We start from the raw sequence: 131437 nt of genomic DNA, 5'->3' as shown, positions 1-131437 counted from the left end.
TTTTGCTCCACTAAGGAGCCAACTCTTGGCAAAGGCTCAAGCAGATGAAGCTAAACACTTCAGTAAAGCACCAAATGGAGAGTCATGGCCCACTGTTTCCCTCATTCTCCAGCAGTATGGGGGCTGGAGTTTCCCGATTCCCTTAGACAGCTTCCCTTTCCTTCAGCTGACCTGCTGCTTGTTCACCTAGAAAGAGGAAGGAGGAAGGTGATGTTCTTATTGATCAGCAGCAGCTCCGGGAGGCTCCCATCCTCACGGGTACATACAGTGGCTGCCTGGAGGAATGCAATGGTTATGTCCGGGCTCCTAACTACAAAGAAAGCCCATGAACATCTCTTGTAAAAATAGCTTCCTTCAAAGTCAAAGGCAGAAAGCACAGAACACATTGGGCACAGCATCCTGCCACTACCCTCACTCCTTCAGATAACTTCTGGAGATGAAAAGATGCAAAGACAAATCAAGTAAAAGCCAGAACTGCATTTTCTCCCTACCACTGCTTTCCTGATCTGCCAAGGCTTGGAAGCTCTCTCGACCTAATGGAAAATAAGTGTGTGTTTTTAGTATAAGGACATGCTGCATTTGGCAATGCCATCCCCTGGACTGTTCCTTGAATCCTGCTGTGCATCAGCTGGCAAGTAAACAGCAAAGATCAGTTCACCCTGTACAGTGGCTGGATTAATGTGCTTCCTAAAGAGAGCAGTGAGAATGTGAATCTCTGGTGGTCAGAGAAAGCATTCCTGCCCAAAATGGACCCAAACGACTCTTCTGACCCAAGCTAGTAGGGGCAGAGGGTATTTCATTCACCTTGAGGATGTGGTCACCACAGCAGACACCGAGATACCTGCAAACCACAGTGACACAGCAAGTGACTCCAGCAACTGCAAGAACAATCTGTGGCCACAGTCCAGAAGGATGGAGCAGCCACAGGGAATAATAATCTTCAGATGCACCAGCCAGTCCTCTCACTCTGGCTCCCTCCCCACCTTGCCACAACCTCCAAAAATAGCTGCAGATTGTGCAGAAAGGATGTGGACAAGGAGATGCTGTTCCTGGAACTCTGAATTTCTACTTGAGTTGTCCTTGAGCCTTCCCTAAAACAACAGGCTTACACCAACCATTTATTCAATGAGTGCAGCATACTCCAGCCGGTTGGCTGCTAGAGCTAGGAGTAGACACATTTGCTGCTGCAGCAGTCTATTTTCCCACCAGTGAGCATCTATACCTCTTGCTTGGCACTGATGGAACAGCACATCGTGGATAAGAGAGAGAAGTTTGCAATATCCCAACCATCAGATGCTGGCAGGTGAAGCACTGCAGGATTCTGTTGTGTTACATTGCTCGCAAGAGCAGACATGGGATCCTTCAACTAAATGGCCAAGATATTTGCCAAGGCTTTACATGCTAGGCTGGGCAAGGACAGAGAGATAAAAGTGAAACCACTCCCACCTTTTCCTTTTGAAAAAATTATGATAAGTAATGTAATTCTCATGTCTTGGGGAAAAACATCTTTCTGAATCAAATTGGAAGGCTGCTTTCTTCCAGGACGATGCTTTTTCTTCTTCCTTCCCTTAACATGGCTCTAAACTCCCCCTAAAACAACAGTGGGAATGCAGCTAGGTTCAAGAGATGCCAAGTCTTACATCACCTCTGCTGTCCTCCAGCTCCTTACTGGGTTATCTATTGTCAGGCAGGAATTTATTGAAGGTGACATTGCTTACAAAGTGATCAAAATCAGCTTCAGTGAAGTGTCCTTCCAAGATATAAAGAGATGGATAAAACTCAATCATTAATAACCTCAGTCTGTGGAATTGGTTATCTCTTTTTGACAGAGGAAATAGGATTAAAAGAGTTCAATCTGCAAACTCTATCCGAGAAGAAATATGACAGACCTTCAGAGACACACCCAATCAACTTTCTTCTCTACCTTCTCAATAGAAACATTAAAACAAACCCTTAGATTTATTTTGCCGAGCACCTGTCACTAACCAGAAGAAGAAAAAGCAATACTCCCATCAACTCATATATACAGGGATGGTTATGTGGGAATCCTGTCCCAAGCACAAAGGTTTGTGGGTTTGAAAGCCTGTGTACTGGAATCAGCTGGAGCCTCAAGCCTGGGAAAGGTGAGTATTTACCAGTTTACTCTCATCTGCCCCCACTGTCACAACTCAGATGCAGTCCAGTACAGGCACCATGAGTACAATGCATTGCCAGCTGTAGGCTTTCAGGCCTCTGCTTGTTTGCTGGCCATGCAGACTTTGCAACCCAAGCCATAGACTGGTTTGGGTTGGAAAGGACTTTAAGACCAGCCAGTTCCAACCTCCCTGCCATGGGCAGGAACATCTCTTACTTGACCACACCACTCAAGGTTCTGTCCAACCTGGCCTTGGACCTTGGGAATATCCAAGTGAAAACAGACCCAAAATAACAGGCAAATTCCCACATTCCTTCGATACCAGATGGCACAAGTGGATGCGTCCATGGAAACCCAGGTGGATTCAGCATACTTTCAAGCTGCTTGGCACTGAAGTAGACCACCACACTGTTTCTTTATCCAAGGTCCTTTTGACCCACACCTTGACAGCAGTATTACTCTGCCTGTCCCCACTTCATGGAAAGGGAGCCATCAAGCCCAGCTTTTCAGGCACCAAGGAGCTGGGCTGAGGCATTGCTGCCACTAGACTTTTCCACCCTCGTGGGCATACCAGTTTGTCTGGTTTCACCATCACGGGCATATAGAGTACCTACAACACACCAGCTTTGCTTACTGCATTGCCAAATGCTCCTTTCCTCAGTAGCACAGGGAATAAATGCAATTCTATCACCCTTGTGATTTCTGACCACCCTGGAGCATCCCAATGTGCTTTCAGTTAATCCCCAGTGTTGCCAGTGTCTCTCCATCTTTTCTACATCTTTTGAATACATGTTTTGAAAACCTCCATCTCTTTCACTCCACTCCCCCAAACCCCATCCACACAGACATGTTGGGAACACATTGCTCCCCAAGGCTTCAGCTAAATCTTTCCTTTGTACATGTTGTGGTTAACAACTGTCCACTGTACCCCATCAGCCACACGATACAACCTCTGTCAGCAAACAGTGGATGCTGCATCCACATAAAGGTATTTCATAATGCTGCTATTTCCATAATAACTTCCTAAGTTTTACATCAACATATTTCTCCAAATCATTAGAGTAGGGGAATTAAATCTTCCACTAAACATCAGCAAACGGTGCTAACAACAAGTCTTCTAAGTAGCACATCCCATAAAGCTCATAAAATGGAAATCAATTACTTTCATTCCCCTCCCCCAGCTGCTGAAAGGGTTTATTACACAGCTGTGACAAAGCAAATAGATGACCAAATTCAGAAATACACTGAAGTTAAGACTCATGTGGACATATTCCTGCAGTTGCAATACAAAAACGGGTCTTCAAGAATCTTGTTTAATAGCAACATTGCTGAAGCTAAGATGGTCTAAAGATATGAGGTACAATAACTCCTATGGAGAAGCAGTAACTTTTAATGGACCAGCTGATGTAGCTGAAACACGCCTTCAGGCACATTGACCTGAAGAAGGGCTTCCATGCTTGAAAACTTGTGTGTTTTATCCCATTACATCCACCATCCTAATATAAAGATATTGCAGCTTTCTGCATTTCTTATCTGTTTGATGTTCATTGGCAACTAGTAAGCACATTATATTTTTCAGCCACATACATACTTTTTCCTATTGGGAATAAAAGTCCAGAAAACAAGAGGCTAAAATCCTGCACTACTGAACATTCTGCCACTTAACCTTAGTGTCACTAGCGGTGCCTGTATCAATAACTTGCAAAAATAACTTTTAATCCAGTAAGTTACCTAGAAAGGCCAGGTAATGGAGGTGGTGGTTATGTATTATTGGCCTAAAGGTCAATTTTGGCAAGGTTTCCCATCCATAAACCACAATGCCACTTATTACCACCACACTAAAGTGACTGCTAAATTTGGAGAGCATGCACCTCACCTCTGTCTGTCAGTGCTTCCATGGGGCAAGTGCTCAGCATCTTCTGGGTCTGACTTGATCCTCCAAAACAGGGAGACAACCACATCCAAAGGGTCAGTCCCTCAAAAGCTAAGCAGCCATGTGCCAACAAATGAAGTCTTCTGTTCAGAAGCAACAGGAAAATGATGTAATAGGACCAAAATACAAGCTTGCACTTTAACACAACCTGCTGTTTAACATTTTAGCTGCTCATACTCCGCTTCAGACTCAAGGTTCTCCTTCTAGCAGCATTTACTGTGCTGCTGGGAAGCTGCCCAGAGCCCATGCCAGCTGATCTGTTCTGGAAGGAGCTTAAACCACCCTGTAAATCACTGCTGACAGGAATGCAAGCTTCTGAGCTATTATTGACAGTATTGCCTGCTGCAGTGTTAGCCATGGGCCACACAGTATTTGTCAGAGTACATGGCACCTGAGGAGTTGAGAGTATCTTGGATGTGCACAAATTTAGCTCTGCTGAATATACTGCTTTGGCATAACATGCCACAGTTTTCTATGCAGGGCAGGGTGTGCATAGTTCACATTAGCCTGGGCCAGAAGGAGTTTATTTCATAGCAGAGAGACGGTGAAGAACTGTCTTTTCTTAGAGACCTTACCATGCTCACTGTATAACAGAAGAGCTGTCAAATGAGTCTACCAGGGCCAAGATTTAAGCCAAAGGAAGAAGTCATCAAGGCTAATTTAAGGACAGCAGGAAGGATTAAAATCAAAACGCCAGTGCCAGGAGGTGCCAAGAGCCTGAACCAGCAACCACTGCTGGGGAGGAGAGGAATAGCTCTATGTATATAACACAAGGCAGATTTGCATCCCACCACAGTCACACAACAAAAGGTGTATTTTCAAAACATGTTCACCGATGACCTTTCAAATGCCCATTTAGGGATTACAATTCTAGGCTCCACATCTAACATGGGGCAGAGTACAGCATCTCCATTTTGCACTAGGGCTCTTAAGTTGGCAGGTAGGACTGTAAGCACACTTTTTCATGCTTACATAGGTCGCCTGGATAACGTAGTCCAAAAGAAAGACAATGTTAACTGCCAGAAGGTTTTGCTCTTGAATCTACTCCCAACCAATTCTTGCTCCCCTTTATGTATATAGCAAGACATTTTCTTTCCCCTCCATTGCACAAGATAGTCATTATAGCTGCAATTACAGCACCAGCACTAAGAACTCAACAGGCTCATAGAAGGTAGTGTCCTTTCAGTCCAAATCATGCTTTCTCCAGGTCAGCACAGGAACGCAGCTATAGTCCCACTGTTTGCCTTTAATTGTGAACATAGGACTTCAGTCTCCAGTGCGCAGTTGTCAGCCCTGCACCATCCCTTACCCCTGCCTTCATTTAATGGTGCTTAAAAATGCATGCTTAAAAAGCAAAGTTGAACGTCTAAGTGCAAAGGAAAGCCTCTTCATTAGCACTCAAATAAAAGGCAGTGGGGGAATGAAGGAAAAACATAAAGTGATTTAACATTTTCAAGTGCTTTTCCTGGACCTTTCCCCCACCTCCTTTTTAATGGATCTACCAAGATGACAGCCCCTTTGGGCCCATTGGACTGAAGAGCTCTGTGTGTAAAGCACTACATTGGGACTGCCAGTTCATTTCACCCTGATGGCGCTGATTTATGCCAGTGCCTGGACAAGGATTAAGCCCTCTAAATTCTAACAGCCCCTTGTTCCTTTAACAGTCCGATTTCAAGCAGGAACCCTTCTTGGACCCTGGATGTCTCTATGGTAACACAACAAGATCGTTTTGTTCTAGCTCACAGCGTTCTGTGCATATTGAAAAGCACAGTGAAGATATTTTGAAGTGGAGAGTCCAGATCAGCCAATTCTGACGCCTTGCAAGAAAAATGATTATGCAAATTCAACTCCTAAAGGTGAAAGGCAATGAATGCTTTCAGCAACAATACAGTTACAGTGTGAGAAATGAGAGCAGGGTCTCAGCAAGGTGCTCACTCAGCAGTACAAACCCCCACTACACCAGTTGCCTTACTTTTTGCTTATCTTAGCAAAACGAGGACAGAAATGGTCACACCAACAAAAGCATTCCTTGGTTTTGTAGCTGCTGCTGCAGCACAGCCAAGGCTAAGCATAACCATTGCATGCACAAGTCAAGTCTCAAGGAATCATAACAGGGTCCCTCTCACATTAGTAGAGAACACAGATGCAGCAAGTACAAGCCCAAGTTCAGGACTTGACTAGCAGAGGAAGTAATTTAAGTGTCTGCTTGCCCCCAGCCTTAGGGAAACGGCATCTCACATGCAGGGGCTTTTTCAGCCTGGAGAAGAGAAGGCTCCAGGGAGACTTTATAACTGTATTCTAATACCTAAAGGGGGCTTGAAGAAATGTGGAGAGGGACTTTTTACAGGGCATCTAGTGACAGGACAAGGGGAAATGGCTTTAAACAGAGGGAAGATTTAGATTAGATGGTAGGAAAATGTTCTTTATTATGAGGGTGCTGAGGTGCTGGCACAGGGTGCCCAGAGAAGTTGTGACTGCCCCATCCCTAGCAGTGTTCAAGACCAGGTTGGACAGGGCTTGGAGCAACCTGCTCTAGTGGAAGGTGTCCTGCCTGTGGCAGGGGGTTGGAACAGGACGAGTTTAAGGTCTCTTCCAACCCAAACCATTCTGTGATTCTGTGACATATTCCCCTAGTGCCATCTGACTTGTGGTTGGCAGCACTCTGTGGCATCTCTCACTTGCTAGTTTCTCCAGAAAATATCACAACAGGAGCTTGGTCTCATGGAGTACTGCAAGTTGGAAGGGCAGGAGAACGTCTCATGCCAGAGGGAACAAAGCTGAGCCCAAGGAAGTTATTACCTCTTCTGGCCACTGTCTCAGCTTTTCATTGTTATCACTCATCTACTGAGTGCCACTGTTGCACTACATGTTGTCTATAATAAATTCTTATTATAGACAATGTGGAAACAGACTTTATATGCAAACCCAAAAATTTACTGTTAGTGTAACTGAAACCTTAAGAATTCAAAGTAATATTATTTGCCTAAACCATTAGAAGAAAGATTAAAGACAGACTATTATCTGGAAAAAGCCTGAGTAATAATACAGTTGAGATTGTTTTCTGTGCTTCCTGGCAATCATCCCATCTTCCTCTCTGCAGGGAAGAACACAGTATTGATGTATTCTCCCTCCTCCATCTAAGGTACATATGGAGCTAGGTTTATACATTTTTCTAGCAAGATCTTGCATCTGCCTCCTTCTGCCTTGTTTTGAAAGTCCACACCACATCCAGATTTACTACATATGGTGAACTTCTAAATATATTTGATTTTGTTCTTTTTAATCTTTAATACTGGTTTTGCCCAGCTGACACATCCACTTTTGTGTATTTGATCACTGGTGAAGTGTTCCTAAAGCTGGGCTTTGCACTGGTATCCTGCACCTCTACTCACCACCCTATGCCTGTTCTCTGCACTGCATCCTCTGCCTCCTCTTTCAAAGCCTCTTATCACAGCATGCCTGCATTTCTCCATACCATTATCAGAATGAGCAGGGAACGTGTGTGACCTCCACTGAGGCTGCCCATTTGAAAACACAAGGCTCCCAAAAACATAAGGTAGTAGCAGTTGGGTGTTGGTCAGCCAGAGAGAGCATGTTCTGCTAAGGGAACACACATAGTTCTTCAGTGGAGAAGTAGAGAATTAGGCTTTAAAAACAGTTGGAGTTTTTAGTTTGGTAGCACAAACTCAATTCAATTTAGCTAAATTAGGCCCTTCATAATAAATTCACTTTTTTCTTCATTTACATGTTCTTCAAAGGCATGTGCTGGACCAACCTATGGGGGGCTTCATTACCAGTAGGTCTCTTGAGTGCAACGGGTACATGAATATGAAATAAATCTGAGAAGGCCTAGTTACCACCCCCACTGTTATTCACTCCGTCTAGACACAGCTAAAACTGATCACAAACCAGATCCAAGTTTTTCAACTGGATTTTTACCAGAAGCGTTTTTCTTCACATTGCATCTTTTTGTTAAGATATTTCAGGTTGAGCTTCTAAAATACTGAAAAGTTTTGAAAGGTTTTTTTTTTTCCTCCTTAAAGCTTTGTATTCAAAGAGTTGCCTATGAGGCAACTAAGTTGGGGAAAAAAAAAAGTAATTTGAAAGAATTCTTATTTCAAAAAAATGAGCAAATTAAACCATTTCAGCAGGATCAGCATTCAATTCAGACCAGGTTACACAGGGCTTTGACCAGTCAGCTCCTCAAAGCCTCCAGGGACACAAACTCAACTCCTCTAAGCTCTCTATTCCAGTGATTAATTATCCTGAGCAAAAAAGTCCTGCCTCCATCTTCTTGATGACTTCCACATATGCATTGGAAGGCAGGTGTTTGCTCCCCTGACCCTGCTCTTCTCCTAAAGATTCACAGGATGGTTTGGGTTGGAAAGGATAAGATCATCCAGTTCCAACCCTCTGCCACAGGCACGGATGACTTACACCAGACCATGTCACTCAAGGCTCTGTCCAACCTGGCCTTGAACACTGACAGGGATGGAACATTCACCACTTCTTTGGGTAATCTGTTCCAGTGCCTCACCACCCTCACAGTAAAGAACTTCTGCCTTATATCTAACATGAACTTCCCCTGTTTCAGTTTGAACCCATCACCCCTTGCCCCATCATTACAGTCCCTGACGAAAAGTCTATGTCCAGCATCCTTGTAGGCCCCCTTCAGATACTGAAGCCCAGCTTCCTCAGCTTATCCTTGTTTTCACATGCAGTAGTGAATCAAAGCCCCTAAATTACTGCAACAGAACTTGATTTCAGTCCAATGTAACCAGCAGAGAATGACGCCAGGCTCATACGGGTAACAGGGCATGCTAACCAACTCAAGCTTCCTCAGAGTGGTATCTGCACTAACATAGTTCAGCAATTTAAAATGTATGCAGGACAGGAAATAGATGCCCAAGTGACTTCCCTGGACATACCACTGTTTGATAGATGATGCATTTAGGACCGGGTTTACACCTGCGAGTAAGGTTACATTTGGATGGACTTCTGATCCTAACCCAGTGTCTCAGGGCAGCTTTTCTTGACTTTATCCTCTCCCACCCATTCAACCCCCAGTTTAACATGGCACAGATTTCTGTTCTGAGTATAGAAATATCAGCTCCAGTTACCAGGGATACTAGGTTCTATAATGGTTTCCAGGAGGTGTCATCTCCAAGGATTAATCCTTCTCCTACAGGGGAACAAAGCAGACGGTTTTCTCTAGGAAAGCAAAGGCAACTATAAACTAGGTTTTTCAGAAGCATCTCAAAATGGCTCTTCATGTTATGAAGAGCAAGAGTGCAGTCCCCATCTTACCTGTACCAGAAGGAGCCCAGAGCCATAGAGCAGACCCTGACCCTCCTCAAACACCATTCCTCCTTAGCCTCATTACTCATGTTACTAGTAAGAAAAACCAGAGGGCTGTGGAACATTACATTCATGGTGTTGGACTGAAAATTTAAAGCCTTCCCCACTGGATTAAGTAAATGCAGAGAGTAATATGCTATCAAGGGCCAGAATATGCCTTGGCCTGAAGCCCAATAAATGAATCCTTAAGGAGCTGGCAACTCACTTCCATACAAATATAGCTCTCTCCTCATTACCGATCCAGCCTGAAATACTGGGGAAGGCTACAGGAAAACAGACGCCTGGAAGAGATGCCGAGTTATATCCCTGCATACTGATTTATGCAGTGATACTTCCTAAATCCTTAACAAGTGGAGCACAAGCTGTGCCATCAACAGTAGCCCCAAGGTGTGACATGGAGGTGGACAGCAGTGTCCTACACAGCCTTGCAAGTCCTACAGGTAGAGGTGCAACAGCAAGTTCTTCAGTACAGCAAGAGCAACATGAGGTTTTGACTGACATTCACTTGCAAGCATTTGGCAGGAGTCCTTCATAGCAGTGTAGCAGTTCAGTTAAAGCCTGCTTGATATTGAGAGATGGGCCCATAGCAAGGGCAGCCAATGCCCTTACAGGAACCATGAGCTCCAGCCTAGCTTGCTTTCCTCATCTCTTGGCCATGCCTATAATAAGGCATAGGGACCTGTTCTTGGCACAGACCTCTTCTTTTACAGGGAAATTCCCCTTCTTTTCCATAGTCCTGTGTTAGCTTCAGCCCACCAGAAAGCAGGATACCACACATCGCTCACAATCAAAGCTTCAGCCTCTTGTGACACTGGCACCCAAAACCTACTTCATCTACAACATCACCAGACATCCACCTTTGCAATGCCTCCTCTGCCCCCTTAAATTGCCTTCCTCAGCTTCTATCTCCTTGGAGTCAAAGTTCGCCTCCATGAGGGAACGGCTGCAAAGACAGAAACTGGGACATTTATGGAAATAGGAATTCACTGAGCATAAAAGTCTAATATTAGCGAGCAGCATTGCCACCCAAAACGATCTCAACATTTCTCAGGTATGTGCTCTCCCTCTCTCACATTTAATCCTGTTTGAACAGCACCAAGCACACTACAACTGACATTCAGGTATGGTATTCCCAGACTCTGGAGCTGTAGAAATAAAGAATGCGATATGCCTAATTGGAGGTGTGATCCAGGCTATAAATTATACAGTCCTGTCAAAACTGAATTAATCATGTGCCTTCCACCAGCTCAGCTGTACTCTACCCATTAATCCATCTTCCCCGAGATGGATTCTAGTGTTACAAATAACTCATCAGTTTCAAAGGCATTTCTCCCCAAACTATCCCCACTCAGGACAGACAAGATTCAGGTTCAGCCTTGGGCGATGATGCTTTTCTAGGCATAAAACCCCTGTACAACAAAAACCCTCTCATCTTTAATGCCTCATGGTCCCGAAAGGATAGAAATAGGAGCTTCATGCTATTAGGGAAGGGCAGTTCCCAGCTGCACAAAGGGGACACACATCCTGAAAAGACTTGATATTTTAATGCTATGACTTTGTGTGCACAGAAATGCATTTGAGTCATTTTTAAATGGTTGCACAGCTAATTCCCTTTGAGTTCTGCACAGCTGGATTCATTGAAATGGAAGCAACTTTGATCACAGTAGTAGCATTGTTGTAGCTGTGAAGGCTTTAGGCTGAAGCTGAGACAAAGGTTATAAGGAAAGAAATTAGGTTTTATTTGACCAGCTAAAGATGGAAAAAAAAAAAAACAAACCCAGACAATCTTTTAGGCATGCAAAGATTTCAGGATTAAAAAGTAAATTTCTGGGTCTGAACACTAGGAAACTAAGGAGCAGAGAATCGTTCTTCAGCTCACTAAATAATTCCAGTGGCTCTTCCACAATGGACCAAAAAGTTATCATCAGGGCTCTTTCAGGATAAGCCACATAAACAATCTGTGCTTCAAGACATGAGGAACAATTCCATCCCTAACTCACTCCAAAGTAGCTTATCTGGCATAACGCTTGCTCCCATCCACACATCACACCACAGCAAAGACTTTCTTCCTCCAGCTGACTCTTTGATCACTCTTAGCTAAGAGGGAAAATAGGGAAAACCTTTGCTGTTGGTGCTTCATTTGATTGGGGAATTTTATGGTTTTGCTTTCTAGCTGCTTACAAAAGAAAAACTAAATGAAATCCAACAAGTGATGACATGAAAGGAAGTATTATGTACTGAAGAAGGTCAAAAAGAAGCTCAAGTACCACATTACAGATTCAGCTGGGAGCAAGCCAGGATTGCCAGCCCTAACATCTACAGCAACAGGAAAGCACCCAATATACATAATTCAATACTGCTCCAAAGAAGGAGAAGCTCAGCATCCCCTACCCCTTCACAAGAAGCAAAAGGGGGTGGTTTGGGGGGTTAGCAATGGCAGGAAGAACAATATTTCTTACAGAAATAGTACACCTTTAGGAGGAGAAGGCAAGAGGAGTTAACTTGGGAAGCTCATGTATTAAGTGTACCTACAGGCAGCCTGAGCCAAAACTTCCGCCTCTTCCAAATGTAAGATATTAGCAGTCCCTGCTAACTTTGCATCTCTTGGGTTCTACAGCCCTCTTAAACCACAAAGATGGAAAGAAAAACTCATTCCAGAATGCCTTTGAGCTGAGTTGAACTCTAAGATGCCCACTGGAGACAGGCAGAGCTAACAACAAAAAGTCACCTCTCTCAGTGCCCTAAACACCACAAAACATGCTGGGGAAAGCCCCAAGTCAGAGCTTGGGGCTTTGCCAAGTTCTGCCCCAAGTCAGAGCTCAGGTCTACACAGGCTGGTTCACATTGTTTACCATCAAATGCCAAATAGGGACAGTGAAATAAGGCAGAGCAGAGTCCACATCCAGAAGAAGGTACTTACCTACCCTTTCCAGAAGCAGATAGCAAAGCAAAGCTTTCCTGGGATAAAACACTACCAAATGCCCACCCTAACCCAAAGCTAAGCCTTTATAGTTTACTGCTATCTAAGCAGACCCAATGCCACATGAGGATGACCCAACCGAGCTTCACAGCTGGCCCTGTTTATGTACTAATGACCACCAGCAAGACTGCAAAGGGAGGTTTTTGAGGCCCTGTTGCTTGCCCCAATGAACAGCATTTCCTCATTTAGCTTTCACAAGTTTCCTAGCAACATCCTTGCATGCACTTTAACACATATATTAGATCTTGCACTGGTACCTGCAGAACAGTCAGAGATGAAAAACTTTGCTTTCATGTTGATTCTGAGGGGAAATCAATTTGCTTCAAGAAACAAATCCCTTCAAGGCAGCAAAGGCTACCAACATGCTCGTGACACCCTCGTGAAACCATGGAGTTCTTAGGGAAGGGAGAACCCACCGCATCTGATTTCATTATCAGCATTTTTCATGTAAAAAGGCAGTGGGCTATCCTCTCCCTGCAGCTCTCAAAGGTGGCAAATATCAATACACAGGATGATGCTCTGAATAACACATAAAGGAATTGGAGTAGACGGACAGTCAGGCACTGGACAACGGGTCAAAAAGAGCAGTAACTCACTGCTACACAACCCGTGTCAAACCCTCCATGTGTCTAATACCTACCTCTTTGGGCAGCTGGATGCTACCCTTAGTTCTCACTGCCCACGACAGTGGCTTTCTTGCCCGAACTGGCTAGTGGATGGGTTCACCTTCCCTAGCGCCATCTCAGTGATGAGACCTAGGTTCAGACTTCGCTCTTCATGCACCAACAGTGTCTGCACACCAGGAATATGAGGATTCTCCAAGTGCCCAGAGCAAAATCTCAGTAATTAGCAGGAATGAGAAACTCCTCTTTGTTAAATCCCACTTGCAGTAGTGATACAAAACACCCCTGCCTGGGGCTGGGCAGACATCATGCCAAGTTCCTCATGCTGTCAGTGTATACCAGCACCTCCCAGGAGCAGCACATCAGCACATTTACCTACCACATTTGCTGTGTGAATGACAAAGAGCCACATAACTAGCTTGGACTGAAATCACCTGGGGGCTTCTAGCCAAACATGGAGCATTTGGGACACCCCTCAAGGTGATCAAGGCAATCTTGAAGCTTTGGAGGTCACTACTCACATTCCTCCTCACCCTGTGCTCCAATGTCCCTTCTCTGTAGGAGTAACTTGAACAGCAGCTTTCCGCTTGCCTGGAAAGTGATTCGGAGCGTGCTTTGAAGCCCAAGTGTACCCCGCATCTTATCCTGCTGAAGCTTCGTGCAGTAGACATGTATGGTGCAAGAAAACTGCCTAGAGCTGCTTTAGGGAGAGTGCTTTGCTTCTGAGGCAAAGACAGCCTTGCCTTGCCTAGTGCCTATAAAGAAGGTTCTGAGAAACATCCTGATTTGCTGCTGCCTTTCCAAAGGGGTTTCCAGCCCTGGGAAAAGCTAATGCTGGTGTGCAGGGCTCCTTCAGACTTGGGGGAAGCTGGTGCCACACAGGGCAGTGGCCAGTGGCAGGGAACTAGAGCAAAACTACCGCATCTCTGATTAATGCTCTCAGGCTGCCTGTTGACTAAAGCGCAAGAGGATTGGTAATGCCTAAGCTTATCATCATCATGCTTTGAGAAAATCCCTCTCCAAGAAACAGTGTAAATAAGTAACGTTTTACAAGTTAGTGGATTCTCCTAATTGAGTAACCCTCGTAAATTAATAATATTGAAGGAAATGTGCAAAGACTCCACTGACTTTCTGGATGATGTCTAACAAGGTCCAGATTTACTGAAGTGCCCAGAGGAGCTGGTCCCCAACCCTTATCGTAATTTGTTGAGACACTAATGATACCTAACTTCTAGTGGTTTTATCAAGAGTGGGAGTATAAGGACAGGGGAACCAACACCAGGTCTTCCCTCCCGACGTAGCCAGGTGCTAGTCCTTCCATTCCTACTACCCTGCAGTGCCACAGTGAAGGATGTGGGGCTCTTTCCTTCCTTTGAGGAGGTCCAGCTAAAGACCATCATTGCAGCACCCTTCAGAGCCAATGTGGAAAGTCCAAGGGGTATCACTGCCTGAGGGCTTCACATCTCACAGAGGCCACATCTTCTCACTCTGAGCAAACACGTTTAACAGTTTAGCCCCAGTAGGCGAAACATGAAAACCTGCTTGGTTTCTATTTGCCATTTCTGTTGCTGTTCTTTCTCTTCACCTTCCCATTCCAGCCATTAACATCTTGGTCTCCCTGAGGAGAAGCTGTGGTTGGGTGAATAATGCAGAGTGAATATACTTTTTTCTCACTTTGAATGTTGTCTTTCTTCGTTCATGGACACTGACAGCAGCTTCTGCTACTGCAATTCACTGTTGGAATCTGTTAGGCCATCCACACCATATTTACTTTGACTTTAATGGCTGTGAATATTCACGTGCCTTCAGTCATGTTGCTCCGAGCTTGCCCACCCATAAAATTGTGTTGGTGTTGCATGCATTTAGCTGAAGCCCCCCCGCCTTCACTCACACTCTATAGGATTGGAAACAGCTTATGATGATCCAAGTTAAGTCAGTAAGGAAATTATGAATTAAAAAGCAGATGTAAGCCACTTTTATACTGACATGAGAGAGCTCAGAGGGGAGATTGCACTGCTTTGACTAACTCAGGGCAAGGCTGGGAGTGAGAAAGGCCTCAGGTGATGGAGAGGAGCCTTCTCCCAGGTTCATCTATGCCAGTGGAAGAGCAGATGTACCTCAGCCTGCTCTCACTGTCCCTGAGAGGATGGAGAACATACACAGCATTGCTGGGAGAGCATCACCCCATGAACAAAACCTATTTGGATGCCAATGAAGCCCATACCACGTGTGGCAGTGGTCTGTTGTGCCCAACCCAACAGCAGTGAAGGGAAGGAGGAGGGCTTCCATTAGGTGCAGCGCCCAGATCTTGAGCCCAGTAGGCTAGATCAAGGGGTGCAAAGTATTGGACAATGACCCCACTGCCTGCTTCACCTAAGCCAAATCATCGTGCCAGGATGGCTACTACTGTGATCAACCAGGCAGAAGACCTGTAGGACACGGACTTGCAGACATGCAGGTCACAAGAACAGGAATACTTCTAACAGTCCACTAATGTCAGCCCCAAAGCAGGCAATCTTGCTGACATGGCTGAGAAGCCCTGAGTGCTGAGTGCTGAGCTCCCAGGATTTCTGCATCTCATCTGCTCTATGGAAAATACAAGATGAAGCCCAGTTGGAGAGCACCAAGGAGCTCCATGTGCACTTGTGTTAAAATGCCTTAAACTGGCAGCTTTGGTCTAGTGCAGCCCCTTTCTAAGGCACAGGCAGTTTGGGGCTGTAAAATACACCTGATTTGTGCAATAAGACAGCAAAGCAGCCACGCTGTGTGGCAGCCCTGGTAGGTGCATCTAGGCAGAGCAGCAGAAGGCAGCCCTAACTCTGGCAGTGGCCTGATATATATAGATAGACACAGGCACCCACTTCACGCAGCATGATCAGCTCCACACAAGCACACGTACACACCTTCACACAGGACCAGGTCTTGTACAGCACAACATAGCACCTCCCTCTGCCTTGACCACAACAGAGGGAGGATAAGTGATGCTGTGGTCTTTTGAGGAACATGGAGAGGGGTGCGAATGAAGGACACAATGCACACAACCATGGGTCTGCTCTCACAGGGGTGAACTGAGATTTGCACCTCTGTTGAGATGGGCCTTTGTCCCATGTGGAGTAGAATGGCCATCACAAAACCACCCTCCTTCCTCCTCCTCTCCATGATCCTCTCTGAATCCCTGGTCTCTTCTCTGCTTCTTAGTGCATCACAGCTCATGGTCTGCTCCCTTAAGGAGTCCCAGAGAAGCACTCCTGCACTGAACCCAGTGCAGGCATCAGGAGCAAGATCCCCAATGCCTGCAACAGGATGTGCCATCTATGAATTCAAAGCAGGATAATTACATTTCTTTTGCACTACTAGAAGCCAAACTTACTTCTTGAGCTTCTCAAGCCAGAGATACCATCCCATGGCAAGGTCTTGTTCTTAATATTTAAATGTAAGTAACATCCCTTTGGCAAGTAAGTGCCTGCCTGCGGTAGAACAAAGACCCCTTTTCTGCCAATGCATCAAGAAGAAGCAATATTTTACTTGCTTGCATCCCCAAGAGAACACAAAATACATTCCTGAACTTTGGGCGATATTTAAGTGTCAAAGTCAGTTCTCTCTAAGTGCAATTCTATTCCAGGCTTGTGGCATCTGCAGACTTACAAGCTAGATGTCCCACAGGAGAGCACAGAGGAGGAGATGCTCATATAGGGGGAAATACGTATTTGCAATGCATCCACATTGTGCAGCTGCACTGTGTATTATTACACTAGCTTCTCATTTTATTAAATCAGATCACTGCAGAGATGAAAGAGCTCAGATGCAGTGGTCTAATGGAACATCGAAATATGAAGGTCGTTTGCTTTAAGAAAGAAAAGCATGAAAGCTGCTGATAAATCCCCCAAAATTGATTGGTACGAAATCACTCAAGTCAATAGATATAAAGGTGAAGGAAGTGGTGAGAAACAGCAGCTGAAGGTGCTTGGAGATACAATAAAAGAAGATAAAGAAGAAATGCTCAGCAGTACTTTCCTTGTCCCCAAGGAGCTCAACTAAGCCCCAGAGCTCCTCACAGCCTTCTGCTTCAGGGAACAGGGACCAAGCTAAATCCCAGGGCTGTCCTAGCTGTCATGAAAGCCCAGCCATGCCGGTTGCTGCTGGCTAGATCTCCTGCTGGGCTTGTTTGAGGAATGGTTCCTCACTATCCGTGAGGACAAGCGTGGGTGACACAGGTCAGCGTCTGCTGCTCGCAGGCATCCAGTCCCCACCGCCCCTTATGGGAAAGCACATCAAGGTTCCCCAGGAAAGTGAGGCATGGCACAGCCCTGGCTCCCCAGGTTTCCATGCTACCAGCTGGTCTAATTTCTCTTGACATTTCTTCTGTAACAGCAACTGCAATGTGTCAGGATTAATTAAGCCAAACAGTGGGCAAGTCTCAAAGGAGAACACACATCTGCTGTGATCTGCCCCCACCTAAAAGCCAAGGAGCCTTCCCTGGCATGGGAGGGGGGAAGAAAAGGGAGAAGGAAGCAGGAATGGTGAGGTATCTTCCAGCAGAGGAAGCACACTGAGCAGCCTTGATCTGGCAGGGTTCAGATGAACCCCATTATGGCTACGGGACTCCAGACCCAGAGAAGTGCCTTGTTTCTTCTTATTTAGCCCTTCAAACAGGCTCCAGTAGTTCTTGCAAGGGTGCATGAGAGGTGTAGCAGGAAATTAAGGTCATTTCTCCCCAAATCTGAACATGGGACAGGAGTTTGTTGGAAGATTCCCACTGAGAGGATCAGAGATCGATGTGTGTCTGTGCTCTGGAGACAGGGCTGACTCTCCATGTGCAGCCCAAACAGTGGCCTAGTGCTAAGAAGCACAGCTATGCTTCCCAGTGTCAGGTTTGGAAGGGAAGTGGATCCTCAAGACTAACAACCAACACAGCCAGTGATGACAACACTGTTAAGTGCATACAAGCTGCTTTTCATGAAGTCAGTTCTCACTTCCTGGCCGTGAGCAGGAGAAGGATTTGCACAGGAGCACATGCAGCAATAAAGGATGCTCATACTTCTTGGTAGCTGCAATAGCCAAGTGGTTTCCAGCCATTTCCCTGTGCCCCCTGTCCCCACTGGAAAATAAGGTGTGGATCAGCCCCTGAGCTTAGGAGGTCTCAGTGGCACTCAGTTTGGTCATTAAGACCAGAAGATGACCATTGGAAATGCCTGGGATGTCCTCGCTTCCCCTTCTTGATGGTCGTCCCAATGCCAGCCCTGCTGCCAAACTTCTCATCCTTCCAGCAGTCAGATGAGGAGCTGTGGGTAGTCTCTGTGCTTCCAGTTCAGCATTAATTCACACACACTGAAGCCTGCTACTCTCAACAAGGCAGGAGGTGGCTCAGTAATAAGAGAAATTCCCACAATTGCCATAATGTTTCAAGGCAGAAAAGGTATATTTGAGTAATAAAAAGAAGCTGTCATGGAAACTGATGCTACTTGTAAAACAGACATGTCATAACATCCTGTACAGACATAATTACCTAAATACTAGTGTTGGTTGATGATCAAAAACCCTGATCCGTGAATCAGACTTCTGCTTGACTCACTCTGCGTGATGCCATTGTATGTCAGTATCTGGATAACCACGGAAATGCTAGGCTGAATGTCTTCTAATTTTAGCAAAGATCTATGTTTGTCCAAAAGACTTCACCAACAGTGTATTTATTATTGTGCTCTCAAAATCAATTCTCTCGTCAGAGATTTCAGAGAGAGATCGCTGCATAACCAAGGAGGCCAATGGCAGACAGGCCCACAAAGAATTCACTGCAAATCCTGTAACTTATCAGTCAGAACTGTTCATTAATAACTGCTGAGAAAAGCTACTGGATGAAAAACAGGGCTGAGACACAACTCATGTACAAGAAAAAGAGCCTTGCATAAGCACTGAGTGATTGAGCCCACTTCATGAGCTAGTGATACTAGAACAGCAATCTCTAAGCAGTGTAGTACAGATGTTACAATAGAGGGTGTTAAAAGGTTCAACCTTATTTGTCATACTCTGCATTCCTCAAGTGCTAACACAAAAGTCTCAGATGAGATACTCAGACATAGTTCTGCTCCCTTTCTATCAAAACAAGTGTAGCTATTTGGCAGAAGGTGCATCAATCAAGCCAGGCTGGGTATAGAAGAGGGTGGAGAGTGCTTACAGGTCTGTGTTCTTTCCTATACATGACGTTGAGAACACCCAGAGCTATGGATTCTCTCCCTGGCACAGTCATGATGTATATTGGTCTATGTATTATGCATATATAGATATTATAATGGTGTATACAACCAGTTCCAGTAAATCTCTAGTGCTCAGACGTCTTTAGATATACCTAGATCACAAAATACAAGCCTGCCTCCAACTCCAAGTCCTTCCTTGCCCCACCACTGATGAAGAGCTCCATCTCTGTCAGGGTCCATAATGAAGAGGCACTATGTCTCCAGAGACGTGGCACACAATTCTCAAGGTCACCATATGTCCTTAGGCATACTTCATCTGCATCCACACCCCACAGCTTATTGCACTTTAAGCCTGTCTACATGGTAAGTGGTTTTCTAATACCAGTCATAATTTTGCACCCAGTTGGCATGTGGAAGGCTATATTAAGCCCAGACGATTAATGCTGTCTTTGCTGAGAAGCAAGAAAATAGTCTCTGTGCTATTATACTCTGTCAGCTTTCCCAAACACTCCAGGCAACTAATTCTGAGGACTTTTTGACTGAATTGACATAAAATGCATCCTTCCCCTCTTGTTGCTTTTTAAATGCTTTAGGTTATTTTTACACTGCAGTCTCAGAGGTCGTTGGCAAGAGCATGTTCTGCCTCCCACCAGGCACTTGAGGAAATTTATGAAGACAGTCAGGTCCCATTTGTTCTGGTCATACTCGGTGGGTTTATATGGCAGCATAACATGAATAAGCACCAAATTGTCATCAGAAGCCCCCTGGGTCTGTCCATGTTTTGGAACAGATACTGTGGTTACTGCTTTCAACAGATACAGGAAGAAAACGTGGTCATTGGTAGCTGTGAAATTGGAGAGAGGCCACCTGGAAAGAATGAGGAAAGCTCTAGGAAAATCCATCAGAGCAAACCCAGGAGAAGAGGTCATTTCTAACAAGATAGGCACGGTAGGTGAAAGTTTTGAGACAAATACATAGTTATATTTTCTTGACTTCTGTGACTGAATGTTTTGCTAACACACCCTTCAGAAGACATTCCAGCTCCGGACTCAGTTTCCAGCTACTTTCTACATCCTCGTGCCATGAAATGAAGCAGAAGGACTGGTTTTAACTGCTAAGCTGATATTCCTAGGGGAATCAGAGATTATGCTTTGGTAACCACTTTTTTTCTGGAGCTTGCTATTGTTATTGCTGTCAAGGTGCACACCAAGGGGAGGTTTGCAGCTTAGGACACTCACAGTTTACAGGCAGTGCAAGATGCAGCATCTGGACTGCAGGTACCTACACGTGAATTAAGGGCCAAACATCCGCTTACAGTCAACAAAAATAGGAGTCAGTGCAGGCTGCAGAACTTGCAGAACCACCCAGTTATATCCTTCAGCAAGAGCAGCACAACTCTCCAGACTGCACTGCCTGCATCAACTGGATCTCTGCTGTCTGCAGCGTCATAGCTTTCCACACACACACATTTAAGCAATATAGTCGAAGCTAAATCCTGCTGTCAGTATGAAGTTTTGGAAACTCACTCACTGCCAGAGGCCAAGGTGAAGCACATTTCAGGCACTGCATGTCCAGTTGGCTTTGCCTTACCATTGTGTCCTGTTTGTCTTGCAGGTTGCTGTGTCTAACTTCAGGTATCTACCTTCAAGCATGAATTGCGAACGCTGGGGGCCCTGATATCAAATACAAATCTTTTGCATGCTCAGGTTGTTTTATAACATCATAATCAGTGAGACTTTAATTTCTCTGACTCATGTCATCCAGGTAATGGGGCTTCAGCAGTTCTGAACAAAAATCAGTCTGAGGACAATCAATCAGACCATTGATTTGTGTGCACAGAATGAGATGTTGCTCAACTGCAACATTTTGACATTCACCAAACAGTAGATACGGTGATATGGAACTGCAGACTGGATGTTTAACCTCCCCACTGTAGATAAATTGTCTCAGCAACATTTCTCCTGTCCCCAGAGTAGTCATCTCTTAGCCAGTAAGTACTTTCTGTATGGATGCTGTACTCTGCAGGCTGTCTTCCCATGAGCTTTCTGAATAGGCAGTTCTGGTGGTGCAAGCTCCTCACTCGGAACAGAGAGGGTGTTGATGAAAGCTGCTTTCAAGCCAGCTCAATCCCTCCTGGATCAAGTGATGTTTGGGAGACAGAAGACCTTCTGTTGCACAGTCAGAAGGAAGCTATTTGTTTCACTGTGGTTTACAATGTCAGCAGTCATGTGCAGAACACATCGACAAACAGGCCTGTACCACTGCAGTTGTTCATCACCATTTCAGCAGGAACACTAGGATATGAGTTAGTTCCTTGGGCCTGACAGTCAAAAAGGACAATGAAGAGGGTGTTTAAATCTCTTATCTCTGCATCTGCTCCTAAGATTTATGTCTTATGGAGAGAGCTAGCAGTATAATTTCTACAGCATCCAAGTGGCTAAATTTTCCAGTCCTGGACAATGTCATTTTCGATAAGGCTAGGATGCCTATGCAGAAACCCAGATAAGAGCAGTACAGATACTATTCCCTCGTTATCCAAGATGCCCTAGCATTGGAAGTAATCTTGTACTCAGGCTTTCTCATTCTGAATTGGCAAAGAAGCCTGGAGCCCCTTCCTCCACTCCCATTGGATTGCAGAGCCACCTTCTCAGCTCCAGAGTTTACTGGTGGAAGGTTCTGGAGTGTCGGGTGTTTTCTATTTGAAGACTATTTATTGCCTTTACCATTCCCATAAATAACACAAGAGAAACTTCAATATGATAGATTGCATCTTTTTTTGTTTAGTTATTTCAATCAGATCACCCCCAGTTTCATGATTTATACAAATGCAGAGTAGACATTTGCCTCGTAAGGCAGACGAACATTATGGAGACCTTCTCTTGCATATTGTTGGAAAGCTGAGAGGTAGTCTATTACAAAATCAATACCAAGGCTTCGACAAAGAGAGAGTAAATAACCTGTCCTCCATCCTGGCTAGACAGGACAATATAATGACAAGGTGGATAATGACAATGAAACACAAAGCTCTGTTTGTGGGGTGCAGAGACTCTACCACTCAGATGCTTTGTGAACATCTGGAAGAAAGAACACTGGTTAAACTGCTCCTGCCTTTTGGAGGGGATTGATAAGGATAACTTCTCAAAGTCTCTTAAGGCCTACAGTTCACTAAAATATACAGGATCGAGTCAGGATCAAAGCTCCACAAGCAAGCATCGGTAAGCCAGGCTAGACAGGATTGTAGATGTATTAGTATGAGACCCATGGCCTGTGCTGCACTCACTTCTGCATTCCAAAACATCTGCTGGAGACAGCAGGAGTTCAGATGAGCAGAAAGCAGGACTGGTCCTTGATATTCAAACAGATGCTCCTAGGATTTGGCCTGAAAAAGGCTCTCTGCCTCATGCAAAGACACAGCAAACCCCTTTACTTGAGCTACTTGATGCAAGACATGTCTGCTCATTGGCACTGGAGCTGCTAAATTAAGTGCGTTACTTTCTATAAATCCTTCCTGTTGTCAGTGGGTTGCCTCTTACTTATAACCATTGTCCCTTTTGTTGCTACCAAGGAAAGAAACATAGCAAAGAGCTTTTGTTTAATGAGCCATCACATTTAAACATCATTTGTCTCAGTTGTTTTCCTTTTCTCATCTACCTTTGCTCATTAAACTCCACCCTGCTTGGCTTTTAACAGCATAATCATGGGGAGCAATAGAATCACGAGATTCCTTGTACCAGCGTGGTGCTGCCACCCCCGCTGCTTTCCCCCTAGCCACCAGCTCTGATGGGTCTGTGCTTGCCTAGCATTAAAGCCAGGGTAGCAGCAGCTTCAGAGCCAGCTTACTCCAAAGGCTGAACAGCTGGAACTGTGCTTCTCCATATGGAGCAGGGTTTCGGATGGATTTTCTTGGTGCTGCCTGTGACGTTCACCTTGTCCTTCTGCACGTCTGTCGCAGCCAGTTGCCAGTCCTTCGCCTCCACAGAGCATGTGGGGCAAAGGAAAGAGCCATCAGTCTGTTCTGTACAGATGGCACATCAGCTGTAGCAACACTCAAGGGGACAGGGGACAAAACCAGAAGTGATGAAGAGGAGCTGGGGTTTGTGCCGCTCCGCATAAGGGTTCTCCTGTGCTTCCTTCCTTGGCCAGGAGCTGCAGCAGCCCTAAGCACGGCAACTGGAGCAAGCAGCAGCCTCACTAACAGGGCAAAGCTTTGGGATAAGGGAGCTGCTCACTCCAGTCACTCTAAGGCTGCATATCCTAGCCAGAGAGGGCAAAGGCAGATGTGATCCCCACAGTTCTCATCTTCATGTCCATGCCTGAATCAGGCAAAGAGCTACCCTTGCATCTCTGAACCTCTTGCTGAGTCAGTTTGGGGGAGGAAGGGTACACCCATTGACTCTTACCATGGCTTATGTTTAGCATGAAGAACTATCAATCAGGTTAGATATAAGAAAGAACTTTACTGTGAGGGTGGTGAGACACTGGCACAGGCTGCGCAAAGAGGTGATAAATGCTCCATCCCTGACAGTGTTCAAAGCCAGGTGACATGGTCTAATGTGAGGTGTCCCTGCCCATGGCAGGGGGCTGAAACTGGAAGATCGTAAGGTCCTTTCCAATCAAAGAACACATATGATGAGTCTAGCCTAAAGTTCTCAGCAGCTGGGTAAGTTCAGTGGGAGATAGCATCTGTAGAGCTGTCACTCTTCTGTTTTGTGAGCAAACAGCTGAGTCTGGAATAGCCATGAGTGTGCCAGTGACCCTACAGTGCCAACGAGGGCCATGTTAGCTCTGTTAGAAAGGTAGGTCATCAAAGGAAGTGGCCATGTCCTCCCATCTGCCACCAACATTATCTAGCTCTGTATGTTTCTCACCTATACAAGTCAGATTGAGGGTTCTGTGTGGGATCTCATCAGAGAATAAACCAAAGACCTTAACTTCAATAAAACAGGGAAGTCTGTCCATGAGGAAGACATTTCTGAGAGCATACCATAGCCTCAAATCCCTGCAGAGATGGTCAAATTTGAAGCTTCTTCCCAGACCACTGGGAGTACCCATCAGACACCATGATGTCCCAGCAGTGGGGAGGTAAGCATCAACCTCAAATAAAGTCCATCTGCCATTTCTCCAGTCATGCAACCTTCCTGTGAGCCAAAGGTGAACATCCACATCTCCAAGGCTTAAGCCACTGAGCTCAACATTTTCCACAGTGCAACCCTCCTCCAGTCTTAGAGAGGCACAGAAGAATTACAGTACTCCTGATCTTCACCTCTCCTTTTTCCATCTATCCAGGTTGGAAAACACTATTCCAGCCTTAGATTCTGTGTACCTTTCCTTCACAGGGAAAAATGGCATTTTCATAGCATCATGTCTGACACTGGCACAGCAGAGCTGATTCTCTTTTATGAAGGGCTTGATGCAGAGCCAGGGAAATCTCTCTTGCTTCTCTTTGATTCTTGTTGCACAGATCCAACTTATTCTTTTAAAGCTACACTCTATTCAGCAATATCTTCTAGATTTTGTCAGTGTGGGGCAATTTTACCAGTGTAAACAAGGTTATGAGACTGAAAACTAAGTAGTTTTATTGGTGAAGAGATGGGTGGAAATTCCTTTCCCCCTTTGTTTTAGTGATGTTTTGGAAGAGGCTTAAATTAAACCAAAAAGTCATTTATTCTAAAAGAATGCCTGCAGGGAACATAAACCAATAGCGCCTTAATTATGCTTGTATGCTCATTTTGATTGCTTTAATGTTTCTAATTACAGTGGTAACACTTCTTCTGTTTGACAAGCTGGGAAGACAATTTGGCTCAACCAAGGAAGCTGAAGCATGGGTTCTGGGAGATGTACGTCACCTTCCAAACGGGCTTGCTCCTGCCAGCTTGGAAAGAGGATGCTCTCACTGGCGTTGTGTTGTTTCAGCTTGTGCTTCCTTTGGGGCACTGATGGAGTAGTGTTTCCAATGGCAGCGCAGTGGCAATGAAAATTACGCTATTGCTGCTTTTGGCAAGAAAACTTTGTGGGCATATGCAGAATCAGAGAAAACAAAGTTGAAAGAAACTGCAAAGAATGATCTCTGGAGAAGACAGAGTCATTTCAGTGTGTTTATCTAAACTTTTCTATAGGCAGAAGGCCCCAAGCCATTTATTCTTGTGCTTTATTGCTATACCATTACTAAAGGCTTCTTAATGTCTGACCAGATCTTCCTTCTGTTTAAGCCAATTACAGATTGTCCTATTTCCCAGGAGACACAGAACTGATTCTTACTTGAAAGCATGTTAAGGCCAATACAAATTTAACAGTGAACACTGCACTGTGAGTTATCCAAAGACTGATACTTATGTACTTCTGGATGGAGGCCACAGACTGGACAATTTTTAAGGGGTCTCCATAGACAGTATCAAGAGCTAAAAAACTTCACTCTGGAAAATGTTAATCCGATTTCCATAGATGGCAGAGAAGGGTGGGAGCATTTTCCTAATGCCTGCAAAGATGTTTCTTTTATATCCAGAAGAATATTAGCTCAGGTCCCTTAATAACTTAGTCAGAGCTACAATTGAATTGGTAAGCAATGATGATATTTATAACTTTGTCAATTTAATTGTAAATAGCTGACTCCATTTAAATGCTAGAAAGCTTTGAGTTCCATGCTGCCTAGATTCCTCTAGAGATATCCTGAGTAGCAGAATGACCTCTGTGGTGTCCTTTTCCAGAACACCCTATGAAATGATACCTCCTGTCTTCAAGGCAAAAGTCAGTGGGAAGAGGTTATGCCCAAAGCTAACAGCACACCAAACTAAAATCCATTCCTAATTCAAGAGCTGGGCCAGTGCTAACAAACTAGAGTGTACTACTGCATGCCATTCATGGTGAAGCAGAAGAGATCTTACAGACATTGACCCATTTCCAACCTCTAAAAACCCAGCATCCTCCAGCTGACAATCCTATTTCTCCCTCTATGCCACAGACACTTCTCCTGTGTATTGAAATTTGTGCATTTAGTATGTCCTCTCACACATTGCTCTCCATTACCCTAATTCTACAGTGAGAATATAGTGTAGAATTGTTCACACCTTTCAGACCATGTATTTGGTGAAAAGGAGAATATATCTGTACTTCCCCCCTATGTTCCCCTAATCTCCACCACTTCATGAGAACCAGCTTGAACCAGAGCTGTCATCTTCATGTTTTAAAATACCTCAGTGGATTGTCTTCCAGGAATCAGATGTGGGAAGTGTTTCTAGTCTCTCAGCTCCAAGATAGCAGTGCCCAAGATTTAGGCACATTGTTATGGCTGGACGAGGGTTCTGTCACTGTGCTATTCACTGCTGAGCTGAGACAGCCCATCTAAAAGAGCAACAAGGGCAAAGGAAGGGAAAAAACACAAAAGACAACAGAGTAAGGCTTTGGCTAAGTATACCACTCTCTTTGTAATCAGTTCAACCCCGTTTTTAGTCTTAGATTCAGACCCTGTATGTGCTCAGGTCCAAACACAGAAACCTCTTCATTTCCTTTTGAAAACACTGAACCCATGTCTTTAAAGGTCAGTGCTCCCTCTTTCTGGTTGATTCTCTAATGCCTTCTTTGACCATATCCCAAGAAACTCGCCAGTGTCCACCCTGCCCCCTTCCATCCACCATCCACCCCTTCCTATCCACTGACTCCCTGGGTTCCAAAGAAAGCACATCAGGTCTGATTTCTGTAGGCACCAGACTACTCCTAGCTCCACAGAGAACAGCAGTTATTCAGAGTGAGCAGGAGCATGCACTTGTCCAAAGCCCTGCAGGTTAGGATATTCATGAAAGTTAAGGTAAATTAACCAAAGATGTGAAATGAATGCACATGAATTAAAGCAGATTAAGTCCTGCATGGATATTCAGAGATAAAGTGACCTTGCTTTGCTATTGGTGAATTGTCACCATAGTGAACTGAGGCCATTTTCCTTCTGTATCAGAGGACCCAAACAGTGGTTTAATGCACTTCGACTTCTGCATATTAACTCACACCTTGCACTAACTTGTCTTAACTCTGCATGTAAACAAGACCTCAGAGGACTGGGGTTATTTTTTCCTCTCTCACGTGACAGTTTACTTTATCACAAAGTGAATAGGGCTGGAGAACACCATTTGCAGTGAATTTTCCCTCTGTTGTGCCTGTAGTGACCTCTTTGTTGTGAATTGCTGCAGGACTTCTCCCTCTGCCTCAGCTTGCCTGATTTTTTCCTCTTTGAAACACCTACATTGAAACAGCTTATAATTAGTAAAGCACCATCCCTCTCCCAGGCAGGGAACTGCTGGCCTAGTCTACAGGTGGGGTATGGAGGTGAGTCAGGGAGATTAACTGCTAGGCTCTGGGTCACACAAGATATCTGCAGCTGAGCATAGCAACTGCCTAAACCCAGGCCTCTTTTGCTCCCCTGGAAACATCTTTTCTCCTTCCCTCAGTGGATTTTTCCCCATTAGAAATAGTCAATGAGCTTCTTTGAACCTCAGGATCATGCCAGTTTTGTGGGAAAGAAAAGAGAGAAAAATCACTGCCATCTGCATGCCTCCCATGCAGGGACAAACCTTTCCCTCTCCCTCTTTTCCTCCACACACCCTCCCCTTTTTTACTTAAGAGCAGTAGGAGACCTTCACATTAAGACACCGAACCCATCACAGTTGGAACAGACAAAGCCAGAGTGAGGAGGGAGGTGATGGAGGCTGAGACAATGTATTTTTAGTCATTTCAATGAATTATGGAGACGTGAAGTTGATAATTTATTGAAGAAGGGAAACGGGGGACTCTATGTAAATGTTTTCAGATGAATAATTAATGTGCCTCTCTAGCATCAGGGGGTCTTTAATTAAAGCCTCTGTTAAACAAGGCAAGGCAGACGGGCCCAGCTCCTTCCAGCAGCTAATTGCACCTTTCCCATGTGCAGCTACGATTCCAAGATGAAGCATCATTTACATCAATAAAGAAGGACAGATCCTACCTAGGGTGAGCGGCAGGAGGCTGCGGAGACCAGCCCTGTGACCCTAGGGCCGAGGTGGTTTGCATCACAGTTTAAATCAGCTTAGCATACAGGCCAAACAGGGGGTGGTAGGGGAGTGAGGACAGAGGGGGCACTTTGGCCACAAGGCTTTGAGGAATGCAGAGAGCTCTCACAACCACCTGTGGATTACAGCCTCTTCAAGGGGACCTACTGATAGGGTTATCCAGGGTCTTGCTGTCACTGTGTGATACATTTGCCTTCCAAAAGCCTGCCCTGTACCATGCCTTCCTCTCCATCTCATGGCAAAAGATGGATTCGCAGCAGAAAGGAGCACAGCAACGTGTCCTTATCCTCAGCATCCTCCACAGGCACCACTCCCTCAGGTGAACATCATGCCTGCAGTCTTCCTTCCTTCAGGGATCTCACAGCTGATGGGGAGAGGACTGGATGAAGTCTCGCTGTGGACTCAGAACAGAGCTTCCCCTCCCTCCCATGCCATGTGATGGTGAGAGCAAACTGAAGCCTTTTTCCTCACAAGGACTGGGCCTCCTAGGAGGTCTACGATTATTTCCCAAGGGAATATATAAAACCATAATAGTTTCAGGAATTAGAATGGGACAATCAAGGAATTACAGAAGCTGCCCGAGTTAATGCCACAGAGGAGCATCAAGTATAATCCCAAATTTGGCTTATTTAAACTCCCAGAGAACATCAATTCAGTTTCCAAACAGAGGACTATGTCTTGTTTTTTTGGAGAGTGCTGTCTAAATTAGATACAGATTAATTAGTTTTGACACCTTGGCAAAGAAGCAGTATCTCACATTTCCATTCACCATCAGTAATATTTGTGATAACATTATAAAGTGAGGGCACAAGAATGGGACAGCTGACAGTTTATTTTTAATAGAAAAGGTTAAATCTAAAGTGGGCTAAACAGGTTCCCAAAGCAAATCTGTCCAAGCACAGAAGCTAATAACATGTTTCTCTTCTGCCTTGTCAAAGATATGGCTGAAGGAGACCTCAAGGAGTTACCTAGTCCATGCCAGGCATCTGTGAAAGGGGTTTGCTTAACCTTCTACAGGTATCTCCCCACTTTCTGAAGCCATACCTGAAGCACTCCCTTTTGTCACTGAGCACAAAGACAACCTGGAAAGCATTCCCTCAAGAAAGATCGCCCTGATTTCTGCAAGGACCTTGGCTCTCAGGAAAGCAGTGAATCCTTAGGATTGTGAGCACGTGTTTTCTGTTTGCCCACACCGAACAGGTCTGACGTGCTCCTGCGAGCTCAGTGAAGGTTTACTGCTGTGTTCTGTGGAAACGAGCACTGCCAGAAGGTCTTAGAGGATGCACTGGGAGCCCATGCGAGCACCTACGAGGTTCTGCTGCTCTCTGCTGGGAGATGCGGGCAGAGCCCTGGCAAGAGGCCATACCAGGGGGAAAGCTGGGTCTGGCTTGGTCTGTGCACGCCAACACTCAGAGCAGCCTGTACAAAAGAAGACACCTGAATGCAGTCTCCTCCTATCTATCACTGTCAGAAGTGGGCCCCCATCAACGGCTGCTGGTGTGGGAGCAGTCTGGGTGTAAGCCAGCAGCGCTGGCCACCTCTCTTCCCCTCTCATGCAGCACTCTACCTCGTGCAGGAGCTGGCTTCCTCACATTGCTCTGATGCACTGACATCTGCTCTCCTCCCAGTCTGTAATGTAGTTCACATTCTCAAGAACAGGGGGCAGAGAAGCCACCCCACCATACAGGTAAGGAACCAACACGCAGGGCAACCACACCACCCCTTCCAGAGTCATAGGCTGGCACATGAATGAGGCAAGATGTTTCAGCCTCTCCCTCACACCCTGTCTTTCTGGTCATTGCTCTGTGCCACAAAGCTGCTCTTTGCTCACTGAACCTCAGGAAGGCTTCAACTACATCTGCAAACTGTGCAAGACCACAGGTTCGAGGTTCTTGGAGCCACAGCATGCAGGGAACGATGTGGCCATGGATCTGTCCTCATGGCTCTCATAGCAGGTGAGCTACCTGCTCACCAGTCTGCTCCAGCAACCTCAGTCTGGGAGAAAACTCAAACCCTGGCAACAGCTCCAGCTCAAAGGACGGGGACCGATTCTCCTGGTGCTGGCAAAGGCCCTCTGCTCCTTTAAGCAATGATGTTTAACTTTCCAATGTGTTTCATCTCATGCATCCCATTAGGATTTTCAAGTACCAGATGAGGTGACAGGAGTTTAAGATTTGGCTATTTTATATATATATATATATATATTTACAGTTCAATAAGATGAGAAGAAATATTCAAAGCGAACAGACTGCAGGAAGTGATTTGTTCCAACTCTTCATTGCAGACCTGCAAGAAACCAATCAAAGAGGCTCAGGAGTGGTTTGAGTGTAATTTATTAACCCAAAAGGGACCGCATTGTTAACCAGTATTATTTATAGTGAACAGCTCAACCATCTCTACTGAACAACTGCGTGATACTGCAGGAACAAATGCGATGAGTTACTACACAGATAGGACATAACCAGCAGCAGATCTTTGTTACAGCTGTTAGAAAAAGTGTCCCCAGGAGACAGACACTGAATCTCTAATGGCTATCTTATTTCTCTGACAATTTATGTAAGTTTTAACTTAACAGCACGAATGATAGCCACAGTTACACAGTGACTCCCAATAAAGGAGCGTATTGCTGATCTGCAGCTGGTGTTTTCTTATTTATTTCAAAGTCCTTAAGTTCCAGACTTAGCATATGGTGCCATATAAATAATGATATAATAATACGGTTTTGCTTTCCATGTGCCTGGCTACAAAAAAAAAAGCCATGTGATTTATGTTACATGAGCATTGTATTTAAGGCACTATTTTCCTCCGAATTTTTAATGCATTTAAAATGCATCTTCTGCTTTTTGTAATCTGTTCTTTTGAAAGAATAAACAGAGCAGTGATGTTTATTTAATGGAGTCATTCATCTTACTTTCTTGTACAAAATCCTAGCTTTCCAGCCCCAGCAGCCAGAATCCTGCAGTAGGCAATGGGGTTGGAAATGGAGAGATCTGCTGTTTACCAATGAGGCACAGATGAAAGGAAGACACAGGGCTCAAGATTTACCCACAGCAGGACACTATTTGAAGCCAGCAGGCAGCTGAGAACTGCTTAGTCCCATCCAATAAAGGATAGAGAGGAGAAACCCATGGGAGAAGTTCTACAGGGAATCATGCTGTGGAGAAAACATCACCGGGATGGTTCAGCACACTCAACTGAAAGCAAATGCCTACTTCAGTTAAAACTCACTGTAGTTACTGGAGCAAACATCTGCCCCTTGAAGTATAACAGGGATGTAATAGTTTACAGCTTGCCTTTCAGAAATACCTAGGAATTTCCCTGGAATAGAGAAGGGAACGTCTCCTAACTCACACCTCAACTGTTTCTGGACACTGCTGTCTTAGTTTCCAGACTGTCTGGCAGAAAGAACTCATCAAGCAAAAACTTCTTCACAGTTACAAAGATTGCAAATGTGAGTTTAAACGTGCACAGGTCACTGCCGAACAGAGTATTTCTAAGGGCTGTACAAGACAAATCAGTGAAAATTTTGCCTGCAGACTTAAGCCTGCTCCATTGGTCCACAGCTCCTAGAAGAAATATGTCAGGGTCCACAAACCAAAGACTCACAGTCCCAAACACCATGGAGTATACTAGAGATCGAGGAAGTTGGATCCTGAAATTTTCCCACTAATCCACCCAACTAACTGCCTGACACCCTTCAAGGATGCTACAGATTTCACCAAGCATCTTTCAAGCCCAAGATCAAGGCCTGGCTGGACAGAGCCTTGGGTGGCATGGTTTAGTAAAGGTGTCCCTGCCCATGGCAGGGTGGTTGGAACTAGATTTCCAACCCTAACTATTCTGTGATTCTATGATTCTATCCACGTGAACACACGCCAAATAAAACTCAAAACAACCTACATTAAAAAAGCCAGCAGTGCCATGGTGCCCAAAACCACTGCAGTGACATGGGAAAGTGGGAAAGGCAAGATGAGCTCAGAGTAGTTGAGTAATAACCTGGCACCCCATGAGTGCAAACAGCAGTGCTTCAGTGCAAGATGATCTGAGTGGTCAGCCTGGCTGAGGATGCAGGCAACACTGTCATGAACCTACTATTGGAGCAGTGGGGAAGCTGTTTCTCTTAAAAGGTAAACAGCATAACCTGAAAACACACACACAGACTGAGCTGCTCTGAATGGAAATGACATCTGTTAGTTTAGCACAGAGTTTGAAGTCCTGTATCTCCCTCCCTCTCACCCTCCATGGCAATTTCAGCCACTCATGTTTCAATCCCAGGTCTTGTCACACAAGAAGCATGAACCAGAGTATTTCAGAAGCTAGTTATTGTGGAAATCCAGCACAGCCTTTATCCTTATTCCTTTCATCTCCTTTGGGGGAAACTGGAGACCTGTTTATTTGCTTTTTCTGACGAAGCTCATCACGCAGCACACCAACTGTCAAGATCTGTGGAGAAGTGAGGACAGAAGAAAGTGCTTCTCACATGGACATGTATGTAAATATTTCTCCCAGCACTCTGCCACCCTACCTCTTGCTTCTCTGCTTCTCTTTAAAAGCTAATAGACATGTCCTTTTCCACCTCAACAGACACATACAGCTTGTCTCTGCTCTTCCCTTCCAAGCTGAGAAAGTTGGGGCTGTTCAGCCTAGAGAAGAGAAACTGCATGGAGACCTCAGAGCAGCTTCCAGTGTCTGAAGGGGCTTACAAGGATGCTGGAGAGGGACTCTTTGTCAGGGACAAGGGGTGATGGGTTCAAACTGAAACAGGGGAAGTTCAGGTTAAAGAAGTTCTTTACTGTGAGGGTGGTGAGGAACTGGCACAGGGTGCCCAGCAAAGCTGTGGCTGCCCCATCCCTGGCACTGTTCAAGGCCAGGTTGCATGGGGCTTGGAGCAACCTGATCTAGTGTGAGGCATCCCTGCCATGGCAGGGGGCTGGAACTGGATGAGCTTTAAGGTCCCTTCCAACCCAAACCAGCCTGTGATTTATGATTCTAAGTCTCCTCACTACTATAGAATTACTAACAGGTCCAACAGGAGCAAAATGCTCCCCTGCATTCTTCATAGAGCGTGGTAAGGCCAAAAGGACCCTGGAACTCACAGTGAAGTGACTCAACTCCCTGCAGAACCAAAAGCCCGTGCAGGCTGAGCTATGAGCGACCCTCCGCCATGGGAGCTCTCACTTCCATCAGCCCTAGGCAGCCAGAGGGCCCCGAAGAGGTTTTGCTGACTGCTGACACGCACCAGGAGACCTATTTAACTGCTGCCGGAAGGGGGATAACACAGGCGGAGGCCAGTACCGAGGCCAGGATCAAGACCGAGGCCAGTACCAAGACCAAAACAGGACAAGGAACAAGACGGGACCGGGGCCAGGAACAAGAACAAGAACAAGACCAGTACCAAGACCCAAACAGGACCGGGACCGGGACCCCGCACCACCCCGACCCCAGTTCCGCCCTCACCCATGATGGCCGCGCTGCCCACGTGACCCCGGCAGCACCCTCCTGACGAAGGCAAAGGCCGGCGGTTTCCCTGGCAACCGCTGCGGCGTCTTCCGCCTTCTCCGCCGCCTACGGCGAGCGACGAGCGGCACAAGAGGCCGGCGCCGGCGGCAGGTGAAGCGCAACCCTGCCCCGCCGCGGAGAGCCCGGGGCTGGGGAGGGCGGGCGGAGGTGGCTCCGGGCACTGGGACCTCTTCCCCAGGCAGAACACCCCCCTTCCCAGTAACGGGGTAGGGTGCGGGGCTTGCGGGCTCCCCCCTGCACCCTGCTTCAGGTGATGCGGCTGCAACCGGGAACCCCAACACCAGCGAGTGGGTGATGTGGCTTCTGCCTCCTCTGCCCAAGGGAGGGTGCAATATACACACGGTGTGTCCCTAGGACAACAGGTAACAGCCTCAAGCGGCACCAGGGGACGTTTAGATGGAGATGAGGAACAATTCCTTCCCCAAAGGGTGCTCAGGCATTGGAACAGGCTGCCCAGGGCAGTGGTGAAGTGACCACCCTTGGAAGTGTTCACACACCGTGTAGACAAGGCCCTCAGTGACATGGGTTAGTGGTGGCCTTGGCAGTGCTGGGGAGCGGTTGGACTGGATGGTCTTAAAGGTCTTTTCCAGCCTGGTTGATTCTGTGATTCGAAGTAAAGCAGTCAGCAAGTGAGGATCAGGCACTTGTACACCCACTGCGTAGCTCAGACCATGTCTGAAAGCTTGGGCTTCAATGAGCTTAAATGGAGCTCCTGCGCTCATGGGCAGAGGGTAGACAGAAATTAAAGCCTATTAATGCTTACTCTAAGGGGGGCTGCAACAGAAGGGTGCAGTAATGGGATGTATCTGGCCTGTGGGGCTACACGTTTAAAACACTTTTTGTTCTTTACCTGCTAAATACTTTAGCAAGATCATGCCGAGTCTGAAATGGAGGAATCTAACACACCACCAGCTGCTGGAACATCTAAGGACTGGGCACCTGGAGCTGAATCCCCACCTTCACTACCTGGTTCTCAGGACCGGTCACCTGGCACTGATTTTCCCACATCCTCTATGTGTGAAACATCAGACCAGCCAAAAGTGTACGAAGACCCCTTTGAAGTCTCTGCTAAGTACATGGAGAAACACAAAATCCTGAAGATATTTCAGGTGAAATTTCCCTTTCCCTTCTCCTCTTTCCAGAGGCTGGCTTGAGAAGTTTGGCCTAATGTTAGCTTGGACTAAATTATCCCTTACCTGGATCCCTCCTTGTCCTGTGCTTTCTTGCATGTAAACTTAAGAAATACAGTAGAAAAAGGACTCCTGGCCATCTCTGGGGACTGAAAGAGATGCTATTGTTGAAGCAGAAAGTGCACACCACATCTGCCCAAGGATCAATTCTTCTTTCCTTCTGTCTGTCTCAGGAGATCACAGAAAAACTGGTGTACGAGAAGCCCGATGACCCCTTGCAGTTCATGTTGGTTCAGGTATGGTGCCTTGCTGAGGCTTGGTGGGGACTGTCTTGTTAGGGCCACAGCAGAAAGGCACATGGTCAACCCATGACTATTTGTCTCACTCCATGTCTGCCCTGTCTGGGAGGGAGAGAAGCACAGGGCAGGAGCAGAGTGCTCAGCGTGCAAGGGACCACAGGTGCTCTAAAAGGAGGCAGAGGAGAGGTATAGGAGGGTGGGTGTGTGGAAGAGTCTGGATGATTGCTACCTGAGACGTGAAGGAAGCTTAGGGACAGAGATAGGGTCCCTCTGTGTCCCTGGTGACCCTTTTTAATCTCCCTCCATCCCACGCTGGGATATATCATGCATCCCTGTTTAGGAGATCTGTCTGCTGTTCCTGCAATATTAAATTAAAGCACAGGAAATTCCATCACTGGAGTGAGGCAGTAGTCTGGGAGTTAGTTAGAATTGTGGGGAGCTTCATGGGGAAAGGAGGAGGTTAGAGGAAAGGGAGCAGAGAAAGAGTCTTCTCCTTCACTGCCCTCTAGTCAGTCAGGGGGATCACCAGCTTTGTGATTTGCTGCTGGGGTTCATGCTGTACTGAATGCAGAACCTGCAGGGGAATGACAAGGTCAGTTCTGGGCACCAGTGGTAAGGAAATAGGCTCCCAAATGACCCTTTTCCTTTTGCTCAGGTGCAGTCTATGATAAATGCCAGGGAGGCAGGCACATCAGAGGGAATGTTGGAGGAGGACGAAGATGAGACGTTTCTGGAAGAGGTCCTGTGAATCTTTTGGCTGCTACTAACCTTGCTATTATGGTATTGCACAGGGCCTTCATATCACCTTGCTCCTATAATCATTGCCAGTAACTTGAAACAGGTCTGCTTGTGTCTCTGACTCCTGATTTTTCTGTTCTGCATGATTGTTTAAATCCTGAAACCAAGTATTAGTTTGGATGCACAAACTCAAATCCTACAGTGTGCACGGGCCTGCATGCACATATTGCACATCTCAAAGAGGCAGGTCTGCTGAACTCCTATGCAGTCTCTGCATACAAATACATAAATTCCACATTTGGGTCACACCCAGACTTTGCTCTTCCATGCAGAGAAACCTCACAGCACAGACAATGGAAGGACAAAAGCCAGTAGAAATAAAAAGCAGCCCTGGATGACCCACAGTCCTCTCCTTTTTCATGCTGCATTGCTGGCTTACTGTCTGCAGCTATGCAACAGCGCAAGTGCCCATCTAATACTTTGGGAGGCTGGGTCTGTGGCTTTCTCACTGCACCCAAAATTCCTCTGATGCAAGAAGCTGTCTGTCTGCTTCTTCCACACACTGGGCACAGCTGCCTTACCCTTAACCATCCCTGCTGGGTTCCAAAGCTCTGCTTTTTGTGGTTAGCCTGCTTGTATCATTACAAGTACAGTGTCTATTTTGATGGCCAGAACAGTAAAGCAACAGTTGCCTGCACCCTCTGTGGCTTCAGAAGACATTACTGCTCAGGAATGTGGGAGGTGAATAAAACTAAACAAACCAAAACCAAGTGCTGGCAGCCCAGAGAATTCAGAGTCAAGGTACACTTTGCAAACATGTCAGTTGAACGGCTTTGGAGTCTCAAAACAGAGTCTACATTTTCATACTCCCCAAGTGTCTGTTTCTACCCTGTAAAGAAACTCTGTCTTTCTTGTCTCTTGCCTGAAGATTATTGAAAATGTGCACCAGAGCATACTGTTATTTTGGCTTCAGTTAATGTGTATGTGCAGTAGATGCCAGGGAGTCTTTTGTCACTACAGACTTTTCTCTTTTTTAGGCAAGTGCTCTAATTTCATGACGGATGGTAGTGTATTCCCAAATGACTGTCTCTATGGCTATGAAGAGAGCACCATAGAAACTTATCTCCCATCTATCTATTTTCAGCTAAAAGCCTGATGATTAGGTTGTGTGATACTCCACAGCAGAACTTAGGCCCAAAAAGTCTGGGAAAAACAGAGGCAAGGATTTGGCATACAAATTCTGTGTCTGAGAAGAGTTGCCTTTCAGTCTAAGGTTCTCAAACAGGATAAGTTAACTCATGTGTTTCCAGGTTAGAGGCAGGTAAGCACCCCTGTCACTCACAGGGCAAGAAGGTTTTCAAGGTTATTGTGAGTCTAAAGATTCAATTAAGATCTTCATGGGTTTTATAAGAGGTTTGATGGAGACTTAGGCATGTGGAGCAGTGAGATGCTTTTGAAAGCCCTACCTCAGCAACTGGAAGAATTGGACACTGAATGAAACAGAGAGACTGGTTGTTTTTCAATCTAATATATTTTTGGAATTTATAGGCTGCCATGTGCATACATGCACAGTGAATGTAAGGGAAGTGCTATTTCAGGCCTGTAAACCAGGAAATGCATGGAAGATGAAGATAGTGGCTGAAGACTACTCATCCGTATGGTCACTTGTCAGCACGTTGTCCCAAGAGATGGAGAAGTTGGCATGTCTCGAATTTTGTGGAGGAACAGGATTAGGGTGCTTTGGGGTACAGGCTTAGCTGTGAATTTCCTGTTTCTATCATTTGTGTACTGTATTTTATGTATTATATGTACTGAGAACTGTTGTTCTCTTTTACTTATGAAAACCTGTTGACTTGTAATATATTCTGGGACTATAGGTGTATGCCTTCAACATCCTGTCAGCATTAAGGGAGTTATGCAAGGAAAGATCCTTAATTTCTCTGTCAGATAAGTTGAAGTGAGCTGGAAAGCAGTCTTCTTTTGCAAGAGAAGCCCTACCCAGTGCTCCTCAGCAATCTCAGGACCAAAATCTTCCTTTGGTGGGCTGACCACCTTATCTCACACTGACACTGACCACCTTATCTCACACTTATCTCACACTTCTTGCTGAGTGGTAGCAAGAAGTCCTCCCAGTGCATGTAAGAGAGAGCAACTGCCTTCTCTGTTTCTCAGGCCTCTAAGATGATTTGTTTGTATTTTGAAGTGCCTTTTTTTTTCCAAGGAAAAAAGTCCAGGACCTCAATTTTACGACAAATAAAAAGCATCCTGCAGAAGGTGTGCAGATTATTGTGTTTAAGTCAGTGCCACAGAGCTGTCCTTGTTGATTTGCTTCAGTTTTGCTGAATTATAGAATCATAGCACCTTAGAATCATAGAATCAACTCAGTTGGAAAAGACTGTGAAGACCATCAAGTCCAACTGTTACCCCAGGACTGCCAAGATCACCACTAACCCATGTCACTGAGGGCCTCTCTAGAAAAATTCTTCTGCACATTAAGGCACTAATGCACCACACTGTTGGTGTGCTTTTCCGTGGTGAAGAAAAGGAGAAAGATTAGATTTTAAATGGAGACATTTATTGTAGTCTGAATTTCAAAGTGACAGTGCCTTTTCCATAATTTCTTTCCCAAACCACTGGATCCGTGTTTCTTCTTCATAAGTGGACATTTATCAAGACGACATTAAACTGTCATTAAATTTCTTGCCTTGGGTGCTCCAAAGGAATTAACAGTTCATTGTGTGTAACTGAAACTATTCCATATAAGTCCTTACAGCACACTAGTCACAGTATATTTGAATGCCCTCCAGTAGTGTGCTAAGCAACGTGACTAACATCTGTTGTTTGTTCTTTCTCCTCTCCACCAGGGAGATGCCCGTGCACTGAAGTACATTCTTTCTAAAAGGCTGGTTTGGGTTTCTTACCCACACCTGTGTATTGCTGCGTGCTTCTAATGGACAGGAGTAGGTCATGGAGTGGGAGGTGGGGAGGTTGGAGGTAGTTAGTAATTCCCAAGGATGTTTCCTCTGTCGTTTAAGCTAGGCACTGAGAAAGTGGAGTATTTTCACAGGCAAGATTATTTTGTTGATCCATGGACTGTCACAGAAGTGTGACATCCAGTTCAGCTGCCAAAGAGCATGGTGTTATGGTGCACACACCCTTTGTGTTGTACTCACCCAGAAGCAGGGTGCAGAAGGGCCAACCAGAATGAAAGTGTAGTCACCATGCCTTGGATCAAAACATCCATTTCTTTTTCTGCCATCTCTGTATGGAGCTTAAAATGTCTCAGATGCCCTGAGCATGCTTAAGTTGCCTGTGTACTGCTGCTAACCAGTGAAAAACAAAATGATGTTGTAACTCTGATTAAAGATCCTTTGAAAAGTTCACACAGCCCCTGCTCTGCTTCTTAGTTAGGTGGAGGGCACAAGCAAGATAGCTCTTCAATGGCCAGCTACTTACAGCATGAGACATTTCATTGTGACTCAATGGGTATGAATCATTGCTAAATAACACCAACTTGAAGTTAGTTTAATGCCATTGATTTCAAAGTTTCACAAGCCTGTGAAACTCAAAGTAGGCAGCAGCAACTATTCAGGGCTTCTGCGTCTGAAATGGAAGAAATTAACCACTGTTTTGTAAAGCCTGACAAAGAGCTTAGCTCAAGAAGGAGCTCAAGCTGACGACTAGAGAATGTGGGAGTTCTTAGAAAGGGAATACTTCAGAGCAGATTGGTCAAACCCCATCTGCATGCCTTCAGTTGTATTCAAGGAAAAGCTTCTCTTGACCATTCTTTGAGCCAGTTGAAACACAGAAGAAAAAGAAGAAACATTCCCTTAAGGTCAGGCATCAGTACCCATGGCTGCATTTCTGTTTTGCGACTGCCTTCAGGGAAAACATTGATGTAGCAGCATCAAAAAGGCCATGCCTCAACATAAACAAATGAAAGGGGGAACTTTGGGTTGCTGAGGTGACATGGGTTGAATGAACAGTCACTTGCCGTCTTCTCCTAGGGAAAGGTAGTGGGCTGGAATGTCACTGCAGAGCAGCTGAAGTTAGGCAAAGCAATCCCTACACATACTATACACATAATATACACATAATTCAAGACTGGGAATTGACTGCAGACACCACAGTAGTTGGTCTGTATTAGAAAGAGCTGGTGTGAACGATTGGAGTGGGTCTTCCTTTCTCCCTTAAGACTTTAATCTCAATTCCCCATGCAACTCCTCTCCCAGGTGGGAAGAGCTCACCCTTTGTCACAGCCCTTGCTGCCTTCAGGCACTAGGAAGGTTGTCTCCATGTTGTATTCATTCAGGAGTCTGGGGTAAACTTTTTATCTTCCAGTGTAGAGAAGAGGAAAAACTTCCTAAACTGCAGTGACAAAATACCAAAGAAGAAACACACTATGAGATGGGGTCACTTGGTTTTTGTGTTGTTATATAATTTGAGACCAAAATGAACCTTTTGTTCATTGTCACTTATTAAAGTGGCAAGAGATGGAGGAACATGAGGCTACGTAGAGCCAGACTTGTGGAGGTGCACAGCTATCTAGCACAGTTCACAAGTGAAAAGGTAGGTGTTGTAGCTGAGGGAGTGCAGCACCCAGTTTATACTGTCCATAAAGCTTCACTGTAAACTTACAAGCTCTTAAGGCAAATATCTTATTTGGAATCATGCTTAAAATGTCTTCCTACAAACTAGGAGGCAGGATCCATATTAGGTTTAGGGAGTCTGTAAGAACAAGAGGTCACCTCTGACCTTCCTCCTTCCCAACTTTCAGCTTGTCTTCTAGTATAAAACAGGAAACAAAAGTGAACGAAGACGTGGAACAGCACAATTGTTTGTTACTGGGAAAAAGGCATACCATACCAGCCCTTGAAGGAAACCACTTCCCACCTTGAGTCGCTTCTGGTGTTGGACATGAGTAGACATCAGGGAGAAGGCTATATTAAATGCAGGCAAGTGGTCAGAGAGCCAACAACAGCGTCTCCAAGTTGCACAAACACCAAGAACACCACAGGAGTCCCTTTGAAGAGCAGAGCGATGCCTGCTCTATCCCACTCTTGTTTAAGCATCCCCTTGGATCTGGCATAATATCCTGCCTCTTTTCAAGGAGATGCAGGGAAGGGCAGTGTGCTGGATCCCCACAGTACTGAAACCAAGTACTGCCCATTGGAAAACCCAGCTTTTGGTCCTGTTGTTTGAATCTATGGTAACATAACAGAGCTATCTTGAGAGACTCCTTGACCATGGTATGATGCCATGATGCTGATATGTGTTTGACGTGGCAGATAGGAGTGTATATGGGAGAAGCTCACCTGCTGTTGGGAGCAACAGCTCCCTACTTTTTGCCCTATTAGAAGTCTAAATGTTTTCAAATGAAGAGCAAAGCTCTTCATGAAAAGTAAGAGCTGAGCAGGCTCCAGCACAGCTATATGAAGAATTATTTTTCTAAGGCACCTTTCATAGGTGTCTTAGCAGTTGTTCATAAGCTTTCCTGTCTTTTCAGAACTCGTGTTGAAAAACTACGCTGGAGCAGTAGGTTAAAAAGCATCTTGAAGAAAAAGGATGAAACTTTATCTTTCCCATGTGTGCCCATGAGAGGGCAGCACAGACCGGCTGAGCTTCCGCTAAAGGCTAGTAAGAGGCAGGTAGGCTAACTCTAAAGAGTGTACGTCCAGCCACGGAGTAGAGGAGAAAAGGTCCATGCAAAAGGGCTGGATGGCCCAAAGCACCGCTCCATCCATCACGCACCTGAAACCAAAACCCAGTTACGGATGGGTACAAGTCTGAGTGGGTCAAACCCCAGGTACATGACAGGGTCCGAGTCTCAGAGGCTTCTCAGGAAAGTTTCCAGGTCCTTACTGAAACCTTAGAAGAGTGTTTGAGAGGAAGAGCATTGGACAGTGCCTACAGTTCTATCAAATCAATGAGTCATGTGTGTGAGACATCAACCACACCCTTGCCAAAGCACAGGCTGTCACCCCACGGGTACTATAAACTCGGCCAGGGCACACATGCTATTTATTTCCATCCCAGTGCCCCTAAACATTGCACCAGCCAACACCCCTTTGCTATTCCCCTTTCCTCTGGCTGCTGAGGTTCTTGCAATAAGGCTCTAGCTTGACTGTCCTCCCTCTTTCTCTTCGGTGCTCCAGCCCTGTGGCAAGATGGATGGTGGAGATAAATGAGACATGTGCTTGCAGCACTTGGCTTGCTGCATGTTGGAAAGTGGATAGTGACAAGCAAGCGTATGTAGATGGCAGTGCTCTGCTGCCAGCCTGCTACAGCCTCCCACACCAGAAGTAGCTAACGCAGAGGAGGGAAGCAGGATGGATTTGGGAGGGATGAGTTATCCCCAGATGCCTTTTAATAATGAGCTGGAACAATTAATATGAACAAATCTGTTTGCCCCCTTGCAAACAAAGTAGTAAAGGTGCCCAAACAAGACCTCTTCTTTCTACCATGTTGTGGCTTGTGACTGACACAAAGGATCTTGGAGGAAAGGGTTTTAACCATCAGCAAGAGCAATGCAGTCACTACGTCCAGACAGAACAGCTTGTTCCCAGTGTGTTAGATGAAGTTCAACTGAACCACCAGCACCAAAAGTCCATCACAGTGCCAAGGCCAGTCAGGAGACGGGACCACATCCTAATAAATATATTGACACTGACCTATGCAGTATTCCAGAGGCCAGAAAGCTCTCAACCATACAGAGACACTTTCTAAGCAGATCTTCTCTGGACATTGTCAGCTTTTTAAAGAAGCTATCTAAAACACAAGCAGAAAGTTTGTCTTCTCAAAAGTCTTATGTCCTGAATGTATTTTGTAAGATCTCAGGCAATGTGACATTCCCAGCCTTCTGTGAGCCTTCCATGTGGTCAGGCTCCCATTCAGAGTGTGCTGGCCTGCCCTCATCTCACAATGAGATTCAAGGGGAAGCCACGTCCCATTTACTGACCCTTTTTACGCCATCAAGGGTGTTGGCTGGGCAACGCCACTCTTGAAGGGCTTGGCTCCCCTCCCCTGCCTGGGGAATGTCCATGGTGGGAGGAGAGCCAGGGCAGGGTTTGACCTCCAGCACCCCCCAGGCACCTCTGTGCTTATCTTCTGGTCCCTGAACATACAAATATGTGACTTGTGGGCTGCTGAAAGGCCAAGGTGAGATCAGCTCAAGGATGCAGATCTTTTGGTCTAGGTCTTCCCTTGCAGAAGTTAGCCTCAGGCCTGTGAAGATGCTCTCCTATGAGTTTCCTTTGTAGCTAGCAAAGGAAAAGAAGCATCCTCAGGGTGAGATTTAGAGCCCAAATCTCTCTCACTGTGTACAAGAAGGCAGCCTGAGGGTCTTCTTTATTCAACAGCAGTAGCAGCCAGCAGAGGTTAACCTTTATGAACATCCACTGTTTCTCTAATCTTCTGGGTTGCGACCACTGAGAAAGGGAGCCACAGCAGTGGCCTGATTGTTAACAGTGGGGTACCGAGATTTCATTTCTTACTGCCTTTACCACATGTGCAGATTCCACTATGAGCAGTGGAATTTTCAGGGGGAAGCAGTTCCCTGCCTGAACCCAGTTCTTTACCAGACAGAGCAGCTTCCTCCAAGTTCTTCATCCTTGCTGCCTGTGAGGAGAAGAAACAGTCCCTTCTGAAGGGCTGAAAGTACAGATTTTCATGTAATCACATGATTCCAGTAGCTTGGGCTTTATGAAAACACCCAAAATTGCAAGTCTTAACAACACCAAAATACAGCCACGGTTATAAACTCATGAATAAATCCACCCTACAAAACGAGGATAAAAAAGGTGTATCCCTCTCCTTCCCCAAAAGATTAAGAAACCTCAATCTTTGAGAGAATCACAGAATCACAGAAAGTGAGCTTTATTGCACTCTTCTTAGGAATGGAGAGTGCAATGCCATGTTCAAGGGTGGATTATGCATTGCCAAATGCAAATCCCAGGATTACCAGCATCACAAAGGTGCCTGTATCTGAGTTTTCTGTACTGCTCTTCACCAAGGTACCTGAGGTTTTAGAAAGAAGTTACTTACTGCATTCCATGTTATACTAAATATATACATACAGGCCTGCTTTTTCAGGCTATATGTTTGCAGACCTAGCCCAGCGACCCTGTGGTTTATCCTAACCCACTATAATTAGCCCATGGTCGTTGCTAACGGTATGCCATTTGTCTCTCCACACTCAGCACTGTTTGGTAAACAATTTCAGGCACAGGGTTGCTCTCCCCTGATCTCCCTAGGTGGTGTTCACTTGTTTATCCTGCACACCCTGCAGTTACTCCTCTCTCTTGAGGCTGGGAGCTATAGAAGTGTCAAAGAAAGGGCAAAAATGCTGTAGGAAGGGGGAGGCAGCTGCAGCAAAAGCCAGGACGTGGCTCAGGAGACAGCAGGCAAGGCTGGCTTGAAGCCAGGCCAGCTGCAAACCCAAGGGACATCTGTCCCCCATGGCTCACATCCTCACCCCCCCCCCGTGTGGATGCACTGAGACGGGAGAGAAGGCGTTCATGAGGAATTCCCTTCTCCTCCACAGAGGAGCTGGCCCCCAGCCATGGCACATGGAGGGTCTGGGTGGCAGGCACGAGCCTGAGACCCAAATCTGGCCGAGGGAAGGAAGGTTGAACTGCGGAGGAGGAAGCAGCTGTTTGCAGCCCTCCTGAGAATGCGGGAGCAAAGCCGGGGGGCAGGCAGGAATTGGGGCTGGTCAGGGGGAGGTCACTGACTGTGGTGGCGAGGATGGGACTCTGCCATGAAAGGTGCCCTCATGGGCAGCGCCTGTGCAGCATACTGCAGCAGGGATGCTCAGATGCACTCCTGGCAGTGATGCTGTGCCTTGCTGCTGTACGCTGCCAGAACCATCATCCAAGAAGTCCTCTCGAACCAAACAATGTGCATCCAGCTGAACCTGTGCATGGGTCTTACATGAGCTTAGCCAACACTGCAGCCATACTGCTCGGATGTGGAATTTCCTAACTGTGAGATCTGATCTTCCCATGCAACATCGCAAATGCAGTTAGGAGACTCCTGTTCATGGATAGGAGTGGTTCCTTCGTGATGCTGGCATGAGGCAGTCACAGGAATGACACCTGGGACCCTGCTGCTTTGGCCATGACCTCCATTTCCTCCTTGTGTGCTTTGTCCCTCCCTAATTCCTCCCTCTCACATTCTTAAACCATTATTTCCATGCTATGAAGAAAAAAAATCAAACTATGTAGGAAGGGTATTCTTAGAGTAGGAGCAGGGCCAGCCCATTGGAATTGCCCACAGCATCTCATCAGCCCTTTTCAGCATCTTTATTCTCACTTTGGGCATCCTCCAGCATCCCCAACCTGCCAATTCTGAGAAAGCACAGCATACTTTGTGACAGGCATGTTCTCACATTGCCCTGTCATGCAGAGAGCACATTGCTATAGTCAAGTGATAGAGCTCCTGAGAAATCTCATTTTACATCCCCATCTGAAAATGGGCCAGGCTGTGGCCTCAGCATCTGACTGTTCCTCTAGCAAAACCCCAGATCGCAGCGCGTCTTCACTCCCAAGCCAGTACTTTGACTTTAACTCACATATAAACAGAGGTGCGTATGGGTCTATGTATGGATACATGTGAGGAAAGCACATACATTAATGGATTTGTATATGTGCATGTGTGTGTATGTACATATGGCTCTGTGAGGGGGAATGGGTGTGCACTTGTGAGTCTGTAACTTTTGGAATTGCAAGAGCTTGCACAAATGTATGGGTCTGGTTATGTAGAGGTGTTGGCACAGATCATCTGAAGTATGCCAGCGCAAGCACAGACCTAACAGGGGAGGCTAAAGCAGCCACAGGCACCTCACTGGAAGTACCCATGGTGGCACTTGGGCTTCCCACTGCATGGTTTGTCTCCCCACTGCATGCCCTTGTTCAGGTCTCTGATGCTCTGCTCTGCACATGTGTTCATGCAAGCTTGTAGTCTCAGCCACACCAGGGCTGCCAAAAGATGTGGTGGTGAATGCACTGAAATAGACTTCACATGTTGTAGGGAGCACAAACAATGGGCAAACAGGTCTGAGTTATTTACGTCCAGACAAATCTGCATCCTTACTCTTGAACACCCAAATGACAAGCTTATTGTCCCTGTCTACTGGATCAGGTTGGCTGCAATGGCTGTATCTTCTTTTGCATGTTGCCGTGATACCTCATGGAGCTGGAAATGTCAAAAGCCAGGCTGAAATCTCATAGGGATCTTACAGGAGAGCTGGATCTCTCTTCAGCTGTCTCCAAATACCGAGGAGATCCATGAAAAGTTCTCACTAATTTCCCACAAGATAGTCACAAGGATGGCTACCAAGGAGATATATAGATATTCTTCTGACGTTTGCTTTTGATTTATGAAGGGCTCTAAAAACATCACCCTTCCTAAGGCCATTATTCATTTGGCTGGTTTTTGCACCAGCAGATGAAGAACCCCAAGCACAACCACCTGCACTTCTGCCAGAGATGTGCTCACGGCTCCAGTAATGTGAATTATGGCTTTTGGCAGACCTGTAGAGGAGTCAGTGAGGGAGAAGAAGGTGAGAGACGTTCCTTTTCTGCTGTGTGCCTCAGCCTTAGCCCCTCTCAGTTCATTACAGGCCAATTAATACATGACATATATTAAATATGTCCATGCTTGACTTTGCTCTGTCTTAAGAAGCCTGAATGTGTTAAAAATCCCAAGGAAATGCAATAGTCTCCCCACTTTCCATGTTCTCCACAGTTGTCTTGCAGGGTAGCCAACGCCTACACTTGTGTTTCCAAAGAAAATCAAAAGCTAAATGAAATTAAAATGGATCCAACCCAAACCACTGGATTCTCCCCATGCAACATAATGAAATGAAAACGCTGGCATTATTTTACTCTTTCTTTTTTCCTAGTCAGCCCATTCTTCTTATACCCACATTCAAGCAGCACTCCAGCAACCCTAATACTTGCACTTAAGTCCTTCCAACTTGCCCATCCTCTTTAAAGTTCAAGTGTCTCCTACAGGTGAGTCACTCACCCACCCTTTGGAGAGTGTAATAATAGACATTTTTTGGAGCTCTGTGCTTTCAGCACAACAGCATTCCGATACGATCTAAGAATCACAGAGACACCCTCCGGTCCCAGAGGCACTGGCGAACAGGTTTGGCTAGAAAAAAATAGTTTTCCTCATGTGATGGGCACCCTACCAATCACAAAGCACTTTCCTCAAGCCATCCGGGCTCTTTAAAGCCCAGTGGAGGGGTGAGAAAAGGGGCTTTTTCAGCTCTGGATGTGGGTCGGGATTGCTGTTGGGAAGCATCACAAGAAGAGAGGGGTGAGTGCTTTGCTTTGGTCATCGTCTTCCTCTGTTAGGAGGAAAGGAGGCTTTTAGGTTTAATGTTTGGTATTTTAGCCCCTGGGCTGTGTTTAGTATGTGGGAGTCTGGTACCTGGCTAAGGTTAACTGCAGAAGATAATATTAAGTATTTCATCCTTCTTACCTCAGGCTTTGTCTTCTTTATGGCTCTTTTAATCTGTTTCATATTTTCTCTCCTGAAGACTGGGGAGAAGGGAATGGGAAAATTAAATGTGTTGCAAAGAGTGTAAAAAAAGCAGGGATTTTTGCAGGGAAAGATGATTCCTGTAATTCCCCCTCACTTGTGAAAATAGGAAAGGCAAAAAAAAACCCACTCAGCTTGTTTTGGCTGTGCTGATCTAATGAGGGAGAGAGGAAAAACCTACCTCCCAGCTCTATTTCCCAGGTAATTATGCTTGATGATGATTTACCAGCCACTCCACCATTCACACAGGCTTCATTTCACAGCAATCCCTCTCAAAAGGAAACTTAATTAGTTTCTGACCCCTGCTTGATGCCGAGCTTTGGTTTTGCTTTATTTTCCTCCCCTGGTAGCACAGAATAATTGGCTGGCTCTTCCTTTCCTGAGCGTGCTTGACTCCTAGTGCACAAGCCCTTCTCTGTCAGAGGTGGCTGCATTTTGATACACGTGGAGCAATGGGGGAAGTCCGGCAGGGCAGGAGGAATGTGTGGGGTTGTATGCTCTGGAGCTGTTTGCTTTCCAGTAAGTAAACAAGTGATGAATCGACACTTGTAGAGCGTTTGGCTTCTTACAGCAGTGTCCCAGCAGCTCGTCAATAACGTATTTAATTGCATCCTCTTTAAAACTGTGTAACTCTGAAGATGGCCCAGGCACTTGGACATTATCTTCTCTTTAAGCCCTTTAAGGGATATATTTTCTGCTAAAACGGTTGGGAGGAAAAAGGAAGGTTTATTATTGCTGTTTGGCCCCTCAGGGCATCAGAGTCTAGAGCAGGTCAGGTCTGTGTTTCATAGAGGCTTCCCGTGGCACTGGCATGGGCACTGATGCTGGCACAGCACCTTGGGCAGCAGTTCCACCCCACTGGCTTCCCTCCATCAGTGCCCCAGCCTCATCTTGCTCATGCCTGTAGAAACATGCTCTGCAGCTGAGCACAAGGGGCAGGAGGTGTGGGGCCCAGGTGGGTGCGGGATGAAGTTTCTGCCGTTGGATGGGTTTGTTTAGTTGCGCTCGGGTGGTGCGGAGCCCGTCAGCCAAGGTATGTGGAGCACATGAGTAATAAAACAAATGTGGCCCTTGTCTCTGCCTCCTTACACAAGGAGGTGAGTGCAACGCCCTGCACAGGGGCGCTGAAGCGAAGGGAAGCCCCTGTAAGTCCCTTTGATGTGCTGTGACCTCCATAAGCAGGGTGCAGAAGCAAATGATGCTCACAGGGTTGTTTTTGGACACTCCTTAGTCACAATGCTGGATACCACCATGAAAACTGGTACAAAACACAAGGTAATCAAAATGCAACCCACTTCTGCATGGGACAATGCCAAACCAGTTCTTACCCACTAAGGTTTTTTGGATGGAGATGGAGTAGGACTAAGCTAAGCAGGCAGCGTTCATCTCTAAGGCTATTGAAAACCTGTCCCACTCTGCAGAAAGAGTGTGGAAGCTTCAAAACATCAATAATCCCAATGTGTGTGAGGGTTGAACAACAGAGACTGAATCCTGCTTGAATCCAGGAACTGCTGTGTGTAGGGCTTCCTCTGAGAGCTTAACTAGGGCTGTCACCTAAAATACAAGGGCAGAAGCCAGTCTCTGCAGAAAGGAGAGTCCTTTTCAGCTCCCAAAGTTGTGCTGCATGTCGTGCAGAGCCACTCTGAGCAGAGGAAGGGAGAAGAGATGAAGAAAGCTACAAGGACATGAAAATAACAGGTCCTGTGCAACTTGAGGAAGAGGGGAAAAGAGGGCTACCACTGCTCCTGGGCTCTGATGAGCTCAGCTGGACCTTTATGGGCATCAGGAGTGCATTGAGGGTTTGAAGGCAGAGAAGAGGGGAGATGTTGGAGTCTGAGTTCTGACCAGGGCATCAGGAAGATGAAGAACTATGTGCTTCAGGAGGGACATAGGTTTTCCTGGTACAATGGGAGCAACAGACATCTTTCCAAAGCTGCTTGTAGCATGGAGCAAAGTGTGTGGCAGTGATAACTGAATACCTGGGACCTAGATGGGTTATGACTAAATTATAAGCTCCACAAGATGTGCTGAGGAACACTAGGTCCATGCAAGTTCGAGGCTGAAATCCCAGGAACTGGTCACCTTCTTGAGTGCAGATTCTGGATAACAATTGCATCCAAAGCTCTGATCTTCTCAGGGGTTTCCCTGAAGCCCCCAAGAAACTGCATTTGGGTTGCAAAACTGATCCCAACCAGCCTCAAGGAAGTCTCCTGCACCTCCCAACTGATCAGTGTCCGCAGGCAGGAGCTGCTGGTTCCTGTCTCAGGGGATGGGAGGAGGACTTCAGCTCATGTCACACCCAAGGCCTTGGGCAAGCCAGCCAGGGTTTGCCTCATGTACCAAGTGCTGTGCGAGATGCTGTTGCTTAACACAGCTTAGCTCAGAGTCATAAGGAGCAGGCAGCCTATGGAAAGACCCAGATCCATTACAGTGTGTATTGTTAGGTCTACATTAAAGGCTCTTCCTTCCCTTTTCCTCTTCTTGGACTCTGCTTCTCCCGCCCCGCAATCCCATTGCATATAAGTAAGGTACTTGAGTGCCTTAAGTTCCTTAGAAGCTTGTCACCATCCAGCTGATATCTGTGTGGTGAGGACTGTGTGCAGCTTTCCTCCCAGCTACAGTAGCCTAGGAGATGGGCTTGCCCCAGGACAAGAGGTTTGCTAACTTGGACTGGTGTGACTGCATTAATACCTGCCCAAGGAAAGGGAAGAGTGAACCAGGTCCTGCCTGCCATGGAGGAGAAGAAGGCCAGCCTGTGGGAAGGAAAGCTCATGGACTGGGTGGACAGCCCACGTACAAGGTGTTGCTACACTGCAGGGGGGTCTGTAGGAGAAAAAAGGAGGGAGAAAGAGCTTTCTGCAATATTAAGGAAAGGGTTGTGGGTTTGGTAATCACTCTTGGTGTGATCTGTCATGCCAGCCACATGGCACACTCAATCCTGCTGTCTTCACCTGCTTTTCCATGGAGTAGTCAGAGTTCACATGCCTGCATTCAAGCAGGGAAGATTTCCTTGCTTTTTTGGACTGACCTCTCACTTGGGATGTCTCTTAGTTAGCAATAAGTAAAGGCTTTTTGAAATTCTCTTGAGTTTGCAGCACAAAGATCCATGAACCAGGCAGTGGTGTCCCCAGTTTTAAGATGAGTAGAGGACCACCATCCATCTCAGGTTTGGCAGACTCCACAGTGTTGTATTGTAGATCACAGGTAACCAGACATTGCCCAGACCCAGATTTGACCTGCAAGGCTGTTCTTTATTCCCCCCGAGCATTCTGGCTGGTGAACAAGTTTGTTAGGGACAAAGCTTCAGTTGAAGTTGTGAGCCTCTCATTTCAGATACAGAGCAATACAGGTACAGGTATCTTAGGCTGGCCTCCTTTGGAATAAAAATGTCTTCTCACCTTGGAAATGACAGCCATCCCCAGTCACATTATCATGGGAAAACATTTATGTGGTCTTCTGTTTGTATAATGGTGAGAGCACTGGAGATGTCTCTCCTGGGTCAGTAACCCCAGCAAGAGGAGGCACTAGTGCAGATACTCTGGCTGTTCAAGCTGCTTGTCCTGTGGTCTGCTCAAGTTGGGCCCTCTTTAGCTTTTCTTTCACAGCTTGTATTTTCTTAACCACCCAGCAAATGCAACTGTCTTGGGATTGGGTTTCCCCCCCTGTCTCCATGCACACATGTGCTCCATCCCTTTGAAAGAAGGACTTGGTTGGCACTGGCATCTGGGCTTGTTTCTCCAAGAGGTCTCACGCCTCTGACTAGTGCCTTTATGCTGCTCCCTGTGGAAGGGGGTGAATTCAATGTGAGGTGCCTGGCCGCAGCCTGCAGGATATAGCACTCTCAGGAATTTGCTGGGAATGCTATTTGGCCTGGGTCCCATGAGCCAGCTGCAGCCTGAGCTGCTCCATCCCTCCCTTGCACCTGACTGGGAATGGGTGTCTCAGCTCTAGTTCCTGGCATGGGTGGGAGATGGGGCTACTCTTACACTAAGTTGCTGCCAAGCTGTGTGCTATAGTTATATGTGTAGGGTACTGCTAAAGCACTGTGGTTGCCAGTTTGGTCCTGTTGGTAGTGCTGGCCAAAATTAACAGCCAGAAGGGTGTACAGCACATCCTTGGATAAAGCCAGCTTCTCTGGAAGAGGAGCAAGATGAAGGCACTGAACTTGTCCACTGTCCATCTGAGTGTAGCTGGTGTTTCTAACCAGATGGAAATGCAATGCCATGGGCTGATATTTGCATAGGTGCTGTTGTGGTGATGAAAACCATACCCAAAAGGAAGCCAAAGATACTGCCCCTGAGTGGTCCCAATCTTCTGTAGCTCAAATATCAGAAAGAGTTTGAGTTACCAGTTTCCCACCTGGGGAAGTTTCTCCTCTGTAACTGCTATGAAGCAAGGGTTGGGAGGTGTACAGAAAGGCTATCAGGTTCTGCCTATCCTTCTCCTTAGGGATAATATCTATTTCTGAGTGAAGCCTATTATACTGGTCTAACTGAAGACTGTCTTTGGATTTTCCCAGGTTGCATGAAGAACTGAGGATGGCAAAAAGTGATGGCATATGCATCTTGCAGGGTCTATTAGTCTTTGGGAATGTGGTCATTGGGGTAAGTGAAGTGGAACAAGTATGGGTGGAGGCTTCCTTCTAGTATGACACTTCTTAAAACAGCAGTTCCCAGCCATGAAATCCTTCTTCATGCATTAATTCCACACATAAGTACACCAGTAATGCATAGAGGAGGGGTAAAGGAGAGCTCTGTTAGCTCATGAGTTGGGTGGTGAGGGGACACCAAGGGACAGCAGGGGCTGATCCACAAGACCAACATGAGTTTTAGGTGAAAATCTCTTGCTGCTGACCAACATCTTCCCAGCCACCTCCCTCCATATAGTGATGGGTAAGGTTCTGTTGATTCTTTCTTAACATCCTCAAATCCTAGGTCTGGTCTCTGAGGTCTAGGCTGGCTGAGTTTTGTCTGCAACTCTCCTGTGAAGGCCCAATACAAGAGATTGTAGAGCTGGGCAGAGGAGAAGTTGAGTAGCTCCTGTTTGACAGGAAGCTGAATGAAAGAAAAGTGGTCTCCATCTTTTTCTGTCTCTTCTGTTTCTTTGGGGAAGCTCGATCTAATGGATTTCCTGAACTTGCACTTTTCAGATGTGCGGCATTGCCCTGACAGCAGAGTGCATTTTCTTTGTTTCTGATCCCCATGGTCTCTACCCTCTGCTGGAAGCCACAGAAAACGATGACATCTATGCTGCTGCCTGGATTGGCATCTTTGTTGGCTTTGCACTCTTTGTTCTGTCTATCCTTGGTATCATTGGAGTCATTAAGTCCAACAAGACCTTGCTGCTTGTGGTAAGTGTGGCAATGTTTGCCTGCTTATTGCTGCCAAACTGACAAAATGATGCCTTAGTTTCCCTGCTCACCTTAGTAATCACACGTTGAGCAAAGACAGCTTCTACTAGTGGTAAGGAGCCAAAGGTTCTTCTTGATCATGGCTTAGTGTCCCACATGGTGAGGACACATGCTTGAGAAGCTCCTAAATCAGGCTGAGGGAATGAATGGTGGTAGCCACAATGGAGGTTTAAGCTGACTGGCTTGACTCTGACCTTGCCCTGAAGCAATGCAGAAGCACTTGTGCAATCAGATGTAGCTGGGATGTGGTTTAGATCCTTGTTTCTCCCCACCGGTTACTGACTTTCAGCTGTCCCACACCATTCAGTTAAGGAGCTGATAAGTAATCACTTCTGTACAAGGCATTAGTATGTGTTAGTATACCAAATAAGGGTTCAATTGGGAACATTAGACATCAGCAGGCAGGCAGAAATTACAGGGGTGGGGACAGAGAGCTTTGGCTAAGGCAAGAACAATGTTAAGGTGTGAACAAATCTCTGTACAATTTCTCTCTTAGTCCCTTAGGTTGGCAGTGATTGGTGCTTTCCTTAACGAAGGGTAGAGCCGAAACCTCAGGAATCAGCTCTCTCTTGGATTAATGTGGGATGGCAGGCTGTCTGTTTTAACCAAGAGACACTTAGAGATCTGAAATCTTGTGCCATGAGCTGGCCAGCAAACAGATGAGGGAAGAGAATTCTCTTACCTCTGAATTTTGGTGTCTTGTCTGAAACCCAAGGCTGTGGTACAGGAGAGAGTACAAGGGACAGAAGCTGGGGTAAGAAGGAAATAAATGCCTTGAATCCAAGAAGATCACTGTAAATAGTGGGAGGAGAAATAGAGACATGAGAACACGAAGAGGAAAACTGGAAAGGTTAAAGAGATAGTGCTGAGAAGGGAAGAGAAACAGTGAAATAGACTCTAAGCTGATCCTCAGGATCTTTTTTCATGAAGGATCTTTGTTCACGTAGTACCAATGCCGAGGAAATCTCATGATGCAAAATCAGGAGGATCTGAAAGACACCCTAAATTGCACCTTCTGCTTCTCCAAAGTACAAGCTCTCCTGATAGGAGTGAATGGCTTCTTGCTAAAAATCTTATAGCTGGCAAGTGGAAGAGGAAGGAGGAGACATCGCACAAGCATAAGTCGCTAATGAGATGCAACAAAGAAAAGGGCAAACGTTATTCTAGGACATATCAGACAAAACATTTTCCATGAAGGCAGGGTGATATTAATGCCATGAGCTGATGAGATCTTGTCTGGGAGAGGCAGAACAAGTCCAGTCATACACCTTCAAGGAAGCAGAAGAGAAGGGCTACATGAATGTTCAGGGTATATAGAGGACTGAGGATAGGATAGCCTGGCCTCTGCTGCCTTGAATTGTATAATCATAGAATCAACTAGGTTGAAAAAGACTTTTCAGATTGGTTTCATGCTTAATCTTGAAAAGACTGCTTAGCTGTTCCCCCTAACTCTGCTGTCTGTCTCCCACAGTACATCATTCTGATGCTGATCACTTACGCATTTGAAATGGCTTCTTGCATCACGGCAGCGACTCACAGGGACTTTGTGAGTATTTCTTTCCTCAAGTATTCTTGCAAACCACATTGGGTAACGTTTCAGTTCCAGGGCACACGATGGTCCCTTTCAGTGCAGTAAATGGCTGGTGTGGTGATACAGTTTAAAGCAAAGAACTGCTGAGATAAAATAAGACCCCATGAGGAAACTCTCCAATGTTATTATTCTAATCAAGGAAATTACTTTGTTCCTTTTAAAATAGCTTTGTTATTTTTAACACTTTAAAACATTTTCAACCTTGTAGTTAAGGAAATACCAGTGTGAGTTAGCTGAATCATCGATGCAGTGTTTAGTCTTTCAACCATAGACTGATTATCATATATGCAGAAGACAAATCTTCAGCATTGCCCTAGGCAGTGTTACTGGTGAGGGGAAGATTATATGGGTTGTTGGAGATACTGGTAGGGAGGGAAAATACTTGTGGTGCTTTAGTTCCAAGCAACATATCAAATGTAACCCCTATATTCTGCACATCTCCTGTGATATAACATCTGGTAGAGCCTGTTTAAGAGTCATGCTCAAGATCTATGTCTGTTGCTCCTCTGCTTCAAATGCTGCTCTTTATGTAAAACCGGGAGAGAAGCAGCATTCCTGTTCTCCAGGAAGACACTGAAATAAGCAAACAAACCCACCCCAAATAACACTATATTTGCTTTACATGGTCGCTTATTCAAATAGTTTCTGCAGTCTTCACCGTTTGGGTTTGTTTTTCTATAGCTCACTCCAAATCTCTTCCTGAAGCAAATGCTGGAGAGGTATAAGAAGTCAGAGCCAGACAATAACAATGACAAATGGATGATTGATGGAGTCACAGATACATGGGATAAAATCATGGTTCAGGTAATAATAACACAGAAATATCTCACTAATTACTAAATCCTCTGCAGCCCTGGAATTTCAAGTCCTCCTTGGGGCCACTCAGTAATGAAAGAGGATGGCATCTGCCTTGAACCTTAGAGAAAGTCCTGCCACCCTCCCTGCTTTGCTCATTTATCAGACGGCAGACTGTCAAACGCAGGCACTCCAGAAATGTCCACTATAAATCTGTGGTTAATGCCTAACCAGCCGTGTGGAGGGCTCTGACCTGCTCCCATAAAGACCATTCCCTTCTCTTGCCCTGCAGAACCACTGCTGTGGCGTGCATGGCCCCTCCGACTGGCAGGAGTACACATCCGCCTTCCGCGCCACTCACAATGATGCTGACTACCCTTGGCCACGCAACTGCTGTGTTTTGGATGACCAAGGGTCCCCCACCAACCTCGATGGCTGCAAGCTTGGAGTCCCTGGCTACTATAACAGCAATGTAAGATCCTCTCAGCTTTTCACAGTTAACATGTGTTGGTCAAAAGCACCTTGCTGGAAGGGAAGGTGTTCAGAAGCTTTCTGGAGGAGAAGCAACACCTGTAGTATCCATGTTGCTGAACACAGGATAGGTTGTAAAAAGGCTTTCCTTATGGAGAGAGAGCTATTAAGAAAACTTGCCTAATGCCATCACTAAGAACTGACACCTCCAACATGTAGATGGACGGTAGCTAAATCAAACTTAGCCCAAAGGTTAGTGCACACAGTATAAGTGAGCAAGTCAATAGCTCTCCTCCTCAAGGTAGAACTTTTCAGTAGACAGGCTTGTCCTGTTCAGTCTTATAGGTCACGAGCATCAACTACTACACTAGTAAGCATTTCTAAAAGGTGTTCAAGATTCCAAATTTGCTTACAGCTTCTTGTTTCTGGAGGTCAGCTCTGTGTTGGCTAAGTTTGGTTATATATATATACTCGGCAAGTGGATAGCACAGGAGTGCCAGTCCTTGAAGTGTCTGAGATGGGCCTACTTTGTGTTTGAAACTAGAAACAGGTACTCTATCTACAAGTTATCAATAAGCAATGTAGCTCCAGCTTGCCTTCTTGAGACCCTGTGAGCTACCCAAGCTGCAGTAGGAGAGGAGCCTGTCACCTCAGTCTCTCTCAGAGGTGGATAATCTCATCTCCCTGTGATACAAGCTCAGAGCTGCTGCTGATTCATTCATTCACGGTTGTCTTACAGGGTTGTTATGACGCTATTTCTGGGCCTGTAAACACACAAGCCTGGGGTGTTGCCTGGTTTGGTTTTGCCATCCTCTGCTGGACTGTGAGTACTTAATACTTGCCTCTATTTCCGCTTCTCTTTTCTTCCTAATCCACACCCAGTTGGGTGGAGGTGGATGACAGGGCTGACTCATTTAAAGGGTCTGCAGATTATAGTTATTCTTTCGTCACCAATCTGCTTGTAGCTGTTTCACTGACAGGGCTACATTTGCGAGTTCCTCTCCATTCTGGCTTCCACAAGGTGAGGAGCTAGATGGCCTTCCAGCCTTTTGTGGCTTGCTGCCGCCTCAGTAATGCAACAGAGCCAACACAGCTTGCAGATACTTGTTTGTGAAAGGTATTGGAACACCTAAACAGCAATCATGACAGATAATTCAGTTTGTAGTTCAAAGACTTTGTACGAGTGTTCTAAGTACTCAGGGTTCAGCAGCTTCATGACGGATAATCCCCAACGAGCTGAGTGATCCACTCAAGTAGTTATGGCTGCACATGCCTTCTTTCTTCACTGTGAAGCTTCTGTGCAGATAAAAAGCTTTAAGCTTCCTCTGCCTGAACAGACTTGGCTTATCAAGAATTTCTGTTGCTTTCTCCTACCAATAGGACCAAATGGGGCGGGGGGAGAGGTGGGGAGAAGGAAAAAAGGAAGCAGAGAAACCCAGTGGTCTTGTCATTTCAGTTCTTCGTCCTCCTTGGTACCATGTTCTTCTGGAGCAGAATTGACTACTGAAGGCCCGGTATCCTCAGCGCTGCCCTGAAGCACCATGTGAAACAGCATTTGTCTCCTGCTCCATTTCCCTTCTGCCATGGAGGATTTGAAGTTTTCCCACTACCTCTCCCATATACACTTTTGCCCTCTAAAAACTTGACACATATTGCTGACAACTCCAGGAAAGTATCTTCTTGTCCCTTATTTGCCCCTTGTTCTTCAGCCTTAATGCCTCCTGGCTGAGGCACAATCCTTCTTTCATTGTGCAAGAACTCCTTGGAGCATAAGATTAAGAAGTGATCTGATTTGCTCTATGATACCATCAGAAAGGAAAATGTCCATACACATTTGCTTCAGAAAAATTTCTCTCTAAAACTATGTTGAATGTAACTCATAATGCTAAAGGCTCCAGCAAGGGCTATGTGAGCAAAGCTGTAACCTCCTGTGACCAATAAAGACAGATGCTGCAAGAGAGAAGACTGCAGACCTCTCTAATCTATTTTATTGTTCAGCTTCTGTTCCTGGTCTCTGTCACCCCTTGCCTTAGAATAAGGTAGATTCTCAAAGAGTTTAAGTGTGTCAGCAGTAAAGCAAAGTCATGGATAAAAAAATCTGCTGCTCGACAAGCCCTAAATCCAAGCCTGCCTCCTGTCACTGATGGAACTACTGCGTGTGCTCCTACCTTCAGAAGTGCCAGTCCAGGAAAAGCTCCACTTGCTAACAAGTAACTGCTTCAAAAAGCTGTTATGTACTTCACACAAGATTTGTGCAGAGTAAGTGGGGTCCTGTGCTGTAGTTGGCTTTGTGAAAGTGGCTGTCTCAAGCCCTTAGATTACCACGCTTCTTGCTTCAGCTACCTACATGTGTATGGTCACATCCCCTCCGTACTTCTTCTTTCCACATACCCAGATCAGGTAGAACAAAAGGCAAATAATGACAAGGAATAACTCCTGTGAATAATGCAAGCAAGGAGCTCACTGAACCAAATCCAGTCCTTGCATCAGCAGTTACAGTTCTTGCTCTGCTCAACAGAGGCTGTTTACTTTGGCCCAGACTGATCTGGTGTCTTTCCTAGTAAACACTTCAATAGTTACATGTGTCATGTGAAATATGCTCCTGTATAGAGCGTTTTAAGGTGAAGCCTCTTCCAAAGGTGCACTGGTTCAGGTCCTCACACTGGCCATCAGCCTTGATTCTTTGTTTTTGTATATTCACCGAAACACCAATTAAAAAGAAGTGGAAGTGAAATCTTTCTCTTGTTTTAGAGTGTGTGTTTGGGAAGGGAAAATGGTAAATGTCTGTATCTGGGACATGTGGGACAGTGCAAAGGCAGGCTTTAAAATCCTGTATCCTGAAGATCAGAGTGCCACTGTGCATGGTGCTGCAGAATCTCTATAGCTGAATAGTCCCTTGCTAGGCTGCGGGGGGAGAGAAGGAGGCAGCTATCAGGGTGAATAGTTTGGGGAAGATCTAGGCCCCTGCAACATAGAAGGGTTTTTCTCTATGAGTGTGCCTTCAGAAAGGAAAATCCTAATGGATCAGCCACTTCACTGGTTCGGTGGCATGGTGACTGTCCTGGAGATGCCCCACTATTAGCAATTTCCATAAGGAAATTAGTCTTCAGCACTGTTTTTTGAGACTCAAGGCATGGATAGAGTGTGTGGACTGTGCATGTCAGTGGTCTGGGGCTTTTGGTGGGGGGAGTTTGGTGGTAGAGGATTTTTCTGTGTATGTTGCTGTAAGCTACAGCAATACCTAAACCTAAAGAAGCCTAAAGGGAACGACTGTCTGCCTAAGTTAGCCAGCAATAGCAAAGACTGGGTTCTCTGCTACTTACCATGAACTCAAATCTCCACCAACCATAACAGCAGAGAGAAGAGAAATGGGGAAGGAAGGACAGTGCAGCCACAGAGCCTCTGTCCTTGCTTGACCAAACCCCTCCAATACCTCCTCAGTCACGGCACCCTTCGTGGATAGCTGCTTTCCTGTGTAAAGTTCTCTTGCTCAAGTTATTTCTGGAACTCCAGTGGGTGCATTGACTGGCTGTGGGACTAGTAACACCTTCTGCATATGGATGTGGCTGGAGATATGACTTTAGGACCACAGCAGCAGGTAATGTCAAATACTGTTTTCCTCCTCTGGTCTTTTGTTTCAGACCCAGAGGTCTCTTCCTTCCTGCTGCATCTAACTGTGGTATGATGATAGCGCTGCTCTCAACGTAGAGAAAATGCTGCAAGACTTTGCAGAAGAGGAACGGAGATTATTTTTTTACATTACTTTGCAAAGAGGTTTTGCACGATCAGCTGCAAAAAGCTGCAGTATTAACTGCTCCAACCAGTTGCAAGTGATACCATTGACCTATTGCATAAACAGCAGCTTAAGCTAATGAAGTTTCGGTTCTTCACTTTGCTTTCTGCTTCTTAAGCCTTTCCCTCACGTTGCACATTGTGATTTATGTTCTTAGAACACAAAAGCTGTGATTGACCTGGGCAATGGTGGATCTTTGCAGGAGTGCCAAGCATTCCCCAATGCATCCAGAAAAATCCAGTTTTATCCGCCTGAACAGAGGAGGAAGAAAAGGACTGGACTGATGGCAGAATGATGTTGAGCATGCTTGTGAAAACTCCTGCCCAGCTTTGTCAGGTTTTTCAGCTTCTGAAGGCTGATTCCAATCTCTGCAACTTCCCTACCTGGGATGCCAGGGAAAGGTGAGGAAGGGATGGAGTCTGTGATAGGAATGGCGGTGAACTGGTTTATGTGTTGGCTGAGGCTTGTAAAGAAATCCTGGTCATTCTCAGCTGTTTGGATTGCTGCTCAGAGGTATGGATGGATGTTTTATGGTCCTCAAAATAGGCAATATGCGTATGTGCATGTAAACTGCTGGGCTAAGACAGGGTGAAGGAAAAACTTCTCCAGGTGGAAGCTGTGCTGTTTGCTTGCAGATTTGTTCTGTGCATTTCTTCTCTGTAGGTATGAATATTCACAGCTCTCTCCTGGCAAACAAAGCATGTTTTGGTTCTCCCATGGAGTTATCAACTGTATTTTTAGATTATTAATTTATTGTAACAATCCCAGATCTGAGAAATGGGGGCCTTGCCGAGAAACATCCTCTGTTCAGACATGACAGAGCAGCATGGCCTCCGAGCCAATGAGAATCCAAGTCCTCAGCTGCTTCCCTCCCATACACACACAGACATAACCTGATGCCTTTCACATTGCTGAATGCTTGAGGCTGGCAGTACTGAATGTGTCTGTTCCTTCAGGCAATGGGGCTGCCTTTGTATATTTTTCCAGCAGGATTTCCTACCCCTTCCTCCTTTTTCTCACTACTTCTTCTTTTGCATGAGATCTCTTTACACAGTCTCTCAGGCTCTATTTCTCCTTACCTTACTGGTTCATTTACAACATCCTATCTCCACTATATACTATATACAACATACTATCTCCATGCTTGCATCTGGCTACCCACCTTACTGTGAAAACCATCAACCAGGCTGTTGGTGGTGTTTGGTATCCTCTGACTCAGATGATTTATCCCTCATCCTGCTCGCTGCCCTGGCATCTTAGATTTTCACATTCCTTAACAGGGACTTGTGCCAAGCAAATGTTTATTGGGACCAAGTATGACCTAAAACTAGCTCGTAAATGAAGCCTCCTTCTCCCACCCTTTGGCAGTCCTGCGCTCTTTGGCAACTGGGGAAAGCCTCTGCAACGTGTGGTATGCTGGGAACCTCCTGCAAGAACTCTCTCTGTAATCCCAGGCATCTATCTTGAGGAGATCCTGCTGCTTGAGGAGTTGAGGATGAGTGATGGGAGCTCATCCTCAACAGGAATAAAAGCTGAGGGTGTTTCTGGATGTGTTAGCTTGCACGCGAGGTGGAATTCCAGCATGGGCAAGGTCATCTGCAGTTCTTGCACATTCACTAGTTGAGGTAAGCTCTGCAAGATGGCTAAGTGATAAGCAGTGAGCTGCTCTGCCTACCCAGGGCTGTTACTGACCGTGAGTGAATGCAGGACTGAAAACCTTCCCTGTCTATATATTTTCCAAAGCAATGGTCACCTTTAGAAGGGTCCTGTGGCTGGCACAGAGGCTGGAGGAGGTAAAGCCACCACACTTCAAATAATCCCTGCAAATAACCAGCCAAGTCTTTTTACACCCCTCTTCTGCCTCCACTGTCCGACCCTTGGTCTTTAAAGCAAATTATCTCACAATACAATAAAAAGGGTGAGTAAAGCAGTTTGGGAACAGCAGCTCTTTCTGATGCAAACTTTTTCCTGTCTCCTATGAAGGAGGAGGGAAAGAAGTTATCTGATATTTTTCAGACTGGTTCAGATCTGTCTTAATGGCTGGGTTTTGGAGTTGTTTGGTTGTTTGGTTGTGGGGTTTCCTTCCCTTTTTGGGTTTTACTTACCTGGAATCTTTTTCTGTTTAATAATCATCATGTGTGTTATTTTCCCTTCTCCAGCTCTGTTTGTTCCCATGTTCCTGTTCCTTGGGGCTCTTTCTTAAGCAGCTACTAAGTTTTCTTTGAAACCATTTCCTCTCACTGATTTCAGATATTTCCTGTTCTTTTCAGAAAAGGGATTTAAATGATAGAGAGATATGTGCCCCCTTTAACAGAAGTGCTGTGGAAGAAAACAGGTCCAGTTTTAAGATGGATCTGGACCCAAAGTGCACAACATAATTCCTATGAATTTTCTACATTTGCAAAACTTAGTTCAATTCTCACTTGCAGTTTGAAAATAAGACATGAGAAAATAGCTACCTTCTTTTGGTATGGAGTCAACCAACCTTTCTTGTTTTAACACTCATACTGTATCTAACTTTTGGGGGCATAAGGACTTGGCCAGGTCTGAGCTTTGCAGCTCCCATTCATTTCTAATCCTTAACTCTGAAACGGTTCCTCTTTTACCCTTGTAGAGAGACTTGTTCTTTATTCCTTGTAGTTTATTCTGCTCTGACAGAAGGTGAACTTGGAGAGGTCAAGGTCTTTATCTTGGCTATTATGATCCTGTTCTTTCTGTTGTTGACACCTGCGCCAGCTTGGCCTAAGTCTCCTTCACTGGGCTCTATTTCCTTGCCTGCACTGGCTGCCTTCCCTTTGCTCTCAATTGGCCTTTAGCTCCATCCAGTGGGATACCAGCTTGATGTTTTGCTGCCCATAGCTGGATTCCTGTCTTGAAAGGAGGATGCATGAGACACCGGTATCAAATGCTCTTTGGCACTGGGTTAGCTTGTTTCCTGGTTTACAGCCAGTTTGGGAACTTGCTTAATCCTGGTTTTGGCTTAGCTGAAAGTATCCAAGATGTTATAGCTGTTGCTTCCAATGCAACATACACAAAAGATTGTCTTGAGTCAGACTTTCACACTCGTAGTGGTGGGAAAGCAGGCAAAAGAAATTGGCTGGAATTGTGTTCAAGCACTTCCATGTGTTCAAGCACCCTGATTTAGGGAATAGTGCTGACTGGAGCCTTTTACTTGATTTTCATAACCATGGGAATGCTGGGGAGAAGTTTGAGATTCTCCACTTGTCTTATGGCCAAGTCATTGCTAGACTCTGTGGCACAAAGAGTACAAAAACACTGTTTCTCGTACAGCAGTAATAGTTGGCTATGACTAACAACAATTTCAGAGTTCAACAGACATGGTTTTCCCTCACTTTATGTGCCAGTTGCCATGGTAAGCAGGAAGCACAACCCAGGCATTTTCCTAAATGGAAATTGAAGTCATGAAAGAGGTAGGAAAGGGAGTCAAGCCCTGAATTCAGCTGCTGAGGAGGAACAAGAAGTATTCCATGTAACCTAAGGATTCATCTGGTTTTTAAGGAGAACAAAGAGCAGGCTGAGCTGCAGGTATGCCCACTGTGGCTACAACCCTACAGATAGTTACTAATACGAATTCACTTCCAGGCTACAGCTCAGAGATTGGGTCAACAAGGGCACTGCAAGAATCCAGAGAACCAGGGAACTTAATTAATAGCTAAGTTCTTGCTTGTCCTTTACAAGTCAACACAAGTGCCTACACCAGAGGCTTCATAGTAGTTTCTCTTGTTCCATCTTGGCTTCCCCTCTACAGGAACTGGGATCCCAGAGTATTTTTGTACTCAGTGCTGCTCTACATTATCACAGGCAAGGCAGAATTCTGCAGGAGATGTGTTAGATAGGAGGATGTGGTTGTGCACCACTGAAACTTCAGCCTGGTAGAGCTGGAAATGGTAAGAAGAAAGATGAATTTTACCCATGGAAATTTGAAAGCGTTTCAGATGCTTTGGTCATTCTACAGTGAGAAAAGTGTGTGATCAGGCTCTAACCTTCATCCACACAGTCAAACACAGCTTAGTGCCACTCACATGAAAACAGAAGGACTCAAACTCCACGTCAGAGGAACACAAATGCATTCGCACTGCACTCGTAAACCAAATCCAAAGGAAAAAGAAAGTGTTCCAAAACATCACTAGGGCACAGGTCTGTTTTTATAAAAACTCCAGTTTAATCTCATGGCTGAGACCTGGCAAAACATCTTTCTTTTTTGTCTGTTGTTTTTCTGTCTTTTTAAAAGCAAAGGCACAAAGGCAGGCAAGTCCACACAGAGAACAAAGCTGAACAAAAATACAATCCTTCAGAGCTAGCAGGAGAAGTAATCCCAAACGGGGGCCAGTGGGATGGGGACAGTCCTTTTCACAGTGTCTGACTTCCAGCCCTTCCCTTGACCTGGCAGCAAAGAATAATTCAAAGGGGACCAGTGCCTGCAAGAACAAGAGCTAAGGTCTGGTCTGCTGCATGGAGCCCTCAGGAAGCTCTTGCCTCCTGCCACCCTTCCTTTCCAGGGCTGTTGAAGTCCTGCTCCATCTCCAGTTGAGCTCCATGGCAAGCTTTCCATTCCTTGCTTGGAGCAGGATTAGTTATCACTGAGCCTTCACATCAATTAGGAGCAAGCCAAAACTAAACCAAATAGGCATCAGCTACACCTTCTCCCCTCCCCTAGAGATTAGTTTTCCCTAGAAATGGAGAGAAGCAAAAGGACAACTGCAAAGCCTGGGCATGCCTGAAGGGCGATACATGCTCCAGTAGATTGTTTGCATCTCCAAGGACTGAGGAGATGCTTGTGGTGGCAACTTAAATCAGTCCTTGCACTCTTGTCTGTGCTGATCTCATTTCTTCTCTCTCAGGACAAGATCCTGATCAGGAGGGCAGATTCAAGCCTTTTGCCCACCACATATTAGCTTCTCCTCTGTGGGCAAAAAGCCAGTTGATCTCATACCCTCAGTACTACAAAACTTACAGCAGAAACCAGTTCCATGCATGAGCCCATTTCACAGATGTGCAGGATTCTATTTAGGCAATTCCTTCATTTTAATTAAATTTCCATTTTAATATTTATAAAATGTTCTTTTATATATATATATATATAAATTCAACACAATATTCACCACTACAGGCATTTCAGAATTCATAAAGAAAGAAACAATACTTTGATTGCACCATTTGAACTCTGGATGAGGGAATATGTTGCAGGATTTTATGGATGCTCTCTGATACAGACCTAAATTCCTCTGAAGCAATAAAGGTGAAAAAAAAGAAGAGCTTCAGTCCTTCTGAAGTGATAGCATGGGATAGACAGGCCAGAGGAATGTGGTTTATACCGTAAAATACAATCCTCCTGTTTACTCTCCTGCCAATAAAGCAGCTCCCACGTGAGCTAACATTCTCCATGCCCCTCCTTTCCATCAGAGGATTCTCATCTTTGACAGCCCAGCCATTTCACTCTGGGTTACTATTAACAGAAGCTGTACAAACTGCCTGACTACATGGGAAGAATAAGTGTCTCTTGCCTCCCATCGGTGGAAGCCCCCAAGCAACATATGCTGGTGATACCACATCATGACAGATTGGGGCCATCTGCAGCCTTGACACTCTTCAAAATGTACTGCAGGGTCCCTGAAATGATCCTTGTAGAGCTGCAAATGATGTGCCAGTCTGTTCAGGAAGGTCCTTTCCATAATGCTAAGAACACCTGACTTAACTCTCCTGTAGACAAAACCTCAAATTCTGGTCAGACCCTTCTCCCATAAAACAGTCTGTCCCTCTCCGTAATACTTCACACACAATAAACACCCAAACAAACCCAAAATCGAGCAAAAGAACCCAAACCCTTTCTTAAAGGCTCTAGTGTTGCAGGCTCGTCCTGGAGGGCAGGAGTTTGGTACCCACAAAGTACCACTGCAAAACCCTGAACTTCAGGATTGCTTCCAGTCACAGGTTCAGTCTGCTGATGCAGGATAGCAGAAAGCAAGCTAATAGCTCTGAAGCAAAGATGAGATTGGGTCTGACCCTGAAGCTGACCTCAGGAATCTCTTAATAAGGCTGGATCTCAGGAAGCTCCAACCACACATTCAGCACTATTCAATGGGAGATGGCTCCTAACTCCTGGCTCTAACTATCAAGTTCTGGTCCTGCAACTATCAGTATTAACATGGGCCCATCATCTGCAGAAGTCTGAGTCTGGAGCTGGGAATGGTGACCTCGGTGCAGTGGTGCACCTTGCACAGTACTCTCAGCAAGTACTCTCTCAGCTTTGCAGGTAACTGTAGATAGAGATGGGATCAAGCTACAGAATAGAGATGTCATTTGCAGAATCTCTGCTTCATTAAAACCCAGGACCTGGCTCTGAGTTCAAATTCCGAAACACCCTCAAAAAGTATAGTCTGGATACAGATTTTAGGTGAGGCTGATCTTTAATATTAAGTAAAGATTTAGAGTCATTTTCTCTTGCAGGAATTTCGCCACTTATGCCAAAAGCACTATTACTTACTGGAACGCCGTTAAGAATTAAGACAGTGTGCTATATACAAATTGCCAGACCTCATTTCTTGTTCACAGATCAGCTTATATGAGAATAGGGAGGAGGAAAAAAATAGAGAGAGAAGAACTGTTTTAAGGTGCCAAGGTTTCATCACATTTTCTTTTCCTTTCCACATTACTCCGTGAGCTTTGCTGGCCCCATTCCAGATGCCTTGGCAGATAAAACTTCTAGGAACTGAGAGAATATAAATCCCCGTCCAAAGTAAACTGTTCTGTTGATGCCAAAAGATCCTGTGCATCATTTCCATACCTTTTACTTTCTCTATACTTTACCGCAATACCTCGTATCACATCTTCTCATGTCATTTGCCATTAACTGAGCCATGGTGGTTGAAAGCTTTCCCATGAGGAGGTAAAAAAGGAATTTGGGTGCCATGTAAATGCCGAGCAGAGCTGTGCTGTGAAGAGCACTGCGGACTGGCAATCCCCTAGTTTTAATGGGAGGCTTCACAGGCGTTTTATGGTCAGGGAGAAGGAAAGCACAATTGTCATGAAGCTGCTTATTCTGGACCTGCCGTCCACGGCATGCCCAGGTAAAGCATGGGCTGCAATCCGTGAAAGACCACAGACCTGCAACAAGAACTCCAGGCTCTTGTCTGGTGTAATATTCTCCATCCACAACACTGACAGCATGGGCTTCATTCTCTGCTCTGCTCCCCCTCACATGGCGCTATGCACAAGCGAGAAGTACAGCGGGGAGGATCAAAAGCTGCAAGCACTGACAGGGAAAAGCCCTCCTGTTTTTTCACACTCCCTTTGGATTCTAGGAGAAAATTCTGCTGAAGATACATTCCTTTCACTTGTGGGGCCAGAACTTCTCAAAAGTACTCTGGCATCTCCCTCCTTTAGCAATCAGAGTGCACAGAAAGCACAGCACAGGCTCTGAGCCCTCCAGCCACAATGACACATGAAGTGACACATTCAGTACCCACCAGGAGCTCGAGGGTTTGCTAACAGTTTAAAAATGCCAGTACTTCACAAAAAAAAAAAAGCCCTAAACATACATCCCTCAGGAAATCCTGACTGACACTCATTGTGGTGGCTATAGCACTTCCTACCAGATGCTCAGTTACTTCATAAACTATAGCCCATAATACCCACCCGAGGGCTTACAGACACAGACCTCCCCATGAATGATGGCCTCTGCAAGCACCATTACAGGGACAATCTCAGTGCTGGCAGCAACACCTGTGCTCCCATCTCCTCTGTAGTCTCCAGTGGCACTTAAATTGCAGAGACAGCACAGGCTGTACGTGCCTTTGCAATCACCCCCGGTCACATACCAGGCAATAGAGAGCCTGCTGTGAATGTAGAGTTAGAGGCTTTACAAAGGAACCTTTAATTCTGTTTCTGTGGCATCTGTTGCTTATATGAATGCGTATTTGCCTGTAACAATAACAACCCTTCAGGAGAGAATTTAATTCACTTCAAATCCCCCTCTCATTGTAATGTTCATTATGTGTTCCGCAGTCCTAAACATCATCCTCTTTGCCATAATCTCAACCCATCTGAAAGCAGTGAAGACCAAGGGAGGTGACAACCAGCTGTGGTCTCAAAGAAACAGTGTAAAACCACAAAGAGAGGAGGTTTAAAGGAAGAAGAAACACATGGGGACATGCCACACAGTGGCAATGAAAGACCAAGGGTCAAAGATAAGTCAGTCAGGGTGCAAGAGGGCAGTAGCCCAAGGCCATGTGAGTCAAAAGATGCTCTTGTTTTTCCCCCGTTGGCAGTGTGGAGCACAGCTGGAGATAGTTGCAGAGGTGTCATCTGGCTTTAAGCAATGATGGAAATAGTTGATTCTGGCCTTTGTTAAGACTGTGTCTTGGCTTTCACCGACAGCAGCCTGAGAAGTCTCTACCACTGGACAGTCAGCTTCACACTCATTCCCCAGCCACATGGACCTTGTCTGCCCCAGGGAGGTGTGGTTGAGCACAACAGAGCTCATGAGCTGGATTTGAGAGATTAAAGGAACAGCTAGGTGTTTTCTGCCCAGCTGCTTCCATTCCAGCCCTTGCACATGCTGGAAAGAGCACATCTCTGATGCAAGGACAGAGCTGGAGGCAGCACCTTCAGGTTGTATGTTTGTCACTGCAACATCCTTGGGTGTTTTACACCCTGTATGACTTGCTCATGCCAGCTTCACCTTCTTCTTCAGCTATGCCCAGCCTCCTGCACTGTTGATTTACACTGTCTAAATCAGACAGCAGGGAAGGATAGGCATGGTCCTTCACTGGTGGCTGGGAAACAATGGAAGAAGGTCCCAAACATCTGGACTTACCTCCTCAGCAGATGCTGTGCCCCTGCACTGTGGGCTGCAGTGCTTTGGAACAATGTTTCCCCCCAGCCCTACTTTCTAATTATACCAAGATTTATTTTTCTTTTTGTTTTTTTCATAGGGAGGATGGGACTTTCACGGGGCTTTGTTAGACAATGACTATGAGGAAATGCAAGTTCCCTGGGACTGGCTTGCAAAAAAAGAAGCAGACGGTGAGGGAATAGGCAGGGGTGAGAAAGGGAAGGAGAAGCAAGACAAAAAGACTATGAATCTCCATAGCAAAATGCTTTGCAGGAAACCCTAAAGGATTCGGGTCCATCTTGCACAAATTAGTTCTAAGAACAGCAAAATGGCAGCAGAGTTGGTCATGGACACTCCTGTCCCATCCACTATGAAAAAGGAATATGAGAGGCAGTTGCTATTCGATCTGCCTCACACTTCGTCCATCCAGAATCACAGAGCGCCTCTGGGGCTGGTAAAAGCAGCTGGTGGAGGTCTCCAGTCTCTGGCCATTCTTGGGGATGGTCATTTTGTTCCGCAGTGTCACCCCCTCAGGCGTTGTCCGCGAAGGCTCAGACAGATCGCCACAAATGGGGCTTGAAGAGGTGGTCTGAGTAGGGCTCCTTATGGGTGATAGCAACACCCTGGAGTCTGCTGAAGAGGAGGGGTGGTCCATGATGGGGAAAGGGGGACTGAAGAGAATCAGACTCTGGGGCCTGCCAGGCCTGGACCTATAGGAAGGCTTGGAGAACCCTGATGGCCTCTCCATCTTTGAGGACTGTGGGGTATCTCCAGCTGTCTCCCCCTCGGAGGTGCGCTTTCGGCGCAGAACAGGGGCATCCGTAGCAGGGTACTGACTGGACTGAGATGGCTCCAGAGGAGATCCAAGGCTGCTGTGCCAAGGGCAGGCTGAGTCCTTTTGAGCTGGGTCACTGTTTTCTTTCTCTGCTTTGGCTTTCTTCTCTGCCAGAGGGCTCTTGGGGGTCTCCAAGTGGCTCCATGCCACTCGTTGAGTCTGCCTGACTGCCTGTTTGGCTTCTGCTTCCTTCTTCTCAGCTGGAGGAGCAGTGTTCTGAGCCTGCAGGGGCTGGGGGATCTGGGTGTACTGGATCTTGGGCGGTATCACAGGCACCGCTCTAGCCTGGCACATCTTAATCATGAAGGAGGTCCTGACCGCCGACACACTGACGGGGGCAGAGTTACGACGGCCAGTGGTGGCATGGGCTACCGCTAGGTAATCCAAGTCTAGATCCACATGGGCATTGAAATGAGACCCCCAAGTAACGCCTTTACTGGCAGCAGGGCAGGCAGTTGGCAGCGATGGGACAGAATCACTGCTTTTCACTTCCTTCTGTCCACACAGGAGGTTCCCAGGGGCAGAAGGCATGGACAGGCTCTCGAATGTGAAAAAATCTGGGGCTGGAAGGAGTGAATCCAAGTTGAGGGATGATGGCCGAGTCTTCACTTTACGAGGTGTTTCTTCACCTTTACTACTCAGCTGTGACTCAGTGGCAGAGCACAACGCTTTGATAACAGTCTCTCCTCCCAGGGCAGGGTCCTGAGACATGGATAACTTCTCCTCTATGTTCTTTGCCTGTGAAGAGCTGCCTGAGCTATTTTGGTATGGTAAAGGCAGTTCAAGCTTTGAGCTCCAAGTGTTTTCTTTGCTCACATCCACTTTCTTTTCCTCTGGCTGTGAAAGAAGGATTCTGGAAGGTGCCTCCTTCTCAGCTGGTGCTTCCTCCCTGGTGAGGGGGCACCTCAGCTCATCATTTTTGGCAGGTTCTTCAGGAGGACTTGTGCCATTCTCACCTTGCTTAACTTTGCCTGAACTAGACAGGGAGACGGGTTGTGTCTTGGGCAGCTCACAAGTCACTGGCAGAATGTCACTGCATGACTGCTGTTGGTCAGTGGCATCTATGAAAGAGAATGGGATAGTCCACAGACTCATCACTGTGTCTTTACTGTCCAGGGAGAGGCTGCGGCTGAATCGTGGTCTAAGAGAAAGGCCTGTCTCTGCTCTCTGGCTCTGTGGCTGAAACTCCTGTATCATCTTCTCCTGAATGTCCTTAAAGGTGGGGGAATGGAGTGGGCTTGTAACCCACTGGTGATCCTCCCATGGCTCCACAAGTTCTAAGCTCTGTACATTATCTGTCCAGGTATCCTCATCATCCTGGTCACCAGCATCATGGGTTCTGCTAACAGCATTGCCCTCCTTCAGCTCCTGGATTCCAGCTCCACTCAGTGCCTTGGAGCAGAATGTGTCCCTTTTATCAGCAGCCATGATTTCAGGCTTCTCCTTCTGAGCCTGGCCTCTGGTAAGACCATCCTTTTCCCTCTGCAGCTGACAAGTGCTATCTTTTTCTCTCCCTGACTCTGGACATGCTCCTTCGGAGCAAGAAAATCCATCACTTGGAGCAACCTCATTAAATTCTGATTGACCACGGAGCTTCCAGTCCAGGGGAGGAGTGAGACATTCACTCGCGCTGTCCACCACTGCGTGGTGGTTCTTTGGAGTGGCTGTGCCAGTTGGAGAAGTACCCAGTTTGGGTAGGGCTGAAGCACAGCTCTGCTGTGCAACCCCATCAGACTGACCCTTGTGGAGACTGTCTTCTTGTTCCATGCTGGTGGCACCAAACAAAGGCACCTGAGTTGTTACCTGTGGTGTTCTGCTTGCAGATTTCTGCTCAGACAGGGCTGGACTCTGCCCTGGGCCAGAGGAGGAACTATCTGCTTGTGTTGAAGAAGAGGATTCAGAAATCAGTCCCATCTTGGGGACAGCAGCTGGCAAGAACAAGAGCTCCTCTTCAGGCTCAATGATTTTCAGTTCCTGCTGTATCTCTGGCCACAGCGGTTCTAGAAGGGCATTGGCAGGGTCCTCCTCGGTCTGGAAAACAGAAGAAATGCCATGAGCTGGCAGCTCACATCTTACCAACAAATACCCCTCCGTCTTCCTCAAACAGCCCTCTTAGAATAGACAGGCTCCTGGATGAGCACACTGACAGGTACAGAAACACAGACGCTTGTACTGCTACCAGTCAAAGGAAGGAAACACATCTATAAACAAGTGGGTTTATAGAGGGGAAGATGTGAGGTGCAGCCAAAATGAGGCCTGGACAGATGTGCTGAAAGAGTGAGGTGAATGAGTAGCTGGAATGTCTCAGCTCTTCCCATTCAGGCTCTCTTGGCCTTGCCAGAGGATCTGCATTCCCAAATCGCACACAAACTGGAATGAATAATCTATTCAAGGAGCTATGCCAACAGATCTTTAAATAGCTGTCCAGAGATGAGTATTGCTGTAAGAAACTTGGTGAAAAAGCTCTGCTAGAGATAGAAAGGAGGTAATAGTAATCATAATAATAGTAGTAGTAATAATAATAATAATAATAATAATAATAAATAGTGTGTATAGGATGGAAGAGAAAAGGACTGTTCAGGCTGTCCAAGACAAATGGGACAGCAAAAATAGAAGGGGAATTCAGAGACAATCGGTCAAAATGCTCAGACATCCGGACAGTCTCACATCTGGAGAGTCTCAGAGCAGACAGATTGCAATGACTGCAATCATATAGCTACAGAAAAAGAAGACAAGAAAGGGACAGAAGGTAGTTGTGTAAAAGTAAATCACCACATAGTGATGTGGACAGAAGGGAAATCAGTACATGATCAGTTCTTGACCCTGCTTAGTCTAGGTCATAGGCTGAGTTTTCGTGACTATGGACACACAGTGAAGCTCTAAACAACCTCCCAGTCACCACCGTGACATTGTCCCCCACATTTTTTCCTCATGCCTTCTTCCTTACCACATGTCTAAAGCATGACTCTTCTTCTGTCTTGGCTGTCTTGATCTCCTGCTGACCACAGCTGCCTTCTGAGGAGACATCCTTTTTCTTGAGCTGTCCTTGCTCTGCCTTGTTTGCAGGCAGCGGCCCCTTATGAACCTCTGAGGCTGGTGTTTGTTCCGAGGTAGGACTCTGCTCTGAGGACTGCTGGGGGCTGCTGGTGCTGCTGGGGCTGCTTTGCCCACATAACATCTCATTTTCTGCGGCTGGCTGTGGAGTTTCTAAGGACTCGGGTTTCCTGGCTTCCACCAGCTCCTCAGGGGGAGAGCCTGGATCAGAAACACAAATGAATGATGCAACTACTTAGAATCATAGAATCAGCTCAGTTGGAAAACACCTTTGAGACCATCAATCCAACCGTTACCGCAGGACTGCCAAGTCCACCTCTAAACCATGTCACACACTTGACTGAGACTATGCAGTGCTGTTTCAACTGAATGCCAACTAACAAAGGTAAAGAGCTCCCTCTGGGTGGAACAGGACATTGCCGGGAGGCCACACACCTCCCCAGTCTCATAGAATCATAGAATAGTTAGGGTTGGAAAGGACCTTAAGATCATGCAGTTCCAACCCCCCTGCCATGGGCAGGGACACCTCACACTAAGCCATCTCACCCAAGGCTCTGTCCAACCTGGCCTTGAACACTGCCAGGGATGGAGCATTCACAACCTCCCTGGGCAACCCATTCCAGTGCCTCACCACCCTTACAGTAAAAAACTTCTTCCTTATATCCAGTCTAAAGTTCCCTTGTTTAAGTTTTAACCCGTTACCCCTTGTCCTATCACTGCAGTCCCTAATGAAGAGTCCCTGCCCAGCATCCCTGTAGGCCCCCTTCAGATACTGGAAGGCTGCTATGAGGTCTCCACGCAGCTTTCTCTTCCCCAGGCTGAACAGCCCCAGCTTTCTCAGCCTGTCTTCATACGGGAGGTCATTACTGCAACAAGTACCAACCTGCTACCATCAAAACCCACACTGCTCTTGTAAGAAAGAGACAAAGCTGTAGCAACCTCCACACCTTCGGGGCACCTCCAGAAGCCCAACAGAGGCTCCACAGCCCTTTCCTTAACACACCTCTGGATGCTGCCACTGGCAGAGTGGTCCCCGGCTGTTTCTCCTTCCTCTCCGGCACCTGCTCTGTCTTCGTGTGGGTCCCTGCTTCCAAGGCAGAGGGGCTCGTGTTCTCAGCCACCAGGGAGGACAGCTCCTCTAGGCTCGAGAGGGAAAGCTTCTCCTTGGTGGGCACACGGCATGGGGTGCTGTTGGTGCTGATGACTGCAGATACTCGCAGTGGGACGGAGACAGCGAAAGGCTCTGAGATATTCAGGGCTTTCCTCTGGTGGCGAGGGGAGGCCTCCAAGGGGAAGAGGCTGTTTGGGAAGCCCGACTTGGTGCTTGTTTCACAAGTGTAGAACATGCGGCCGCCTTTGGGGGAAGTCTGCTCGTTCTCAGCATCCTCTGCTGCCCGGAAGACCTTCAGCTGCTCAGGGGGTGACTTTGCCTGTGGTGTCCGGGGGGGACCTTTCTCCCCACTCAGCTCTGTGCTTCCTCTGGCTACCATGGCAGATCCTTCCCGCTCCCACTCATTCTCCTTGCTGAGGTCATATGCGCTGCCTGTGCCTCCTGTGCGTATCTTCATCACCGGAACAAAAAACCCTCCAGTAGTCACTGCCCGTTTGAATCTGCTCTTCTCATCCTCCCCTGGGGGTGGGAAGAGAGGAGGAAGTCAGTGGGAAGCAAAGGACTAGCGGATAACCTTCCCCTGTAAGGAGCCCTCCTCATTCTCTCCAGGGATGAATCCTGCCCTGATGAACACCAAGACTAACCCCAAGGAGTGGGGACAGCAGGTACTGAAGACCTTCCAGGCTCTAGCCATCAGGTCTCCTTCAAACTGGGCAGGCAGGCAGGTCTGTATAGGATGCCTTCCAGTGGAAACCACTGAAGACTTTTATTAGAAGGCCCTGTCAATCAGATGCAGTCAAGTCTTGGGCTAGCTTGCATTGCCCACAAAGGCCACAGCTCTAGGCTTTGTTGGCTTATTGCAAGCACTTTTGGGAATGGGAATTTTGTGCCCAGAGTAACCAAGAACAAAACTGAAGGAATCCCATTGCTAATAAAGATGCAGCTAGGCACAGTGGTAACTCTCAGGCACATGAACCAACATAAAAGACACATAAAAGGGTTAAAAATGCATGTACACAAAGGTGGAGCATGTGTCAGCAGCCATGGCATAAGCATATGAAGATACACAGCATGGTGAGATAGGCAAACAGAACACTGCAGCCATGCAGGCATGGAGAAAAGCTGAGAATGCAGAGGTGCAGTCCTTCCCCCTTACAGTATAGGCTCTTGATGTCTCACCTTCCACTGGCAGGGAACACAGCGAGTCCATGCTCTTCGCGGGCCGAATAGTTGCTTTTTCTGTGGAAAATGAGTTTTAGAAGAAGGCTTCAGACCCTGCAGCTTTGCCCATAAAGACCAAAGGCCACATATAGACGGGCATGCCAGGCAGACATCAAAGTTATTTTCCGTTCCCAAACATTCTCCCTCTGTATCCACACCACGCGGCTTATTACCCACAACACTTGTGCACACAGATGGGGATCTGCTAGTGCTAACAACAGCTTTGCACCTGCCGGACATGTGGAGAGCTATACTTAACCCAGCCAGTCAACACGAACTCCACTGTGAAGCACTTCAGCATCCTCAAACCTGTTATGTGCCACTTCCCGATCAAGTCAGGCTATTGGTCATGGGGGCTTTCTTACTAAACTGACATAAATGCCTTCTCACCTCTCTATATTCCTGATAGCAAATGGTAGGTTATTTTTATGTTGCATTCCCAAGCTCTTTTGCTGGCATGAGCAAAACCCTGTGAAATGCATGAGGGCAGTACACAACCTGTTTTCCTGGTCATCCTCATTGGATTTGCTTGCCCAGCAAAAAAGATGCCATTTGTCACCAGACACTCTACAGGTCTGTTTCGGAAGGTTTTGGAAGTGTGTAGCTGTTACCACTCTGAAAAGGGGGAGATGAGGGGTGGAATGTATCTGGCAAGGAAGACAAGTTAGTCTCCGGGAGCCAAAAAAGGGTCTGCAGAGCTCTGGAAAATGTCGGGGAGCAAAGTTTGCTGTTTATGATGTTGCATATAGCAGTTAAGGCAGAAAGTGAGCAGGCTTGTAGGGCTTCACTTGTTTATATAAATAAGGCTTCTGGAACTGACTCTCACAGGAGCACAGGAGAAACTCCAGCTACTCTTTGCATTTATATGGAGTCCTGGCTACCTTTTACGTTCATATGGCATGATGTCTTGAGCATTGGCTCCGCTTTCCCGGAGCAACAGAACTCAAGCTGTGGAGCTTGTGCTTTATGTGACTCGCAGACTTGTGTGCACGGACACAAACTGTGTTAAAACATGTGCTGAGTTTCAACAGCAAGTTCATCTGTTTCCTCACATTAGGCTGTAAGCTGACAACACACAGAAATACAACATGGCAGCACTAAAGCACTGCTTCTCCAAAGCACTACCTCAGCGCCTAAATCTCTGCACACAGTTGTGCATTTCTGTGTCCTGCTGGTGAAAACGTACAACCTCCTGTCGCTCAGTACTGTGCTTGGAACAAGGCTCAGCCCCCACCACCACTGGGCTCCAGTCATTCCTGGGCATCCTTGGGTTAGCACTATTTTGGGACAGAGTATTCCTTATCAAAGTGAGAAGGTGATCCCGTGGTCAAAATAGGATGGAGAGCTATTTTGAGGTCTGCCAGGGGCACCCTATGTGAGGCCATCTGTACATGCAAAAAATGGGGGAAGGCAGGGATCCAAAAAGAGCTGGATCCAGCATTTGGCTTCACACTCACTACTGAGCCAAATGCAGCCTCTCTTATATGTGGTGGTAGGTAATGTTGCTAACATTAACTGTTTCACTTTAAGTCTTGCAATGTTTGGTAGTACTCCTCCAAATACCACCTCCAAAAGTAATAGTTTTCCTCAAAGTTCTGAGAGCCAGGAGCCTTAGGAACTCCTGGTGCCTTGTTTTTCACAAAGAGACTGAACACAGTTGGTTCTTTAATGCCCTTTAGTGGAAGGACAGCCATTGACCCACTACCATGTAAGGACCATTAGGAGCCAGGGGCTAGCTGGGCTGGAATAGTGGACTAATCCAAACCTACATAGTATTTCCTAGTCCCCAAGCTTGACAGCTGAGCTACAGGAGCCTGTTTATCTCATACCAAAATGGAATATATACTATAGATATCTGAAATATCCTCCTGAAAGTGTGTTTCTCAACATCATGTGGAAATGAGATTTGCATGAACCCAGGCAATAAACATGACCCCATTAGACTATGTCAAGTCTAATGGTATTAGTGTCATGTGGATACAGGTTGCCCCATGCTATCACTACCACGGGAGAAAGCTGCAGGGAAAAATACTGAACTGAAAAGCGTGTTCTTACCAGAAAGCTTCTGTGCCCTTACGAAGACACTCCCATTTCGACTCAGTTTAGACTTTGATTCAGAGCCAGAACGGCCCAAGTTAAATATTGACTTCCATTTCTTGGACTTGGTAGATAATTTTCTCCTGGAAGGAAAAAGGGCTCAGGAGGTTACCAAACCCTAGAGACTCTTGTCTTTTTAATATCCTACAAAAGCCTCTGAGCTATCTCACTTCAACATTGTCCGTCTTTTCTTCTTACATCCAAGTCTTACTTTTCTGGAAGTGATTTATCTATATTGCTGATTAAACCATGTCATGGATGGAAAGACACCTAAGCCGGCTCTTTAGAGAGTTGACTCTGGCATCATCCATATCAACTGTGATTAACTGAGCAATCAACCATGCTTTTCTTCAGAAGAGAGAGACTGCTGAAGCTCGAACTACCTTGCAACACAGTAAAGAAAAACTACCTTTTAAACGGGTTTTAATGACAGAATGCAAGATAAATTCCAGAGAAGTGATGGACCTAGCGCTATTGCTCAGTGCACACAGCTATCCTTTAATGTCAATGTGCCTCCTAGTTTTTATGAATTTGTGACAATAAAAGGATCCCTTAATGCAAACTAGCTATTAATGCTCCTCAGATTAACATTCATTTAATCATAAATGTTACATGATCATATGCAAGTGTAATGTACTAACCAAAAAGGAAGAGGCTTAAAGGAATCTCTCGCAACTGTCAGAGGAAGTGGGACACCAGTTCCCTGTGTCTCTTTGGAAATCCCAGCTTTAAATAGAAAGAAACTGCTACTTCTGAAGCCTGTTTTCTTCTATATGCTTTACTTCATGATGCTCTGTTTCAGTTCCCTCACATACCCATTCTGACTCCTTCTTCAATCTCCGTTCTTCCAGAACAAGAGCCCTCTTATCTCCCTGTCTCCCAGTTCTCCATAATGGGCTTTCTAGCCCTGTAGTTCTACTTTTCTTTCAGATCAGTACTCAGCACAAATCAGCGCTACAGAAAGGATTAATATCTTGGGGATAGGACTGTTCTCTTCAAGTGAGGAAGGAAAATGAACTCTAGAGGGGCAATACACCCTTTGTCTTAAGCTGCTTATCTTCTTGCTAGTATTGTTAGATGGCTCCTTTTTGCTTTAATATATCAAGTGGAAATAAATATCTTTGCTCAGGGCTTTATGGGTCTGTAGATTAATAACCTTCCTGCTGCAGAGGCTGTAATCTCTCAGAACCAGGCAGTAGAGGAGCCATATATTCACAGATAGATAGATCAAATAGATAAATACTTTTGCTGGGCAGCAGTCCCAACTACTGCAGCTGAAATCAGACCCTTCTCCTGGCATAGGTGCCACTATGTGAATATCTCTCCATGCTAGGAGTGAAAATTTGCCTTATTGATTGGCTATGGGTGCAGAGGAACACGGAGAGCGATGAAGCGGAGCAGGTCAATCCCACCAGGCGCACCATGGACCAGCTGCCAGCAGGTGGAACTCGTAGGAGAGATGTGTCTGGACCTGCTCCACGTTCAGCCAAATCCTGAGCTGACACAAGGATGCAAAGACAATTAATTCCTCCTGCAAGAGGTTCTGGCCCATTGGAGGGAAGAGGAGTAATGGAGCTATGAACCCAGGAACTGCAATGCTTCTCTCTTTTGAGGAGGGCACAGTATTTTGTCTCAGTGGTGTATGTAGGTTTATGTGTGCTGGTGAGGGGTACCACACTAACAAAAGGCTCATTCCGGATCACCCTGGGGAACCTGAATTTCTCTGTTTGCACTTCAGACTCCTCTTGGCACTTACTTGCTGTCGGGGAGGTCAACAACTGTGTGGAAGAGAGACCCGGTTACAGGCACAATTTCAGGCAAGCTGTTCTCCCTCCTCTCCTTCCGAGCAGGGTGGGATGCAGACAGGCTCCGTGCCTGCGCTTCTTCCAGGCTCACCAGTTTCATGGGCAGGGAAGCCGAGGGGAGGGTCAGGCTTTTCACCACCGATGCGCTCTCTGAAAAGCAAGGACAAACATTCCAGCCTGGGGTGAGGATAGACGGGAGCGAGAGCTTCATGCTGTTATTTGACTGGAATATCTCCTGCAGAGGGGGGAAAGGAGTGGCACGTGCAGGCAGAGAGGCTCTTTGTCAGATAAGTCTTCCAGCTCCTCAGCAACCTTATCCATCTGAGTGCATTCCCAGCAGGGGCTATGCTTGCCAGCCAAAGGCTGTGTTGCATGGACTTGCTGCCTCTGCTGGAGATGCTTTAGTGTGAGAGACACCACTGAAAAACACCAGGATTCACACACATTCCCCTTTCTCCTTCCTCCCTGGATTCTGGAGCACTTCAGTCCCCAATCCAAAGTTGGTGACTAATTCTTTCTCTCACTTCCACATCTTTCTCCTTGTCTTCTTCCAGAATGGGGGCCTGCTCTAAAAATCAGCATTACTTTCATCTTCCTAATGCATTTCAGGGCTATGGAAAGCAGTGTGACCAATAGTCCTCTCTGCTTACATAAGCACTAGCAAAGTCAGCTTCCCATATGCTACCAGAATAACAACCCTGCCCTAAACAGACCACCACAACGTGTATGAAGGAAGCACAGTGGACTTGAATCTACTCAGTACTTAGCCAGTGCAAACTACTGCCTGTGCCGAGGGGCTGAGTGAAGGGGCACTTTCCCACTAAGAAATCAACTGGGACCATCAGCATGTTCCTTTCTTGACTCCATACTGCTGTTAAAGGCCAGCAATGTTCAGCACTTAGCAAACCTGGACGAGTTTTAGGCCAGTGACCTGCAATACAACTGGAAGACTTGGAATTTACTAGACAGTGTTTCGCTACACTGCTTAAGGCAGTAAAAGAGCAGTTCTTCACTCCATGCCTTCTGCCAGGGCGTAAATAAGGGCATAATAATGGCACCAGCAGAGCAGGATCGAGCAGGATACCACACTAGAAATGCAGGCTCTGGGGAGAGACTAGCAAAGAATGCCACATGTTAAGGGCAAGGTGGATGAAATGAGCTGACACGGGGCTGGAAAGCAGAAAGGTGGTCAACCCCTCACTTCTGAAGGTATTAAAAGTCCTCCCAGTGCATAAAACTGAAAGATAGAAAGATGCATATTTCTGAAATGATACGAAATCACAGTAGATCCAAGCCCTCTCGTTTCCCAGGCTTAAAAGCATTTTGACAAACCTGTCACTAAGCAACAAAATCAGCATCTCTGGAAACTGTTGATGTCCCAGGAAAAGAAATAAATCTCTTTCAAAAAATGTCTCCAGGTACAAGACATAACTTTTAAGAACACAAGATTAAGTTTTATCCTGGATTGTGGCCTCTGACTTGGGTGGATAATGGTGGCTTCAGGTCAGGTATTCTTGGTATGAGCAATTATAACTGGGGGAGCCTGAAAGAAGAACTGAGACTGTGCTTAATGGACTTTGAGAGAAAACTTAGACCAGGGACTGAGAAGAAACCTTTCCTTTTGTGGAAACGGTTAAGTTGGGTGAGATCATGTAAAAGACAAGCCATAGAGCAAAATGAGAGCACACTGAAGAAGGCTGGTATTCAGAAAGAAAATGCTGGAGATAGGGATGAAGAGGACAAGAGAAATGAGGGATTGGGCTCGAGGTGTCTTAGGGGGAGTCTGTGAGGATAGTGACAGTTGATGTGCTGGAGATATTAGTTGAAGGGGGTACAGTTAAAGCTGGAATACATGGCAAGCGACATGTGGAGTAGTGCAAGGAGGTTGTTACCCATGTTCTCTGCAGAGCTGGCTTTCCTGTTGTTGCTGAAGATCTGATCCACGTGATTCAAGATGAACTCAATCACCAACTGCTGCACTCGTACCTCCAGGAAAGCTGCATCCCCATTGCAGCCAACTGCCTCAATCTCCTTTGACCTGCATGAGGTAAGAGGTAGACTAGGACCCAGCATTGCCACACACAGCCCTTGGGAAGGAAAGACCAGCTTTCTTCCTGCAAGGCTTGGAACAGGAGTGTTTGTCCCAGTCTTGCTGCACCTCTTGGTCTCCTTCCCTCACAAGCCCTCATCCTCGTTCTAGTAAAAACCATTTTCCCTGTTTTCTCTGCCACATTTGTTATTTTCTTTCCTGCCTGTGTTATTTCCCCTACACTTAGCTTTTACATCCTTCAGCAGCAGATAAAACTGTGACTCTCAAACTCCATTCTTCCTCTTTACTCCTCTTCTAGCTATTTCAAAGTTGGACCTGAAAGACAACACTCGAACACCTTCAAACGCTCTCTTCAGATCCCTATTCAACGTTTCAATCATCTCTCAGTGAAATCCCTTAGAACCTTGCTCAGGTCTTCCCCACTCCAATTTTGTCAATGCTTAGCCATGTGCCCCAGTAGTCTATTCTCTGCCCTCCTGCTCTCCCACATTCTCACTCTTGCTCTCAGCAAAGAAACATTCCTTATCTTGACATGCCAAAGTGTTGCTGAAGAAATTATCTCTGGGCAATGGATCCTTTGTAAAGTTAATGACTGGTGTGTTAGATAATAGCCTGGGGCATCGCCAAGAGGATAACCCGGTAAGGAGACTGAGGTTGTATTTGTTGCTTCTCTCTTTTCCTCCCTGGGTCTTGTACTCATTAAAGATTGCAAAAGGAAACAGACTGCAGGGTTTTTTTTGACAAGGACAGATGCTAGAATGAAAGTACCTCAAAAGTAAAGGTCCACTTTGCGATATTCAATAGAGTCAACATCTGATTCATTTTCAGAACCTGGTTTTGCCTGGTTTGTGATTTAGAATGAAATAACTCCTTAGAGAATGCATTTCAGGCCTGTACCTCTCCAGTTATTGTCCCTCCTGCCCTCTCCCAACCCAGGACTACCCCCCCCCCCCCAGTTCTGCTATTGTCCCTCTCCTGCCCAGCTACAGTCCTGGACTCTCCCTCAATACATGGGAGGATGAACAGGGAAGGAATTTAAACAAGATAATACAAGATATTTTTTTCTATTTTTTCCCCCAATATGTTATTTCTTCTCATTCTGTTTTTCTCTACAGCTTATCAGCCCAACCTCTGCCTGAATCTTATCTGGACCTCTTCCCAGCAGACTGCCAGGCATAGAAAACACCACATACTAGCTGGTGGTCTAGTGACCTCACCCTATATGCCATCTTGAGCCCACCAAGCTTATCTCACATCTTCTGAAGCAGATTTGGGCACAGACCTGTGTTATTATTGCCCTGTTGCTCTCCCTTCCAAACCTTGTTGTCTCTCACCACCCCACTGCAGAAGCGCTGGCACTGTCAGAAATGTCATCTCCGTTCCACAGTGATGAGCTAACTCCTCATTTTTAAATCAATGTGCTTAACTTGCAAATAACAGCTTTTTTATTATAAGAAACACACAAACCCACAAGCTTCCTTGGCTGCTTCAGTAAAACCTCGGATTATTCAACCTGGAAGAATTTTTTTTCTCCTTTAAAAGCTGTTTGCTCTCAGTTGTTCTGCTTTTCCCTGTCTTTGCATTTCCCTCAGGTTCTGATGCTCCCATTGGAGCTCAGTGTGGTGCTCTGGGCTTTATACTGTACCTGAGGAGATTGGGAGCCCACACCAAGGCCAAGTTTCTGGTATGCATGTTGGTCATGTTGCTGAAGGAGGCCAAGTGAGTCAGGTGCTTGATCAGGTATTCCAGCGTTCTGCAGTGGTTTCACATGAAGGAAGAAAAGTGTGTCAAGTGTCTGCAATGGTGCAACAAGCCATTGGATGGGAGAGAGGACTTACAACACTAGCATTTACAGGGGATGGCAGTGAACACCTGAACAACTCTGCTCTGGTGTGGCCAAGGATGAGGCACGAACCAAACAATCCTTGTCATGGTCGATGGGAGACAGAATGGGATGCTGCAGAGGTGGAGGGCTTAGCTCTTGCTCAAGCACCTCTATAGGGGTCATACATGGGGAAGGAAGGTGATAGACTGAGGCAGGGAGAGCTTGTTTGATCTCTAACAACAGTTTGTTTGGTGATATTTAAATGCCAGATGAATTGTCAGATTTGGAAATACTGAGTCAGCTTTTGGGAATTAACTGCTGGAAATGAACTGCAGTGGTGTTTCAGGCAGCATTCCCTGGGGTAGGGGTCACCACACTGTTCAGCAGCTCGGTGAGCACGTTCTCACCTGTAATGCGATGGTGGGAGCTCCTGGATGACATTCTGAATTCGTGCCAACTGCTCGTCCTCGGGGAAGCGGGATACTGCTTCCTGCGGAGATAAAGGAAACAGTCCGTCCTGGCAGTGCACTCAGGGGAGAAGGAAGAGAGATAAGGAAGGTCACATGAGACAGCCTGTCTCAGAGGGCATGCTCTCTTGTTATCTTACAGAGCTATTGGTAGAAGCTAGCTTGTGAGAGATTTGCTGCACTGTTATTTCATGCCTCAGTACATCCTTCCCAGGCACTGGGACATGGTGGTCAGTGTTCTGGGGAGAGGGGCATTTAAGGACTGAGCTTCAATTAGGAGTTATGTTTCTTTTCCTTCTTTCTTTCTTTCTTTCTTTCTTTCTTTCTTTCTTTCTTTCTTTCTTTCTTTCTTTCTTTCTTTCTTTCTTTCTTTCTTTCTCTTTCTTTCTTTCTTTCTCTCTTTCTTTCTCTCTTTCTTTCTCTCTTTCTTTCTTTCTCTCTTTCTTTCTTTCTTTCTTTCTCTCTTTCTTTCTTTCTCTCTTTCTCTCTTTCCCTTTCTTTCTTTCTCTCTTTCTTTCTTTCTTTTTGTTCTTTTTTCCTTTTTTAACTCGGACAGGGATGCGTGGGATAGAAGGAAAGAGAGAAATGAAAATAATGGGAAAATTGAATAATTTTGACCCCTTCCTCCCTGAAACTGTGTTAAAAATAAAGATCTTTCAAGCCCTGTGTTATGAAAACAGCTTGATTATACATGTTTCATATCCTTCAAGAGAAGCAGTAGTTTGGCTGTCATATGAAGATAGCCGTAGGGATTGTGTGAGTTTGAATCTTTTAGAATGGGTGAAGCCTTAGCAAAATCGCTGTCCAGGTGGATTAATACGTTCTTACACTCAGGGTTAGACTAAGTTAGACGTAATCAAGGTTATACATCACTGAGTAATTGTCTACAGACCAAGAGCTTAGCGAGCCACAGTAAGCTTTGGTCTGCATTCCTAGGAGTTTACTGCATTGGTATTCATCTGCTCAGCTATTCCCTTTCAATATTTGCGCTGGGGAAGGACAAACCACCAATGAGTTCAACCAATGCATGGCTGTCTGGAAGCTCCTGCCTACCCTACTGCCGCTGGAGTTTGGAGCGAGTTCAAAGAAAGATGCTGGGACCCACGATGCAAGCAGCAGCTTTGCCTAAAGACAGACGTCAGCACTGCTAGGACAGGAAAGGAAGGAAATAACCCATCTCAAACCACCCGCTGCTTAAACATTATGAACCTGAAATTACCAGCCACAATGAGAAAAGCATCTTGTGTCAGTCACTACAACATCCCCACTGATAAGGCTGCCATCTCTCTTCTGGTCACTGTCCTTTTCCCAGCAAACCACTTCTCATGTACAACCACCAGCAAACCAAACATTGCCAGTTGAAAGCCCAGAGATGGATATGAATCATGTTTTACTTCCTAACACTGGGAATTGAGAACTATGACCTCTGGTTTGAACTTCTCACTGGTATGCTGGCAAAAGAATATGAGTGAGCTCACTGGTTTGGTGTACATGACATGTGGATGCACTTGTTTTGCCCAAATTGAAGGTAAGTTAACTCCTTCTAGTATTCTTACCCATAACTACAGCTCCTTTTTTAAAAACAAACCAAAACCAAAATCTATTGCAATCAGCCCAGAAATCCTAAGCATAAGAACTCTTGTGATCTCCATACAAGGTTTCCAGATGAATGGCCTTGGCCAAAGATGGATATGGACGGAAATATAAACTTCAATTGGTGTTGCATCTGAAATATTAGATTTCAATTAGATCGCACATGGTATTTTCTCTCCCAGTGATAATTTTCACTGTCATATTTAACTTCCAGGTCTCAAAGACCTAATGCTTAGACAGCAAGTGAATATCAGCTTCTTTGAGGTCATGACCCATTCAAACCTCTGAGACACATTTTGGACCCATACATGTTGTGCATTTGAAAGCTGAGCTCCCCTCCAAAACTCAGGAGAGCATAGAATTCCAGGAAGAACCAATAACTCCATGTATTACATGTCTGTTAATCAGAGTATGAATTTATGTAATATGGGATTTTATTTACTCCACTGGTGATGCTGGGAGTGCAACAATTCATATGCACTGGTTTAGTCCAGAGAGAAGGTAGGCTTGGCCTCCCATAGCTGATTTGCACAGGGAGTACTTTGTCCTTTTATGCCTTAGGCTGGAACAAGCTAAGCAGAGTCAACTTGTCTCTCCTGTGAAACAAGCACCCATCACTAGAACAGCAAGCTGGAGAGCATGAGAGGCCATCGTTTTGCAAAAGTTAATAGCCAGTGAGGTCATGACTGGGATGTTCCATCCATGAACTTGACCCAGTGATGACCAAAAGGCCAATCCCTCCCCAAGTCATTAAGAACTTGACTTTCCTTAGCCACAAATGTCTGAATCACTCTGGTGACTCAAAGTGGAGCCTATCCCATCTCAGAGACAGCTCCGACTGAGTCAGCCTGGGATTAGCATACATTCTTTACTCCTACCAGTGCTCTTCTGCCGAGGCACAGCTGCCACCATTCTCTGTTCAGACTCCCCACGCGTACACACGCTCCTAGCAGGTTTGCTGCTCCTTGGGGAATTGGTCTTCTTTCTTTCTTTCCTGCTGGTATCTGACTGTGCTTCCTGTCAGCTGGGTTACCCATTATAAATCCCTACTGCGCAGACTTAGTGAATAATGGATTTTCTGGCCGAGCAGACAAACTGAAAAGCCAGAGATTTAAAAAACCCACACTTTTAGGTCAATCCAAAGTGATAACATTCTGGGGAGCTGGCACAAGATGTTAAAACGCAATTGTTCCAGGTTGACCAAAGCATCACACTCAACCATAAGTGTAAGAAATGCTCATTTAAATTTGGGGCCGTTTAACCCTTTCCTGAAAGACATTTTCTTTAAGAGCTAGATGTGTTGATTTAATGTCAAACCATTTCTTTTAGAAAGCATTTGTAAAAGAAACATTTGGACAGCTACAGAAATGCCTTCCCTTTTGTTTTTGAATAAAGCTATTTACCAAATGTATCTAACAAAAATCTGCAAGTCATCATCATTCCCAAAGTGCACTTTTCAGCAAACATTCTTTCCTAAAAAAGTTTCCATCTAAATCTTCATGGTTCCTTTCGAGCATTTCTCTTTCATAAATCAGTAGCGATAGCCAGAAAGACAGCAGCCAAATAGCTTCAACAAGAATGAGGCTCATCAGTAACTCTGAATAGTTGAATAATACCCTGTGTTTGCAAGATTCTAGTCATCCTGAATGTCTCTAGGATGGAGATCCTATCTGATATTCTCAGGATATCTATATCCTAAGGATACAGGTCAATTGTTCATATCTGCTCAGAATTTTGACTGGAGTTTCAACTATACATCACCTTGAAACACAGACCAATCTTACTTAAAATTTGTCATTGAAACAGCAAGATGCCTAAGACTATTGCATATCTGTCAGGCATCACAGAGAGCCAATTCCCAGCCCACGTTCCATAGCTCAGCTGTAGTCCCTAACAACTACCTGACTTCTTATAATAGGTTACTGCTTGGCTCATCCCATCTGTCTTTGCCCTAAAGCAAGCCCCCTTGGACAGATCTGCCTGCATCTTCCCACAGCAGGCAATAGGGAGCTTTTGGAGGATGCCTTCTTCTTGTGAGGATCCCATGGATCTCTCTCAGTGCCTTCCGTGCCATAGCAGTGCCACTTGTAAGTACTTGATTCAGGATAGAGGCAGTGCAGACAGCACCACCTGAAGGTAAGGTTGGTTGCCACTTCCCTTTTTATTTGGACATGAGTTTGCAAAACTCCTCTACAACATCACTGGCTATGTCTGTCCTCTCCCAGCAAATGGGAAAGAGCAGGATGACAAGAAATCCCTAACAAAGGACGGATGTTTCTAAAACTGAGGAAACATTCCCATCCACCCATCCCAGTTGTTTTAAGAAGTTGGTGGATTCTCATAGCTGAAAATCCACTCCTCTGGCACGAAAGATTTCAGCCTGAATGACTGGATTTAGATTTATTGGTGCCATAAAGAACTGAAAGTCAATTTAGAGCAGTAAGAAGCAGAAGACTAACAACAAGCATAACTTGTTGCACCACCTTTGCATAAAATACTGTCATCAAAATTAGCCAACTCTCTTAAATAGAACACAGGCTTTGTGCTCTTATTTTTCAGCTCCCCCGCAGTCTGCTCCTAGGCTCCAACTGAATCCATGTATAATCTTGTTGTTTTGCAGAACTGAGTAACTACTCTTTGAATTATAATCTCTTTAAACAAGGTTAGAGATGTCTGTTTGGCCAGCTGCCACTTTCCTCTGCCATTTGTATTTATGACATGGTCGTGATAGACCTGATACGCTGTAGCTGGCATAACCCCTGTCATCATTTGTACTCTGATAAACTGTGTGGAAAATGCTACAGATGCAGAAAAGTTGGTGCTTTATACATGGGCTGAGCAATCAGTTTGTGCAGGCATCAGGGACTGTTGGAGGGACAGGGATGAGGAAAACTCACCCTTGTGATTATGATCATAAGCCCCAGGTGATCCAGAAACCTCTCAGTGATGGACAGTAATTAGAAAAAAGAGAATGAGTAATTCTGGGAGGAGGTGTACAGTGGGGAGAAAGAGTAACAGCAGGGAAGAGATGCAGTGGAAAAATGAGCAAGATGAAATAGAGGAAACAGCAGAGAAACTGAGAAATAAACATGTAATGCTGGAAAGAAACAAGGATGGGGAAAGAGAGCCAGTACAAGACAAGAAGGGAAGAGCACTGAGAAGCATTTATACTGATGCACAAGAATCCAGGACACTGGAGTGAACCCCAAACATCTATCACGGAGGAACCTGCAGCACATCCACACTGCTGGAGAGGAATAAGAACAGCAAAAGGGTCTCACCGTGAATTTCTTGTAGAGTTCATAAGTGAGAAGAGGGTTGGGCAGTTCCCTGAAGTACAGCTTGCAGAGTGACCCCACGCAGTGGATGTCCTGGAGGTAAACTTCCCTTGTCAGATCCGGGCATTGATCAGAAACAAACTCTTGTCTGAAACAATACAGAAACATAACAATGTAGGCAGTAAGAGCTGTAGCATCCCACTGTTCCACCCTAAGTCCTCTTCTGCAGCTAGAAGAAAAATCAATATGGAAAGCAGAGGTGTTTCTGCAGCCTGGCCCAGGTTGTCTTCTGGGATCAGGTCCTGAGGTTTCAACTAGTCTCTGGTTTTGCTAACATAGTCCCATGAGTAGTCCCCAGATGATATAAAGACATTGCTTTGTCTTGAATTGAGAGAGAACAACTCAGCATTTGCGCTGAGAACCTCCATGCCTTTCCCATACAGGGGGAGATATTTTTCCTGTGTCATGGGCTAATACCTGAAATATATTTCCGTGTTGTGAGCTTCAGAGGCAGTTTGTCTTCTGCATCAGTGCAGAGCTCTGTTGGCCCCAGTGTATGCCTGAGGGACTATGTCGTGGTTTAAATCCAGCTGGCAACTACGTACCATGTAGAAATGTACCATGCAATGTGACTGAATCCTGCTGGCACGCAGACGGGTTGCCCTTACCTCAGCTTTTGTATGTTGGATGTCACTCCTGAGAGGCGGTAGATCCCATCCACAATGCCATGAGTCTCAATGAACTCCGCACAGCTCTTCAACACGTAGGGGACTAGGAGGGGAAAGCAAGTCAAGATGCCCAATGAATACACACTGAGAACCTCCATGAGTAACCACAGGGAGGACAGTTTGATGGAACAACAGCAGAGGTTCTCTGCAATGGGAGAAATACAGGGCAGACCAAAAATAACCCCCACAAACTGGCCATAACCATTTGCAAAGTAAGGATAAGCTACGGTTGTGCCTTGCCACGCTCATTGGCATATGACAGTGACTAACCCTGCAGTCACAGAAACCTGTCAGAAGAAAGATAGAGTTTCTCGCTCTCAGTTTTCCTTTTTCTTCCAGAAAAAGAAGTAATTTCATTCTAATTGAAAGCATGAGGTAAAGCATGAGGTCCTGGGAACCTCCCCCCTCCCCAAGATAGAGTTCCAGCCTCACTGAATTGTGCCAAAAGGTCTGATGGGCCTGGATAAAACTCAGAGAAGCATTCACACTTCCATATAAGCCTACAAACCCACAGTTCAGTGCTCATAAACCCTCAGAGAGGGGGTATAGAGTTCAAATATCGATGAGATCTGCACACTGACAAAAGCTGACATTAGCTTCAAATGAACTTCATCAACATAACCAGCCAAAGACTTAACCAGTCTTAAAGCCAAGAGCAGCCTGAGGCACAACATTTACATCCAGGCCTGGACCCAAAGCATATGTTTATTTTTCCCCTATTATATAGATATAGGAAACCCTCGTCTCTTGGTCAGACCAAGCCTCCCTGTCCCCACTAGTATAACAACCCTTGCTGTAACAATAACAGTAAGAGAGCCCTTCCTTATTAGGTGCTAGAAACTACTGTGTATTTAATGCAATGTTTCACACAGCCATAAGCACAAAAGTCAGTAAATGCAATAGTTAAAGTTCCCTGCCGTAATGCTGACTCTGCTGCTCTGTGCATTTGGAAAGCTGTATGGAAGAAAACAGGCTAAGCCATACATTGGAAAGCCAGGCACAGCAATTGCTGCATCTTTGTGACACCACAAAGATAATGCCTCTGCCTGGACCTTCTCTGAGCTCTACTGCTTGAAGTTCAGGATCATACTGACATATTAACCTGTGCTTCATAAGGTGGCATCCAAAGACAGCACTCCAAGGACAGCCTGAACAAATAACAGCTGGTACATTATTGCATTTCTCATGGATGCCACTGAGGCCAGAGCCAGCTCAAGAGTGGACTTGTCCCTACTAAGCAGCCCAGGGCATAGGCCTTGGTGAGGAGGGCTCCCAGGCAGGTGCCTACCTATTGACACACTATTACTGAGCCCAGTCAGTCAGGGGAGTGCTACCCTTCTGCTCCTGACTCTCACCAAGGGAAGTAGAGAGGTCCTTCTTATGTGTCCCTTCTCTTGGCAGGGATACATAAAATGACAGGGATTACTTGGGAGCCTGAATGACTCAAACAGACTCATAATCCTCAGTTAAAGCAGCCTCTCCAAAACAACAGGGAAAATTTGACTTAATGGTTTTTTGAACAGGGACTCATAATGCAGGTACATCAGTCATGCTGGGTCACAACCAAAGCCTTGGGCTGATTTTTAAGACCCTCAAGTTGTTGGTCTAAGACTAACAGGACCCAGCCTACAACAATGTTCATGAAACCACCAAGAGAACAGGTGAAGTCTACACAGTCAGAGCTTTGTCCACAGCAGTCATAGAGCTATATGATCTTCAAGGACATTTGAAAAGGCATATCAATGCATGGGGAGCATTCCTTTCAGTGCCTAGAGCACCTGCTTCCTAAGAGGACTAGACAATGTGGAAGGAGATGAGTAAAATGAAAGTATGGCATTTCCTTAAAATCCTACCAAGAAAAGCCCAAGTGACACATCAAGAAAAAGGACCTTCCTATTTCTGAGAAAGACCTGATTATCTGTAACTGCAGTAGGGAACTCAGATCATATGATGATGAATGGACATACTAGAAATAAAATACATAAAGAAAATAGGCAAATGGCTTCAGGCATCATCTTCAATTCTGGGTGGTCAGGCTGTACCATCTTTGTGGCAGGAGCTATGCATACATGGCATGTTAAGATTTCTTTCTTGGTAGGGGTCTCTGGGGGTAAATCTAATGCAAACAGCATAAAAGAAAGCTAGGCAGATCCAAGTTCACTTCAGATCTATTTGGGTGGGGGAATGGGTGAAATGCACTATGCTGCCTCGGAAAAGAAGATATAATTGAACAGGAAACCTATTTGATCAGGACAGCCACATGAAAAGGTTTGTTTAAAAATTAAACGATCTTTCTATTGACAAACTTCATAGGATGGTGCCTAGCTGCTATAAAAATGGGGTCCACGCCCACAGCGCCCTTTATTAGATAGAAACCTCCACGTTAAGAATAAGCACACCATCTAAAACTATATGGACTGATGTTTGTTGTGACTGAATTGACCTCTTGAAAGTAAGACCTATTAAATCCCACCGGGGTTTTTGCTGAGTTTGAAGTTTCCTTGGGATAAATTAGGTCAAGAGGCCTCAGGCAGGTAAGCAAACCTCTTCCACACGAAGCAGAGAAGGGCAGATCCATCTGTTGAGGACTGGTAAGAAAAAATAAGGGGCATGAGGGGAATAATCTGTCGCAAATGCATAAGATTCATCCCATTTTTAAAAGTGGGTGAAGACTCCACAGTAGAGACAACCTACAGACTGCAGATACGCACTGAGCTCTGCCAGCATCTGTCACTCCAGCCCTGCAGTTTTCCCTGCTTTTCATCCCTGAGCTTCTCACCTATCTCTGCCAGTACTCTTCACTCATCATATACAGACACACAGAGCCAGATACACCAAAATGTGTGGTGGTTTTGTGATGTCAAAACCAAATCCCACATAGGACACATTTCACTTGGAACTGAAAATCACAGGCTTTGACCTCAGATCCCTGGAGGTGAAGGGACTGCATCGGCTTCCTGCAAAGCGAGCCCCTAAATGCAGAGCTTGTGTGAAACTGGAGCACAATAAATGTTTTCTTTGAGCAGGACCTGAAATTCCTGAGCAGCTCTGATCTCCTGCAAAGCTGAATCTTTCGGGCACTTGGGGGAAGCTGAGGTCAGAGCAGCAGTGAGCAGCTCCTTTCCATTTCCAGGGGGTTTCTGAGGTGGTTTGGTTATTTCAGACATGGCTCCTGATGAGCCAGAGCAAACGCTGGGATCAACCCTGAACGTGGGGATGTACAGGCTCTAGCATGTACTTTACAACGAGATTCTATCAGCATTACCCATATAAATCACAGATCTGGGTCTCTCCTGAAGAAAGATTGGGCACGGATGGGGGTTATAGCAGGGGGTGTGTGTGTCCATGCAGGCACAGAAAGAGGTGGGTCGGGGGGTGTCCAATCTTAACACTTCTATAATTAAAACTGTGCTGGAGGCTTAGAAGTTGGAAGAGGCAGCTGGTGTCACACAGACCCTGCTTGTTCTGCCAGACAGCCAAACTGTCCTTGTTTAAAAATACAATAGAAACCAGATGGAGGAGGAGAAGAGAGCGTGGAGCAAGGCATCAGTCAGAAGGGAAATTGAGTTATAAACACACTGCGCACAAAAGACAATACTCTTCCCCTAGACAAAAATAAACCAGAAGGGCAGTCACAGTAACTCCTTCCACTCTCACTGGATAGCACCTCGGTGTACAAAACATTCACCCTCCCCAGAGTCTTTTCCATGACCACAGCTTATGCCACCTCCTTTACACATGTGCTACTCCTGCTAGGTCAGTTACTGTGACTGTGACTCATTCCCCTTAATAATTTCTCCAGCTTCTAGTGCCAGCAATGGGCACTGAGCATCTCTCCTCCCAGCATTATGGGATGGAAAGGGAGGGCTCTCCCTTCTCCTGTCCTTCCCAGCCATGGTACTACCACCCAGCAAACCTCCTCATCAGCAAGTAAGGCACTCACTGTTTGCCTGACTGACAAAGGTTTCATCTGGCACAAGACTGAGCGTTTTGGATTGAAGCTTTAAGCATGTACCTAACTAAACCACTAAGAACCCAAGTAGGAGGGAGTCCCCTCACCTAACAACCATTGTGAGGATGCCGTCTGGGCCTCCCACCAAAGTATCAAAGAGTGAGAAAGACCTTGCTCCAACAGGAGATGCAAGCAATGCCCTACAGACTTTAGTGCTGCCTTCTAGGGGAAACTGAGTCACCATGGACTACAGAAGGAACCTAGGGAGGAGGTTGCTAAGCCAGCTACCATAACGAGTCAATGTGAATACTGCCTAGTAAGACTGAGCTTAAAATTAGCTAACCTGGACTGGGTCGTGTGTTCAGGGTGCATTCTACTGAGTTGGACTGAATAGCAGCAGGTTCAATTTGGTTTACTTTATCCTTCTGTTGTTCTCCCAGAGGGCTCCTTGCAAGGATAAAAAAGAGTGACAGAGCTACTCAGGTCATCCTTAGTGGTTGGTTTAGGCCACATGGAGGATATTTCATACCCCCTCTAATTTTGTTTTAATTTTAGATCAAGTAAAGGGAGGATAAAAGCAGACCTTTCATTTCACCTGAAATACCAGCTTTTTGATGTTTCACTTGCAGGAAATAGTTTGGTTGTTGGTTGTGTTTTCTTATTTCTCAAAAAAATGAATCCTGTACCATAAAAAAAAAACAAGTGAACATTTGGTTTTGTTACATATTAGTATTTTTTAAACTGGCTTCCATTACCCTCAATAGCAGTGCATGCTTCCCCTCACGCTATGTCAATAGCATGACAATAAAGGTCAAACTAGTCCCTTGTTTCAATTTAAATGACTAAATTAGGAAATACTTCTTCCTAAAAAAAGAAGTGTTTCAGTCTGTACCAAGCAGGAGTTGTTATTTTGTACAAACAAAACCAACCAAACAATACACATTATAGAGCATACTCATAGATCGACTTGGCCTTCTAATCACAGGAAAGGAAAAGCATTGTATAAATGGCAACATACTTGAGAGTCAGCATCTCTGATATGACAGTTTTCTGTATTTCCTGATGCTTCCTACTTTAAATCATGAGCTTTGATGCTGATTCACTAAATTTGTTATTTATTTTTGCTGATCTTGTCTGATTTTTAGGCAAAAGGTTGGCTGATAAAGATCCCAGAGAAGATCAAACTGTGCTGTTCTCCCTGCAGCAGTCAGAATTCCAGTTTGCCTCCCAGTGCATAGCCTTAACCCATGGCAGCTAAGGGTAAATCCTGCCTTGCCCCTTGTTCTCATCTCCTTTGCCTTCCAACTCCTCCTTTTCAGCTGTGGCCAGAGGCAGAAGGGACCACAGCATCCGAAATCACTGCAGAGGATCTCTCCTGCTCAGAGATGAAGTTGGCAGAGGTGGGGAAGGGGAGGGTTTGCACTGCCTGGATGTCACTGCTACAAGGGCAAAGAGAGGGCTTCAGTCTCCAGGATGTCTATGCAAACTTTTCACCAGCACTAAATTCATTTCACAGAAGAAGAAAACATAAACTGTCCCAACACCAGATTCCAGTGTTTAGTTTGGCTGTTAGCTCTGAGCTACCACAACCCCCTATGCACACACACACACACCTGTGTTTGAGTAGCTTAAGATGGCTAAACAATACCAAACAGGCTTAAAACCAAATCCTCCTCGCCTCGTCCCCCTTAGCTGCCATAAATACAGTTAAAAAGAGAGGAATAGCCGGCGCCGAGGTGATCCTGTCTGCACGGACAGCACAACTGAATCACCATGTAAGTCATACACTTCATATTTGTTTTCCCCTCTGCTTCTGTGGGAAAAGTCTCTGCAGTGTCACAAAGGTTAGCACAACAGTGCCATTCCCTGCGATGAAAGCACTGTCCTGAACGCATTGTCATCCTGGTAGGCAAAGACATAGGAAAAACAGGTTTCAGGTCCGTCAGGTGCTGTGAGCCATCACTCTCCATGGCCTGGGTGGGAAGCGGAAATGCTGAGCACACAGGGATGTGGTACACTGATGCATTTCAGCACAGCCTGCAAGCCCAGCCTGAGTTTGAATGAAGTCAATGGCACCACTATCAAGGGGTTTATTTCCCATTGACATTATACCCCGCTTACATCACACATACCTAAATGAAACATACAGGAACACCCCATTTTCCAAAGCAGATCTGGCAACTGTAATGTTCCAGGGAGAAACGAAAGAGCCCATGGCAGACCTAAGAGAAAGCACTGCACAAGCAGGCGTTGAATGCTGATTCTCAACCCCAGTGGTCATCATGCCCCTCTGAAACCTCACTAGTACCTTGACATAGCTGGTAAATTCTGTCATGCATGCACTTTTGGGAAGAGTTTGTACTAAATAAGATAATAATTTTGTTAGGAAAACATCCTGCTGTGGGTTTCCTGCAAAAAAAGACCAGATAACTGAACAGGATATTTCCACTCCTAACATTTATAACTCTGGTACAGGCACCACAGAAAAGAGTGACTTCAGTTCTGCAGGCAATGAGGTGTTCATGTCCTTAGCTAACCATTTGAATCCTAACAGCTCTGATCCACAGCATTTTGTACAGCATCTTGTTCACCACAGCACAAGCAATTGGGGTAATTCATTCTGTAGGTAGGAGAAATCGGACAATTTATGCTGTCTCAGAAGAGGCACTTGGATCAGAATAGTTTTGGATCTACATATAACATATCGACCTCTGTCTTGGTAAATGTCTAGATACTATGAGGATAAGCAGGCTGTGAGACAGGAATTCTGCTGCTAACCTCATTTCTGATGACACATACAAAACCCACTACAGAATCCAAAAGCTTCATCAGCGCTGATAAAGAGCAGGAGTGAGCAGGGCAATGGCAACGCTGCAGCGTAAGGAAGCAATCTGCAAGGGAAGAGTGCGGCTAAATGTGACAGAATGTTGAGCATTGGAATGGACTGCCAGTGATGTAGGCTCCATTTGTAGTCTTTGGACTGGCTGCTGTCTTTCATCCAGATCAATAAACAAGCTTACAAACTGCAGGTGTCACACTGCATGTTGTTTTCCTTCCTTTCCCTGCTTACTTCATAAGCGTGGACAGCAATGTAAGCCATGCTAACCTACTTAACTGCTGGCAACAAAGCAAGGAAAATATATGGACTTCATGAGGGTTTTTTTCCTCTTCTCAATGGATTTTGACCTATGTTTTCTTTTACAAGGGCTTCAGAAACAAGTTAGAAAGCAAACAGTTCTCAGTCTCCATCTTTTACCTGATCCTGCTAGCTGAGGCAGACTTGCTCAGTTTCTTAGAATCCCAAAATTACTCTAGAGGTGACTTGTAAACTATGACACCCATATCTTGACTGTAAAAAGAGTGTAGAAACCAACATCTCCCTTTACACATGGGAGCTCTTACGTGGGATTCTTGGGATCCCAAAACCTGGAGAAAGGCAATTCAAGTGGATCAACGCACACTCCCTACCTGGTTGTCAGTGTTACTTTGCTCCTTATTCCTTCTTAACTCTGACCTTAGTGTCTCAGGCAATAGGGATTCCATATTTCTCTTTATAAGGAAGCCTTTTGGGGCTGTTAGAAATTCTGGGTGCTTAGATCTTGACATGCACCTGAAAAATACCAGCTTGAACAGTTTTGAAGTCCATTGTACTGTGCCTTTCACAAACACCACCTCTATACACTGAAATCTATAGCAATTTCCATAGGATACGGAGTTTGTCTGTGATTTCTGTGCTGCTCTGTCATGTTATGTCACCATTAGACAGATCCTTCGTCCATTTCCATAGTGATAGCATGCTGGTGACAAAGCAACTGGTTCACACATATTCTTGGGAGGCTTCAGGTAAAATGCTGCTGCTGGTGAAGGGACAGGGTGAAGCAAGGAGCTAGGAAGTTGTCTCAAGAGCTCTGGTGCTGCAGGAAAGTGAGTTGCTCTGCAGTTCCCCCTGCCATTCTTTCCCAGGAAATTCCTATTGGCCTTTTGAAGGTGCAAGGATAGGCTGGCGGCCCATCAGCACTCGTGGCTCTCTTTCCATGCTCGCTGCATTAGCAAGCAATTTACAAGCATATATAACAGCCATTCCCAAACGCATACATCCAGCTGTGCCAGCTAATGCAGAATGACAGTGCCAGTGAGCTCAGGTGTGTGAAAAGGAGAGCTGGGGCCAGTCACCCCACTGAGAGCTCAGGTTAATGTTTGGCAGCAAGGTATGAATTAACTGAGAAGCTGGACCAAGCTCTCACATGGATGACAAATTGCATGGCTGAACCTCAGAGCACAGATTTGCATCTCTTCCGTTAGTTTTATTTTGCCCTGATGGGCTGATGCAGACTGACACCAGGTTATGCAGCAATGTTCTTCCACTCAGGCCTCTCTCTGATCTTTCCTCTAGGGCTTTCCTATTTGAGAGTGGTACGGCAATTTCCAAAGGTTATCCCAAATGGGCTGTTTTACGGATAGCCAACAACTTAGGGCAAAGAGCAGGAGAATTGCTAAGGATCGCTATGTATCACAGACAGATGAGGAGCCTAAACACAGCCCTGTAAAAACTGCAAATGAGAAGTGAAAGGCAAATGAAAACAGACTTCTGAGAGAAAGTAAATAAGCCTTCATGATGTCAATCCAATTGAAAACAAACACGCGAAGGCACTAGAAATAATCAGTCATTATAATTTGAAGCCAAGCAGCACAAAATCCATTCCATCTTTGCTCAATTGCTGAGCATGTATTTAGTCCCAGTGTTTTCACTGCAAGGGCTGTCTGGGCCTGACCCAAAGAATTGCACTCATACAAAAAAAACTCATTGAATTCAGCAGGGTTTTCCACAAGAGAAGAAAGAAATGAATCTGTTTGTCCTACTCTCCGTTACCTTTCCCTTGGCATGCAAATACTAGGTGTAGGAACAATAGGAGCATCCTCAGCAACTTTATAGGGGCTGGTCTGAGGTTCAACATAGAGTAGAGAACTAAGACTGCTGCTGGCAGCAGCAGGTCACCTTAAAATGGTCCTCCCAGCCCTGCTCAGAGGAGGCTGAAAACAGGTCAGTCTTTATTTGCAGAGGATTAAGCTGTGGGTGACTTGGATTGCTGATATTTGTCTGGTGAAGCGAGGTGCTGTTTTACCCATCCTAAGTAATGCCCATGGCATACGAGCACCACAGCCTCTGTGTCCCAGCAGCGTGGAGAAAATTCTGCCAGAAGCAGCACCTTGGTCAGACACACAAACCTCTGTACATAAATAAATGTATATCTATGTATATATAGCACATATATGTGCGCGCATATATATCTATGTAGAAATACATGCATATACGCATGTATTTTTACATGCATAAAAATACATTTTTACATATATGTACTTTTACACATATGTGTTTTTCCATATACAACTATATTCATTTATGTATGTATCTATGCATGTGTAAGAGGTTTCATGTGTGTTACCAAGAGGCTCTTAGAGAAATAGCTTTTCTATAAGGTGTCAATCAAAGCCTAACACCTAAAGGTGGCACTTACAGAGTCAAAAGCTGCACAAGTCTGGTGTCATAGATCTAGGGGATACATCAGTACATGCTGGTGCTCGTGCTTGCGGAAGCTTGCTCTGCCAGTCATGAATAAGTCATTGGTACAGACACTTTCTCTGCTGTCCTGCCCCAGGCAAAGCGCATTTAGCTACTGCATTGCCCTGTGTGTTGTCACTGTGCTGAAGGCATTTCTGGGTGAAGTACTTACTCTCTGCCAAGGGAAGCTGTTGTTTTGGGATGGATCCTTCAAGCATGCACGGATTTCTACATCAGCAAATCCAGAACCCTCCTCCTTGGACTGGTCTCACTTGGTAGCTAAAGTAAGAAGGGTAGCCCTTGGATAGGGGTCATTTTGGCTACACCTTTTCATCTCCAGAGGGTAAAGTCTTCTAAAGTGTACATTATAGCCTTGTCTTCAGGGTCTGTATTTGGCTTTCCATACACCAGGGAGGGTAAAGAGCTCAAAATGAGGCTGCTGAGCAGCCTGGCTCCAACATCTGGATGTGGTGCTGCACCTTCAGGGCTTCTTTCAGAAACAGCAGGAAACACAGCACTGCTCCATCTGCCAGCCTTGTGGCAGATCAGCACTTCACATATGCTGCAAGAGGGCAGCTCCCCTGCTCTCCAAAGCCTGTGAGAACCACCAAGGACAGCAGAGGAGGCAGAACAGCATTTGCAGATGGTGTCACACAGCCTCCCAGCCTTCTGGAGGCTGATGCTGGGCTGGGATTGTTTAGAAGAAAACATTTCCTGCCATGCTGTTTGTGTCTGCCTCCACCCCAGGATGTCAGCACATAACTACTGAGATGCTCCCAGAGCATACAGCATGGTTTCTCCAAGGCTGACCTGCAGGGACTGGATCTCTGTGACTGCCTGCCAGAGGGGTTAAGGGCATCAGAAACAGAAACTGGTTCTGTCGGGTCAGAGATGAAAGGAAGCACAATATGGCTTTTATAGGAGAAAAGAAGTAAAGCTGAATAAAGTATTACAGCAGGATGCTATCTTCTTATTTACCAAAAAGGCTTGTAACCCCCCAACTAGCAGGGACAAGTCAGGAGAGATATCTACCTACACCTATAGAAAAATATCTATAGATATCTATCTGTATCTGTCCTTGACAGGACAAGAGGTGATGGGTTCAAGTTGAAACAGGGGAAGTTCAGGTTAGATATAAGGAAGAAGTTCTTTACTGTGAGGGTGCTGAGGCACTGGCACAAGGTGCCCAGAGAAGCTGTGGCTGCTCCATCCCTGGCATGTTCAAGGCCAGGTTGAACAGGGCTTGAAGCAACCGAGTCTAGTGGAAGGTGTCCCTGCCCATGGCAGGGGGTTGGAACTGGATGAGCTTTAAGGTCCCTTCCAACCCAAACCATTCTGTGATTCTATGATTCTAGACCCAACTCTTCTTTGTATTCCCAAGGCCCTCCTGCCCTCAGTGAGAGCAGTTGTTCCCATGGCTTTCTTCCCCAACAGAAAATCCCCCCAGTTCCACATGGGATACACGCCTCTCCCTCCCTTCATCTTTCAATAAATACACATGCCAGGGGTTATCAACCTGAGGGTCATTCTCAGTGCTAACAATGGAAAAATAGCAATATCCAGCTGTTACTAAAGTAGTAAATCTGGTCACTTTGCAGTCACACTCCTTGGTTTCCAAGCCCAGCAATGGATTCCTGATATATTCCATATTTTGCTCTTTGTTTTCCATTTGTCAAAGGACAGGCTCTGAACCAGTGTGAAGAAAAACAACCTTTTCACCCCACCACCACACTATCTCTGCTCCAAGTCAGGCCAGGTAGTGCTTATCATTTCCTCTGCACAGCAAACGCCAGTGTGCATGCGTTTCCTGCCTCCGAGTCCTACACTGCAAGCTGACATTGTTTTCAAGGCCCCCCTTGCTTGGAGGCAGGAGCAGCTCTGCTTCCTGTTGATGTCAGGCCCCTCTTCCTCCCAAAGCAAATGGGCTTCCTGCTGGCATCTGTGTGCTTTTCCATGAGGACTAGCCGGAGCCATTTTCCGGGGAAGGTGGTGGAGACAGGGGGTGGCTTTTCTCCTGCTGGTGTTGAAGAACATCTGGGCAGCCTCTCAATGAGGAGGAGGGAGAAGAGATAAGAGGTCAAAACAATAGAGCTATGTCTAAGGGATGCTGGTATTTGCAAGCACCAGAGAAATCACTTATTAACAGAGAACATCAGAGACTAATTACAGCTGCCGATTTCCCACTGCTAAAGAATGTAAGCTCACAAAGGAAAAGCTACAGCCACAGCCCCTTTGCTCCAGCGGCACTGTCATAAGCTGTGGGAGATGCCAAGACCTTTACACCAAACGATTGCCTTCATTTGTACTCTTTCAAATGAAGGACTCTACCCCTGCCAGCACTGGAGAAACTGGATGATGACTGCAGAACACAGTTTACACCAAGCTGAAGACTGCCATTGCATAAGCCATTGCCCTAGCAGAGAAGAGAAAACCAGACACCATTTCAGACCTCTCCTGGTCCATGGCATTCAAGGTTTGCATTTCTCCCATTAGAGAAGCTGATGGGCTCATCCCAGCTCCCACCAGGAGGTTATCAATTCACTGCACAGTGTAAGAAACAGCGGGGAATGTGTGATTCCAAGCTCTGTCGTGGTGGGGATACACAAGAGGGCAGAGCACAAGGGGCACAGCCAGACATGGCAGTGGTATTGCCTACCCTCTGCAGTGTTTCAGCCACATGGGTACCACAACCTCACACCAGGGCAAGGAGCTGGCTTGCCTTAGGACATGTTCCTCTCAGGTTTACCATGACTAGGGAAATACAGCCCCCCAATATTTTCTATATCACATCTAAAGCTATGGCCAAGAAGGTGGGATGGAGAAGGGGTTTACTAAGGCATCCCTAGCAATAACCAGAACAGGTTCCTTAAAGTCTCAACTACTGCTCCTAATGGTTCTCTGGAATGAATTTCATGTATATTTCAATAAAATATATTTTTACAATGTGGCTTTTCCCTTCTTTTCCTGACAGTTACTTGGTCACCTTCCTGTGTCGCTCTAGGAACTAAGCAAAGGGTTACACTTCCAATTTCAGGACATACAAAATTATTCCAGCTTTATGCAACTGCAGCCAGCAGCAGATGTGGCCTCAAGTCTAGCCAAGAGCTCTTGGAGTTGCAAGAGAGTGAACTGGGGCTTAGTTTTCCTCACAGGAAGAAATTCTTACTCAAGGTCCAATTGCAAAACATGGGTGGCTGGGTGCGGGTGTGAGATGCCGAGGAGAAAAGCCCACCTATGTTCTCACAGCAGAAGCTATCCAGGGCTGCTGAAATACACAGTGCTCGTATTTAGGTAAGCATTCCTGGGTGCAGAAGATGCGCCCTGCATAGCTAAGCTCAGCTGGAGCGGTGCCACTGCTCCCACATGAGTGTGGGATAGGGGACCGGGAGAGGAGAATTTTATGGAGCTCCAGCCTATAGAGCACTAGTGGCTTTCCTAGAAGATGCCTAACAGCACCAGCTAAAACCTGCAAATGATTTGTTGGGACCCCATTTCCAAGGGCGTTTGGGGAGCAAAACCACTCTTTGATGAAGGAACACGCAAGAGAAACAGGCTCCACAGAGCTCACATTTTCCTGTCGCGCTCTCTTTTAGTACAGCTTGCTATTCGTGAATGAATTACCTCAATCCCTCTTAAGCAACGCAATGGCCAGGAAAAGGGCGTGGGGTTATTAATGGAAAAATCCTTGAATCTTTTAGCCCTGTAGCGTGGCTACAGTTACAAGGAAAACAGGATACCAAGCTGCATGTGGGGAGGAGGAAGAGAAAAGGAGCAGAACCTCTAATGATCTACAGAGATTGACTCTCAAGGAAGAACAAAGTGGTGGTGGCAAATAGGCACAGCTGGCCTACATTACAAGGAGAGGAACGAATGCACCATAGTGGTCTGCACGGGGTATAAATACCACTGAGGGAATTCTGGATGATCAAGGGGTGGTAACTAGGAGTGACTGAATTAAATGATGAGGGGAAATTTAGGTTGAACAGTAGGAAAAAACCTCCTAAGTGTGAGATGTAGCATCATGACGAATTGCCTTCTCAAGGGATGGAGTGGGAGCCATGCTGCCTGAGCATTTAAAATCAGGCAGGAGATTACCCTGAAGGGAATGGTCCTGCACGGGCACCTCTGACAAGGACAAAACAATCTCACGGACCTTCCCATGTCGCTATCAGGCGATGCCACAGGGAGATCCCCTGGAAGAGCTTGCTGTGCTCATTATAAAGGAAATCATGTAGTGCCAGCGCTCACTACAAGGGACAACCACAACCAGCAGCTGGAGTTTAAATTGGATCCTAAAGCATGCAGGAAGAAAGGCTCCTTGAAAATCTTCCAGCAGAATGATTTTCCAGTGGGGAGCTGTGCATTTCACAGGATCGAAATGCATCACAGAAATGCGGGGATTCGGTTCAATTTGTTAACCGAAGAAACACTCAAATGTATTGTTTCTAGAAGGTGAAATGTGTTCACTCCCATTTCATTATTTTCAATGTAATAGAACCTTTGGGGGAATTTTTATTTATGAGAAGTTTCTACTTCTTTTTTCTGATTCCTGATAAAAGGAAGTCTTGTGGTAGGGGAAGATGGAGCGCAGTGCAAAACAGGAACTGGATCTGATGGATATCAAGTGATAACATCAGTGACTGGCTGGTGTTTGCTCCTCTCTGTACACTTCTGAGGATGGCAGCACTGTTCCTTGCAAGCTGAAGTGCAGAAAACAGCGTGTTTCTTGTCAGTGAGCAAGAGAAAAAGGAGCTGAGTGTCTTAGGGTTTGCTCTTCAACCTTAGGACACAAAAAAACCCTCACCTCACGTCTCCCGTTGTTAGGATAAAAACCCAGCACTGTCTCACAGAATGTGCTTTGCTTCCGTCAGCAAAAATCTAAGCTCTTGGCAAGGAGTCCTGAATTAACAGAGGATAAGTATGGTTCTTGTCCCATAGGTGCAAAAAATGAGAAACAGAAAGGAGTTGGCAGCTTGAGGTCATGGAATTAGTTAGTGGAAGAGCCAAGGTTAGAGCCCATGGCTCTGTTTCCCACTCTGTAACTAAACCACGCAGCCAGTTTTCTTGTATCTGAACTCCTGGCAAATAGAAACTTGCCTCCAGAAGCTCAGAAGTTGGTAAAGCACACACAGATTGCAATAGTCACTGACCCAGGAAGGCGAGGTGAAACTTTCACACACATGTGCTTTACTGGGAGAGACTCCCTTCTTCCAAAGCTCCTACCAAGACCCTCCCTACCCAAACTTCTAGCCAAAATCTGGGCACATGGACTAAAACCATAGAAGGACATTTGACTCATAGATCACCAACCAGATTCTTGGAGCAACCTTTTGGGTTGTCCTAAAATTTATCCCTGTAGGAGAAGAGCAGACTTCAGTGCCCCTGTGCCTGGGAATGTTTGGAACTGGATCCATGCTTTGTGGCTTGGTCTCACTTCTAATTCTTTTCTTTCTTTTTTTTTCCTCTTGAATGGTTCTCTTATAACTAAATACCACAATAATGGAAAGAAGCTACCCAGAGGCCATCTGGGGAGAAACTGCATTATTTCTGATCATTTCAGGGAAGAGAGGCTGGTAGGGGGTGAGAAGAGAGGCTTGAATGCACTGGAAAAGATATCCCGTCTGTCCATTGATCAGTTACACCTAACTTCTTGTGTTTGATATAACTTTTCTGACTTCTTCCGTCTCCTCAGCCATCCATTGGTTTCTTGCTTTACCTTTCATTTTCATTTCACAGGGCACTCCATTTTCAGCATCATTTTCTTCCCATGGAGACCAAATTGGGACCTAGACTGAGGTTTAAAAACCCTCCCCAGCAAAAAGGCACTGGGATCTGGCATTTACGATTCAGGCCCCTATCTTCCAACTGCAGCTCCAAATGGGATCAAGGACTTTTGTTCCTAGCTTTTGTACCCAGCTTTTGTTCCCTTCTCTGCTCCCTTGAAATGTCAGCAAACGTGATGGTTTTGTTGATGCCGTCAGGGTGGTCTGCCTGCTTCCCACGCTGGCCATGCAGATTGGGTAGCTGTAGAGCAGTCAGCAATTCACTGGGTGTCTCCTCTAGGATGTTGTTCCTCACACCAAGGCAGTGGCCTGGAGCAGCAATGCTGCCATGAAATCAACAGAAAACAAATCCACCTCCAGCTGCCCTGGCTCACACAGGGACACGCAGGCTGTTTGTTTCAAACCAGCAGCTGCCGACGCTGCCAGGGGGACAGGAAACCATGCTGAGAACTCAGTGCTCTCCTCGGATATTGGGATGGATATCCACCCCTTCAGACATTCCTCACTTTGTCTGGAGGAGGGCTCAAAACATCTGCGTTGCTGCAGCCTCCTGAGCCAACAGAATGTAGGGCTGTCAAAGCACACAGCCCTCACGGCTGCTCTAGCTCTCTGCTCACTTCCAAGTGGAGATGGTTTCTCACAGCTCCAAATGGGGGATACAGGCATGTCCTTCCACAGACACCTCCTGTCACCCTGGGGCTGCACTGAGATGACCTGGGATGTCCCTGGATACTGGCTGTTCCTCGGTCAGCACTGGCTGCACTGCAGGGTAGGGGCAGACAGCACTGCTGGCCATGCTGACCAGTGTCCCCTGCAAGGTTATGGGAGCACTATATGTACTGTGGGAAGTACCCACACAATGCTGTCACAGCATCACAAGAGGGATGGGGATAAAGACAGGCTGTGAGTCAACTATCAGCCACAGGCCATATGTCTCTGTCCCAACACAGGAACTGCTTTTAGCCTGTACTGCCCAGCATGGGTTTGCCTTAGCATCATCACTCCTCTGCCCACCTGAAGTGTTTGCATCAAGGGTGATCCTCAGGGATTTCAGGACGTTCGTCCTGGCCTCTCTGTTGTTCTGAAATTATGTGTTTGGCTCCAGCCTAAAAAGCCTGAGTAGAGCTGCTCTACTGCACCTCCCTGGCAGATTTAATGTTAAGGATGTGATCGTACTTAGGAATGAGCTAAGGCTCTTCCTGCTCTGTGCTCTGCACATCTCAGGTTCAGTTGATCTTTTCCTACCACAATGCTTTTCCCCACTGTTTATTATTAATTCATTTTCTCCAATTACAGAAGACAAGGCCCTGGCCAAAGAGGAATTTTGCAGCATGTCTCAAAAAAGATCCTATTTGTCTGCAGCTTGGCTTCATTTAAGGAAGGTCATTCTGTGGCCAAGCACTCTCAAAACAAACAATGCCTTGTCTCCAGGTCTCCAGAACCCCACATCCAGGCACTGTCATCAAAGCTTTCAACTGGAGTGCTCCTCTGACACATATCCAACCTCACTGATACTTCCTCAGCACTCTGTCCTTCAAAAGATTTGGGCCAACACAATCTACTTCTGTTGGAGTTGCTGCTGCCACCATCTTCAATGCAGCAAATGACAACAGTGCTACCTGCTGTTGACAAAGACACCTAAAATTTGGTTCTTTTGGGGTTTTTTCACTCTTTAGACCAGTTGTGCTCTGGTGCCTTCCTTGGACTTCCCTGGAACTCATTCGTGGCTCACTGCTGGTAAAAGGGGAAGCGTGGATATTGTGGAAGCACTTTGACACAGGGCTGATTCTCAAGTACTCGTGTCATGTAGATGTTGCTTTTGTTCTGCTGTTTCATCATAAGCCTCTTTACAGCTGGGAATACTTGCTGTATATGCAGATTTGAAGTACTTCCACACTAGTTGGCTGCAGCATCCCAGATTTATTACTAGTGTCACTTAGGTCAGAGGCTGGACCGACGCCATGCAGCCTGTGCTTCTGGAGGAACTCAATGGCAAGAGCCAGGATGCTGAAATGGAGGCAAGGTGTCAGGGTGCTACAAGGTACTGCAAAAACTTCTCAGAGCCATAGTAACAAAATGAAGACACCCTTTCTTTGCCAGCACGTGAATCCCTTATACTTCTTGTGTCCCACTGTGAGCAGGGACATGTGTCCCCCACTTGAAAGGACACATGGGGTGCCAAGAGCAACATGCTAGGAAAGGTCTGTGGTCCAATGTTCCTAACTGGATCCCTTGGCTTGGACAGCCCTGCTCCATTCAACTTTTCCACACAGCCCTGTACTTTCTCTTGCTTCATACAGGAGTTGGGTGTGGGACATCCAGTCAGGCCATTTGTGCCTCTGAGCTACCTGAGCAGAACAGGAAAGGAGGGAGACGCATCAACACGAATCCATGAAGTGCAGATATAGCTGTCATAGAATATAGACCAAAGTTCATGTGCCCTGGGAACAGCTGCTCCCAAATGGGGTTATAGCCTAGTTTCACATGCAACGCTTGGGCCATCCCAGGTTTCAGGATGTCTCTGTATAGAGTTGGGAGTCAGTTGTATGTATACCAGACATAACACACTGCCCTTGATCTGAAATGCTGGTCACAACAGCATGACTTAGCAGCTCAGCCAGGTTCATAAGCACCTTGGGTCTGCAGTATGCAAGCAGCCCTTTGGGTGGATAATGACTTGTTGGACTCGGGCTGGAGGAGAAGATGGCAAAGTAGGTGGGAGTCACACTCAGGTGTACATCAGCAAGCTTGTCCTGCTCAGAAGAAACAAAAGAAGCATTGCAAAAGGGAGCAGCATTCCCAGGGAATCTGCTTGTGGATCTGGCTTGCCTGGCCATGACCTGAGACTTCTTTATAAATTGCATCAGGAAGGCAGCACTGGCCAACAGAACACAACAGCTAATCTTAAAATGTGAAGAATATCCATTATGCACTCAGCTAGTGACATTTTAAAGCCTATAATTTTTTGCATCTGTAGTCTCCTGGCCTGTAGTATTTTACTCTCCCTTCCCTTGGAGCCAGGCTAAAGACAGACTCAGATAAAAATCCTGCAGATGAACACTCAACAGGGAAACTGAACTCGGGCATCTGTACTTCAGAGCAATCAGAGAAGAACCAGTTCAAAGTGAGCTGAGCATCTTCATCTCCCACTTCGGGCAGGAGACGGCAGAGGCCAGAGCCGGACCTCCAGAATATAATCCAAGCTGGCTCTTGAGATACGGAGAACTCAAGTGCAGCTCAGGTCAGCTTTGTGGACCTGTTCACCTTTGTGAACAACAGACACAAGTGTTTTTTCTTCTGATTTCAGCTTCTGTTTGGGAAATTACTTCGATTTGGTAGCACTTGAGTAACCTCAGTCCTCTTTTACAAGGAGCCTGGTCACTCCTGACAGGAATCTTCATAGAGGCGGTTAGTTAAAGAGAATTGGGAAAGTGTGAATTGGGGAAAAAAAGAATGTTATAACCTTGCTAGCACAAAGGCAAAAGCCATTGTGCACACACCAATTTAGAAGCAGCAACAGTGAAATCCTTTGAAGGGAAACAGCAGTGATTTTTATTATCGCGTTATATGAGTTCAGAATGTTGCAAAGTTAAACAAAGCAATTATAAAGCTGTGTATTTAAAAATGCTTAATGTTTCACAGTCTTTGAGCTGAATCAGGTATCCAAACATCTGGGGACTGCAAAATCCATCAGGAAACAAAGACAGATGAGACGCATCAAGACAGGAAGGTTCAGGGCTGCCATTGGAGAGACAAGGAACAGCAGGAGATTCCCACAGCTTCTTTTGGGTAAAGAAATGTTAGCACTACATGGATGTGTACACTAAACAAAAAGAGGAAGAAAGAGAGAGGGCTAAAAAAAGGTTTTTGCTAGCCTCCTGCTGTTCTGTGTCTTTCTCACTTTGCTCTGATCTCTCTGTACATGTCACTGGCTGGCAGGATGACTGCTTCCTGATTCATGATTTCATATTTAATTCTTTCTATAGAAAAGGAATTTAAAGGAAATTGTTACAAATGGTTTGGCCACACTGCATCAAGTCATTGGAAACTATTTCATTACCCCTGACGGGGATATTTTTTCCCTCCTTTAAGAGAAAAGTTAGATGCTTTCCTAAACACTTTCCAGACTTGAGCTATTCACAGATTGCAATGTGCAAGGCAAACACAGCCCAGGCCTGGAAGACAGAGGCTCTCACACTGGACACCCCAGTAGCTTGGGGCGTTGCAGGCGGTCTCCTCGGCAGCGTTTGCTTTCAGAGAGCTGTTGCTGCCTGAAAATGCTTTGGGTGTAGCAATCCTGTGCTCATCCCACAGGCACTTCATGAAAGAGGCGACTGTTCCATGTTGGGAATTCAGAGAAACCTCTGGCCAGCAGCGGCTGCTGGAGGCGCCCTGATTAAAGCCCCATTGTTTTGCCCACTCCAGCGGTCCTGCTAAACCACTCCCTGGTGAAGCTTCTGTCTGTCCAGTGGTTTGGGAAGAGGCAAGTAAGTAAATATGGTCGTTGCTGGGAACAACAAAGATCGGGGAAGCAAGAAAAGAGGAAGCAACAACAACAACAAAAATCCTTTAATGCACTATGTTTCAAAGGCAAATGCCAAGGAGCTGGGTTTCTGGGCTGCGTTTCTTTTGTGTTTCTGACTCCTGGATCTTGCTGTACTAAGGGTTTTCAGACACTAACAAACACACTGCTAACACAAGAAGGGGTGTTGCAGGAAAAGGGCGTTGAGATCATGCTTAATCAAACTTCCTTACATTTTGATAGCTACAGCACTGCTGTATAAGTCAACCATCTCTTTGCCTTTGCAGTTCTCTGCAGCCAACACAGCTGAGCCACACACTTCACGCCAAGATCCATATCCTGATGCCAGTACATGGCTGACGGGTTTCAGAGAATAAAAAAGCCAAGCTAAGTTCATCTCCTTGCACAGGTCTATCTCAAAGGGGAGCAAACTACATGATTTAAAAGCAGGAATTTACTGGAGGCTGTAAAATCAGAGAAGTTTTGCTTCCAAAGTAAAGGAAGCTGAGGCACTGCACGCCTTCAGCAGGCAATGAAGCTGAGCACATTTGAACATTAAGTATTGAAAGCTTATTCAAGCGAGACAAAGCTGCTCTTGCTCACACCCCTAGACTCTGGAACTGATCAGAGACTGGAGCTCATTTTAACATCAGTTAGGCACCAAAGGGGGAATTAAAAAAGGAATTAGCTGATGAAAAACACATCGTAATACAGTAACTCAATGGCATCTCCTTGCACTTTCCAAAACCAAGCTTGGCTCAAAGGCTGAAAGGAGGCAGAAAGAATTTCCTCACCTCTCACCCTGGCTCAGTTTTGGATAAAAATCTGGAAGAGGAGCTTTGGATAACGTGACTTGTTGTCACTGTGGCCATCTTCCTTTACACTCCACTGTTTGTGATAAACACTGTTCTTGTCTGTCCTCTGGCTTTCTGTACCCAGAAAAGCATCTCTTCATCTACTCTACCCCTACTAGCAAAGCTGCCAGGATTTTGAACTGTAGTCCCACTCACAGCCCTCTCTCCTATACCATTCTCTCTCCTACCAATTGGCAGTCTCCAGCTGTTCCAATACAGTCAGTCTTGCTCTCAGACCAGTTTTTCCAACCTTCCCCTCCTCCATTTCAAGCATATTGGAATCTGCTTACATGCTTTCTCCACTCCACCTTTGTCCTTATTCCCTTTGCCCATTTGTTCCTTTCTGGTCTCTTTTCACTTCTGACACACTTTTCCCTTCCAGCTGTTACTTTGGATGCATTATCACTAGCTTCTATCCATAACCTAAGGTTGGGCCTGGTCCAAAAGCAAGAATCAATTGAAATTGTGGCTGGTGACTTGTAAGGGGCTCCTTTCCATGAGCTGGTAATGAACCATATCCTACGGAGTGCAAAGAGAAAGCTGTATTGTTGCATATTCTCCCTTTTAAACCAGGAACTATAAAATGAAGATTGCAGTCCTACAGAAAATCTTTGCAGCACTTTTATTTCCCTCCCCCCCCCAGCTCTTGTTTTATTTTTGCAAGATTAACAGAACTAAAGACAGCATCCTGGCCAAATCCCAGTTTAGGATAATCTCTTCTGCTATTTCAGATAGATGCTGCATTGTTTTACCATTTCCTAGACCCAGAGGTTAGGTGGTAACTGGATGTCATGTTCCCTTCAAAACTAAAACATCACGTATCAAGGCAAAGACCTCACTAACTCAGAGGGAAGCCCTAGCAACCTTCCTCTCTAGGTATACAACGCCACACTGGTGTTCCTACACATCCCTTTGAGGATCTTGGTATGGGACCTGCCTGAGACAGGCAATCTGGGTGATCACCATCCTTTTCTGCCTTCACTGTCATCCAGTGTGACAATCCCACAGGTATAAGAGCTGAGACCCTCCACATTTGATAATAATAATAAGGCCAGTAATAATATTGAGGACTTGGTACCAAAAAGAAGGTGATATCAGCATCGTTTAACCACTGAGGGGAGTAGGATGTGGAAAAATAAGGTCTCTCACTGAGTCAAGCAGTATCAGGAGCAGAGGTTTCCATAGCCTGTGGCACACCACTGATGTGACTCCTACCACCTCCTTTGCTTTATGCAATTCAGGCTCCAATCTGAGCAACACACCCTTCATTCATGTACAAACACCAGAACATAAAGGGAAAAGCAGAAGGTGTGCTTACATCTCTGCCAGGTCACCAGACAGGGTGCAGGCTAAAAGAACCCAAGCTGAGGGTGTTCACAGGTGAACATCCATGCTCGCATTTACCCAGCGGTACCACCCTCGTGTGGGACATGGAGAGGGCAGCACTTCCCAATAGTTCAAACAACTGGTGCCCCTGGTAGCTCTCAAAAGCACTGAGACACAACCTCTGACGTGTCAAATCCCCCTAGCAGTGTTACTGGCCCAGCCAAGTGAGTTCAAGGAGCCATCTGGCCAGGGACATGGAGTCCACATGCCAGGGACCAGCCTCTTGCTCCTCGGGCCGGGATAATGGGATATTGTTCCACTGCTGAATCACAGCTCTGTTGGGCTGAGGGCTTGTCTCGTAGGGATGACCTGTTTAACACGCAAACTGCCAAGGGAAGGAAAGGGTCAGAGATAGACCTCACCCCATCCTCTGCCCCATAACAAACAGGAGGTTTGCATGCAATCCCAACACCCCAAAGCAGAGAGGGGAGAATGGGAAGGGAAAGTGATGGGAAGGGAGAAGCCCCTTGAGCACTTCTCATTCAAACCTAAATATGGGACCATTGGTCAAGCATGGGAGAGGGTTTTCCTGCTATACCAGGTTTTTGTTTGCAGTTGGCCCCCAATGCCACCCAGAGATCCCAGCAGCATGCTGTGCCACACTTGCTGCCTTTCTTCCTTGTCCTGCATTGTCCAAGGTTCCACTTTTCATCACCACAACCCAACCAAAGAGCTGATAGCACTGCAGAGACAGGACTGCACTGAATGTCCTAGCCTCCACACTGGCTTCACCATGAAGTAAAGCAAGTAGTACTATTGCTATCAGTCTCTTTTCAGGGATGCAGAAGTGGGGAAGGGGATAGAAATAAAGCACTTTCCAAGCCAAAATATCTTTCCTTGAGCACAAGAATTGCTGTCAGTTGCACCTGCACTGTCCCCTGAATCACCACTGTACAATATCTATTCAGAGCCTGCAAGTATTCAGATGTCAAGAGGCAGGAGCACATTTTCATGATTTTTCCCATTCTTCCAAAGAGAACACGCATGTCTCTTCCCCCTTTTTCTACCAACGCTCACTTACATATGCTGCATAGGTATATAATGTCGCAAAGAAAAGTCTCGCTGTCACCCTTTGTTCATCTACTAAATCCTTCTTCCATCCTGAAGTGAGTTCAAAGCTGTAGTAAGAGCTGCATGAAAAATCCCAAGCAGGGAACCATCATTAAGGCAGGGATAAGCCTCCAAAGCTGTTAGGATCCAGAGCTGCAGCTCATGCCTGTCTTTAATGCCCAAGAGCTAAGATCAATAATTCAACAAGCGCCTTGCATCCTGAAATACTTCACAACCTGCAAAAACAAGGCTCACTCCACCTACTTGTGTGCTTGAAGGTGGCAGCTTTTGAGCTGGGCAGAGCAGCGATATGTTAGTTTAGGACACTGAGCAATATAGCAAACCATGACTCCATCTGAAATTGCTTCTGGAAAGGAAAAAATGCAGCACATACACATGTAAATAAGCCCTTGTGTCCTAGGAAAATAGATAAACCAGAGCTTTTTCTAAAGGATTGGGCCCCTTGTTTTACCCTGTGCCCAAATGGCAAGTTCCCCTAAATGATGTCAAGGCAGCAACTTGCTTGGACTGAGCTTGCCATCTTCTGAATCACTCACTCCATTCCTGCAGCAGGATTTATTGGGCAACTCCCATGCAAACGCTAACCAGACATAAACCTGCTTAGGGTGTAATTGCTGCAAGCACAGCTTAGGGCTGAACAGCAGCACGCTTACTGAGCTGCCATGTTCAGGAGCCTAAGTAGTATCCAGTTAATCTTCTCCAATCTCATTATTGCAGCAGAGTGACAGATGGGTATTTTAGCAGGCTAGAAATTAGGACTAATTAGAACTCGTAGCTCTTCTTTGTATTTATTACACTGGTTCCTTCCGTGCCTCTGAAGCACGTTTACAAGCAGTGCCAGGGGGGTGCCTCCAGCACTGTGCTCTGCCTGCCACCCCAAGGACAGCAGGTACTGGGTTACTGCTGCCTGGCTGCCCTAGAGATGGGGTTGCAGAAGGATGTCATCCTTATCCAGATTCTGACAAGTCTTGAGGGGGACCCTAAACCCATGGAATCATAAAATCACAGAATGGTCTGGGTTGGAAAGGACCTTAAGATCATCTAGTCCCAACCCCCTGCCATGGGCAGGGATGCCCACACTATAGCAGGTTGCTCCAAGCCCCGTCCAGTCTGGCCTTGAATACTGCCAGGGATGGAGCATTCACAACTCACTTTGGCAAGCTGTGCCAGTGCCTCCCCACCCTCACAGTAAAGAACTTATTCCTTATATCTAGCCTGAACCTCCCCTGTTTAAGTCTGAACCCATCACCCCTTGTCCCATCACTACAGTCCCTGATGAAAAGTCCCTCTACTGGGATCTGGAACTGAATTTCCTCACTCAGTACCCATTTGTGTCTTTACACAGCAAACCTCGGGCAGCAGTATGTGACTAGTGCTCGCTATCAAGCCATGAAGGAAGAGTAATGGACTCAATAGATCAAAACCAGCTCTTCCCATTTACCGCTCCTAAGCCTGCCTTAGGTACAGACGCTTGATGTATTGACTTTGGCAACACATGCATACTGCCATCCTGGCAATAAAGTCATCGAAACAGGGCCAGGAGGAATAAAAAACCCCAAACAAATAAGTAAGAGGAACTGAAAACACTTGAGGGAGGGGAAAATCCCGCACACCCCCACTGTAACCCGGAACCATCGCCTCAGGCAAAACCCCACGCTCCTTTTAGAGATTCCAGGACATTTGTTTTAACTTTTTTTTGCTGCATTCCTCTATCTTCTTGTACTTCTGGTTTCCAGCTGGGACTGGAAGGGAGAGAACAGGATTATAGAAGGAAGTCTGTTGCTCTATTTTTCTGGCTTGATTAGAAGCAGAAGATGCAATAAATCTCATGAGAGAGTTTGTTCCCATTTAGCTTCTTGTGTATCTGCAACTACCTGACCAGAGCAAGGGTAAGGAAAATGCAATGCCAAGCAGAGCATACCAGGAAGATGAAAAGAGAAAGGGCAAAATGGTGAAGTTCTTCCCCTCTCCCAGTGATCTTAAAGGTCTTTTCCAACCTCAACAATCTATGATTTTGCTCAAGGAAAGGATACAATTCAGCCCTGCTGACAGCTTATTTCACACACAAAGGATCCAGAAGGAGGCTCATCCTGCCCAATCACACCTCCGAACCTCCTGAGGTGTGGCTGCCATCACCACCAGCAGCACCATATTGAGAGATGAATAGAAAAACAAGCACCAGTTGCACATGAAGCAAAGAGTTCTCCATGTGCTGGTTGGCCGTGTTGTGCTGCCAAGCTGCCTGTCTGTAACAGGACTGACAGCCACATTCACTGCTGAGATGGCAAATACAACAGTAACAAAAATACCCCGAGTGATATATTCAGATAAACACACACACCCCCCTTTTCTCCCAGTGTTCTGGGTTTGCTTCTCAGCAGTTTTTGATGAGCCAGTGAGATCAGGCACAGATCTAGCCTTGATTCTCAGTCCTACATTCCACATGTACAAAGTCTGCAAGCATGTCAGCACCTTTCAGAAAGAAAGGCAGCCCCAATGCTGCTGTGTTTGGTGAAAACCATCAGTGGTATCATAGAATCATAGAATGGTTTGGGTTGGAAAGGACCTTAAGATCATCCAGTTCCAACCCCCTGCCATAGGCAGGGGTGCTTCACACTAGACCATGTCACACAAGGCTCCGTCCAGCTTGGCCTTGAACACTGCCAGGGATGGAGCATTTACCACTTCTCTGGGCAACCTGTTCCAGTGCCTCACCAATCTCACAGTAAAGAACTTCATTACATCTAACCTGAACCTCCCCTGTTTAAGGCTGAACCCATCACCCCTTGTCCTATTGCTATAGTCCCTGATGAAGAATCGCTTTCCAGCATCCTTTAAATGACGTTTGTACCGCAGAACCTGACTGATCTCCCTTCTAACACTCTTTAGGAAACAAGTCACACAGTTTAGTTATAGCAAGAATGTCTCCTGCCCTTTGGATGTTCAATCCCTATTGTAGAGATGCAGGTACATCTCCTTTAACCATTCCACCGTGTGAACTATCACATCTAACGGCATTACAAAACCAAACACACACACGTTCCCAAATGAGAGAGAGCAAAGAAAGGACATGAGATGTAAAGAGAGCTTTGCATTTGGTTTGGGGGTTAGGTTTTGTTCTTCCTTTAACTGTTCTGTGCTTTACAGCACTAAACAAAGCATCCTGTTCCAGATGATAAATCTTATAGCTGCTCCTGGCCCTGGAGAGCACAGGAGATAATAGCATTTCCAAAGGCATTTAGGTAGTTGAGCCTGGAGCATAGAAAAGGGCAGAGAGAGGAGCTGGAGATGAATGGCTCTGAATCCAGCTCAGCTGCTCAGGGCATATTTCTAAGAGCAGCAGCCACAGCTGAGAATCCTGCATGGGGAAGCACATTTCGGTCTCATTGCCCAGTGCCTGCAAGAAGAAGGACATGTGACACAACTGCCATGAAGGAAACAAGTCCAGCCACAAGCCCCCACTCCAGTGCACAGTGCCTTGGCGGGAGGCTGTACAACCACAAAGATGAGCTACTTCTTAGAGTTATTTGTAGGCATTCTGTAGAGCCAAGGGTTTGCACAGCTTTCATAAGGTGCAGTGTATCAGTGTATTGTATTATATAAAGCATACATTAATTCGTTTGAGCTGGCCAGCAGCGAGACTGCAGAAACCATTAAAGAATAGGGGCCCTTTGTGAAAAGACAATTCATTTTCAGCATCAACCAGGGCAGAAAGAATCCTTTACGCTGTCCCATTTGCATGTAAGTTATTGACTGAAATTGCCAGCCTAGGCTGGGAGACCAAGGCCAATTCCTAATAGAAATGGTATACAATACCAAGAACATATGAAGATTCAGTAAAAGCATTGCCAGCAAGTTGAGGGAGGTGATCTTTACCCTCTGTTCAACACTGGTGAGCCCACACCGGGAGTTGTGTGTCAAGCTTTGCGCTTCCCAGTACAGGACGGACTTACTGGAGCAAGCCCAGCTCATGGCCATAAAGATGTTTAAAAGGCTGGAGCGTCTCTCATATGAGAAGCTGTGATCGTTCAGCCTGGGTAAGAGAAGGATCAGGAGGGATCTTATTGCTGTGAACAAATACGTGATGGGAGGGAATGAAGAGAAGGGAGCCACACTCTTCTCAGTGGTGCCTACTGACAGGACAAGAACATATTAAAACCTGTGAGATTCCATCTGAACACAATACCTTTTTACTGTGATGATAGTCAAAGGTTGGATCAGGCTGCTCACAGAGATTGTAGAACCTCCATCTGTGGAGATACTCAGATCACAGTCCTGGGCAGCTGGCTTTGGTCTAGATCTCAAGAAGTCCCTGCTCATCTCAGTAACTCTGTGATTCAGTAACATTTCTCAGTAACTCTGTGATTCAGTAACATTTTCTACTGCTGTTAAAGTAACTCTTCCTTTATAGAACTTAAAACACTAAGTTGAAGCATCCAGCCCACCTGGCATTGCTTGGAACTGGGGCTGTCACACAGCATCAGCTGCTGGCACCAGGATGGAGGTAGGCTGATTTGAGCTTAGGTCAAGCAGTTGTTCCTAAGTGGGAGGGCAGCAACTGAAGAAGAGGAACTGGAGGCAAGAGCAAAAAGCATGAGGTTTGCTCTATGCTTTCTGGTGCACTGTTACGATCAAAAGCGCCTCCACCAGGCTGAAAATGGGGAATCTAATCCAGCTGCATGCTCATGTTCAAGGCAGGAGGGTGAGACAGAAAAGGACTGGGACTTCCCTGTCTCTTTAAGCAGTGTTTGCCAAAAGACTTGTAGCATTAGGGACTGAACTCCTCATTCTCACACACAGTGATAGCATTGATCTGGCACTTGAGTGAGGGCGAAGTTTTGTACTGGTATTTATAACCTCATTAGTTATCATGGGCCTAAATATTTGACAACAAGCTAGGTCTTACACCCATGCTAAGTACTTTCATATCTGCGATCACACTGGTGCAGACCAGAAAGTCTGCTTGTGGTTTCAGATAAATATGGAAAACAGAAGATTACATTATTGAATTAAGTACGAAAGTTAATAACAGTCAGCACAGTTGCCCCACATTATTTAATTTAACTCTAAATTCAATTTATGCTACACTGGTCTCTGTGTCCATTGTAAACACTCTGCAGGTTTTTTTGTTGTTGATGATGCAAAACACATTCAGTGAAGTTATCAGCAGAGAAGCTGAAGGCTCTGGCATAGGACCAAAGGACAGCTGGGGCTTGAGGCTCTGGGAATGTATGGAAAGTAGACACCAGTCCACAACTTACAACACTCGTTGGCCTTAAAACAACCAGCAGTGAAGCCAACTAGCAGCCTTTGTATTGGTGTAAGGTATCTGTAGGTTTCCATGTCAAAGCTCTGTGCGTCTGGCACCCTCTTGGTGGTGCCCCATCCTTTAATCACCCTCTATTTATATTTCACACTTAGGGGAACTGCATCCAGTGCAGATCAGAGATCCAGTCCAAGCTGTGATATGAGCAGTCTGCCTGATAGACCCCCAACCCCAGGCCCTTCGGAGCAGGACTGGGTATGCTGTTACTGACAGACTGTTTTCATTTCCCCTATTACCGCTAAAGGAGAAACATTGCAACGTAAACCTTTGGCACAAGCCCGATTGCCAGCAAACGCTGCTGCTGTAGAACTCCATCATATATGCAAAGCCTAAGTTATGGATGCAAGCTTTCTACTACGGCACTGGTGTCACGAGCTCTCCAAACTAGAACCAGGCCTACAACAAAACTTGTGCTCCAAGCACTGCAGTCAATGCGGGAGCTCCCAGACTACTTGCTCACCATGTGTACACCAGCCTGTGTTGTACATCCACTCCATGCAGTGCCAGTATTTCATCCACTGCAGTTATTTCCTCAGACCTTTGAGAGCTGTGATAGCACAAGCACCCAAACCCCTTGGTTTCCCAGGATCAGATGAAATCAGCTGTTGCCAGCAGAGAAAACATTTGCTAAATCAAAATATATTTTCTAATCTAGAATCTGCAGGCAAGATGTGATTCATGCTGTTTGCAGGGGGTGGGGGAGAAGGCAGGATCAAAGTGGGGCTTGCTGCATGCAAACAACACGTGTGCCTCCTGCAGTGATGGGTGAGGGAAATGGAAAGCAGGAGACAGCACGGAAGAGCTCTCTGCTAATCACACAGCGCTAGCAATGGGAAGTCAGCACAGAACAAGGAGCTGAGCTCGCAACACAAATGTTTGACTGCAATAACACTGTGCCGCAGAGACACAAAAAATCCAGCCCCCAAGAACCAGAAACAGATTGAGGAAGTAACACAAACATCATCCAAAACAAGGAGCAACAGCTAAGTAACAGAAGCAGACAGATGGCTTCTGCTCCTGTTTGTTCCCAGTGTCTTTTTGCTCTCACTTTGTTGCCATAGAGGCTGATATCTGGGTCTCATAACATGATGCTCCGCATGCAAGAGCAGGTGGAGAATAAGCAGCCCTTACATCATTAATAATTCCCCCACACCATCCATTCTGGCAGCAGAGCTTCTGCCACTGGACATGCCTTAGCAGGTTCTGAAAGGCCAAATTGATGTTTTCCCCCCCAGCCCCAGCCCTGCTGCTCCACCTGCCAATTCTTATATTCAGCCCTCAGGCCCCTCTGCCACAGCTCTCCTCCACTGCACAATAATACAGTCCCCCTTCTTCTGCCCTCAGACTTCAGAGCCCAACTGTCCCTTATGCTCCCATCACAACAATGAGGGGATACAGCCTTAAGCATCCACAGAGGCTTCATGGCTACAGACAAGGATAGACCCCTCAGAGGGTTTATGGGGCTTCTTGGTATATCAGCAGTGTGAAAATGTAAAGCAGACTGCAGAAACACAGCAGACAAAAAAAAAAGAGGATTAAACACTGCAAGACAGCCCAAGAGGCTGTTCTTGTCTTGTTCTCCTCCTAGTCCCTGCCATTTCCTTCCTTGCAGGGAGACAAGTGTTTGCATAGCCTCAGAGTGAGGTAGGTCAGAGAAGAGATCTGAAGTGAAAGCAATTTTGGCTACAGAAAGAGAAAAAGGTTTCTGTCCAGGCTCAATCAGTTCTTGAGACAGAAATCCCCAGTGCCACAATCTCTAATTCTGAGAGTGGGATGAACGCATTCCTCATTCTTCTGCAGCACATTAAACAGGCGTGTGGCATTTTCATTTTTCCAAGGGGACTAAAACAAAAAAGAAGAAAAAAAAAAGCCTTGTCTTTTTTCTCCACATTGCCGTGAATGATCCATCAGCAGTTTTCCCAGGACTTTCTGCATGCATCGCTAACTAAAAGCGCCTTCCCAAAACTACGGGCATGCATTCACTTCAAAACATCAACATGGGAAAAACAGCTTAAGAAGCCCTAAAACTATGTGAACACAAATGTGTCTTTATGTTGTACATCTTTACAGGTGCTATGGACTTGCATGCACCCTCACACACACATGCGAGTGTGAGGAAGGAAAGCCACACGACCCAGAAAAGCTGCTTCACACCTGAGTGGCAGGTTTAATGTCTGGCTCCAAAGGGAGTCTGTTCTCATAGCAAACTACTTTCTTCCTGAGATGCAGGTCTCCTCATCCACCTGAGCACAGTATAGCTTCACAATGAAACACGTAACATCAGGATCAGGCAGAAGATCTGTTGTCTCCTTTCCATTCTAATATCCAGGGGCTTCAAACCATCTCCCTGTGCTATGGTTGCAGACAACAGCCCTTTCTGCCTCCCTGGCCTCAGGGGGTGCTTCTGGCCAGCCCTGCTCTCTGCCATAGCAAGAAGGAGCCTCAAGAGGAGAGCACAAGGGAGTTGGTGGCTTCAAAGCTCTTCAAATGAAGCAGCCCTATTTCTACAGCAAATAACAAAGCCAATAAGCACCATTGCACAAAGAGGAAGGGCTTTGGGTGCTAGAGACTCAGGATGAGAGCCATTGACGGAGCTGTGAGGAGTGTGGGAGGGGGTTAAGGGGAAAAGCTGAGCTCACTGCATCCCAACAAGACAACATCAGGCAGGAAACAGATGTTCAAGGAACCAGAGGGGTACAGCAACAGCTGAATTAACTCTCCAGCAAATAGGGGAAGCTCAGATCCACAGAGCTGACCTACATCCTAAGAACAAGGTGTCTAATCTGAGATTTGGCTTTTTGCAGTCCTAGTAGCGCATCCTATCCCAATATTTAGACACCATCACACCAAAGACAAAAGAAACAATTCAGCCTTTCTCCAAGCCCTACCTGGCTCTAAGCAAATGAAGCAAAGGCAGGTCTGAATCAGTGGCAGTTCCTATGAAAAAGACTGGATTACCATTCACCAGCAGAATCCAACTGTTGTAGATGTATTTCCATTTTAAAAAGTGGAAGTTGTACCTGGCAGTGTACCTGAACTCCCACAGTTAGAAGTACTGGGAATATTAAACTCCATTTTGACTTAGACCCTCTTACTTTAATAGCTTTGACATTTTCAGCCCACTCTTACAACACTTCTCTGTTATAACCAGAAGTAAGACTCCTCTTTGTGACTGTCTGAAGCAGTTCAGATTGTCCTGCCCCAACTAAGGTTTGTGCACAGCCTTGCATCTTGTCTTCTCTGCTGGCTCCTCCATGACTAGAACATTATACTGCTGTTATTACAGGAACTGGGGGCCTGACGTGCAGCTCCCATTGACTTCAGTAGAGGCACTACGAGCTACTCTCCTTTGGAAACCAGGCTGTTTATCAGGAGGAAAAAGCACAGCTCTAATGTTAATCCTTCAAACCTAGTATCTGTTACCTTCATTGCACCCATACAACGTTTCATTAAAGTTTGGCACAGGAAAATATTTTAGTAAAGGGCATTAGCACTAAATTCCTCCTGCATGGTACCTATCCATGTGGGCTCACACTGCTTTCTAGTGAAGCTTTGACATTCCAAAAGATCCCTTGCCTCTGTGTTCGGATTCAATGCTGGCAGCAACAGAAGAGGGGCTATGTGAAATCAGATTACTTTTACTCATTGGCATTGCCAGCCACCATTCTTTCATGTTTTATGTGAGCTTTCCCTCAAATCCACTGCTATTAAAGTCATTGTTTGAGAATGTTAGTGGGAAGGAAAAAAAGCTAATTTCCCCACAAGTTTCTAGCCCTCTTGCCAGGAGAAAGACTTAAAAAAGTAACTCAGATGCGCACTGAAGCTTCACAAAACAGCAGAAAAAGAACCCAGCACTGATTTTTATTTTATCTCATGATGTCTGTGTCCTGAGTCACGATTTTAAATGCTTGGGAGCACTGATAGCAGTCTGCCCCCATAAGGAGCATGTGTAGAGTCTGCCAGCAGCAAAAGGCCAAGTAGGGTCAAATGCAGTAGTGACAGGAACTGACTCGAAATGCAGTAAATTCAACACATCTGAGCTTCAAACCAGCCAGCAGACAGCAACATCTGTCTGTCATCACTGACCTGGGTCAGATCTGAAGAATCAACTCAGGGATAAAGGCTTTTTATCACATTTTTAGTCTCCTGAGCTACCCCATTGTACCCACTACATCTACACTCCTCTTAAATACTTTGTAGTTCTGCTACAGCTTTTGTTGTATTATCACAAAGCTCTTTATAACAGAGGCTTAGGTATATCTGTCTGCTAAGGGAGACAGCGGGATCTTTCCACCCTTACACTGAAACGCAGCCATCTCTAAAGCAGGCCATAGCAAGTTCTTAAACAGTTAAATGACAGGAGAGGAAATGGTGATACCTTAAGCAGAATATAATTCTCTCCACTGGAATTTGGCAAGGACACAGGGACTAAGGTCTTTGCAGAAAGCACAAGCTGCTCTTCAACAGCCACAAGCATGTAGGGACTCAAGTTGTGCATCTCCCCCACAAAGCATCGCACAAGTAGTGCAGCACCCCCTAACTGTAACGGTCCTGCACTATTCCAGAGGGAAAAATGCCAAACTGAATTCTCTACACTAGCCTTGGCTGTGCCCTGTGCTCCCTTTGCCATTCCCAGCACCAGCAAAGCAGGTCTCTGCTTCCCTTCACTTGTGTGAGTTTGCAGGATCAGCCACACAAATCAGCACTACAGAATGGTGTAAAGCAGACCTGAGCATGAAAGCACAACCAGTCTGACTTGTGCCCTGCCTGTCCTACAGCCTCTTCTTCTTTTCCAGCTAACCCTTATGGGTGCATTTTAAAACCTGCTTTCGCAAAGGTCCTCAACAAACCATTTTCTATACAGCAGCCAAAGCGCTCTCCCACTCCTCATCACTCACAGATAGCACGAACTTACATCTTCATTGCTTCCAAGTAGGGAACAACCAGAGCCTGCGTTCCACCATTTAAACACATAGTACCATCCAAAATAGAGAGAAAGTCACTGCTTTACATCTTTACCAAAACCCCTGCTTGCAGGAGCACTGGCTTATCACTGGAAATAGTTCTTAGCAGGACAATTCAACTATTCCCAAACCAGTCACCTAAATGCTCTCTAATTTTGTTTTATAATTACAGGTAGCAAGTTTATGATGTCCTGGTGACATCTGAACCTTCATTTCTTCCCAAGACATCACTTTGGCAATACTTAGTCACACTCCTACTGATCCTGAGAGCCCTACTAGCAATGAAATTACTATCTCTAATACCCTCATTTCTTCTCCTCCTGTTCTGAAGAATTTGATTGTTCCAATCTAACTTACACCCTTCCCAATAAACCTATAACAATTCAGTCTTTTATTTCTGGATCCCACGGCACTGGGCAATGGTATGTGCTATTCAAAAAATACAGGGAAAGGAACTTCATATTCTTCCCCACTTTTCCTCAGCACAGAGAGATAAGTAGGTTGGAACCATGAACCATTCCACAAATGAGACTTGGAGCAATGTCCTTCTTACTTGTGCCCAAAAAAAAATTGAAAAAACGATGGGATTTCAGGTAATAAATGTTGCTGTTCTGGTTAAATTCCAACTGCAGTAATTATGTTTCTCCCTTTAAAATCTCTCTTGCTGCTTCAGCTGAATATACTGCCTGTGCCTGCATTCCCGGAGTTGTTTTTCAGTGTTCCTGTAAACAGCTGTAAATAGTCCCTCCACAGTGGCAGCTCATGCTAGCACTGGATGGAATTTATCTGTCTGTACCTCATGCTGGCAAAGTGGTATCAGTTCATTAAGCCTGTTTTTTTTTTTTCTAGTTCAATTCAATTGCTGTTAAGACCTATATAAGTTAAAAAATACAATAACTGTTACGGACAACCCACAGTGCAATCGAATGCCTGGTTTCCCCCACCTCTAAGTAAACGCACACATATAACGTTTTATCTTAGTGATATATTTACTGCCCCCTTCACTGTGCAATGGAAAAGACAACTGTTATGTAGTCCATCCCTCTGCCAGTGCAGTTCCACCCTGTACTTCATCAGCCATGCTCCTCAGCAAATGAAAGACCTGATTGTACAGCCCTCCCTGTATAAAGCTGACATTGCTGCTAGAAGCCTTCTTATTTGCTTGGAGTAGCCTGACATTGGTAAAAGTTAGTTAACTCCAACTGGAACATAATGCGAAACCTGGCACATACAGCTAACATCAGGGATGGTTCTTTTTCCCCTGGCTAAACTGCAGGTCTTTCTTTATGCCAGGCTCACAACTGCTTCTCTCATCATCCAACCCTCTTCAAGAAGAATCCTTCTGCTCCTTTCCTCACCAAGGGCTGACCAAGCTCAGGACCCTCTCTTATTGGAGTTACCTCTTGTCTGAGCTATCATGTTCTCACCCAACACGTTGGGGGCACGGAGGTCAGTTAGAGGAGGAGAGGAGAGATAACAGGCACAGTAGTGAAAACATTAGCTCAGCTTCCCCCTTACACCTCACACTCAAACCTATTCCACCTCCCTGTCTCTGTCTTGTCTCCAGCCACCACGGAAAGGACAATATGGGAACGGTGCTGCAGTCCAGGAGGGGCAGATGGGACATTCCCAGTTCCTCCCTACAGCCCTGCAACGCTCATGGACTTCGAGAGGATTTCATAGTCCAGGGGGAAGCAACACTGAGCGCAGGCTTGATTTCCAAACCTAGCCCCTAAATGCCTGCTACTCCCTTCCACTACCAGGCACACGGGAGAGGGCATCCCAGCATAGGGCTGGCCACCTCTGTTCACATTTAAGCATCCCGAGAGCCTTAGCCCAGTCCTTTCCCCACACACAGCACTACTCATGCAAGGGTCATGCAGACGCGTCACCAGAGCAATCTTCCGATTGTTCATTCATTGTGAGTAACAAGGCAATGACTCCACTTCCCAGGGATAAATCAGCCCCAGGTTGTCTAGCCCTTGGGAAAGGTCTGGTCTGCAGTCCTACCGGTAAAAAAGGGGGGGACGAACGCCCTGCTCCTTCGCAACCAGAGTGAGAATAAAGAGACATTTACCATCCTGCCCAGAGCTCTCCAGATACTCCGTCAGGTCGCAGCCGAACGCGCTCGCGGCTCCCTTCCTCTTGAGTTTCTGTTTGGCTCCCTTGTTCTTCATGAGGTTAGTCCCAAAAGAGGTTCTTCCCCCTCCTGCCTTGCCCCCCACCCCCCCAGCCTCACGCTGGGCGATAAGAATCTCGCTCTTCTCCTTAGACCACGGCCCGTGCCCCGCTCCCAAGGAGCAACATCGGGGGTCCCGAGCAGCGTCCAGCCAGAGAAGTAAACATGAATCCCCACCAGATGTTGGGCTGCTCCTGTGGCAGAGGACGGTCAGGGTGAGAGGAGGCTGCCCAGCCAGCAGCAGCAGCGATCATAGCCTGAGCCCGGAAGGGTTCTCATCGGAGGGAAGTGGGTGGTGGACGGGTGCCCGCATCAGGGTTGGCAACTTGGGGGCAGGCGATGGTGAAGGAGGGGGTGCTAAGTCCCTCAGCACGGTCCCGGGACCCTCCACGGCCACCTTCTGGGTTTCATCAGCCGCACTGTCGACACTCCCAGCAGCAGAAAGCGTCCCAGTGTGGTTTGTCCTTCCCTCGGCTTTCGGAGGAGACTGGAAGTTCAAACGGACTAATGAAAAGGGACCAGGGGAAGAGTCTGCACAAGGCTCCTCTTTGGCTCCCCCCCCTTCCCCTCCTCCTGCCTTTGGACAGTTAGAGGAATGAGAAACCAGCTTCCTGCCCTGACTCCCGCTCGCCTGCTCGTTCCTTTCCCCTCGTTTTACAAATCCTAGGATTATCCAGCTCAAAAAAATGCTGGAAGGAAGTTAGCTGAGGAGGGGGGCGGAGGACAAGGTTTGGCAATAAAGTACATGTGTGTGTGTGTGAGAGAGGGGGAAGGAGGGGAGAGGAGTTAGGGACTGCGATGGGGACGAGGAGGGAAGGAAGGGGGAAAGCCTGTCCTGCGAGTCGACAGATAACGGACTGCCTGAGACTGAATCAGTGCAAGCCGAGCGGTGCAGTCAGACGCTTCCTGTGCTACCAGTGCTTAGCACTGAAAAGGCCCAAGGAGGGGCCGGTGAGGAGGGGAGAGACCAGTAAATCTCTGCCTCTTTATCCAGTCCTCTGTCGCAAGGCTCCTTCCTGCCCTCGAACATGACTCGTCAGTGCGGGGTTTGCCTTCCTTTACAGAGGCACAGGATGGAGCTATCGAAGGGCAAGAAGGGGGCAGAAAGTTGGGAAACTAAAGAAGGGGGGAGGAGGGAAACCTTCAGCTCTCTCCTCCCCAGCAAGCAGAAACAGATGCTGTCCGGGCATCTAAATTCACGTAGGCTCCCCTTAACCAAGGAAGGGGTTTAGAGATAAGGAACAGAAATCTCACAGTAGAGGCAAGAAGGGAGATGGCCTGGGTCTGCCCTCAAGCCGTCTTGTTCCCTTCCGCCCCCAACACCTTTCTACTCTTACTTTCAGTACATGCATATCTCTGCTTGTAAGAGCAGTCACTTACACTTAACTCCACATTTTTTGTCCCAGAAATTCAGACCTCTTTACAGGGCTGGGTATGCTGGTGGGCTGCACGCTTCACCTAAGGAGGCAAACTGAACTCTGCTAAGGCTTCACTGCCCCCTCTTGCTTCGTGTCAAATATAACTGTATGGGTCTGGGTGGAAAATAAACAAACAAATGAAAAACAGGAAATTGCAGCTTTTCACCAAAAATCAGACCAAAGACAAGTAGAGGAGTTTTACTTTGGAGGAAATCTGGCCAGAAAATGGGGCAAAGGACTGCTGCCAGGCTGAAGGGTAGACCTGAGCTCTCACCACCCGACCAATGGTTGTTCTCAGGGACCCTCAGTGCTCATGAAACTCTTAAAACTTCCTTGGCTTTAATACGGGCTTCTCACAGCACCCTGATGTCAAGTCAGCACATGGGATCTCGCCAAACCCATCGCGTGCCGCAGTGCATCCTGCCTGCCGGCCAAGGGGCAGACTTCAAACGGGACAGACAGACAACAGGACGCTCAGAGCTGGGTGTCTCGCCAGGGCATCCTCCTGCTGCCCTGCCTTCTGTAGGAAGAGAAAGCCTTTTCCTTGCCGCCTTAGGGAGGAGGCACGTCCTCCTGCACATGCCAGCCTCCTCCAGGTTCACCATGGCAAGAAACCACACCATCCTCTTCTAGGTCCTGAGGGCGGTAAAACACTGTCACAGGTTGCCCAGAGGGATGGCGGGTGCCCCATCCCTGGAGACATTCAAGGCCAGGCTGGATGTGGTTCTGGGCAACCTGATCTTGTTGAAGATGTCCCTGCTCATTGCAGGGGATTGGACTAGATGAGCTCTGAAGGTCCCTTCCAACCCAAACCATTCTATGATTTTATGTATACAGCTTCAGCATGTCACCAGTGAGGGAGCACCCTGACATGGCCACTATGCAGCATGGGACCCCACACACACCTTGCAAAGCCCTGCTCTAAGGGGCCTTGGTGGTCCATGAGCCCAGATAATGGGGACTCAGCAGCACTGCTGGGTCAGAGCATCACCCTCTCAGTATTTCTTACAGGCCAGTAGGCATTTTCAGCTGAAAGCACTATTTCTTATTGCTTTCAGTGGCAGTTCCCTGTAGCTGCTGAGGAGGTGCCATCGTTGGAAGCCATGGCTCCATGCAGAAATGGAGTGCTGCCATCTGTGTTTGATTATCTGGGGGGCTTTTGCTGTGCTGCCCTGACCCCAAACAGGCTGTGGGTGGGTGATGCCTGTCCAAGGCTGGGACACAGGACCACTATCAGCCATTGCCATCTGGGTGTCATGGTAGATGATGGAGAGAGATTGCCACCACCATGACAAGAAAAAAACAGTATTTGAAGCAAAAGAGCAGGGAATTGGAGCTAGAAGCACGACAGGGAGGATTCTGACTTTATTCATAGAGGCTCTTTCAGGTGTTGGTTGCAGTTTGCTGCCCTGTGCCAATAACTCCATGGAGGGAAGAGTGATCCAGAGAAAGGAAATGGTGTGGAAGGCAGAGCGAAGGAAGGCGTGAGGAGCTCCATGAGAGCTCTTTGCCAGGCAGGCTGGGCTGTAGGGCTGGCTTTCCCCATGCCAGGACGAGGTTCAGCAAGAGGACAGAGGGGAGGTTGCTGCAGGATTGCTTAGGGAGCCCAGGGCCAGGAGGAGGAGGTCAGGCAAGGTGAGCGGGCAGCAAACAAGGGAGGCTTTACAAACAAAGCACTTTCCTATCGGAGCCTGAAATCAGTGCTGAGCCAGGGGATTTTTTCTGAGGGAAAGGAGGGATGTTCTCCTCCTTAGAATTAAAAATAAGAAGCCTGGATTTGTGCAGCCTTGGGAGGCAGTGCAGGGCTCTGCAATAGTGAGGGTGAGCAGCAGGGCTCAAGGAGTAAGCCAGGTCCCTTCTGGAAAAGCTTTCACAGGCAAGAAGCAAAGCTGGACAGAGAAAGAGCTCAGGCCAGAAGCGTGGAAAGCAAAAAGGAGTTCAATGGTGAAGCAGCTGGGAAAGAAGGGGGAATTTCTCTCCCTCCTAAGAAAAGATAGAAGAAGAAAAAAGTGATTGTGCAGAATAAGAGCAACACCAAGCCAAGCCAGAGCTCTCATAGAGTTTAATTCCCAGTCCCCACCACCATACAAACAGCATGATGGCCAGCAGTCGCACAGTACCACAGCCCAAACCAGGAAGCCATGGCCTGTGATACTTACTTTAATTCCTTCCCTTTGAACCTGTAAAAACAGGTCAGGATTTGCAGTTGGACACAAAGCCCTCCCCATCAGAGAGGGCCATAGGTTCATGCAGGAAGGTGGAACACCTTCACTGCTGATCTGCAGTGCCTTGCCTTTGGCTTCAGTGTGGGTATGGGAAACCGGTGTTTGTGTGTGAATGAACATGGGATGGATAATGACTTTGCAGTTCTATCCATTCTCACAGACAAGGTGCCAGTGACTCCAGAAGCAGTCAGGGAGCCTGGGGAAAAGCTTTGGCTATTAGGACTAAGTGTTTCTTCCCTTTCTAAGAGCCAGGGCCACAGCAGAGGCGTCACACAGGCTATTTCTGGGCACCCATCTCTCCCCTCCCTACTGCATTTCCTTCATTGTGTTTGAGCTCTTTCCTATCCATGGCTTTAAAATCTCCACCAATCTGCCAGGCGCCACTCAGCACAAAAGAGCAGGGAGGGCTGGGGAGTGGAAGACCCGGGGAGGGGGGGCTCTGAACCCCTAAAAATAGCCCTGCCAAGTACAACTCTTTTCCTGACACAGACAGTTCATTGTTAGACCCTGACACGCCAGTTCACTCTCCCTCCCCACCCCTCCACATACTCTTTCCTCTCCTGACCTCTCCAGCCTGGTTTCCTGTCTACTCCCATCTCCATGGTCAAAGCTGGAGTGTATTGTGAAGCCTAAAGCTTGACATCTTCTGAGTACATATCAGATGAGTCTATGGGGCTACCCTTCAGCTTCCCTTGGCACAGGGCACCCACCACTCTCGGTTCCTAATTCCACACATTCCCAGCTACAAGCCCTGTCTCTCCCAGCTCTAACCTCCTTTTCTGCATTCCCGAGGACCCTCTTGTCCACATCATGACATGCTTTCTTCTGTGTCCATCTGCCCCATGCAACCTTTTCAATAGCTACTTCTCTGATCCCAGCACTTCAGCAGCAAATGAAACAGGAACCTATCACTTGCACACTACCAAGTTTTTTACTGCTGGCTAACTACCCACAACATGCTGGTGTAACCAGGAGGTACAACAGACCTATGCCCAGAAGGCTCTAGCTATGAGCCTGCATAATGATTTGATGTCATCACAGGGATGTCCTAGAAGGAACCGGACTAGAACAAATGGAACCAAATAGAAGGGGTTTGTTCCCACTTTGCTGGTTAGGGCATCAGGTGAGGATCTATGGCTGGGGGATGAGATGTAGTCACTGACTTATCAGGAGCAGACATATATGCCTGCCCATTCCACCTCCTTGAGTATCATTCCAGATGCAATGAAGACCGAGGTACTTCAGTAGCCTAATGATGTTCTGTTACTGACTACACACACCACAACCACAAAACATGCAACAGTGCTTTTAGCCAGATTGCCTTCTCCCATTGTTCACAGTCATTTCAGAAGTGTCAGGTTTTCAGTACAGAAAAGAGATGAGGAATGTATTTCACTTCCCTTACTCAGAGCACAGACTTGCCTGAACAGTGATGGCTGCTCAATCTTGTGTTTGTACAGCATCTAGCACACAGGAACTCTAATTCTTGACTGGGGACACCAACTGTTCTTTATTTAAACCATATAAAGACCATTACAGAAAGGTTTTATGTCTCCCAGTGTAAAACTCTATTGATAGTGCAGTAATATACAATAGCATTATAAAACAAACATCCAAACACAAACTCTACCAGGCAAGCCACACAGCCAGCAAAAGCTGCTTTCATCTCAGAAGCATGTTCTGAACCTTCTCCAAGCATCTTCCCAACGAGGTGACCCATTTGGTGAGGCAGGAAGGCCACGACCTCACCCCATGGAGCCATCCCAAATTCACACAGGTGTTTTCAATAGCATCCTGCCAGCAGCTGTTTGGATTACATGGAAGAGGCAGCTGGGAGCACTGTGCTGAGTACAATCAAGACAGTATGTCAGAAAGGGAGGTGATTTCTTCAACACATTGCCCCACTGCGAATAACGATAAGGACTCCCACTAAACCAGGAAATGGTTTTGCTTGCTTTTGTCCTCCTCATCAGGTAACCAAAGAGACCTACAAAATTGAAACAATCTGCTTAAAACTACACTATGACTTCATAGCAAAGCAAAATGTCAAATCAGTGGCACCTATGAACTTGGGAGATGCTTCAATAACAAGCCCAGTCCTTCTCAGGTTTTACCAGCCTGTGAACACAAGTGACAACCAGGATTCTCAAGCACAGCCAGGATCTCTAGGATGTGAGAAAACTCAATCAGGGAAGAAAATCCTGAGGAGATCTATCTATCACTTCAGACACCCATTGCTGAAACCACTGTGTCCAGCAGCTACACTAGCGCTGCCTAAGGGAGAGCAGAGTTTCAGTATCTGTTCCTCCACATTTGCACCCCGCTGGTTTTGTAGACGTTTCATCCACCCTTTATTCTATAACAGCTGTTCTAGTAGAAATGAGAACTCTGTTGAGCCAGAGGTTTATAATGTGAAAACAGAAACTATTTAGTCTCTTCTGCTCTCAATTTTACCAAATATCGTCATTGGTAGTCTACCATAAAGGACACTACATGTGTGATTTCTGAATAGCTCAGCTCACCACCACTCAGAGATCACTGACACCAAGACCCACTTTCCTGTTTTCCACCTTCAGATGTCCTTCTTTTATTACCCGTTCTGCTAATCACATTGCCATGGGAGAAGGAAGTTGTGGGTTAACCTGACTGCATAAAACCAGCAGTCTACTGCATTTCCATTGTTTAATGGCTAAGAACTGAGAAAGAATCTCTATTCTAAGGAATGACTAAGCTGGAAGGGAGTTTAGGGGTTCACTCCAGCTATCGTCTATTTTGATCACTTTGTGTAGAAGACCAGGTCTGTTTTGTAATAACCTTATTTGTTGGGAAAAAAAAACAACCAACAACAAACCACAAAACAAAACCACCAAACAACAAATAGCTCAGGGGATGCTCCTTATTTTAGGGATAAAAGCTAGCCTGTTATATTTAGAAGTCACTTAAAACCTGGCTTCTTTTATTCTGAGGTCTTCTCTTGATCACTTGTGAGACTCATATTTTCTATGAGAGAGTTATGTCTTATTTTAGCATAAGCTTTCAACTAAGACTCCTTTTGTCATGTAAGAAAGTCTAGCACCACAAGAAGGAGTTCCTATGAAGACTCACCAGCTATGATGTTGATCTGCAGAGAGGACAAACTACTACCTTACCCCTTCTCTCTGTCTCTAGCAAAGCAAAGAATGATCTGGTGTCAGGAAGGGGGAAAAGAGAAAATAGAAGCTTGCAAAAGCCACATGTTCCCTTTGCAAACACCTCTACAAGAAGGCTGTGAGCTGTGATGAGCAGAGTGCTAGCAGCTGTGGCAGGCAAGGCCGGGTGTTCTTGCAAGTGGCAGGCTCCAGCACATTTGTTGTTTATTTCTACTCACTGAGCTAAATCCCCATAGGGAAAGCACTCGTGGGTCTGCACTAATGATTTCCTATTGTCTTCTCTGCAAGGCTCACCATATCCCCCCTTTCTTCTAGGCTTACTTCTCCTGCCTTGCGCCACATCCCTCTTCACAGTGCCTTGGTTAAGTGGAAAAACAACTTGCCTTTCGACTGTGCTCTCAAATGCTGAAGCAGGGAAATCAGCTATGTGCAGAGATTCCTTCTGCCTGGGATTTGAGTGCTCTCTCTCTCAGGATGTATAATATTAAAGCTCTCTGTATACTTCCTCAGGGAAAACCACATTTCTCCTTTAACATTTCCTTACCTGCACCCTGGCTGTTCTGGCGGGAGGTGTTTTCTATG

General features: G+C 46.1%; 2 protein-coding genes across 6 annotated transcripts; one reads left to right on the top strand and one right to left on the bottom strand.

Annotated features, from left to right (window-relative positions):
• Positions 1-33730: 33730 nt before the first annotated feature.
• UPK1B (uroplakin 1B) lies at positions 33731-58489 on the top strand. Of its 4 annotated transcripts, XM_057404157.1 has the most exons (11): positions 33731-33861; positions 34638-34880; positions 35135-35197; positions 35856-35980; positions 52008-52092; positions 52638-52838; positions 54370-54444; positions 55171-55293; positions 55577-55756; positions 56495-56578; positions 57212-58489. In XM_057404157.1, exons 5-11 carry the CDS (start codon positions 52027-52029, stop codon positions 57260-57262), a joined length of 780 nt encoding a protein of 259 aa, XP_057260140.1. In that variant the 5' UTR covers positions 33731-33861; positions 34638-34880; positions 35135-35197; positions 35856-35980; positions 52008-52026; the 3' UTR covers positions 57263-58489. The 4 variants fall into 4 exon arrangements, with proteins under 4 accessions (XP_057260140.1, XP_057260139.1, XP_057260142.1 ...); XM_057404156.1 differs by lacking the exon at positions 35856-35980; XM_057404159.1 differs by lacking the exons at positions 35135-35197; positions 35856-35980.
• Positions 58490-65957: 7468 nt separating this feature from the next.
• On the bottom strand, positions 65958-130968 carry ARHGAP31 (Rho GTPase activating protein 31). Of its 2 annotated transcripts, XM_057404141.1 has the most exons (13): positions 130851-130968; positions 123962-124550; positions 88407-88509; positions 87742-87886; positions 82808-82890; positions 82221-82328; positions 80418-80563; positions 78477-78675; positions 76679-76803; positions 74582-74641; positions 73295-73921; positions 72185-72492; positions 65958-71268 (listed from the first exon to the last, which is right to left on the bottom strand). In XM_057404141.1, exons 2-13 carry the CDS (start codon positions 124059-124061, stop codon positions 68800-68802), a joined length of 4473 nt encoding a protein of 1490 aa, XP_057260124.1. In that variant the 5' UTR covers positions 124062-124550; positions 130851-130968; the 3' UTR covers positions 65958-68799. The 2 variants fall into 2 exon arrangements, with proteins under 2 accessions (XP_057260124.1, XP_057260126.1); XM_057404143.1 differs by lacking the exons at positions 82221-82328; positions 130851-130968 and having other exon boundaries at positions 123962-124711.
• Between the last annotated feature and the right edge of the window lie 469 nt (positions 130969-131437).

This window comes from Pezoporus wallicus, unplaced genomic scaffold (genome assembly GCF_028554395.1).
Source record: "Pezoporus wallicus isolate ANWC-B61680 ecotype Strahan unplaced genomic scaffold, APGP_CSIRO_Pwel_v1 contig_6598, whole genome shotgun sequence".
Classification (NCBI taxonomy): domain Eukaryota; kingdom Metazoa; phylum Chordata; class Aves; order Psittaciformes; family Psittacidae; genus Pezoporus; species Pezoporus wallicus.
Note: the sequence above shows the minus strand (reverse complement) of the source record. Positions and strands in the feature narration are given on the sequence as shown.

Excerpts from the sequence above, each read along its gene's own strand:
- UPK1B (XM_057404156.1), top strand. The coding sequence starts at position 35,169 with ATGACCCCTTGCAGTTCATGTTGGTTCAG. Across the intron at positions 52,093-52,637 it reads TTGGGAATGTGGTCATTGGG|ATGTGCGGCATTGCCCTGAC; the intron begins GTAAGTGAAGTG and ends TGCACTTTTCAG. Across the intron at positions 55,757-56,494 it reads CTGGCTACTATAACAGCAAT|GGTTGTTATGACGCTATTTC; the intron begins GTAAGATCCTCT and ends GTTGTCTTACAG.
- ARHGAP31 (XM_057404141.1), bottom strand. The coding sequence starts at position 124,061 with ATGAAGAACAAGGGAGCCAAACAGAAACTCAAGAGGAAGGGAGCCGCG. Across the intron at positions 80,564-82,220 it reads TGGGCTCCCAATCTCCTCAG|GTCAAAGGAGATTGAGGCAG; the intron begins GTACAGTATAAA and ends TACCTCATGCAG. Across the intron at positions 72,493-73,294 it reads GCCAGTGGCAGCATCCAGAG|GCTCTCCCCCTGAGGAGCTG; the intron begins GTGTGTTAAGGA and ends TTTCTGATCCAG.